Raw genomic sequence first — 144,179 nt, forward strand, 5'->3', positions numbered from 1 at the left:
TATTTTGTAATAACTACATAATAGAAAGAATCTGAAAAAAAATATATATATACGTATGTATAACCGAATCACTTTGCTGTACACTTGAAACTAACACAGCATTGTAAATCAACTATACTTCAATAAAAAAATAAATGAGGGTGTTTCCTGCCCCCGGTCTTATGACCTGTAGCACCGTCAGGATGGACCGTGAAATGCATTCTTCCTAATTTTTGACTCTATGTCTATTTCAGAGAGAGACAATATAACACACTTCTTGGCTGTTGTACAGTTTGAAAGTCTACACCCACCATAGTTTCCTGCCGGTTGGTGGGAGTTATAAGTGAGCTACAGACCCCCAGTTGTTCAGAAACAGCTTGTCATTGCCAATCAGCTTAGCCACCCAATTAATGAATCCTTTCAAACCTGTTGCAGGCACAGTAATTAAAGGCTTTATTTTTCCTCTTTGCACAGACATTCCTCCAGTTACAAGTTGACACTGTGAACACCAACCCACCCACCGCCATCAGAGGCAGACTTGGGCTAAAGGAAGAGTGGAAATGTGCTTCTGGAGAAAGCTCTCTGTATTCGGGGTGCCATTGTTCCTTCTACTCAGCCTGGTTCCCTTGACTGAGACGGAAAGACCCTCAACTCCAGACAGCAGCGGCACTTGGAGTCCAGGGCAACTGACGGAAATTCTACATGTTCTCTCGGCAGAAGAGCCCACGCCCCTGAACCACTCAAGAAGCCTCATCAGAACGCTGCTAGAGAAAACCGGGTGCCCACGGAGGACAGACGGAAGGCAAGGAGATTGCAATCTGGTTAGTGCCATAGAATGGGATCAGGGACAAGGGCATTTTCCAAAGAGAGCCATGCATTCCTTAGCCGCTTACTTTAGGATAAAGAAAAATCCATTGCAAACCTTCCAGTATCCGAGTGGGCAATGCATTATGGTGTAATAACGCCCATATTTGGGATATGACAAATCATACAGCATTCTGCATATGGCATTTAGAGACAGGGAGAACTTGTTTTTATTAAAATGGTAATGCTTCAGTAAGCCTTTGTACAATGCTTCTGCAGGTTTAGAGGTATTTATTTGCAGGTATGCACTTCTTTCTGATTGGCTAATCCTTTTAATGCGCTTGCAGTGACCTTGAACATGGTTGGTTAGATAGATGCCATTTGTTTTCTGAGGCATAATAATACCAATCTGCTATTTATCTCATGTTGAATTTTTTAAGTACCTTCTCCCGGATATCGGTAGGTGTGTTCTAATCTTTTGCATCGTGGGGAGTTAATGAATTGGATTATCATCTGCTTAAAAATGAGGAACCTAAGCTGGGGAAGGGAAGTGCTCCCAGTGGGGCTAAAATGGGCCCCAGAAACCCATTTTCCAGGCATTTCCTAGTCTATCAAGTGACTCTCAAACCCTGGCTGTCCATTAGCATCACTTGGCCAGGTTCCACAAAACACCCAGGCTGGAGCTTCCTCTCCAGAGATTGAGATTTCACTTTCCCTGGATGGAATTTTTAAAAATCTCTGCAGGCCACTTTAATGTAAAAACAGCATTACTGTAAAATCAACATTTAATGTAAAATCAGAATGTCTCCATTGGGTGGGGGGAGGGGGGGATGACCAGAGCAGCCCCAGAGGCAAGAGCCCATGTCTTAAAATGACTTCAGACAAAAAACAGACCAAAACAGTCAGAGCATCCCTTTCCTGAGATGAGATTTTTCAGAATGAACTCACTCACAAATAAGTAAGTAAATAAATGAAGACATAACTAACTAAATAAGAGAGGCACATCATTTCTCCCCAAAATAAATTTTAGCAGATCTTCTCAATCACGCTTTGTTCTGGGGGAAACATTTCTTGGCCAAATGTTTTGTTTTTTGTTTTTGTTTTTTTCACAGAAGGGTCTTGCTAACAGAATTTTTCTCTGCTCTGTGCAAACAGTAAATAATTCAGTAATCAGTAGAACTCCCAAGGGTTCCCAGAGAAAACATGTGTTGTAAAGGCAACTCATCTGTGATGACAGTAATTTATATATATAGCAACAGAAGACTTCCCACCGGAAATAACTAGGAGTCATATCTTATTAATGTCCTCCGAGAATTCGCTTCAGAGAAATGTTGTCTAATGACATGAAATGCCTTATTAAGGCTGGTTGGATATTACTTTAGCTTGGGGGGGGGGATGTAAACAGGCAAGATTATTCTCCATTTTTGGGGGGGGGAATGGGTTGTTTTGTACATTTTTTTTATTTCTATGACATTAACAAGTATTTGGCCAATTTAGTTTCTCTTCCATTCCTAGGAAGTGAAACGCTGTCTGTAATAGCTTCACCCTCCTGCTGCCGCTGTTTCTCTTTCTCTAAGAGACTAAGCTTAAAAAAAGAGGCTGATCTCAGCTTCACCTGCTCAGAAGTCTCCAATTTACCCGAATCATCATAATCTAAGCAAGGAGCCCACGGAATCTCTCAGTGTCAATTCACAGAAACCAGGGAGAAACACCCTGGTTTTACAAACACCCACATTCTGGTGCAAACCAGAAGTTTTCACCATGTTCTTGAATCTTTTTTTGTCTTCCTAGGGACTCTGTCCACTGAGAGGCAGGGTGCCTATCGGAAGTTCCGTGATAAAAAGAGGGCAAGGGAGTGAGTTCAGGTCCTTAAATGTCTGAGAAGAGATCCGTGTGTATCCTGAATTTGTGGGGAGGAAAAAAAAAAGTTCCCAATTTTATTTCAGATCTAGGTAGAAACTGAATTTTCAAGAAAAACTGAAGTTTTTAAGGGCACTGCACGTTTAAAAGTAAATCCATTCAGGCTGCCGCCTTTGAACATGGATACTCTTGCCTGATCATGGCTTTCCTTGTTCTTTTTTAAAATTTTTTAACGGGAAGGGTGAGAAGGGGGTTTTAATACATTTAATGAGGGATCAATTAACTCCGAAAGAATAAATTCCACTTCAGGTATGATGAGAACCACGAGCCTGCATGGGTTCCAGGCGTGGGGAAGGGAAAAGAATCTGGTTTGGAGTCCGTCAGCACTGGGTCCGTGTCCTTGTTCTGGCACCGTCTAGCTGTTAGGATGCCGAGATGCTGATTCCTTTCTCAGGGGGCTCCCTGTGAGGTCACATGACCATCTATGAATGCATATACGAGCTCAAGCTCTCTTCCCCTGTTATATTCGTGGAAATGTCCAGTGCCCCCTTTTCCAGGTCACTGGGGCAGCTTTTGTGAAGGACCTTCAGTGCTGCTGAGAAAACAAGACTTTCCTCTGCAGCCCCCTCCTGCTCGTCCCCCGGCCCCGCCCACCTCGACTGTCCCCAGAGGTTTGGGGATTTTTTTTTTTTTTTTTTTTTTTCTCGGTACGCGGGCCTCTCACTGTTGTGGTCTCTCCCGTTGCGGAGCACAGGCTCCGGACGCGCAGACTCAGTGGCCATGGCTCACGGGCCCAGCCGCTCCGCGGCATGTGGGATCTTCCCGGACCGGGGCACGAACCCGTGTCCCCTGCATCGGCAGGCGGACTCTCAACCACTGCGCCACCGGGGAAGCCCGAGGTTTGGGGATTTTAACCAAGATCTCCAGGCGATTCTCAGACACATTCAGAGAGAATCAATGCTTTTAGGTCCTGCATTTAATTCCCTCCCCCATCCCCGAGTTGTAATAATGGTGATGGGATAAAGTTTGAAAAGCATCAAGCTTTATCTTAACTTGTTTATCGAGAAAGTTTATCTGAACTCTTCTCAGTTAAGACTTTCCTTTCTGTCACTTAGAAATGCCACTAAATCTAGTACAGACCCACAAAAAGCTAGCGCCCGTCATCAGCTGACATCCTTCCAGATCTTTGTCTGGGAGGAAAAGGAAGAAATAGAATTTCCCTCTTGTGTTGTATAGTCAATTGTTAGCAACCCTGCCCCCTCCTAAAACAGAACTTTAAAAATCTAAGAACTTAAAAGAAGGCAGCTGACTTACCCATAACGCAAAATCAAATTCTAAACATCTCTTGGTCTAAAATTCCTCAAGCTTACCCTGCAGGTTCTGACAGCTGCCTTATTAACACAGAAGATTTCATATAGCCCTTTGTCGCTGAGGCACGCGCCTGAAATACACAAGCAGTAAACAAAGCTGAATTAAGCAGCTGGGAAAAGGCAATCTGATTTGGCTCCAGGGTTCATAGAAAATTACTAACAAACGTCTGAGTAGTCCATTTAGCTTAGTAGAGAGGACTTCTGACAATTTGACTAGTCTTTTTTTTTTTTTTAACCAAAGTTTGTTTCCTTATGAAGTAGAAAAACGAATTCCCAGAATCTGTGTTTTTTTTTTCCTCTTAAACCTTATACCTCCACCTGACGAGATTCAAAGGAAGTCAATGGATTATTTCTGAATGAGGCCATTCTTCTTCAACAAAGAATCACTTTAGGGGCTTCCCTCGTGGCGCAGTGGTTGAGAGTCCGCCTGCCGATGCAGGGGACACGGGTTCGTGCCCCGGTCCGGGAAGATCCCACGTGCCGCGGAGCGGCTGGGCCCGTGAGCCATGGCCGCTGAGCCTGAGCATCCGGAGCCTGTGCTCCGCAACGGGAGAGGCCACAACAGTGAGAGGCCCGCGTACCGAGAAAAAAAAAAAAAAAAAGAATCACTTTACTGGAGTCAGAGCCTGGGACAGATCTGATGCCTGTGGGGTGCCAGTATTTGCAAAATTTTGCTAAACATCCTCTCCCAAACCACAACTGAGCCACTTTGGGAAACTGTAACAACTGAAACGAATCTAGCGGTGATGAACTGAAAATCCCAGCCCCCCCAGCAACCCCCACAGCAATTTTTGTCACGTCCACGCCCAGCAGAGATTTTACCTTGTTAGCTCTTCCCATTCTCCCTGCACCACTCCGTCCTCAAGCCACCACCTTCTGCATTAAGGTAACTTGTCAAAGACTCAAATATCAGAGCACAGAGTTTTCACCACGTGGTCCTCTGATTCACCGTTAAGTTCCATTTCAGCAGGCCTCAAAAACTTAAGGCTACCTCTTAAGAGGTAGGCTACCTCTGTTCATTCAAGATGACCAAAATCTCTAGCAAGATAAAATGAGCTGCTTCCACAACTTACACTTTTCCAAGTCAGAAACTGATTTACCTTCCAACATGTAAGCATTTTACAAAAAAATTCCGGAGTGAACATCTGCCTGATTGTGTTCAGGGTATTCTATCTAGCCTGATAGGAGAGGGGGCTCTACCTGCCCTGATAGGAGAGGGGACTCCATCTAGCCTGATAGGAGAGGGGGCTCTACCTGCCCTGATAGGAGAGGGAACTCTGTCTAGCCTGATAGGAGAGGGGACTCTATCTACTCTGATAGGAGAGGGGACTCTATCTAGCCTGATAGGAGAGGGGACCCTATCTACTCTGATAGGAGAGGGGACTCTATCCTTCCCTCTTTTCTGCTACCTCCTGCCTCACTCCTAGAAAGGCACAGAGCAAAAGCCTGGAGAAGGAGCCACGAGTGGACAAGGGTCTCGGGCTGCTTGGATGGGATACAGGGTGGCCACGGACACTGCTGTGTGCAACCAGCGCACGACCACACCTGGGCCGCATGCACGTGGTCTGGTGGCTCACGGAGGTCCTACCTGTGCTTGGCGCTCTTATTCCCACCTCCCGGCGCCATCAGACGAGCTGAATAGCACTTGGAAGCCTCTGAAGGTGAACTTGTCCTGCCCGCTGGCTGCACCGTGTTCTCACTGATGGACATGATAACCTTGCCAATCCCCTAGCCTCCTAATGGACCAGATCTCTTCCTACCAAACAGGAGGGAGAGAAAGTTGCCTGGTGAGGGGCTGCACAGCAAGTACAAAGTCTATCACTGGCAGAGCAGGAATTAAGACTGGGCAGCCACTATTAAAGGTGTGGCTTTAGGTACGTCACTCACCCTCTCTTAAACTTGGCTGACACATATACTAAGGGTATATTTTCCTCATAGAAGGAAAGCATGCTTCATACTTGATTCTGTGCAGGGTCTTCGCATACTGCATATATATGTACCTGTTAATTAATTCTTTATGAATTAAGTAATTGGGTAGTTGGTATTCTGAATGCTTTTGATTGTGCAGAAATACTTGGTGGACTATGATGTGGGCTTTTTTCTTTTCCATTTAAAATAATGCAATGAGTTTCCCCCCTTTGAAAAATTGATCATCCGACACCTTTTCCAGAACCAATGAGATTCATACTCTGAGGGATGCCTTGATATGGAAGATACTTAGCACTGTCTTGGACACATGGCTTCCAATAAATGGTAGCTGATATGACCGATGGTTTTCCCGATACTTTAGTTACAGAAGGTTATTTGGCACAAAGCTCGATTCAGCTGATTCACCTCCCTGGGTCCTGGTGTCAGTCCCGTCTAACAGCTACCAACCTATGGACTTTTCTCTGGGGCTGAGGAGGGAACAGGAAAGGGCTGCTGCGGGTTTGGTGGCTGAGTTTAATACTGACACTCAGAGTTGATCTCGTTGGGAAGCCTGCATCTGTTGGCTGAGGTTTTGGCCTCTCACAGTTGCGTTGGGGAGAAATTGGAATCTGTGTGGCTTGTGAAGAATGTGATTAATGCTTTGCTTCACGGATGGATGACATGTTTCTTTCTGGCTCAGATGGTATTTTCCAGATGTTACCCAGTGGGACACACAGCAGACATGGAATTAGGACCCCTGAAACTTCCACCTCAGAGAACAGATGAACAGATTTCATAGTAGATTATCCCACAGTGGGACAACTCCCCTGGGGCTCAAGATAGGCATATTTTATGTATGTATATATTTATTTACTGGCCAGACCACGCAGCATGTGGGAACCTAGTTCCCCAAGCGGGGATCAAATCTGCGTCCCCTGCATTGGAAGAGCAGACTCTTAACCACAGGACCACCAGGGATGTCCTTCAGATAGGCATCGCGTGATGCCTTCACTCTGAGGCTGGTGCCGTGTCATGAGCTGCTTCTCAGATCCTGGAGGCATTCCCAGAAGCTACCCAACTGTCTTCGAAGAAACACAGCTCTTATCTTGCTGGGAGAGCTTCTCTTCCACAACCCCTGTGTCTATCTTTTTCTCACTGTCCCAACCCATTATCCCAGACACCTTCCTCTGCCATGTAAACTTCCCAGATGAGATAAGCCAGCTGTCTGTCTGTGGGTTGTGAAACAAAGCATCATGGAAGCATTTTTAGTAATTCTCGAAGCACCAGCATTTCTGTTAATAGCAGGATGTGGTAACTGATTGCGTCTCAGAAAGGACTGACATCAGTTCTCTTAGGTAGGCTAAGAGAGAAGCAGATGGTACTCGTTCATTCCACTGTGACTCTTCTTAAGTGCCAGGCATGGTGCTAGAGGCTGAGGACAGACCTGTGCACAGAACAGACAAAATCCAGCCTTAATGAGCCAGTTGTCTTCAAGAGGAAATAGAAAAGAAACAAGGAGACATAGTAATCTTAGAATCCTAGTTTTACGAGAAAAAGGAAAAACGGTAATGCTAGAGGTGCCTGTGGCTGTTAGGCACTTAACATGTGGCTCATCCCAGTTGCGATATGCTGATACGTGTAAAACACACAGCAGATTTCAAAGACTTAGTGTGACAGAAAGAACATCAAATAGCTCATTAATACTTTTTCAGAGTTTTGATTATGCATTGAAATGATCATATCTTGCACATCTATTTCCAGAAAATATATTATTCACATTAATTTCACCTGTTTCTTTTTACGGTTTAAAATGTGGCTACTAGAAAACTTAAAGCGTGCCTCACGTTTGTAGCCTGTGTGATATTTTTGTTGAACGGTGCTGTGCCGGAGAACACGGGGCAGGGATGGGGACTTTGGAAATGGTATCTGGGAAGGCATCCCTGAGGAAGTGGCACTTGAAACTGAGACCTGAGAAATCAGGTGGGAAAGAGCCTGGTGGAACTGACAGAAAATCACAGGGGCAGAAGTTGAGTGAGAGAGGTGGAGGGAGGCTAAGATAAGGTAAGAGAGGTAGGATGGGCAGAAGCCAGACTGAGGAGAAAATTATAAGGAGCTTGGATTTCATTCTAAATGCAATGAGGCATCACTTTAAAAGCCAGAGTCAGCTGGTGTTAATCAAGGCAGAGAAGTGACAGCTTGCGTTAATATAGTTGGAGGTAGGAGGGTTGCCTTTAGGGAATAAGGGCTTCTGGGAGGACATCCTTTTTATATAGAAGTCCAGCCATGATTGTCTTACTTGAATGGGCTGTGGAGGCTGCCCACTTTCCCCTCCTATTCATAAAATAATAAGCAACAGAGACTCTGTGGTTGTTAATGTTCTGGGACTATTTGTCAAGCTTTGTTTCTGTTTTTTATTTTTTATTATTATTTTGTGGGGTTTTTTTTGCACAGTGCTTCGAACCAGATGCCCTGTTACTAATAGCTGGAGGAGATTTCGAGGATCAGCTCAGAGAGGAAGTGGTCCAGAGAGTTTCTCTTCTCCTCCTCTATTACATCATTCATCAGGAAGAGATCTGCTCTTCCAAGCTCAACATGAGCAATAAGGAGTATACGTTTTACCTACACAGCCTTCTGAGCCTCAGGCAGGATGAAGACTCCTATTTCCTTTCACAGAATGAGACGGAAGATATCCTGGCTTTCACCAGGCAGTACTTTGACACTTCCAGAAGCCAGGTAAGAAAGTCAGAATTGCTAACTAGCTCTGCTCCTAAGATACAGTCTCAGAGCATGATTTTCTTTGGTCACTGATTCATTCCTAGGATACTCAAAAACTTCTGAGAGGTAAGTAATTGTGGTTTTTAGTGATGGGATGTTAAGTGATGTAATTTAAAATTCTGAGTCTGAAGGGGGAAATGTAACAACTAATCATGTGAATGTACAAAAATGTTCCTTTATTTTTTTTTTTTATTTTTTTATTTTTTTGCGGTACGTGGGCCTCTCACTGTGTGACCTCTCCTGTTGCGGAGCACAGGCTCCGGACGCGCAGGCTCAGCGGCCATGGCTCACGGGCCCAGCCGCTCTGCGGCACGTGGGATCTTCCCGGACCGGGGCACGAACCCGCGTTCCCTGCATCGGCAGGCGGACTCTCAACCACTGTGCCACCAGGGAAGCCGTCCTTTATTTTTTATTTTGTTTAAAATAATTCAGAATAAACCTCAACAAAGCTGTTTTGTTTTTAAAGAAAAAAGAAGGGGGTGTGGATGTAATGATTAATCAGTTGTCAGATGAGTTTTAGGCGGAAGCTGGGTGGGTGGGCAGGCAGACCAGGTGATGGGGCAGCTCTGTTCTGAGTCCCCCTGAGCACTAAAGTGAGTGTGACTCATGGCTTTTGATCAGTCTCTAAGGACTGAACTGTAGCGGTGAGAGCAGTGTGTCTATTTGCCTTGCCTTCTGGCAAGGGAAGGATTAGGCATTAAGAGTTGGCGAGAGATGAATTAGTCATTAGTTAGTTCCCTGAGGATGCAGCTTGCAAAAAGCATTATTCATGACAGCACAGACATTATCTCTTTTGTGGCTTGTAATTGGTGCTGCATGTGGTCAGGGGTCCCAAGTGCTTTTCTTTTCTCACAGTTCCCACTCTTAGGAAATGGGTGTCTTGTTGCCTTCATTACTATTCCAGCAAAAGCTGGCCTTTCAATTACCTTTTTGCTTTCTGCTTTGTGATGGGAAGTTTAAGCTGAAAATGTTCTCTGAACATGGGGTTTTTTAAGCCATATTTTCTTAAAGAATGAATTGAGGAGCCACCAGCACATTTTGAAGACTGTGGCAGAATGCGTTTTTTTTTTTTCTCTTGAATTATTCATTGACATGTGTCTTAGTCCGTTTGGGCTGATATAACATAAATGCCATAAACTGGGTGGTTTATAAACAATAGAAATTTATTCTCATAGTTCTGGAGGCTGGGAAGTCCAAGACCAGGGTGCTGGGCAGATTTGGTGTCTGGTGACAGGCTACTTTTTGGTTAACAGATGGTCATCTTTTTGTTGTGTCCTCACCTGGTGGAAGGAGAAAGGGAGCTCTTGGGATCTCTTATACAAGGGCACTAATTCCATTCATGAGGGCTCCACCCTCATGACCTAATCACCTCCTAAAAGCCCCACCTCCTAATACCATCACATTGATAATTAGGATTTCAACATGCAAATTTTGGGGGGTGACACAAACATTCATGCTATAACAACATATAATGATAAATTTGATTCTTGACCTCAATTCTGGTTTCTAGGAGTTCAAAGGTATCTGTGCAATCATGCTACAACTTAATGCCAGCAAAAATATCCTCCAGTTTGCTGTAAATTTCTCTTGTAATTGGCAGAACGAATGGAAAGACTGTTTACTAAGGACTTTGGGGCTATCACTTCAGTAACTCTAATCTTGTGGCTTTCAAACATGGTTATGTTTTTTCTTTCTATTTCCAAGGGATAAAATGGGGTTCCTGTATAGAATTCAGTTTTTTGCTTAAATAGGGAGGTGTGCCTACCTGGAATTTCCTCAGTTCAACGTCTACGTAATGTAAGATTGGTTCAAATGAGCCACTAGGATTTTAGTCATCCTATGTGTTACTGTCTTGATACAGGTTAAATGCAAATGCAAAGCCAGCACTTAAAGGCAGATGGAGTCTATATATTTAAAGTAGATTTATGGTTATCCAACATATCCTGCAAATACCTGGGCTTCTGAAAGTATGTGAGATTAAACATTCCTAGAACAGAATAAAGTAATTCAATATTATGTGTAGACCTACTTTATTCATCTATTCAGTCAAGAAGAAGTGAGCTACTGATGAGTCATAACCCTGTGCTAGGCCTCAGAATAACTATCTCCTGGAGGATACACTGTCACCAGTTCCTGGGAAGGGTCCTGTGGCCCATGCCCTTAGGGTTGGCTTCCGCTAGGAAGTCAGTCATTCTAGACTTGCAGGAGGCCTCTTGGCACCTCACTGCAGGCTGCTGCTCTCTTTGACTAGGGGGTGTAAGGTCACAGAAGATGCTGGCGGTCCAGGCCCACCATGACTAGCGTTTCTAGGTCTTGCTTTCATGGGACTCAGCCTCCATAGGTCAAGCCACTAACAGCAACTCCAGGCGGGCCTTAACCAGCTCAGTAAGAGAAACAACCTTACACCATCATATTCTGATTTAGCGACCCTCCCTAATGGTCCAAAATCTAAATATCCCTCTGCTCTTTCCTTCTCTTCCTACTCTGTTTTATCTTCCTGACTCAATCTCTTAATGCAACCACCTCTCTCCGTTCTTTCCACTCTTTTGGTGTTTCCATGGTAAATGTACATGGTGGTCTACTAGCCCTGCCTCTTATATGGAGAACGGGTATTCGTGACCACATCCTGAGGACTTTGGGATTGGAAACCATGGTTAGAATCCTCCTTTGTCCTCAGTGGCACATTGAGAGGTTACTCTTTCACACCCTCCATGAAAAGCTCACACTTCTATGAGGTTCACACTCTGTTATTTTAACTTGTTCTTGTCATCCATGAATCTTCTGGCTACTTCTCCAAATTTGTTAAAATTTTGGTAACTGCTTCTCCGCCTTCCCCGCTGCTCCCCACCATAGCTATGAATAGGCTCTTGCCAAGCTCACCAATTACAAACTTAAAAAAGAAATAAATCCAGGATATTGAATATAGCTCCCTAAACCATAATAGAAAAGAGTATGAAACAGAATGTGTATATATATATATATATATATATATATTTTATATATATATATATAGCTGAGTCACTTTGCTGTACAGCAGAAATTAAATACAACATTGTAAATCAATTATACCTCAATAAAATAAATAAATAGATAAATAAACCTGATCCACACTTTTCCCACCTTGTCCTATGTCACGAGAAGGCAACATTGACGTCATAACCTACCCTTGAGTCCTCATTGGATGAACATACTTCCTCCTTCCCACACTCCTGTACGTTGTATCTCTCAACCATCTCTGTCCTTCTCTTTGCTCTCTCACTTTTGTCAAGTCTTGCCTCCATGAAGCTCTCTTTTGCTCTTTGATTTCTGTCAGCCCATACTTCATGTTTTTTCCCATTCACATCACCCCCATCTCCTGGTTTCTTCTCACTTGTCCAGCTGTTCTGTATCAGGTTCCTTTGTAGGATCCACTTGACCTGCCATCCCTTAAATCATGGCATCCTTCTTGTTGAGTGAGATGCTCTCACAACGTCAAGCACTCCTAAACACTGATGACTTTCAATTCTGTTGCAAGCTAGCCCAGATTTCTCTTTTGAGCCATCGACTCATATATACACCCATCTTTAAAAATCTCCATGTGTATATTTCCTCAGCATTTGAAACTCAATATTAAAATCAAAAGTCATATTTCTATGCCTGAACCTGTTCTTTCTTTGATGTTGCTTATGTAGCTCTTGAAATAGTCTCTACTTTGGCTTGTAGATGCTGCACATTCCTGTTTTTTTCCCCTCTGACCCCCATTTTCACCTTTGCAGGCTCTTCCTCTGTGTAGATTTTAAGCATTAGTGCTCTTCCAGGTGTGGTCTTAGCGCCCATCATTCTATATGCTTTCTCTGGGGTAGCACATCTATACTTAAAGATGACTCACCAGAGTGTACCTCCATCCCAGACCTCTTCCCTACACTCCAGACCCACATAGACTATACAACATCTTTTCTTTAAGGATATGGTAAAGGCACCTCACACTTAAAATATCCCAAATCAAGGTTATAAATCAACCCAACGAGATCCAGTCTTCATGTATCACTTCATAGGTCAGCAAATAGCATCATCATCCAGTCAAATGCCCAACTAGAAATTTTATTTTCCAGATTTCTTCCCCCTTTATATCTAATCCAAGTGCTACTGCTGTTACCTCCTGAAGAGATCCCTAACCTGTTGACTTACTCCATTATCATCATCACCGTCTTGTACCTGGGCTACAGTAATAGCCTTCTTACTGTGCTACTAGGAAGCACTGACTCTCTTTCCAGTCTATTTGTGCTCCACCAGGTAGCCAGAGTGAATTTGTCAAAACACACATCCAGTCCTATAACCCCCATTCCCAAACCTTGCCCAGAATTCCCCTTTGGCTTCCAGTTGATTTGAGGATAAGGGGCAAACTCCACTAAATGCCAGTAGACCTTCAACTTTCACCGTGCTCCCCTTACTCCGCCCACTCCAGTGACTGCCCTCCTTCCAGCTGTGCATATCTGCCATCCTTCCTGCCACAAAAACTTTGCATATGCTGTGTCTCCTACCTGGGCTGTTCCTTTCTCCCACTCCTTCAGATCAGTGTGTGTGTGTGTGCGCGTGCACATGTGTGCCACAATCCCAAGGAAGCCTTCTTGGGTCTGCCTGGCTGGGTCAAATAGCTGTCTACTTTTACATCGTTGTACCATGTACCTCTCCTTCAAAGCAGTTGCCAAAGTTATCAACTTACGTTTGATTACATTATTGTTTCATTAACAATAGTGAACTTTAAGCTCCAGGGTAGGCAGACACTGCTTTTGGCTTGGGTCACCACTGCATTTCCAGTACCTAGGGAAGCACCAGATATATACTGGGTATTTGCGGGGAGAATTTGTGGGATAGTGGGCGGTATTACCATTATACAGTTGTCGAACCCAGAAACCTGAGTCTTTTTTTTTTTTTGCGGTACGTGAGCCTCTCACTGCTGTGGCCTCTCCCGTTGCGGAGCACAGGCTCCGGACGCGCAGACTCAGCAGCCATGGCCCACGGGCCCAGCCGCTCCGCGGCATGTGGGATCTTCCCGGACCGGGGCACGAACCCGTGTCCCCTGCATCGGCAGGCGGACTCTCAACCACTGCACCACCAGGGAAGCCCCTGAGTCATTTTTGACTCTGCACTCCTCCACATTTTCTTCCAAGTCCTTCCAAGGCTAACTTCTTAATATTCTTCAAATGCATCTGCTTCTTTCCATGTCTAGTGCTACCGTCTTAGGTCACGAGATATTTTGGGTTAATCAATAACTTCTTAACTAGACTTCTTGCCCTCAAGTTCTAACCCTGTCAATCCATTTACTACTTTGCCACCTGAGTGACACTTCTGTAACCTACCTTATTGTACATTCTCTTGTTTATAATATTCAGTGGTTTCTCTGGGGCCTTAAGGGGAAATTTATTTTTTAAATTTTATTGAAGTGTAGTTAATTTACAATGTGGTGTTAATTTCTGCTGTATAGAAACGTGACTCAGTTATACATAAATATATGTGTATTCTTTTTCATATTCTTTTCCATTATGTTTTATCATAGGATATTGAATATAGTTCCCTGTGCTCTACAGTAGGACAATGAGAAAGATTAGATAAATAAGAATCAGTGGGATGGGTGTTAGAAAATTCAGTGTCATGGAAGATGAAAGAAACAAGTATTTTCCAGATAGAGTTCTATCTGAGACTAGAGAATGATGGTAGGCACATTCCCACAAACAATTCACTCCTCTTTTAGAAGAATGATTCCTTGTCTTTTGGGGAAATCCTAGAGATGTTCTAATCAGAATAATTTCAGAAGTTAAAATTTTCTTTTTACTTTGTGTCTGATTTCAGTGTATGGAAACCAAAGTGCTGCAGAAAATATCTGGTATCTCAAGCAGTGATGGTGCCGATGAAAATACACTTCCTCAGTTGGCGGAGACAATCATTGCTTTGTCCCTCCAAGGTGTTTGTCTGGGACAAAGAAACTTGCCGTCCCCAGACTATTTTACAGAATATATTTTCAGTTCCTTGAATAGTACAAATACGCTCCATCTATCAGGTGAGGATGCTTTTCATGAATTTCACTTCCCAGTCACACCTACTAAATATAAACTGTGCCAAAAACAAAAGCGGAATCGTTGCGATGACTGAATTTGTCCAGATATGTTTTAAAGACCCTTTTAATCTCAGCATGTAGTGAGACAGCCCAGGGGGCCTTTTCAGGGCAGACATGCTATGATATGTATGTGGTGATAAGGCAAAAATATGCACTCAGGGCTTCCCTGGTGGCGCAGTGGTTGGGAGTCCGCCTGCCGATGCAGGGGACACGGGTTCGTGACCCGGTCTGGGAAGATCCCACGTGCTGCGGAGCGGCTGAGCCTGTGAGCCATGGCCGCTGAGCCTGCGCGTCCGGAGCCTGTGCTCTGCAACGGGAGAGGCTACAACAGTGAGAGGCCTGTGTACTGCAAAAAAAAAAAGCACTCAGCTCGTTTGAGCAGGGATGATGAAATTGTGGATGGAGAGCCAAAGGGAGAGGTTTTTATGATCTGCTGCTAGGACTAACTGAACACTTTCCTGTTTGGTACAAAGTGCTGGGCCCGGGGGGACAGAGTATCACGTAGAAGGATAAAGTAGTATTCTAAAGGGTGCAAGAGGCTTGGTAGCAGTTTGCTTGGAACCATAAAAGTAAGTCATTTAATGTTAAATAAAAGTACTGTGAAATACGCATCCTGGCTACATTCGTGACAGCCAGCATTGGAGGGATCTGAGGTAAAATAAGACGTCACGAAAGGAATCAGAATGTGTGTTTCACGCATTTCTTTGTACTTGACAAGACATTAAGAGTGAAATGGCTTATTTTTTCATCTGCATCAGAATGCCCTGCTTTGCACACACACCAAGGTCACATTCTTCCTCTCGGGAAGTCACAACATAGAAGAGAAATACAAATTTTCCAAGGTACCAGCAACACCCTCATGATCTAGATAAATCTTCTAACTCTGAAAGGGATCAAGAGCTAGGAGTCATACAATTCCACGCAGAACTCTCTGACTCGTTTGTCTAACCCACTGAACGACAGGTGTGTTTTTCTGCAATTCGTCTGTATTTGCTTTAAGAAATGAGAGAAAGAACTTTATTAAGATGAAAATTGAAGTATAGTTCAATTGTGTTACCTAGATGTCATCACTAGGAAATAGGCCGGGGAAAAGCATGCTACGCTGAGAATGATTTTGATGTAGCAAACAGGAATTGCTAAATTCAGATTTTGAGTGATTGAGTTTTAGCAGGACAGTTTGCATATCAACCGAAGGAATGGAATGATTTCCCTTTTCAAGTAAAAATGTGTGCCACCTGAAATAGGACGAGCCATCAGACCGGAATACAGAATACAGTTAGAGGCAAGCTGTACTGTAAGATCAAGGCAAGTTGTCTAGATATTGACCATCATGGACCCTGGATTGAAAAAACTAAAATAATTGTTTGTGAGAGGTGTTCAGTATCACCCACTTGGGCACAAAGCGGCCACGTTTGCATTTGAGAAGTCAGAATTGCATCCCATCCCAGTGCAATTAGATGCTTATTCCAGAGGCCCCAAGGCATTTTTTTCTAACAACTGCCTCTGAGCTAGGGCTCTACTGATACTAATTGTATTTTGGGGTAGAGGGGGAAAAAGTATGGTATTTTTAATTTTTTTTAATGTTTTTATTATAGAGATTGTTAAACAAAATTAGAAACAATAAAATAGTGTACCCCCATGTACACAGTCCCCAGCCTTAACAATTAACAGCATAATTAATGCTGGATAATCTTATATTTGCCTGCATCCTCTCCCAATCACTTGATTATTTTGAAGCGATCAACCTGTACATATTTCTGTATGAATCTCTAAAAGAGGAGGATTTTTTTTTTTTTTTTTTGCGGTACGCGGGCCTCTCACTGTCGTGGCCTCTCCCGTTGCGGAGCACAGGCTCCGGACACGCAGGCTCAGCGGCCATGGCTCACGGGCCCAGCCGCTCCGCGGCATGTGGGATCTTCCCGGACTGGGTCACGAACCCGTGTCCCCTGCATCGGCAGGCGGACTCCCAACCACTGCGCCACCAGGGAAGCCCAAGAGGAAGATTTTTTTAAAAATACCTATTACAAATCTCACTGCTGAAAAAACCGAATGATTCCTTTAATATCATAAAAATTTCCTCCATGTTCACATTTTTCTGCTTTTTAAGAAATATTTTTAGTTTTTATTGAACCAGGATGTAAATAAGGTCCATAAAATGTGAATTGTTGGTATGTCTCTGACGTTTTACTTTTGATAGGTGTCATGCCCTTCCCCTCCATTCTATTTTGTTGCAATTTTTTTGTTGAAAAAACCAAAAAGGTATCATTTATCCCATCTGGATTTTGCTGATTGCATTCCTACTCATTTTACGTGTGTTTCTTTTTTTTTTAATTAATTAATTAATTTATTTTTGGCTGCCCTGGGTCTTCATTGCTGTGCGTGGGCTTTCTCTAGCTGCAGTGAGCACGGGCTACTCTTCGTTGCCGTGCGTGGGCTTCTCATTTTGGTGGCTTCTCTTGTTGAGGAGCATGGACTTTAGGCACACGGGTTCAGTAGTTGTGGCGGGCGGGCTTCAGTAGTTGTTGCCACAGGCTCAGTAGTTGTGGCTCGTGGGCTCTAGAGCGCAGGCTCAGTAGTTGTGGCACACAGGCTTAGTTGTTCCATGGCATGTGGGATCTTCCCGGACCAGGGCTCGAACCCATGTCCCCTGCATTGGCAGGCAGATTCTTAACCACTGCACCACCAGGGAAGTCCCTTACATGTGTTTCTATGCAACGTGTTTCATGTATATTGATTTTTATACGTAGAGGTTTGATTAGTTTTAGGTTGTTTATTTATTTGGGGCTGCAGTCTGATCGTTGGTATCTTCCATCGGCAGCACATAACATCTGGTTGTCTCTTTCTGAGAAGTTATAAGCTATTGATGGTCATTGCCTAGATTGATCAGTTGTTTGGGGCTTACACAGTGGTGATCTTCTGATTCTCTCAGTTCTTCTTCATGTTTCAGTGTAATAATTCTATAGTGGAAAATATTTCCCTCACCGCAGTTTCATTTTATTGAGGTTCTTAAAGGAAAGTAAGGATAAACTCTTGATTCTTTAATTTACCACTTTACAAAATAATAACATAGTTTCCTTGCATCCTCAAGGAACAATGAGCTTTTCTTTTTATATCATTATGATTTCTTATCTCTCAATCTATTGTCATTATTATCCTTTTGGTACTCAGATCGTTCCCTCTTTGACAAGTGGAATCTTATTCAAGGTGGCTGTAAGTCCTTTTGCAAAACCCTTAACACATTTTATATCTCCCTTGCTCTCCAGTATAAAATATTCCAGGTTCCTCTTGTACATTTTCTGCCTAAGCTGGGATAATTGTTTCTCCAAATATTTTTTATCTTTATATAAACCAATTAATCAAACTTCTCTTATTGCTTTTGGATTTTGAGTTAGAGTTGAGAAAGTTTCCCACATTCCCAGGTTATAGAAGAAGTTACTCGTGTTTTCTTCTAGTACTTGTATGCTTGCATTTCTGATCCATTTAGGATTAATTCTGGTGCATGTTGTGAGGATTAGATCCAGTTTATTTTCTCTATATGACTATGCAGTTTTCTTTATACCTTTTATTTAAAATGCAGTGGAAATTATTTCCTCCACTGGTTTGAGATGCTTCTTTTATATAATAAAATGATAAATGCAATCAGGTCTATTTCTGTTTTCCATTCTGTTCTATTGGCCCACTTGTCTATCCATGTGCCAGTACTGTACTGTTTTACTTATAGTGGCTTTATAGTATATTTTAATTTCTGATAGAGCTAGCCTTCTTCATTGCTCTTCTTTTCAGGGTCTTCCTGGCTTGTTCACCCTTCCTAACAAATATCACCTAACTGTCAAGCTCTGGGAAAAAATAACCCTGTGATAATTTTATTATAATTGCAAAATAATTATAAAATAACTTAGAAATGATATTTATAAGATGTTGCATTTTTATATCTCATAGTGTTTCTATTTGTGCATACCTACATGTGTGCTTTTGTGGAGTGTTTTATTATTTCCCTCACATAGGTTTTAGACATTTCCTGGTACATTTATACCTAGGCATTTATCTTTTCTTTTGGCTCTCTTACCTGGGGTCCTGTCTTTCATTACAGCTTCTAACTGGTGTTTGTCTATGTGAAGGTTAGTGATTTTTTTAGATTAATTTTATAACCTGTTCCATGATTAAATCTTTCATTTTATTTTGCCCTAATTTTTTAGAGTTTTCAGACAGTTTTGCCTCTTCTTTTTCAATTCGTGTGTGTCTTTTCTTTGTCATCTAATTACATTGCTTAATAACCTCGATATAATGGTAAATATTTTGGGAATGGTCTGTACCCTTATCATATTTTAGACTTTGAAAGAAAAGTTTGTTTCCTCATTGAGTTGAGAGAACAATGATAAAGAAATATATTTATAGTCTTATATTAACCCACATATTTACATTTCTAGTACTCTTCATTTCTTCCTGTGGACTTGACTTACCATTCAGATCATTTCTTTTCAGCTTAAATAACTTCATCTAGTGTTTCTTGTAAGACAGTTCTGGTACCAGTTAATTCTCCATTCACTGTTTATCTGAGAATAATTTTATTTCACCTTCATTTTTTAAATTCATTTATTATTTATATTATTTTTTAACATCTTTATTGGAGTATAATTGCTTTACAATGGTGTGTTAGTTTCTGCTGTATAACAAAGTGAATCAGCTATATGTATACATAAATCCCCATATCCCCTCCCTCTTGTGTCTCCCTCCCACCCTCCCTATCCCACCCCTCTAGGTGGTCACATAGCACCGAGCTGATCTCCCTGTGCTATGCAGCAGCTTCCCACTAGCTATCTATTTTACATTTGGTAGTGTATATGTGTCCATGCCACTCTCTCACTTTGTCCTAGCTTACCCTTCCCCCTCCCCGTGTCCTCAAGTCTATTCTCTACATCTGCATCTTTATTCCTGTCCTGCCCCTAGGTTCTTCAGAACCTTTTTTTTTTTTTTAAGATTCCATATATATGTGTTAGCATACAGTATTTGTTTTTCTCTTTCTGACTTACTTCACTCCGTATGACAGACTCTAGGTCCATCCACCTCACTACAAATAATTTAATTTCTTTTTATGGCTGAGTAATATTCCATTGTATATATGTGCCACATCTTCTTTATCCATTCATCTGTCGATGGACACCTAGGTTGCTTCCTCACCTTCATTTTTGAAGGGTTGTTTTGCTGGATATTAAATCCTTAATTGATAGTTCTTTCTTTCAGCATTTTGAACATCTTATTCCACTACTTTCTGGCCTCTAGTTTTCAGATGGGAAGTCAGCTATTGACTGTATCAATGCTCCCTGGTATGTGATGAGTCATTTTTCCATCACTGCTTTCAAGATATATCTTTGTCTTTGACTGTCGACTGTTTGACTATGTCTGGGTTTGGATCTTTTATATTTATCCTACTTGATGTCTGATGAGCTTCTCTTTGTTTTGTTTTGTTTTGTTTGTTTGTTTTTTGACCACGCCCCATATTATTTCCCCAACCTGGGGCCTTGACAGTGAGAGCATGGAGTCCTAGCCGCTGGACCACCAGGGAATTCCCTCTGATGAATTTTTTGAACATTGTAGATTAAGGCTTTACATCAAATTCAGAAAGTTTTTAGCCATTATTTTCCCCAGTAGCTTTTTCTACTTCTTTCTCTTTCTTCTCTCCAAGTGACTGCCACTACATATGGGTCAGTATATTTGCCGTTTCCCACAGGTCTCTGAGACTTGTTCTTTCTTTCTCTCTTTGTTCTTCAGATTAGATTATTTCTATTAATTTATCCCCATATTCAGCAGTTCTTTCTTCTGCCATCTCAATATGCTGTTGCACTCCTCTAGTGAATTTTTTACTTCATTTATTCTGTTCTTCTACTCCAGAATTTCCATTTAGACTTTTATATAGTTTTGATCTCCTGATTGAAAATTGCTATTTGTTCATTTATTATTGTCATACTTTCCTTTAATTTCTCAAATATTATTCTCTTTAGTTCCTTGAACATACTTATAATGACTGCTTTGAACTCTTCGTCTGGTAAATCCAACATCTGGGAATACTCAGATACATATTTATTGACTGCTTTTTTCCCTGACTCTGAGTCACACTTTTCCATTTCTTTGCAGGTCTCTCTCTCTCTCTTTCTCTCTCTTCTTTTTTTTTTTTTTTTGTTGTTGTTGTTGAAACTGGCCATTTAAAATAAAATATTGTAGTAATTCTAATTTGGAGTTCTCCTACTACTGATGGTAACATTTAGGAAAACACCAGAGGTATTTTTTTCACAAGTAGAAAGATGAATAAATCCCAAGAAATTCACCATAATATTCAATTGTTCTCTGTATCAGTCATTTTTTAAGGCTACAGCTGTACCAAGGGAAACTAAACTGCAGTCTGTAAACTGACACCCATACCACAGTAGCATTAGAAAACAAAGTCTCTTTTGTCCCAGTAATCTCAGCTGCTTTTCAATTCCTGTTTCTTTCCTGCATTAAACACTGAAGAGGAAAAAGGTTAGATTGACTTTACATTAAAGTTATAGTTAATCTACTAAGGATGTATAGTGCCTAAAGGGAATAAATTTTCTAAGGATTAAATCAGTTTCATCTTTTGTTTACATTTTTATAGGGAACACCTAGAAAAAGAATTAGTTGACTTACTAGAAGGCACTCCATTTTTGGAATTGCTCATTTCATCACGGTTCAGCCCTAAGATCTCAAGATCTTGTGAGAGAATCATTACCATGTGAAGTATAAATACTCTTTATTCTTTTTTTTTTGGCCATGCCGTGCAGCATGTGGAATCTTAGTTCCCTGACCAGGGATTGAACCTGTACCCTCTGTATTGGAAGCACAGAGTCTTAACCACTGGACCACCAGGGAAGTCCCTAAATGCTCTCTGTTCTTGTTCAGAGTAAAACCTTGGCTTTTCATTAGAACTTAGAAATTTACTTAGTAAATATCTATGCTGCGGCCGTGTGAAATTGTGATTATTCTGAAACTGGCCTGTCTTTATGTGACACCAGATTTTGTATGAAATTTCTAGAACTAGACCAACTCCTCAACACTCTCTGGACTAAAAATACCTGTATCAGAAAAGATAGAATCCATCAACTTCAAAGGAAACAAAACAACCTAACAATCCACGATTGGGCCTACCCTAATCTATCTGTACCCGAGGACCCAGAATCAGATGACAGTCCAATTTCCTGGGATCAGGTATTGTCATTATTCTTCTTGTACCATCATTTGCTATTGTCAAAGGAAGTAGCTGTGAACATTCTCTAAGAGTTGTTGAAAAGTTAAAGGATAATGTAGATTTCCTTAAATGTAAAAATATTCTATTTCCACAGTGTGGGCAGGGTTTTTTCTTTTTACAAGTGGGTCTCTATAGACATAAACTTGAGGTCAAGATATTTAGGAGAATGATATATATTACTCTTTCCTCCACTGGGTCCATACTGAATGCATGAATAATTAATTCAGCAAACCTGTGAGCATTTACTATGTGCTAGTCACCATCATGGGCAACAGGGATAGATAATTGAACACAAATAGGCACGGCTCCTATGGCGCTGACAGGGTAGTGGGAGGATATAGACATTATACAGAAACTTACAATGACGAATGAACACTTTAAAGTTAGATTAGATTATGAAGAGATTACTTTGGATTGTGAGCAACAGAGAAATGTTTGTATAGTAGGCGGCACTGAGAAGGTTTTGGAGAAAAGGTGATATATGATCCTATAAACATGTTCATATTCTTATTTCCTAAAGTTGTGGTCCAAAGGACATTCACTAGTCTACCTAGATAATTCTTGAAAAGCGGTGCTATGGTCAAATCTGACTGGGAAATACTGAAGATGCATATTGCACTGTAGCATATTAATGTGTCTGGGGAGGTCCTTTAGTAAATAAAATTCTTTAATCTTATTGGATCGAGCATTTTTCAGACTCTGTTACACATAGAAACCTTCCCTGCCCTTATTATTTAAAATCTTGAAAAATTGATATTCCATGATCATGGCTTACATTTAATGAGGAAATTAATACTATGTATTAGACACTGCACAATTTCACCTGCATTCTTCATGTAATTATTACAACAGCTGTATGAAGTTAGGTTATATGATTGCATCCTACAGATTAGGAAATTGAGACCTGGGGCTAATAAGTAGTTGCTTAAGTTCCCAGAAACTGAGGTATATACATAGGTTGTCTGATGGCATATTCTGTGCTCTGAACAACTATGCTGTTTGAGAAATGTTGATTTAAAGAAATAAAACTATTTTTGTTATTTATATCTTGAATGAGTTAATATTCCTATTAAGCACAATCTGTATTTTAAAAGAGCAAAATTCCTTAAATATTTCTAACAATAGTGAAGGTCGTTCCTGTAAGTTATGAATGATCGGGCATTATCACATATTTTTGCTACGATATATTTTAAAAAGTGAATTTCTATTAATTAGGCCACATATCAAACGCATCAATTAAAGCTGATTCTTTCAGACTCACACTTAGTGTATTCAACTGAAGGTAACAAGAGTTGATGCCTATATCAATCCTTATTTGTGAAGTCTCTTTAAATGTTTCTTCAGGGCCAGCTCTTAGAAGGGAACCCATTTGTCTGATGGAGACCCTCTTTGCGTAAAGAATGAAGGTTATTTCTCAAAATGTAGGGGTGACCTACTTAAGGCATGCATCTTCTAAGAACAGTAATAATCATTTTCTGTGCTGACTCTGCAAGATAAACAAAACAACCTCTTTCTCAATTCTTCTCTGTTCCAACATGTCACTTGCTTTGTGACTTTTGAGGGGACCCTAAGGTAAGAGGCTAGATCTGGAGATCCTGCCTATATTGTTTAGGCCGGTGGTCCTCAAAGTGTTGTCCCTGCACCAGCTGTAACAGCAGCACCTGGGACCTTGTTGGAAATGGAAATTTTCAGGTCCCACCCCAGAAGCTACTGAATTATACCCTGCAATTGCGGAGTTCATCACCCTGTCTTTTAACAAGCCCTCCAAGGGATTCTCAAAACTAAAGTTCCAGAAGCAACACTTGAGAATGTGTTTGTAAAGTTTCCACAGAAATCTGATGATGTCAACACAAGTGTACAAGTGTGTTGAAATTTTATGTGAAGGAATAAAGCTATTTCAAAGGTTATTGACGGGATAATCTAAATTTCCATTCTGTTTTCTTCTTCATTAAAAACATTTTGTCTACCAAAATTTTATAGGATATAATGAATCCCCTTTAAGGACATTTGTGTTAGTGATTTCAGAAGAAATGTAATGCAACAATAACCTAAATAGTACAGGAACAGCAAGTAAATATCAAGGGCATAGAAGCTTATAATAGAATAACCTTACTCTATGAGAAGGTATTCTAAAACTAGAAACTATTCAGTTCCTTGACAGTGAACTGCGGGAAGATGCATGGCATTCTTTTCATGTTTATCTTTCCACTCTCTTACTTCCCAGGCAGGCATTTTTCAATGAGAATGTTTATTACGAAGGATTCATTATCAGAAGCTTGTTGTTAGTTTCCCTTTATTGTTGCCAGTATTTTTAATGATGAAGTAATTCTATTCCATGATCAATAAATGATACAAAAGAGACTGTTGTCTTTGGTGTAAATTATTTTGATAAAGGGAAAAAAATCACAAGTTTAGCTTTTCCGCTGCTGCTTCTTGCAGTAGAAAACTTTTGGAGTTCTTGCCCAATCCCTTTCTGAGAAATGGCTTTCTCACCCACAGTGCTGGGTCCAGAAGCCGTGTTTGAAGAGCATGGTCCCACCTCCTGTCTCGGGGGCAAAACTGATGGAATCAAACGGGTATTTGACCAAGAAAACCCATCTATAGCTTTGCTGAGCCAATCAGATCTGTCAGGATTTGCAGACTCAATCCAATCTTGGGTTCTTGGATGGAAAGGTCACCTTAGGGTCAGGGCTTATATGGCCATGTGTTTATTAAAGAGAGAAGACCAGATTTTGAAAGGAAGTAGATGTCTGCAGAGGGAAACAGAAAGAAGAAAATACTAAGCCCCAAAGAGACAGAGGAAAGTCATTGGTTCTAATTTTCCAGCTTCCGGCTCAGTTCCTCTTGAAATGTGGCTGTCCTTCCCATCTCACACATCCTCTGTAAGCTTCATGCATCCTCCCCTTGGTGTCTGCTGGTTTGAGTAGGTCCTGTTCCATGCAACCAAACATCTCCCAATCAAGATAAAGCTTTTTAACCCTTGGAATCATCCCAAAGGATTTTTGTGTGGGAGAACCCAGCAAATGTGTCATCATGATTTTCTGATTAGCCACGTGCCTTTGTTTAAAATACCTGCTTTCTACAGCATGGCAGATCAGACAATCCTTGTATACATCACTGACTTTTTTAAAGATACCTTACTGTAACTAAAGATCACACTGATCTTGCATTGGGGTCTTATTTCAGTAGAAGACACGCATTTGTGCTGGCGAAACTATACACCCTTCTCATCCGCATATGAAAACTTTTCAGTGTAATTTTTGATGCACAAAATGTCAGCCCTTAACACTTCTGAAATGGACAGATGCTTTGAGGCAATTTTTAGAGACCCGTTTCATTTGTTGTCTGTTTCTACTTCTTATCTCATAGATATCCCTATACAATATGAAAAAAATCACAAAGATCTAGATAAAAATGAGTGAAATCAGTAGGCAATAACAGTGATTTCAACTGTTTTTGTGGTGGGAGGCTGTCAAGGGACAGAGGTAGCCATATCGTTCAGTGTTTACACACCAGCGAGTTGATACAGCATATTCACTTTTTAAAATATTGCCTTAACTTTTATTGCTTTTGAAAATGCATGTTGCCTACAAAGGCTTGCTAAATCAGAGAATGTTAAAGACGATGACCTCATTACCTCAGAGCTCCTGTTTATCCTGTGAATTTTAGCTTTGTTAATAATACAAAGCCATCCCCCCTCAAGGTTTCCTTAGGCTGCTGGTTAGAACGCTGTCCAACACATTGTAAAACACGGTGCATCTCTTCAGGAAAGAAAAAAGTGTGCAAAACTCCTACTGTATAATACTCAGAATGAAAGTGAGATACAGCTGCTTTAATCAGAGATGAAAGATAATCCTGGGGAATTATTTATGGACAGAAGGCTTCAGGGAGACACATAGTAATGGCTTCGTGTGGAAGGGTAGACTTGAACCCTTCCACTTAGTTCTGACTCCTCAAGAATGGTAGTCGATGGGGAATTTGGTTCAGTGCTGAGGATGGTAACAGTGTATTTTCTTCCTCCTACAGACTTGCTTCTCTGCTGGACAATTCGTGGAGATATTTCTACAGAACAAGCTTTCAGCCATTTCTAAGGAGGACTTTAAGCAAATGAGTCCAGGGATCATCCAGCAGTTGCTGAGCTGCTCTTGCCAGCTGCCCCAGGACCAACAAGCGAAGCTGGGACCCCCCACTCCGGAGAGTAAGTTCTGGTTCTTCCCTCGGAGAGCTAACGCACACAGTGTATGTGATAATGATGGTGAGTGAAGGATACGTACTATAGACCGGGCACCGCTCTGAGCATTTTACATTGGTCAGCTCATTGAGTCCTCACACAGTGCTGCCAGCTAGAAATTATTATTATTATCCTCACTTTAGAGATGAGGAAACTGAAGCACATAGAAGTTAAGTGAATTGCCCACGGACACACAGCTGGTAAGTGATAGAGCTGGGATTCAAACGCAGACAAGCTGTTTTTAACCACCTATGCTATACTGCCTCTCAACAAATATTTTATATTTTGTGTGTAACTTATATAAATCAAGTTTGTCCCCTGTATTTGACTCAAGCACGGACCAAGTTCAAAGTACGTAGTTGAGAGGTGGCCCGGTATATGAGAAAGGGCGTCGGTGTTGGGATCAGAAATGCAGAGCTGAGTCATGCCTTCCTTCCCCAGCCAACTCTGTGATCTTCAGCAATCTCTTTATATCCCAAGCCCGTCTCTTTCTCTGCACAGTGGGAAGCAGTGATAGTACAGGGCTTCCTATCCATTTCCACACTGTGGCACACAGTAAAAATGAAGGCACATTGGGGTCAACCAGAGAGGCTGTTCTGGGATGGAGGTGACCAGTGCAAGGAGGTGCTGGCCTCCCAGTTGTGGCTGGCAGCCCCAGGACGTGAAGGGATCAATGCTCACACTCACCTGTGACCCATAACATCGCTGCAGTCGGTGAACACTACTCTAAGACTTCGCAGTATACCAGTGAAGTTCCAGTGGGCTAATGCGTACAAAAATGCATTCTGTAAATTTAAAGCACCTGACATTTAAAAGTCAAAAGAAAAAAAAAATGGTGGCCTAAAAACATCTATGATGGATAGTAAAAATATGACATTTAACTATATTAAAAATATTACCGGGCTTCCCTGGTGGCGCAGTGGTTGAGAGTCCGCCTGCCGATGCAGGGGACATGGGTTCGTGCCCCGGTCCGGGAAGATCCCACATGCCACAGAGCGGCTGGGCCCATGAGCCATGGCCACTGAGCCTGCGCGTCCGGAGCCTGTGCTCCGCAACGGGAGAGGCCACGACAGTGAGAGGCCCGCGTACCATAAAAAAAAAAAAAAAAATTACCATTGATCTGAGGGCCTTACATATTTTTCAGAACTGCTCTTCTTTCTCTTTGAGGTAGTCTGCAATGCCCATCATAGCAGAATTGTTCAGTTACTTATTTCTAACTCATAATGGATCCTACATCGAGTGATTCATTTGAAGATTGTGAACAAAAACATGCCAAGTCTATATATCTAAAACTCCACGTTCACTGAGGGGAAAAAAAGCTTCATTAAAAGTGAGCAGCTAAATAATTCAGCACCTTGTGGTCAGTGATGGCTCAAAAATGGATCTGTATAACCAGACACCTCCCTGGCACGGGGTCTGGTTATACAGGCCAGTTGGAAACAGGGTTTTGGACTGAAGATCCATGAAAAAAGCTTAATTCCCTTTTTAATTAACTTCTAGACCCTTCTAGGAAATAGTCTTCCTGAGAAAAATCCAAACAAGTCATACTCACTAAAGAACCTAGAAAAACAGCACCGTCCTCAATTTAAAATGTTGCATCATATAACTAAAGAGAAAGGTTTGTGTTGTTGGCCTTTTGAAATTACAGGAATGTAAGACGTTAAAGAGAGGACGACACAGGGAGACGTTATTAAGAACACAGTGTTCAGTATGCTGAAACGCAACCCCTAAGCACCACCTTCAATTGAATTTCCAGGAAAGAATGCTATGGCCGTGTAGAAATCGTTTCAGACCTGTTCAAAGAAGCTGCTCAGGATTGGTTAAGAATTTAGTTGGTAGGTCCAGTTCTGTTGTAAGGATGGGAAAGATTTATATCAAATCTGACTCCAGTCAAGAAAGATTTACAAGCTCCCGAGGAATGAAACATCCTTTCTCTCCAAAAACCGCACTGTAGCTGCCCTCAGGACAGTGGGGAGAGTAGAAGAATTAAAGAACTTGAAACTTTGCCTTCTGCCTGGGAAATGTCAGCCCCTAATTTGTCCTTGTTGAGTTCCTGACATTTTCTTATCTTTTGTAGCCACCATAAAAATGTGGCAACTTTGAACTTTATTAGGCACCCAGGTGCTCACGTTAAACTTCAAATGTCTTTAATTTATCTGTTAGTCAAGAAGAATCACTTTCCCACCGAGAGTCTGTTTGTGGAAGAATGGGATGTGAAACTTGGTTAAATATCTCTAGGGATTTTTTAACGACATAGGTATTAAATTAGAGCAAAATAAAACCTCTCGGCAGGTGTATGATCATTCCAGACTATTCCTGTTATTTTTGTTTAATGTCGTAAAAAATACATGCACTTTAGCATCTCAACCCTTTTAAGTGTACGGTTCGGTAGTAGTAAGTACTTTCACATTGCTCTGCAACAGATCTCTAGAAATGCCTCGTCTTGCAAAACTGAAACTCTGTATCTGTTGAACAACAGCCGTTTTATAGATTTCCCTAGCAGCGAAGGAGTAGCGGTGAGAGTGGGAAAACTCAAAGTGTGGAAGTTTTTTGCCTCCCCTGAGTACACTACCAACTTTATTTTAATGTTCGATCTCTGTATAATTTAGAGCTTGCAATTCGATAAGGGTCCTCTTCACATCACAAGCCTATTGTCATCTTACCAGCTAGTGTCATTAACATGACGTACTGTGGAGAATGACTGTCCCAGAAAAGTACAAGAATGATGAGGGTGCAACATCTTCAATTATAACACCTTTTAAGATGGTAATTTATTAAAATCCACAATGGGCTTTAAGTGCAATAGTATGATAGCTGAAATTGTTTGATTTTTTTATCTATCTGTGGTCACGAAAGGAAATGATAGTTTAATTTTGTAATTACCTACCTTCCTTGTTTACAAACCATTTGGCCTGACATTAGTAACTTCTAACTTGAAACAGAGTATTCGCTCTGGATATCTGCAACCAAAGGAAAATGGTGTGTGAATACTCTTTATTCCCCAATCATATATACTTGACTCTGAAAGCCATTTCTTTCTCTTAATCTTTCTCTTTCTCTTTCTCCCTTTACCCTTTTATTTCTTCTCCCCTCCTACATATTTGTTTCTGTTTGAATAATTGTAAAAAAAATGGCACTTTCTGAACATTTAAAAAATCTAGAAGCTTAGAAATACAGAATAAATTTTAGGGGTTATAAAAACTTATTGCAATAATCCAAAAGGTAGGCTGTCCAAATTTATATTATCATCCATTACACATTGACTGATCCGTTTTTACCAATACAATCGCTCGTGTTAGTCAGAGAATAATAAACACTTCTGACATTACAAATAATTTTGAGAATTTTTGTGAGAAAGTACTCATGTTGTCCACAAATATTGATCTACAGTGGCCCAAACTGTATGCTCCTCTGTAACCTTGCTTCCTTGCCTTCGAAATGTTTAAATGAAATGAAATGACAAATATTACCAGTGTCTGTCAATAGAGGTTGTAGTTTAAAGTGAGAGAAATTATTTTCTTTGGGGGTAGGAGGTAAGCTAGCTCCTTGCTTGCTGGGGTGATTTTTTCATAAGGGGTAGTCAGGATAACTTCAAAGCAACGGAATAATTTGGAGAAATTCTTTTCATTCTTTTCCTTACAGATTAAAGCCTTGAAACCTTTTACCCAATAGAGCACTCACAAAACAATTTTGTATCCCTCTCGGTAATAGTAGAGGCTGGATTCTTCTAGCATGTTCACTGGCAGAGGCCCTCATAGGGGCTCTGACTGTTTTGCAATCTCCTTTTTGGCTCAGAATATGGCTACAGCACCATGGCAGTGACGTTGCTCACGCTGGGCTCCATGCTCGGGACGACCCTCACCCTTTTCCACTGCTGCGAGGAGAGCTATCGGCTCATTTTACAGCTGTTTGTGGGTCTGGCTGTTGGGACGCTTTCTGGGGATGCTCTGCTCCATCTGATTCCTCAGGTAAGTGGCTATTTTCTGTTTCAGATGGAGTGTTTCTAATTTCTCTTTACTTTGTGCCACTGGAGGTGTTTATGCAGAATTTCACAGTGACGTGGATGCGTAGATACAGTGGCCAGTGTTTTCCGTGATAATCAGTGTTATTTCCCCAGAACCCTCGTAGGAGAAAAGAGATGATTAATCATTAGATCCACCGGGTTATTCTTACTTTTGAAATTTAAAAATACGTGATCAGATATGGATTCCTATTAACAGAAATTCAGGAAGTGTACGTATCTATAAATAAAAACGAATGGGCTATAAGATGTACTGGTTTTTCTCCGGTGGCCCCCAGCCCTCATCAGATCCATGCTCTGCTCTTCTCTGCCCCTGAAGATTGCACCCCCTCAGCTCCCTGCAGGCTGGATTGTTGTTTGAGTTCCCCCAGTGGGTGAACAACAGAAAAGCCAGGGCAGGAGGAGAGAGTGGCAGGGGTATCTCCTCCCCACTCCCTCCCTCCAGCACTAGCTCTAGAAGCGGCTGATTACCGGCAGTAATACACCTCCTGCAGGAGGCCTCCTCCCTAACTTCATCTCCCATGGAGCTTCAGTAATTGAGCTTCAGTTCTTTCCAACCTTTGCCCTTTGCCCTTTCAGCCCTAAGAGTGATAATGGTTCCCTGAGGTTGCCGGTTTCCGGGTGTCTCATTATCCCTCGTTCATACCCTTGACACCTGCCCACACCTCTGTCATAGCACCACCATTAACCTCTCTTCGTTTGAACCATCAAAATGAATTTCTCTTTCTTGCCCAACTATCAGCATCTAGATTTCCGTTAAGAAACATGCAATCTCCAGGAAGCTGGCTCTTTGCTGAAGTTTTCAGAGGCTCTTTTATTTGTCAGAGATGAAAGGATTAGAACCAGAGATGCAGACGAGTTCAGGGAGAAGGGTCTTCAGGTGAGGTTACGTATTCCTCCTGAAATCTCTCATGATGCGTAATGCTGAGCCAATGATTTCCCCCACGGCTCACAAAGTCTGAGATGTTAAAGTTTTCCACAAGCCTCTAGCAATTTCCTGCAGGGTCCCTCTTGTAGCTTAGAGGCTCAAAAATTATTACGTGTTCTGAAAATTGCAAAGTGAGCATTGGAGAAATGAAACAAACCATTATTAGTTTTAATTTCCCTTATAATCTAATTTTCAGGAAATATTTCAGGGCTTACTGGCTTGAGGCGGTGGCCAAAGCCTGTTGCTAGGTCACTGCAGTGGGTGCAGAGCTGTTCATTGCCCAGGATCCTGGGAAATAGCAACAGGATCTTAAGGCTGCCTGGGTCTCCCCGAGTGGGAGAGTACACAGCCCAAGGCAGCAGGGGTGGACGTTGGGGGGAGTGGGACTGTCCACCGGCCCTACAGAGACATATTTACAGAGGGGAACTTAGCTGGGTTTCACTTAGAAGGCAGCTGCTTTACTTGAGGAAAGAGAGGAGGACATAAGTTATTGGGAAGAGGAAGATAGACGCCGTACAGGTGTGGTGGAAGGCTAGAAAAATCAGGGGTTCCTGAATGTGATGCACGGCAAGTGTTTAAAGGTCTGCACAGAAATGAGAAAAATCCCACTGTCACGATTTCCTCTTTTAACTAGCTGCATTGATTCAACTTGAAGATGTACATTTTATTCTGAGATTGTGAGGTTTTCCTCTGTTTTCTTTTCTGACATGACAACGTCCTCTGTTTTGTGACATCATGGTAATTCCAAATATGAGGTGCCTGTCCTTTTAAGTCTTTACCAAAAGAAAAAGTGGACTAACCTGTATGCGTCTTTAGTTATGTCCATACACTCAATGTGTTTATGGAGATCCGTACATATACTCACACATGTATACATATGTATCAATATGTATATGCATATGTACATAAATACCTATACACTACTTATATGAACATATACACATATAATTTTTTTCTTTTATAAATTTAATGGTTAGTAATATCCAAAATATGGAAACCACAATATTTCCCAAACTGTCTTCTCCTGGGGAGGGAATATGATACATTCTGATTTACTAGCTCACAAGAAATCATGAGGTCAACAAATGGATGAGACAAGCAGTGGGATGAGTCAACTAGAGGAAAATTCCTAATGCTTTTCTAGTATCCTTTTGTGTCCCAGAGAGCTGACAGTATTGCTGGGCATACAGGTGCGCTCAATGGAAAAAGTCCTTCAGGTGGATTTCTTACTTACTTGAACATTTATTAAAAGTTTTCTTTAATTGCTATGGGGCATGGGGAGAAGAAACCCTGGATGAAATGTATCTTTATATTTGTTTTGGATATAAAAAATATTGATTTGTTACAAAGCATTGCTGTGCAAATTGGGATGGATTGAACTGGAAAAAAATTCAGCTAAAGGACTGAGAATGTATGAAAACTTAGGCCACTTGCTGAAATAAGCTTAGGCTTTAGTCTACTCATTAGCAGCAGCTTTTCAAAGCTCTCCTTTCTTTTTTCACATCTTATTTGGCCCTGATGAAATCATATAGTGGAAGTATTCATACATCTAAAAGCAAACTGGGCTTTGAATGAATTCAGGCGTTGTCACGGGGTTGCCCAGAATGGAAATTGAATATATTTTCAACGGTGGACCTACTAAATAATATTTAAGTCATCAAAAGTTCTTTCTTTCCATCTCTTTTCTTTTTAGGTTCTTGGTTTACATGAGCAGGAAGCCTCGGAGTCTGGACATTTCCATGAACACAAGGGCCACATTTGGAAACTGTTGGGATTAATAGGAGGCATCCATGGATTTTTCTTAATAGAAAAATGTTTTCTTCTTCTTGTATCACCAAGTGCCGAGGTATAGTTTAAATTTTATTTATCTTTTATGTTAGGACTTCATGATATTTGTCTTTTATTTCAGAAATACTTGTTCAAGAGTAATTAACATCTTCATGAGGTTGTCTGTTTAAGGGATGGGACCCCGGTTTCTAGGACACACGGATCGTTCTGACTGAGAGCTCCCCTATAAGCATGACTATTAATGTTTCACACATCTGTTGCTGGCCCATTACTATACTTATGACAGCCTCCTTTTTGACCTCCCTGGCTAGTTTAGAAACAGGAGAATAGTTCACGTCTGAGAATGAAGGGGTTTAAAGGCCTAGCTACCAGTCTGTGTTTTGGGTATCCTTCTTAACCCAAAGCAAATTAACAGGCAAACAAAAGCTTTGAAAATTCCGAAAATTATGCATCATTTCTATCTTAAGGACATTTAAAATTATGCAAACAAGAAGCTCAGGAGTGGGAATTCCAGCAAATCTTTTTTTCAGCTTGAATAATTGCTTTCATTGTGCCTGCATTTGATCGATTTCCACATATATGATGAAATGTAAAGTGCAGTGTGGCTTATTTCTAGGTTGTGTTTCTTTTTGCTCTTATATATTACCCTATAAGAAAATAGATGCACAGTTTTGTGGGATAGTTAAAAACATAAATGCTGGTAAACAAACAAAAAACTGCAGGAGACTAAAATAAACCTTCCCTACAAAGTCCTGCGATTCTGCAGTCTTCATGGTTTTCTACTTATTCCCTGACTTTCTTCCCATTCACATACTATAAAATGCTTGTACTCAGGGCAAACACTACTATATTTTAAAGACTTTTAAACAAGCAAACACTACTATCTTTTTTTTTTACTCAGAAAACAAGTCTTTATTAATTTCTATTAATTAGGTATTGTAGGTATAAGCAGAAGCAATATATGTTATAGTCATTTTCCTTGAGTAACTGATGCTATTGGTATTTTTTTTTAAACTTCTTTATTGGAGTATAACTGCTTTACAATGGTGTGTTAGTTTCCGCTTTATAACAAAGTGAATCAGTTATACACATACATATGTCCCCATATCTCTTCCCTCTTGCGTCTCTCTCCCTTCCACCCTCCCTATCCCACCCCTCTAGGTCGTCACAAAGCACCGAGCTGATCTCCTTGTGCTATGTGGCTGCTTCCCACTAGCTATCTACCTTACGTTTGTTAGTGTATATATGTCCATGCCACTCTCTCACTTTGTCCCAGCTTACCCTTCCCCCTCCCCATATCCTCAAGTCCATTGTCTAGTAGGTCTGTGTCTTTATTCCCGTCTTGCCCTGGTTCTTCGTGACCATTTTTTTCTTTTTTTTAGATTCCATTTATATGTGTTAGCATACGGTATTTGTTTTTCTATTTCTGACTTACTTCACTCTGTATGACAGACTCTAGGTCCATCCACCTCACTACAAATAACTCAATTTCATTTCTTTTTATGGCTGAGTAATATTCCATTGTATATATGTGCCACATCTTCTTTATTCATTCATCTGTTGATGGACACTTAGGCTGCTTCCATGTCCTGGCTATTGTAAATAGGGCTGCAATGAACATTTTGGTATACTATCGTTTAAAAGTCTTTTAAAAGGCTACTGTCTTTCAAAATATCAGCACTTGTTGTTTATTATCCTCCCTAAATTTATTCTAAAATTCTATTTCATGCATCAAAAGTAAGGTGGTTTATGGATGGATAGAAGGATGGTAGATAGATGGGTGATAAAATAGTTGTAATAAAATGTCAATGGTAGGATCTAGGGAGTGAATATCTGAGTGTTGACATCACAGTTCTTTTAGCTTTTTTGTATATTTGAAACTTTTCACAATAAATAGACTTTAAACAAAATTCTGTAGAAATTTTTTCTGTTTTAATAAATCAGGGTTGCTCTTTGGCCTGGGGCCCAAGCTAGGGTACTATAGTAATTCAGGAATTAGGAATGACAGTTTCAATCCCAACACTTCCTTAAAAATTTAGGAATCCCGCTTTCTCTAAAAATTTAGGAACTGAACCTCCACAAAAGGAGTTCTAATCTACATAAGCATTGAAGACAATAATAAGATCCCCATTTATACACAACAGACTAGCATTCATGGACTGGAAAAACTAATTCAGAAAGCCAACATATCAACTTATGCATAATAATTAGAAATGTAACCAGGTGGAAATGAGTGAAATAAACTCTGAACATTCAAAAATTATATTTTTTTCAGATGGTCCTTGGACTTGTCAGGGAACTTAAAATGAGCTTTAAGAACATAATTTTAAGATTCATGATATTGTGTAAAAGAAAAGGAGTGTGAATATTTTAGAAGCTACAAGTACTTTAATTGGTGAATATCTTTCTGGAGATATTCATTTAGTAGTTACAGGGTACAATACAGTTTCGATGATCATCCTTTTGGTATCTCCATCAGAAAGGACTCACAATTTAATTTTGCAGTAAATAAAAAGACAATATAAAATTACCACCGTTCATGCCTTTGTAAATCATGACTAGAATTTTTGAGGTTGCATTCTTTTTTTAATTGAAGAATAATTGATTTACAATGTTGTGTTAATTTCTGCTGTACAGCAAAGTGACTCAGTTATACATATATGTTTTTTCATGTTCTTTTCCATTATGGTTTGTCACAGGATACTGAATATAGTTCCCTGTGCTATACAGTAGGACCTTGTTGTTTATCCATACTGTATATATTAGTTTGCATCTGCTAACCCCAAATTTGCAGTTGCATTCTTAAACCATTTAGACTATGCATGATGTTTTAGGGCAGTCCTATGCCCTGAAACATTCATTTTAGCAAGTATTTATCCTGATGACATTCTCCTAGTACCCTTTTGTTGTCATCCACCCCTTTGGCCAATAAGCAAAATGTTAAATAGAACTGTGGAATTGACAGAGGCTACACCTGTGTTCTTCTGGCTTCAGCACTAATTTTAAACCATCCTCATCCAGCAGGGCATGTCACTGGTTAATGGGCATATGGGACATTCCAGCCATCTTGCGTTCAACACTGAATTAAGTGACCAGTCAGGCAGAGGCAAATCTGCTTCAACTATCCAGTTGGTAGGTTACTGACCTGAAGTATTCTACTGATTTGATTACCTTCCTTCCTTTATTCCTTGATAAATAGATGAGGATCTGTAGGCTGGATTAGTGTTAATAGAATCCACTCTTGATTTGCCTATTCTTGATCATGATAAATCCTATTTGGAAAACTTTGCCAAACGCCTGAAAGCTGTTTTCAAGGGTAAAATGCATTTTCCACAGATTCAAGTCACTGCTCTCTGCACCTCTTTGAAACACACGTGGATCAGATTGACATAATAAACATATCCTTAATCACTCCGTTTACAAGTTTTCATAAACCAGCCGACCTTGAGGTTTCTCCAGTCTGAGAAATCCTTAGTCATGACTAGGTGAGGCCAAATAAATGTTGAGCAAGGAGTTAGTTAGAGGACCTAGAGTGGAGGGTTCATTCCGTAATGTAGGAGAGAAGTGATTCTGTCCAAGGAGATGTCTCATTGTAAGTGCCTTCTGTTACACTGAGTTTTCCACAACAAAGATCTTCCGTGTGAGTTCTCAAAACACAACCTCCAATCAGGTTCAAAACAATATTCCCATTTTAATTCTTAAAGTCATAAATAAAGGGACTGGAAAAATATGAAAATATATAACGTAGTTAGAAAACGTGCCTCCTATAACCATGGCCTTGGGGGAGGGGGTTACAGTTCAAGAGTAGATTCCTGAGTAGAGAGAAGTAAGCTATTCCTGACACATTAACCTGGCAAAATACAAGTCTGGCAGTAGATTGCAGAGCTAGAGCTAACTCAAGGATGTGAACAAAACATATGTCTTTACAAAAGCCTTATTGTGTTTATTGTTTAGATACGCCACATGTGGTTTGAAAGAAGATAACTTCAGGCTGAGATTAGTTTTTAAATCACTTTAATGCTGACCTCATTTCTTCTGTGTGAATGAAGGGTCCAGAGCCTCAAGATACAAGCACATCTCGGATGTTAACTCAATGAGTTTAGAACGATTTGACTACTCTAGCTCACTAATAATACACTCACCATTTCTTTTGTTATTTAAGCTGCAAGATCAACCTAAAGAGAAATAGAAATAATTTGAACTTTTAGGATTGTTTGATGGGTCCAATTTCCTGTTTTTTTTTTGTTTTTTTTTTTTAGTTATTTCTGAGATATACATTTTGAATTTCCTGGTTTTTTTGTGGTACGCGGGCCTCTCACTGTTGTGGCCTCTCCCGTTGCGGAGCACAGGCTCCGGACGCGCAGGCTCAGCGGCCATGGCTCACGGGCCCAGCCGCTCCACGGCATGTGGGATCTTCCTGGACCGGGGCAGGAACCCGTGTCCCTTGCATCAGCAGGCGGACTCTCAACCACTGTGCCACCAGGGAAGCCCCGAATTTCCTGCTTTTTAAGGAAGAGGAACTCACAGATCTTTCCAGTCATCAAAGGAGTTTTAGGTATTTGCCTCTAAATTCCTTTATATACTGTGACAATATATAGCTTTTTGGAAAAAAAAAAATCCTGGAATAAATATCTGAACTCCTGTCTTTTAATAGTCTTTTGATCTTAATCAGGCTTTGACATAACATAATTTTTAAAAACCCCACATTTTTCTTTTGTTTCTAGATCCACCAATTTCAGGCAAGAGGCCTGTCTACCTCTTCTAATCCATATCCTTCAGATCCTACCTTCTCAGCCATCCTTCTCCAAAAATAGCCTATCGTGACATCTTTTGAATAACTGCTGTTATTCTAACACGTGACTGTTAAGTTTACTTTCTCTGTTTACATTAAATAAAAAGAGGCCTATGTCTCACATTAAATTTGTCTCAAAGTTTCCACAATTTGGGGTGCTAGGAATATGCTTCTAAAAGGACATGTTCCATAGACAGATACGAAGTATTCTTTTCACACAATAGAACAAGAATCTTAGGCCTAGGGAGGGAAAGTGTCTTTCCTGAAATCGAACCATGAGTCAGTCTCTGAAATAAAATCATATCATCTCAACTTGTAGAAGTCAGTTCCAAAATCTCACCTTCCTGTCATGTGAAACGATGAAAAATCTTTTAAAATTGTATTCTTTTGTAAGTTTGTTGATCTCCTTTCTCAGTCAGCAAGTTTTTTTTTTTTTTTTCCCTGACTGGAAACACCACAGAAACAGCATCTTACGCTACGATGAATGAAATGAAGTGTTGGGTTTGCAATGGTTTCTTCTCCACAATCTACTTAAAGATCAGAAGAAATTCTAGATCCACAGTCTACTTACTGTACAGGAGCAGGGCCAACTGAGGTCAAGAATCAAGAATCATTTTTTTTTCCTGCGGCTTGGGTTTCGTAAAGGCTTCCATAATCTAATAATGAATTACAGACTATCTAAGTAGCCTCTAGCTCTCTATGGAAGACTCTGAGCTATGTAAGAGTGCTATTTCCATCTACATGTAGATAGTGGGAAAAACATGCTTGCAGACTCTTGGCTCTGCCTTCTGTGTTTGTCTATGAAATTGAAAAGTTCTAATATACTCCGGAGGATCAAAATGTCTTTTGATAATCAGCGTAACTCTTCATGTTTCATTTTTCGATAAAATGATGACTGTTGCTTATCATTCATATTTTATTTTTTAATTTAAAATAGAAAGGCCCGGAAGATGCACAGGCAGCTGAAATTCCTATAGGCAGTCTGAACGCCCCCAGCAGAAAATGTGAGTACCAATTTTAAAAATCCAAACATTAAATATAGGAAGTACCATAGAAAGAGGTTGTATCTGTTTTGAAATAAATATGTGAAAACCATGTAAATTTCATATTGGGTACGTATTTCATTATTAAAATTTTGCAATGAAATTTTTAATAAGGGCTCATTCCTATCAGTCTTTGAAACCTACTACACATTAATATCAGTGTTACTTCATTCTTTAAAAATGTTTTCCCCAATGGCTTGAAACTGATCCTCTGGAAACTTCGATTGGTGTAAATACTTACGTGGTTATCAAGGCTCGTTTAAAATCCTGCTTACCTGATGATTTGAGCCTTTTACTTCCCGTGAAGCCTGGAGACAGTACTGTTTTTTTTGTCTTCTATCACAGTGTACTGATAATTCATCACAAATGTCTATCTCATTTATGATACTGTCGTTAACATGGTGGAGTTCAAATCAGTGCTATCTCGTTATTCACATCTTATGCTATAACTCATTTGTTTGTATAATTTGCATCCAGTCGTCTTCTTTCTATGATTTTCCCTATTTCTGAATTTGATTAGCCAATTTTGGTCAGGACTTTATTCCCTTTTGCTCATGCTTCTGAATGATTCTTAGAACTTTTCTTTTTTAAAAGGTCTGTGTTGGTTTTCATCAGTTGCTCCTGAATCTTTGCCCCATTTATCTCACTGATATTACTCTTTTGTAAACACACTTCTCAATAGTTAAATGTTAACCAGCCATGATTAGTTATGCCCATTCTATCAGAATAAGTTAGTTACCTGAGAAGAAAAAGAGATATTTATTGAATACTTATTATATGCCAGGCAGAATGCTAAACACATTCTGGATTATCTCATTTAATGAGATATGGATTATCTCATTTAATCCTCTTAACACTTTACTGAAGTAAGAATAATTAATATTCAAATTACACAAATGAAGAGACCAGTCATTAGAGAGGGTAAGCCACTGCCCAGGACTACATAGCTACTAAACTCTAGCATTGAGGAACTAAGAAATGCTAATGCAGCAACAATTTCCTTGTGATCATTCATTCAGGCATGCATCCCTGTATTTTTTCACATTCTTTCATTCATTTAAGAAATGTTAGGGCTTCTTGGGTGGTGCAGTGGTTAAGAACCCGCCTGCCAATGCAGGGGACACGGGTTCGAACCCTGGTCCAGGAAGATCCCATATGCCACGGAGCAACTAGGCCCGTGCGCCACAACTACTGAGCCCGTGCTCTAGAGCCCGCGAACCACAACTACTGAAGCCCACGCACCTAGAGCCAGTGCTCTGCAGCAAGAGAATCCACCGCAGTGAGAAGTCCGTGCACCACAATGAAGAGTAGCCGGCTCGCCGCAACTAGAGAAACCCCACGCACAGCGGCGAAGACCCAGCGCAGCCAAAAATAATAAATAAATTAAATAAATGATTTTAAAAAAATGTTTGAGGATGTTTTAGGCACTGTGATTGCACGGGGGAATAAAATTAGGAATGGTCTTTATCCTTAGGTTGCAATGTGGTTGAGGATATAAATGCTAATAAGAACAAACAAGGTGGTAACAATCACTGTTCTGAATGTGTTTGATGTTTTCACGCCTGTAATTTATTTATATGATTCAAAATATGTAATTACGTAGTCTGTCCAATTCTTTTTTCAGGACATTGCTAATGATATTTTTCCTTCTAAATACTTAGTTCCAGGAGAAATTTTAGAATGCCAGGCACCTAGAAGGTGTATCAGAGACATTTCTTTGTATTTGTTTTTAGAAGAAAGGAAGTGGAAAGAAGGCTACACCTAGTCAAATTAGGAGCAGAGAGTGGCTGTAATAATGGAAGTAATAATGATGGTCTTATTCAAATATTTTGTAGACCTGATATCTTTCTACTTCAGATATCCATCTTGGCGTATGGAATGATTAGTGAACAAATCCAGATTCAATTATGCAGCTGCCCTTTTTGCCAGGGACATATTGAATTAGCTTCAAATATTTGATTACTTGTTTCATATTACCTCACTGGTGGAACTCAGGATGTGAAGGTCCTATCCACAGCCTGATTTAAATAAACAAAAAGCAGCACGATACAAGATCCAGCCTGGGTATTACCATGGAAAACCTCTGCTAAGTCAGAAATGTGGAACTCGAAATGACTTCCATGTACCGAAGGAAAGGTGGAATATTATCGATAGTTCTGTAACGAGTACATTGATTTGCCAGTGAACGCTTGTCTTACCTTCCACTGAGTAATGTTTCAGCTGTCTTAACATGCACAACGTGCTCCTTGTCGTTTATATGCAAATATGTGTATTTGCCTTGCGGCTTGTTACATGGCCATGATCTGACATTTAGAAACCCATCATCAGAGATAACAAAATAATAGGCAACAAAAATAGGCTGCAGTGTTTCTTGGCAAAGTATAAATTGGGTAAAGGTTTTCCATCCAAATATACGCCGTTAATATCAAAACTGTATGTAGGCATACGCACAGGCACGGATTGGAAATCGCAATTTATTTGTATGCTGCAGTGTTGTCACATGGATTACTTTAAATTATTTGATTTGATTTCCACAAAGAAGAGCTTTACTTCCGAAAATTGGCAGGAACAGCTGAGTGACCTGTTTGCATTTTTAGGCTCAGAGAGCTTCCAGGCGATGCCAGTAAGAACTCTCTGAATTCAATACTTTGATATTTATTCTGTATTTTTATGACTGTTGCTTAAAATCTTCTCATTTTTGTTGAAGGATGAAATGAATTAGGAAACCACCAGAATGATAGAACCGAGTCTCACCGCGATGGTTCTAAATAAAGCATGATTTTGAGATGTAAAATGCATGGCATGTCTTTCCAACACAGGCAATACACTTATCTCCTGGCTGATCGTGTGGGCTAGATCTGCTGTTTACTGAAGTTCCTTATTTCACAGTGTGGGCTATGAACTAAGTCAAATCATATCCCCCCAGTAAACTATATTACAGTGCAGTCCCTCCACAGTCTTAGACCAGGTAACAGAAACCAGAAGGTAACCTCTTCCTATTTTTATTGAGCGTCCAGTTATTAGAATATTGTGGGCAGTTCTAATAGTAACAATAGCAACTCCTAACACCTGTCACACAGTATACATCAACTGAGTAATTAGACTACAGCAATTGATTTTAATGGCTGTTCTTATCAAATGGTATACCTAGGTAGTTCACTGTCAGAATATGTGTTATCCCTGGAATACTTTTTGTATTTGTTAATGGTTCCAACCCATAATACTAATACACAGTTTTAGGTTTTTGAAAACAGAAATTCTGTCCGTCAAAAACTTGAACCCAACTGTGATCTAATTATTTCATTAATTAAACCCATTATGGTCCAGTTCATTTCATTGTCTGTCTACTAATCAGATAATGTATATAATGTAATAGAATCGCATGAAGACAGCTTCTCTTCATTTCATCCAACGTCTAGTTGGTCTAGTCGGAAAGACAGAACATTCAGTAAATGTTCCAAAGCTAACTTTGGGACCGGAAGGGATGGAAGCGGTTCTGCGTGGTCACATTTGGGGAGTGAAGGAGGCAGTAGGGGAGGGTGGTTAGCACCAACCAGAAAGGGGAACGATCACAAAGTGGCAAGAGGTTGACAGTTGACTCCAGGAGACTGACACGAGGGGCAGTCTGACTCAGGGGACAGTTTCAGAAAATAGACTCCATTTTCATGGCATTCTGCCCCGAGGGTCTTAAATTATTTAAAAATGCTTCACAAAAGACATTATGTGGAAAGGTCATCGAATGCATTTTGGAAAGTTATAACAGTGTTATTTTTATCTTCTGTTGGCACAGCTGAACAGGAGGATAGAAGAGCGAATGCCCTAACATCTCATAATTAGTCAGACCCATTAGAAAAATGGTGACCATAAATCCGTGTGTCATATCGGTTGCCGTGTTCACATCTCCGGTCCTGACCTATTTTGAAAGCTGAGACAAAGTGGAGTTACTTAATCTGGTGCAATTTAAGAATGTCGAGGCTGGAGGGGAAAGTTGATCGTAACTGAAGGATTCCATGAACTATGTAGTGCTTTGTTAATGCTTCTTACACCTTTTTTTGGTTCTTTAGGCAAAACCATTAGCTTGTTGGCAATAATGATCCTGGTTGGGGACAGCCTGCATAATTTTGCAGATGGCCTAGTCATAGGAGCAGCCTTCTCATCTTCTTCCGAGTCAGGAGTGACCACAACAATTGCTATCTTGTGTCATGAAATTCCCCACGAAATGGGTAAGTCTGACAGTAGAATCACTCTTCCTGCTTGCTGAGAAAATCGTAATATATTTCTAGCCATGGTTTACTAGGCTTCTTTTTCCAACACATGATTGAAAGATGAATACTTTCTGTTCATAATTTATTTAAACCATCAGAAGCAAAGAACTAGAAAAAAAAATTCCTGTACCTCAAGATAGAATTCAATTAGACCCATTTATGATGTTTCCTGGATCCAGAAGTGACTCTTTTTGGATTCTGGAGAATTCTATATGGGAAACAGTCATTAAAGGTGGGGGGAAGGGATAAATTAGGAGGTTGGAATTAAGGTATACACACTACTATATATAAAATAGATAATCTACAAGGACCTACTGTATAGCACAGGGAACTCTGCTCAATACTCTGTAATAACCTATATGGGAAAAGAATCTAAAAATCAATGGATGGGGCTTCCCTGGTGGCGTGGTGGTTGAGAGTCCGCCTGCCGATGCAGGGGACGCGGGTTCGTGCCCCAGTCCGGGAAGATCCCACATGCCGCGGAGCGGCTGGGCCCGTGAGCCATGGCCGCTGGGCCTGCGCGTCTGGAGCCTGTGCTCCGCAGCGGGAGAGGCCACAGCAGTGAGAGGCCCGCATACCGCAAAAAACAAACAAACAAACAATGGATGTATGTACATGTATGACTGAACCACTTTGCTGTACAACTGAAACCAACACAGCATTGTAAATCAACTATACCCCAATACAAAATAAAAATTAAATTAAAATACTGGCAAAATAAAAAGCTTCTTTAATTTTTTTAAAAAACTTCAGCAAAAACTTTAAAATCTGCACATTAAATGTGGGAAAAACATTAATAGGAGAACTTTTGATCCATTATGTCAGCAAACAGGCCAGTGAGAGAAAATAACATTTAAATTAAAGCCAAACCATGGTTTCATCAACCTGATTTACACAAAATGTCTAAAGCCAAGTGTAACATTGAAATGACAGGCGTATGGTATCAGATTCATGTAAGACCCTTTTTCTGGATAATCTTAATAACCCATGTAATTCAAATCCTGCCTCCCAGGAACCAAGAGGAGACGGAATAGACGTTTCTGAAACAGGTCCAGAAAGAGGAGAGGCTGGTCCCAGGCACACGTGTGCCCTAGAGAGAGGGCTCTTGGCAGTCACTCTTTATCTCACTTTCACATTTACATTGCCCACTTGGGCCACCCCTGACCTCTTGGGTTCTGTGTCTATTGCCCAAAGTCCTGTCACTGATCATCACTGACCCATTCCTCTCTGAGGAGTTTATCCAAGGTCCTTCCTGAATCCGTTAAGACATACCTGGTCTGGGGGCCATATTGTATGGTCCTATCTTAGCTACTATGATAAAACCCAACAGAGGAGGGTGACAGTCTGCGACAGGCCAGCAAAAATGTCTGAAGACCTGTTCATAGGATTGATTACGCAGTAGAACTAGGAAACTGAGTCCCCAGGCTGTCTCTTTTTAAAAATTTTTTATTGAAGTCTAGTTGATGTACAATGTTGTGTCAATTTCTGCTGCATAGCAAACTGGCTCAGTTATACACATATAGACATTCTTCTCTATATTCTTTTCCATTATGTCTCTTTATTGAACTTCAACCTCTTCTCAATCCCAAAACTAAGAAATAGAGCCTCTCAGATTACAAGATCATTCTTCTTTTGGAGGAAAAGTGTAGAGGGAATAAGGTCGTTTTTCTATAATTAAGGCAGTAAAACATTTTCTAAAGGAAAAATTTGTTTTCCTAACCAACTTTTGCCATGATTTAAAAATCTCCTTAAGTCATTTTCTCTTTCTCCATAGCAGTTCCTGCCTAAGTAAAAAAAAGAAAAGCCTATATAATGTTTACTGCCTTGGGATTTTGCCTGGCAAGTTTCCAGGCAAAAAGCTTTCGAAATCCCAGGGCAGCAAGTACTTTTATTTTGCATTTGTCTCAGCTGAATATGTCACAGGACATTAGGAAGTAGAGAGTATGTCACAGTTCTCTCTGTATATACTATCTTCCAGAGCAGTAAAAGGAACAGAACTCTTGAAATGTAACTTCCTGAAGTATAATGAGTTAGGCTATAAATCCTAGAGAAATATAGGAAAGTGTTTTATTAACTGATCATTCAATGTTACCTATAAAATTGGCCCCAGTTGCTGAAATTTGAAACAGATAGCACACGAGTTGAACAAAGGCATCATCCGTTAAATGATAATTCTAGTTTCTTTTCCCTTAAATTTCAGGAGACTTTGCTGTGCTCTTAAGCTCTGGACTTCCTATTAAGATTGCCATCCTGATGAATTTTATAAGTGCTTTAACTGCCTTCATAGGACTGTATATTGGGCTCTCGGTATCCGCGGATCCATGTATTCAAAACTGGATCTTAACAGTTACTGCTGGGATGTTCTTATATTTATCCTTGGTGGAAATGGTAAGCTTTGTGGTTTTTCTATTTTGTTTTTCCAAACACTAAAAGTGCAAAACAGAGGAAAAGCAGCAAAACGGAAGGGTCGATGGGGAGAAGAGAAGAAGGATATAGACAAAGGTATAAAAGAGTAGGGAAATATTCTGTGCAATCCAAGAAGGTAAGTGGTAGGCAGAAGAAACATAATTTGAGATTCAGAGAATATTGACATTCTTTTAACTGAAATTAAGTGGAATGATTGAAACCTTTATAATTGTCAAAAAGTGATTGTCATTTCATTCTGCTCCAGCTTTGCATCTATAAAAGATGCCTATACTTCCAGCTGAAAAGTTCTGTTAAACAGCCAGCCATTTTGTTTATACATTAGAAAATATTTCAACTGAATTTGTCATTAAATTAAAGAGCTCTTTGGCTTAATGAACCAACCCTATCTTTAAGTTGCCAAAGCGCTATCATGCTGGTGAAATGAGAAAGATGATTATAGTATTGAGTCTCTAAAATTGCAATATACTTTTCCTGAAGAGGTCCTTGCTGACATTAATGGTTAACTCAATCATCACGTTTCATCCCCTAGAATCTGAATTGAACCTGGGAAATTTCACTTTTTTTTTTGCCTCTTAAGTTCTGTTCTCTGCAAGATAAACCAGTTTTTTAAGGTCACCTTCTATTAGATTGTTTACAACTTACATGTCTTAAGATAAAAGTCATAATGATTTTCCTGTCTCATAGGCGGGAATAAGGCAAATTAAAATGGCATAAATTAACAAAAGAAATATATATTTTTAAAATCACCCATTTTTTAAAAGAAGTCTTTATTGAATTTGTTACAGTATTGCTTCTGTTTTATGGTTTGGTTTTTTTGGCCACAAGGCATGTGGGATCTTAGCTCCCCAACCAGGGAACGAACCCTCACCCCCTGCATTGGAAGGCGAAGTCTTAACCACTGGACCGCCAGGGAAGTCCCAACAAAAGAAATATTTAAGACTTAAAATCAATAGAAAGCCAATCTGATCAGAAATAAAACATGTGATTACATGCATCCTGGAGCAGAAACGTAAAATAAACAATCTTGAAGGTCACATGTGGAACAGGGTCATTGGGGTTGACTAGTGATTTGGCAGAAACCTGCGATTGTCCTGGAAGTAAGTAAAGAGACTGTTTCATAAGGGAAAAAATCTGGAAGGCAGGAACCTGGGCTTATACAACCAGAAGAGTGCATTCTATAAGCAGAATTCAAGAAGGGGACTCTTCAAGTAAAACCACCATCTTAAACTGCGCTGTGGGGACTTCCCTGGCGGTCCAGTGGTGAGGACTCCACCCTTCTGCTGGGGCTTGGGTGGGGAGGCACGGGTTCAATCCCTGGTCAGGGAACTAAGATCCCCTATGCCTGTTGGGGCACAGCCAAAAAAAGAAAAACCCACTGTAAATGCTTCTGACTTTTTGGTGGTCTTTCTTTTTTTTTTTTTTTTTTGCGGTACGCGGGCCTCTCACTGTTGTGGCCTCTCCCATTGCGGAGCACAGGCTCTGGACGCACAGGCTCAGCGGCCATGGCTCACGGGCCCAGCCGCTCTGCGGCATGTGGGATCTTCCCGGACCGGGGCACGAACCCACGTCCTCTGCATCGGCAGGCAGACTCTCAACCACTGCACCAGGGAAGCCCTGGTGGTCTTTCTTAATTCTCATGAGATTCAAGTATATGAGGTAAACACCAAAATGTACTTTCATATTTGGAAATGTTCTTACATATTGTCTATGATACTCGGGGAATTCCCTAATCTTGATAGTGTATATAGTCAAAGGTGCAGCTGATTCTACCCATCTTTTCTGAACCCCGGTCCCCAACCCTCAATCAGTGTTAGAGAATCCCACCATCCTTCCACTTTGAGAAATCCGGATTTCTCACCTTGTGTGACTTAGAAAGCACACGGCCACTCATCACTGACTGTCGTGAGCTACCTTTTATTTAAAATGTCTGTAGATCCGTCCTTAAGTTCACTCTGGAGCCTCCGAATTTTCAGCTTTGCATTTCTTTTCTTTTTTTTTTACATCTTTATTGGAGTATAATTGCTTTACAATGGTGGGTTAGTTTCTGCTTTATAACAAAGTGAATCCGTTATACATATACATATGTCCCCATATCTCTTCCCTCTTGCGTCTCTCTCCCACCCTCCCTATCCCACCCCTCCAGGTGGTCACAACAGCTTTGCATTTCCAATTCCTTTTTTCTTTAGGAGTTCGTCGGGGGCAGTTGCTATATTCTTTTGAAGTTGATTTTGTGTTTTAACACAGTGTAGTCTCTCTTCAAGTATGATGGATGTGTATGTACGTAGTTAGTCCTTTCTCTTTGTCTCCTAAAATTGACCTGAAAAGATTATCAAGAACCGTTTGAGCCCTAAGCTAGACATCATTTTCCCGTCGATGTTTCTTCTCCCGGTCTTGTAAGGATAAAGAATTGCTTGTAAGAAAACAATGTGGCTGACATCCTATGAAATTCTAACTAGAAGAAATCCTGACCTTATTGCAAATTACTATTGGCCAAAGAAAAATCAGTGTCCTGGCAAAAAGACAGGAAAGAAAATCCTCTGAGTTTCCTGGGGCTACTTCCTATAATCCAGGTCACCTGCTCTCACGGCCTTTTGAGTAACTTCTAAACAAATACAGCTCTTTCACATAGTGGCAAGTTTAACTGTTGTACTCTGGGGCCATGCCAAAGAAAATACGTTTTTGTCATTTCAAGGGAAGAAAACAAGGTTTCAAGGCTCTGTACAACAGCAAAGAAAATAAATGACGACCACTAAAGGGTAAGGGGGAATACTTTCATTCACTGGCCGTTTACCAAATTCTGGAAATTTACCAGGCATCTTCTGAGCAGGGTTAATGTGAAAAGATTAGCTAGATTTTTGCTTTGCTTATTTTTTTCAAAGAAATTGGGTGTGTGATTTCAAACTCCTAAAAGGAAAAGAACTGGGGGCAAAAATGGGGCCATTAGCAATGATGCCAACAAAGCAGAAAGTCTTCACCAGGCAAGTCTGCCAGCCTAAAATTCTCCCGAGTGGTATCGCCTGATCCAAGCACATCACCTCTCAGTTCCATCGAATGGTTTCTAAAGTACGTTAAGAATGAACGCAGCTCTGGGTGGCCAGAGGAAATTCATTCGCTATTATAAAGATCCATGTGCTAGACTGGGTTTCCCCAAAGCAGAGCCTAAGACAGAGGCGTGTGTGAAGTCAGTCAACTTGGGAGGTGATCCCGGGGAGCAGAAGTGAAGGGCAGGCGGAGTGAAACAGAGAAGGATAAAAGGTCAATAGAACAATGGGTTTTTATTAAGTTCAATACCACCGTGGGGCATCCGCCACACAGGACCTACTGAGGGGGCGTCTGTCCCCATTGTTCGTTGGTTCCATAAGCATCACCTCCCACATTTCAGGTGATACATGCCTGAGTGCCAAGGGAGTTCCCTGGCAGTGCCATGCCATCACGCTGAGGAGCCCAGGGCAAGAGAAAGAGGAATGTAGTGTAGACCTGAAACAAGGCTTCGTGCAGGACTAGTTAACGCCCTCTTGGAAATGGTGTCTGCCGCAGTAGCTGGGGTGAGAGATGGGCTGAAAGAATGTGAAATAGCACACACGTGCTGGCCATTAACAGTTGACCCCATCCACCACTCAGATATGCTTCTGGTCCTTCACTTTGGAATTCCATCTGTACCAAAGCCCCTGCAGAGCGGTAGACAGCAAAAGTCTCCACAAAGACTTAATACAAGGTAGTTAGTGGAAAAAGTCTCTAAACCCTACTGGTCTTGAGGCAGTATTTGATATTCATGATCTCCGTCCTTCCAGCAGACAATCTTGATTCTCCCCACCTTCAGGCAGCACTGTGGCTGACCTCGATTTCATTCCTGGTAGGACACCCAGATCTTCCCTGAGGGATCCTCTTTGTCTTTGTCAGGCCATAGCTCCTGTGGTTGCCTGTTCACCATTGTCACCAGGCATGGAAACACCAAGAAAGGCTCCAAGGAATTCTCAGGTTTCCAGATACAGTCCTTGCTTACTCCATTGTGTAGCAATCACCCTACTCCTCATGGGAACCACTGACGATTGTTGCCATCAGCATAAAAACTTTTTTCTCTATTAGTTGATACATTAGCATGAGATGCTCAAGTGACCAGGTGGTAGACATAACTTCAAGTTCAGTGGAGACATTCCCTGGTGTATTCTCCTCAAGAACAAGGATCTGTGTGATCTAATGGTGCTAAAGTTTGCAGGAACGGGAAGCACAAATTCTAAAAGCAGAAAACTGGCAGTGATTATACTATTGTTTCATGATTTTGCCTATTGTCTCTGCTGTTATTTCTATTATTTCCTCCCTTCTACTCACTTTGCATTTAATTTTCTGATCATTTTCTGGCTTCATGAGGTGGAACGATGTATCATTGATTTTAAACGTTTTCTCCTTTTCTAGTATAAGCATTTAAAGCTGTAAATTTCCCTCTAAGCACTGCTTTGCTGAGTCTCATGTATTTTGATATGTTCCGTTTCCAGTACTGATCATTTTGAAATGTTTCTAAACGTTCACAACGTCTCATGATTTTTTCTTATTTGACCCATGTACTGTGTGAAAGTATGTTGCCTAATATCTCAATATTTATAGCTTTAAAAATATCTTTTAGTTATTTCAATTCTTGCATAGTCAGAGAATATACCTTGTATTATTTTAGCCCTTTGAAATATTCTGAGACTTTTTGTATGGCCCAGAATATGGTCTATCCTGGTGAATGGCCCCATGTTCACTTGAAAAGTACATGAGTGCGACTGCTGTGGGGTGAGGGGTTCTGTGAATGTCAGTTAGATCAGGCTGGGTGATAGCGTTATTCATATTTTCAAATTCCATGATGATTTTTTTTCTCCACTAGTTCTGGTAATTATTGAGGGAATGCTTGAGGGCGTTAGAATACAGACCTAACTTTGTGGGTTTCCCTGTTTCTTTCTTAGTTCTATCAGTTTTGCTTCATGCATTTGCTACTCTGATATTAGATGCGTGCATATATGGGGCTGCTACGTCTTCTTAATTGAATTGATACTTTTATCACCGTGAACGATCCCTCTTGATCTCTGGTAAAAGTCCTTGTCCTAAGTCTCCTTTGCCTGTTGTTAATATAGTCACACCTGCTTTCCTGCTTACTATTTGCACAGAATATGGAAAGTAAGTGGTAGGGCTTTGAGAGAGTATTTGAAGTGACGTAACAGGAGAAATGGCTGATACAATCAGCAGTGTCTGTGATTCATATGTTGATATCCATGGATCTTGTTTATCTTATTTCCCTAAATCTTATTTAAAACAAATCTATTGGTTTGTGATCTTTTTCATACTCCCATGTTTGCTACAAAGATTTCATGAGATTTGTTCTTTATAGATATAATAGCCCCTGAAAGATATACATGTGCCAGTCTTGGAAGCTTGTGAATATGTTTTCTCACATAGGAAAAGAAACTACGCAGGTGTGATTAAGGTTTAGAATCCAGAGATGGGAAGATTACCCTGGATTATCTGGGTGGTCTCAACCTAATCACCAGTTGTTAAAAGTGGAAAACCTTCCCCAGCTGTGGTCAGACAAAGATATGTGACGACAGAAAGGTCAGAGAGATTTGATGTTGCTGAATTTGAAATTGGAGTTAGGGGGCCAGGAGCCCAGGAATGCAGGCAGCCTCTAGGAGCTGGAAAAGACAGAGAAACAGATTCTCCCCTAAAGAATCCGAAATGGAAAAATACGTTACCAAATTCAGGTCCGGCTGCTCCCCGCTCGAAAATCAATACCCGAGAGGCAGTTGTTGGTAGAAAGGAAAATTGCTTTTAATCAGAATGCTGTGATCTGGGGAGATGATTGACTCAGTGTGCCGCAAAAACCATCTGCTTGGCCATGAAAGTTTTTAAAGGGAAAAACGGAGGTAATCTCAGTTAATCATTGAGATGGGGGTCAGAGTCGTCACCCGCCCCCGCTGCATGCAGGCTTGTTGACTTCTTGTGATGTTTCTTTAGATGCTGTCTTGTTCACACAGTTTGTCCACACTGTTTGTTCATGAGATTACTGAAGGGGGAGCAAGGGAAGAGATCTGGTCACCCGTTAATTACTTATTCTTCATTTCTACTTCTTTGATCTGCAGAAATAACCAACAAGTTAGGCAAGGTATTGTGTGAGCACAAGATCTGATAGGTGTGCTAGGGCTGGAGATGAGTAGAGCATGGGGGTGCCTGATTGAAAAGTTGGTTACAGCGTAGCTTTGCTGAGTGGACAAGAAAGGGGGTTTCCTGCTGTGGGCCGTTTCCTGCAAAGAGCTGTTTACAAATCCCACCCCCCTCAGATATCATTCCATTTCTATGGGATTAGGGATGAGGGTCCGTCTTCTGTAGCTGCTTCATGCTGTGAAAGGGCCTCGAGGTCTTAGTGTGAAAGGTATTGACATGGGTTTGAAGCATCTCTTGGCTGACAGCTTCAGTTGCGCGTTTACATATACAATTATTTTGATGCCTACAAAGATACAGATTATTATGAGCAATAGTGTTAATCCCATTCTCTTAAGGCCAGTGCTTGGAATTGTGCCCCTAGGTTCAGTTCTGCTCAAGATGGAGCGGCTCATGTCATGACTGCAGTCTGGTCGTCATGCAGTTACTTCCCTCTTGTGGCAATTGCCGTATCTGTAAAACAACTCCGGAATGTGCATCAGACACTGTCTGTGACCCTATTCTCCTAATCACTAACTGCTTGAACCTGCTCTTTTGTGACCCAGGAAGGCCTGGGAGGTGTCAGCTTTTCTACAAACAGGAGGCAGAGGACATGAAGGGGCCTTTTTACTTGGGGGGAGGGAGCCCACAGGGTTCTGCTCGGTTCCAAACACATTGATTTTAGCCTGGTGAGACCCAAGTCAAATTTCTGACCTACAGAACTGTAAGATAAATTTGTGGGGTTTTTTGGGGGTTTTTTTGTTTGTTTTTCTGCGGTACACGGGCCTCTCACTGTCGCGGCCTCTCCCGTTGTGGAGCACAGGCTCCAGACGCGCAGGCTCAGCGGCCATGGCTCTCGGGCCCAGCCGCTCGGCGGCATGTGGGATCTTCCCGGACCGGGGCACGAACCCGCGTCCCCTGCATCGGCAGGCGGACCCCCAACCATTGCGCCACCAGGGAAACCCAAATTTGTGTTGTTTTAAATGCCCAGGTTAGTAGTGATTTGTTAACAGCAGCCATAGAAAACTAATGTCTCTGTGCTACTAACCTTGGTTTAGATGTGCTCGGGAACAGAGGCAGCTATGTAAGAGCTTCTCATTCGAAGTCTGAGAACTGAAAATTCCTTCTAAGAAAATTCCCAGAACTAAAAAAATCAGGAAGATTTCTCATAGCCACCATCTCTAAAGTTTATAAAATCTCTCAAATAGAAGGAAAAGACCAGCCCTGGAAGTACTGTTTTTTTCAGCAGTTTGGATAAGAGAGGCTTTATTTTTAACGATATGGTTTATTATTTAAAGAATAAGTTAATTCATTTTGAAGAGCATTAAGCAGGTTATGCCAAAGAAAGGTTTGTTTTGGATCCGAAACAAGATTCAAACCTTTAGGCACTTTTCCTAAGGTTTTAAATCCTGCAAAACTGTTTCCATAGCAACAAGCCCATAGAAATCTCAAGGGGCTATCATGATGGATGTGACTGGAGATGACTCTAGAATGGGGATAACTGCACAGCTGCCTAGGATCTAGTATGTTAATAGCCTCCAAGCTGATAGTGGAGGAGCTGTAACTCAGAGAAGTAGGTACAGAAGAAGGAAGTGCCTACCAATTCGTGCCAAAGCAAAAGAAACTCTCATGCCCCCTCCGTGTACATCACAGGGAATTAATTGAGGATATACCTTATTTCCAGCCCTCTCCCTCCACCAGTCTTTCTCACTACATAAATCTCTGGGTTGCTTCCTCTTCTGCTCTGCACTTGGGTTTTTTATTTTGGTTTTTTGTTTGTTCGTGTTTGGTTTTGTTTTTTGTTTTGATGCTCTTTTAAAACCTCTTTTCACTGACATAGTAATGGCAGAGGAAACAGTAAGATTGAAGAGGAATCACTTAGAGCAATTTGCTTATCTACCTTCTTCTGGAAATAATATCCTCCAAGTAATATCACAGCCACCCTTTTGCCTGGAGCATTTTCCAATTACCAGATAATTTTCTTTGTATGAAAGGCAGGGTGAAGAATAGTTTGAATTTTTGAACTTAGATCCTCTGCTTTGAAAATATACCCCAACACAGAAAAAACAGATCCCTCTATGAAACCCACTCAGTAAATAGGATTATCAACAGTCCAGATGAAGGGCATTCATTGGCTTCTCTATAGTTATTTTAGTCTAGTAAATATAACAGCTTTAAGATTGTGAATTGGGTAAAAAGAACATAAATTGACTGACAAAAGGGCCACCCTCCTAGCTAGGTTTCTCATCTTTTTAAAAGCAGGTGACTGTAATATTAAGCTATTCCTACACGTTGAGGATATTTTGGTCCTATTCCCTGGTCCCATCATGCTGTCTTTATCTTCCAATTTATTGCATTTGATTGAGTCTCTCTTTCTCAGAGAACTTTAAATAAATCCAGTGCAATTCAATCAATAATCTATAATCCCAAGTTGGCTCTGGTAAATGAATCCTTTATCCAAAAAAACTAGTAAGCTATCCTTTCTTTGAAGTTTGGCAATATCTAGGTGTAATGACCTTTAAACAATATTCATCTATAGAAAAGGGATATTTTGTTATAAAAGACATAAAATAATCTTGATATGAATGTTTGCTTTCAACAAATACTGTACTTGAAATCAATGTGTGTAACTGACATCGTTTAAACACTTTCGCTGTGAAAAAATGAGAAGCATTTAAAAACCATTTCAGGCAGCACAATGAATATAATTTAATGTTCACAGTTATTTCTTCACAAAAGCAAGAAGTATGAAAATCATTCTTACCAACAATTTTGAAAGATTTCCATTCTCTTTCTGTAAAAAAAGAGATTTCTCTAAAAATCAGTCAAACCCTACACTTAGATATTTTCTACTGAGAAAATGATTAATAGGCCCAACTCTGATGAACACTGAGCTCTGTAATTTTTAAAAACTGGCCACCAGAAATGTTTGTATGTTTTGCTCTTCATGTTTTTTTTCTTCTAACTAGTTTCTCAAACCATATGTGCATGCGTGCACACACACACACATCTTCCAAAGCAATCCATTTCTTAGGAAAATATTACAGCTGGCTGATGACTCTCTTTTCTGAGCTATACAATTAAGAGTTTGTCTAACTTAATTGCTTCCCCTAAGGAAAAAAATGGAGAAGTGAATAGTTAAATACAAGTTAAAAACAGGTAATATCTTTGTCTCTCTGAATTATATGTGACAATGATATGGTCTTTGTCTTACAACTCAGTTTTCAAAAGAGAAATTTATCTTCTGTTGCAAATGGCTTCCTGAATTGCCTTGGGATACCATTGAGAAGGTAGAAACCTATACTATCTTGTGTTTGAATATTTAACAAATAAAATGTCTAATGCTGAATTGTTAAAAAGAACCTCATAAGCCTCCAGTTTGGTGATCTCAGACACACCAAGAGCTGTGGCCCTTGCTTCCTTGCTTGGTAAGGAAAGTTAAAACTACTGTATTAAGATGTTTTACAAACATAGCTACTAATTTTAAAAGACCTAAATTCGAAACAGGACTTGTGTCAGTGGGAACAAATCTCCCAATTTCAGGATTGTTGGCTCAACATAGTAATTTGTGTCGAGGGCACTAATTCTATTCATGTGGGCTCTGTTCTCATGACCTCATCAAATCCTAATTACGTCCCAAAGGCCCCACCTCCTAATACCATCACATTTAGGGGAAGGGTTTCAACATATGAATTTTGAGAGGGGACAAAAACTTCATAACATGACATTTTATGCTCTGGGACTTGGAGATCTAAACATAACCCAGAACTTCATGTTTCTCAGTACAAAGTGAATGCAATAAATCCTTAGTAAATGACACCTCTTCCTACCATATATTTTCTGAGATGTACTCTAGATGCTACTTATCGTAATATTACGGTAAGCTAAAGAGCTAAAGAATTAATCAAAGCAAAGTTTTTGAAACCTTGGAGTGAGTGAACGTGTGAGTGTTCATTGTGGTAACATATTCGTCACATAAACTTTGCCGTTCTAACCATTTTAGGTGTACAGTTCAGTGGCATTAAGTACATTCACGTTGCTGTGCAACCTTCATCGCCATCCATCTCCAGAACTTAAAAAATCTTTTCATACTGAAACTCCATACTCATTAAACAACAACACACCCCTACGCCCGGCCCCTGGTAACCACCGTTCTGCTTTCTTGTCTATGAATTTGACCTTTTACTGTAGGTACCTCACATGAGTGGAATCATGCAGTATTTGTCCTTTTGTGATTGGCTGAGTTCACCTCACATAATATCTTCAAGGCTCATCTGTGTCCTAGCATGTGTCAGAGCTTCCTTCCTTTTTAATGTTGAATAATATTCCATTGTGTGTACATCATATTTTGTTTATCCATTTATCTGTCAATGGATACGTGACTTGCTTTCACCTTTTGACTATTGTGAATAATGCTGCTGTGAACACGGGTGTATAAATATCTGTTTGAGTCCTTGCTTCAATTCTTTTGTGTATATATCCAAAAATGGAGTTGCTAAATCATATGATAATTCTATTTTTAATTATTTTAGAAACTGCCATACTGTCTTCCATAGTATCTGCACCATTTTACATTTCTACCAGTGGTAGTCAGCGTTCCAGTTTCTCCACATCCTCACCAACACTTGTTATTTTCTGTTATTTTGATAATAGTGATCCTGATGGGTGTGAAGTGGTATCTCATTGTGGTTTTCATTTGCATTTCCCTAATGATTCGTGATGTTAAGCATCTTTTCAGGTACGTATTGGCCATTTGTATATCTTCTCTTTGGAAGAATGTCTATTCAAGTCATTTGCTCATTTTGTAATTGGGTTGTTTGGTTTTTGGTTGTGAGTTATAGGAGTTCTTTATATGTTCTGGATATTAACCCTTTATCAGATACATGATTTGCAAATATTTTCTCCATTCCATGGATTGCCTGTTCACTCTGTAATGTCCTTTGTTGCATAAAAGTTTTAAATTTTGATGAAGTCAAACTTTTATGTTTCTCTTGTGTTGCCTGAGCTTTTAGTGACATATCCAAGAAATCACTGCCAAATCCAGTGTTACAAAGATTTCCCCCTATGTTTTCTTCTAAGAGTTTTATAGTTTTAGTTCTTACATTTAGGTCTTTGATTCATTCTGGGTTAATTTTTGTATATGGTGTAAGGTAGGAGTCCAGCTTCATCCTTTTGTGTGGGGATATCCAGTTTTCCCCATTCGTTGAAAGGACTGCTCTTGTCCCATCAAGTTGTCTTGGCACTCTTGTTGAAAATCAGTTGGCTGTGTATGCAAGAATATATTTCTGGGCTCTCTGTTGTAGTTTATTCACCTGTATGTCTGTCTTCACGCCAAGACAACACTCTTTGGTTTATTGTAGGTTTGTAGTAAATTTCGAAATCAGTCAGTGCAAGACCTCTAAATTTGTTCTTTTTCAAGACTGTTTTTACTATTTGGTGTCCCTAGAGATCTATATGAATTTTAGGATGGATTTTTCTGTTTCTGCAAAAAAAAAAAAAAAAAAAAGTCATTAGTATTTTCATAGGAATTGCATTAAATCTGTAGATTACTTTACCTAGTAGTGATACCTTAACAATATTAAGTCTTCCAGTCCATGAACATGAGATGTCATTCCCTTTATTTGTGCCTTCTTGGTTAAGTTTGTTTCTAAGTATTTTATTGTTTTCAATACTGTTGCAAATGGAATTGTTTCCTTAATATCCCTCCTCTTCAGATTGTTCATTGTTTGGATATAGAAGCACAATGGATTTTTGTGTGTTGGTTTTGTATGTTACAACTTTGCTGTATTTTTCAATTGTATTTTATTTATTTTTTTAATTTTTCGGTACGCGGGCCTCTCACCGTTGTGGCCTCTCCCGTTGCGGAGCACAGGCTCCAGACGCGCAGGCTCGGCGGCCATGGCTCACGGGCCTAGCCGCTCCGTGGCATGTGGGATCTTCCCGGACCGGGGCACGAACCCGCGTCCCCTGCATCGGCAGGCGGACTCTCAACCACTGCGCCACCAGGGAAGCCCTCAATTGTATTTTAAAAGCTCAAGAGTAAAAGAGTATATATTAGTACTGGGTAACAAATTTTTGCTTATGGAAAGACATGTTTCATAAACAGTAATTTTTTAATGTAATTCTATGGTAAATAAAATTGTGTAAGTTAAAGACATTTACAAGTCAAAAGGGTTCCATCATTAATCACATAAGCCCATTTCTCTTCTTTTGTTTTTTAAGCTCACTGAAACAGAAATCTGCTGCAATTCTATCCACTGTTTTCTCTTCTTCCTCAATTTTAAGTTGCATGAATAGATAAACCTATGTTGATGACAATAAGTAAATAAAAGAAATCTCTACTGCTTTTCAGAGTTAGAAAGGATGATATTTTCCTGAATTCTTGCTGAGGACTGAATGACAGATTTGATCCTCATCTGATTTTTTTTCATTCACTAGAGCAACTTCCCTGTTTTTGTGAAGTTCGTGACAGTGAATGCCAGATACAATCTTGTTTGCTCATCAGGAGTAACATAGGTTGTTTACAGTTCATCTAAAGTTTATTGAATGTATGAGATGATCACTGCTATGAAGAGCCACCATCTGAAAGAAAAGCAAAAAGGTAACGTGATTGTGTCTATGGTGGAATACTTACTAACACAAGTAAGTTGTTCAGCCAACACAAGGGAGAAGACAGACAAGAGCAGTGCATCTATCTCTTAGATTCATAAAGGCAAAATAATCTTTCTGCTTTACTAGTTTTTTTAGCAAGTTGTGATCTCATGGATGACATCTTCAGAAAATTTTCTTGGAGACAGTGCATAGACAAAAGATTATACAGACTGAGTTATTAGGTTTTGCAAACACTGGATAAACTTTTGGGGTGTCATTAAAAACGGTAATCTATCTACCTCTCTGTTTAACAGAACTCCTACATGTCGCTTTGTAATCATTTTTTAGACAACATGTTACCAATGAACAGTCATCAAATGACCCTTCAAAAGTCAAGAGAAAAACTGAAAAATTAACATTGTTATAAATATGTGAATGGGTGACTATTCAAAAGTTAATTTTTCTCATGTGCTAGACAACATAGAGCTATCCCAGTGGCTGTTCATAGCAGTGATGATTAAAACAAATGTAAGTGTATTAGTGTTATGAGACTATGGAAAATACTTGGAAAACGATCTTCCTGTTCTGAGTATAAATAAAAGACTTTGAAATGGCACTCTGTAGTTTGGCCGCAGCCACCAAACAATCCAGTAACTCAAAATATTCTTTAGCTTTTCCTTCTCATTTTTTTCTGTTTTTCCTCTTAGAAAATAGGAAGGTATAGGTGGAACAGAAGAAATATCATTAGATCCATAATCGATACCAGACGATCCATGACCGTTATGATGTTTCTCCCAGTAAGCCTATAGGCCATGCTGAGTGTTTCTTTAATTTACACTGGGCTTAGATAATAAAAAAAAAATTTTTTTGTCTGCATGGTCTAAGATGGTGGCCACACCCACATGTGACTATGCTGAGTGCTTGAAATGTGGTTAGTGTAACTAGGAAATGGATTTTTTTTAATTAATAAACTTTATTGTTTAGAGCAGTTTTAGGTTCATGGCAGTATTGACTAGAAACTACAGAAAATTCCCACGTGACATCTGACTCCCACATACACACCTTCCGCCACTATGAACATCCCACACCACTGTAATAACGTTTGTGACAATCGATGAAACTACACTGATACATCATTAGCATCCAAAGTCAATATTTACATGAGGATTCGTGCTTGGTGGTGTACATTCTACGGGTTCTGACAAATGACATGTATTCCACCACTGTAGTATCAGACAGAATAGCTTCCCTGCCCTAAAAATCCTCTGTGATCCTCCTATTCATCCCTCCCTTTCCGTTAAGTCCTGGCAACCACTAATCTTTTGACTGTTTCCATAGTTTTGCCTGTTATTTCACTTAGTAATATACATTTACATTTTCCCCATGTCTTGATAACTTTTTTTTTTTAAGCTTTGAATAATATTCAGTTGTCTGGATGTACCATCATTTACCTATCCATCTACCTACTGAAGGATGCCTTTGTTACTTCCAAGTTTTGGAAATTATGAATAAAACTGCTGTAAACATCCATGTGCAAGTTTTTCTATTAACATAAGTTTCCAGAATATTTGGGTAAATACTGAGGAATGCGATTTCTGGATCTTACCGATAAGAGAATGTTTAGTTCTGCAAAAAATATGCCAGATGTCCTCCAAAGCGGCTGTACCATTTTGCATTCCCACCAGCAATGAATGAGAGTTCCTGTTGCCTCAGATCTTTGCCAGTATTTGGTGGTGTCCGTTTTTTGGATCTAGGCCATTCGAATAGGTGTGCAGTAGCCTCTCATTGCCATTTTAATCTGGAATTCCCTGAAGTCATATGATGTTTAACATCTTTTCATATGATTATTTGCCATCGATATACCGTCTGCCTCCTTGGGGGAGGTGTCTTTTCAGCTCTTTTGCCCATTTTAAATATTGGGTTGTTTGTTTTCTTATTGTTGAATTTTAAGCGTTCTTTGTATATTTTAAACAGTCTTTTATTAGATGTGTCTTTTACAAATATTTTCTCCCGGTCTCTGGCTTATCTTTTCATTCTCTTGATGTTATCAAGAGAAGAAGTTTTTGATTTAAATGAACTTCAGCTTGTCAGTGAGTTCGTTTGTGGATCATGTTTTTGATGTTGTATCTAAAAAGGCATTACCAAACCCAAGGTCATCTAGGTTTCACCTATATTATCTTCCAGTAGTTTTATAATTTTGTTTTTCATTTAAATCTGTGATTCATCTTGATTTAATTTTTATGAAGTTTCTGTGTATAGATTCATTTTTTTTGCATGTGCATATCCAATAGTTCCAACACCATTTGTTTAAAAGATTTTGTACCATTTTATTACTTTTGCTCTTCTGTCAAAGATCAGTTGACTATATTTATGTGGGTCTATTTCTAAGCTCTCTACTCTGTTCCATTGATCTGTTTGTCTATTCTTTTGCCAATACCACACTGTCTTAATTACTGTAGCTTTATAGTAAGTCTTGACGTTCTTCTCCAACTTTATTCTTCTCCTTCAATATTGTGTAGGCTATTCTGTGTCTTCTGCCTCTCCATATAAACTTTAGAATCAGTTTGTCAATATCCACAAAATAACTTGCTGGGATTTTTATTTTGATTTGGATTGCATTGAATCTGTAGATCAAGTTGTGAAGATCTGACATCTTGACAATATTGAGTCTTCCTATTCATAAACATGCAATATCTCTCCATTCAGTTTTTCCTTGACATCTTTTGTTTGAGCTTTGTAGTTTTCCTCATATAGATCTTGCACATATTTGGTTAGATTTATAGCTGAGTATTTCATTTTGGGTACTAATATAAATACATAAATGGTAATATATTTTTAATTCAAACTCCACTTGTTCATTCCTGGTAAATAGAAAAGCAATTGACTTTTGTATATTAACCTTGTATTCTGTAACCTTGATATAAGCATTTAATAGTTCCAGGAGCTTTGCTGTCGGTTCTTTTGCATTTTCTACATAGATGATCATGTCAAGTACAAATAAACACAGTCTTATTTTCACTTTCCCAATCTCTTTACCTTTTATTTCCTTTTCTTCTCTTACTGCATTTGCTAGGACTTCCAATACGATGTTGAAAAGCAGTGGTGGGAGGGGACATCCTTGCTTTGTGTCTGTTCTTATGGGAAGGCTTTGAGTTTCTCACCATTGGGTGAGAAGTTAGCTGTAAGCTTTTTATAGATATTCATAGTGGATTTGAGGAAATTTCCCTCTATTCCTAGTTTACTGGGAGTTTTTATCATAAGTGGGTGTTGAATTTTGTCAATGCTTTATACGCATCTGTAGATAGGATCATGTGATTTTTCTTCAGCCTGTTGATATTGGAATGTAGATTACATTAATTGATTTTTGAATGTTAAACCAGGCTTGTATATGCCTGGGGTGAATCCCACTTTTTTGTGGTATATAATTTTTCTTACACATTGTTGGATTTGAGTTGCTAATATTTTGTTGAGGATTTTTACAACTCTGTTCATGAGAAATATTGCTCTCTATTTTTCTTTTCTTGTAATATCTCTGTCTGGTTTTGGTGTTAAGCCAACTCTGGCCTCTTAGAATGAATTAGAAAGTATTTCCTTTGCTTCTTTCTTTGGGAAGAGATTGTAGAGAACTGACACAATTTCTTCATTAAATATTTGATAGAATTCACCAGTGAATACATGTGGGTCTAGTGCTTTGGAAGGTTGTTAATTATTGATTCTATTTCTTTAATAGAAATAGGCCTATTCAGATGGTCTATTTCTTTTTGTGTTAGTTTTAGCAGATTGTGTCTTTCAAGGAATTTGTATATTTCATCTAGGTTATCAAATTTGTGGGCATAGAGTTATTCATAATATTCCTTTGTTATCCTTCTATTGTCCATGGATTTATTAGTGATGTCCCCTCTTTCATTTCTGATATTGGTAATTTGTGTCTTCTGTCTTCGTTTCTTAGTTAGCCTGGAAGAGGCTAATCTGTTTTATTGCTCTTTTCATGGAATCAACTTCTGGTTTTGTCGATTTTTCTCTATTGATTTCCTGTTTTCAATTTCATTGATTTCTGCTGTAATTTTTATTATTTCTTTTCTTCTTCTTTCTTTGGATTTAATTTGCTATTCTCCTTCTAGTTTCCTAAATTGGAAGCTTAGATTATTGATTTTAGATCTTTCTTTTTTTCTAACATATACATTCAATCATAAATTTCCCTCTATTCACTATGTTCACTGAATCCCACTAATTTTGATAAGTTGATTTTCATTTTCATCTAGGTCAAAATATTAATTTCCCCTGAGATTTCTTCCTGACTCATGTTATTTAGAACTGTGTTGTTTAATCTTCAGTATTTGGGGATGTTCCAGCTATTTTTCTGTCATTAATTTCTAGTTTAATTCCATTGTGATCTGAGATCAGACATTGTATGATTCCTATTCTTCTACGTTTATTAAGCGTTACGGCCCAGAATGTGGTCTGTCTTGGTGAATGTTCCGCGTGAGCTTGAGAAGAATGTGTGTTCTGCTGTGATTGGATGGAGTGGTCTGTAGGCGTCAATTTTATCCAGCTGATTGATGGTCCAGCTCTTTAGTCCCACTTTGATCTTACTGATATTTTGCCTTCTGGATCTGTCCGTTTCTGAAAGAGGCGCGCTAAAGTCTCCAGCTATAATAATGGATCCATCCAGTTCTTCTTTCAGTTGTATCAGTTTTTGCCTCATGTATTTTGACATGCTGTTGTTAGGCGCATACACACTAAGGATTGTTATGTCTTCTTGGAGCATTGACTCTTTTTTCCTTATCTAATGCCCATCTTTTTCCCTGATAACTTTCCTCGCTCTGGAGTCTGGAAGCTTGACGGCATTTTTCTCCAATATTCACTGTGAGAATCTGGTAGAGCTCCTCTCAGTAAAATTCACAAAAGTGTGTGGGTGGAAGGCCTCCCTAAGACTGGTTCCCCCTGAAGCTTTTAACGCTTAGGCTTGTCTACACTCAGCCTCTAACGATCCATCACTTACAGCTCCAGTTTCCCTACCCTGGCACTGGTTCCTACAAAAGTTCCTCCTTGTGGTTTCTGCTACAGTAAATTGTGATTCTCTCTCTGTGTCTTCTTGTCTTTCAATATGAGGCCAGCAGTTTGCCCTGTGACCTCACTCCTCTGACATATCTAAGAAGGCTGGTTAACCTTTGAGGTTGTTCAGTTTTTTCACTTGTTAGGATGAATTGGTGACTTGTAAACTCCTTACATGCCATACCAGAATCCAGAAGTCTTCGATATCCAACTGTCGACGGGGAAAAAAATGCACAACGTGAGAGCTGTGAGTTAAGTTTTATTGGGGCAAAATGAGGACTATAGCCCGGGAGACAGCATTTCAGGTAGCTCTGAGAAACTGCTTCAGAGAGGTAGGGGGGAAGGTCAGTATATATGTGGTTTTAGTGAAGGGGGAGTCCATGCAATCAGGCATATATTTTTTACAGAAGGTTTCTGCTAATCTCATGATTAGCTAGTCACGAGGAGCAGATGTCAGCATGAAGGATTTTAGTGTTTTTTTCTAGATATGAGGAGATGCAAGATTTGGGCTCATAAAATCATCTCCTGAAAATATCTAATTATCTGAAGACCTGTTCTGCCAGTTTTTTCCAGAGCACAGAGCGCCTCATTTCTGATCTCCACCCTGAACTCCTTTCAGGAGGTGTTGAAGGTCAGCAGCCGCATCAGCTCATAATTTAATCCTTAGAGGTAGCTGGCAAGTGCCAATTTGTAGGTGACACAACTATTAAGTGTACAGTTGCACATGCAGACAGATCATTGCAGATTTGCCAACCAAATGGTGACTTCCATTAACAAGTTTCCATTTTGTTCTTAGAAGTGACCCTTCTGCAAGGACAAAATTAAGCCATTTACAAATGTGACAGACCAACCCATTGCATGTGTGCCCCTAAAGAGTTTAAACATTATTAGGACACCCTACAAAAAGGCTTCTGAGGTTTTTTCCTCATCATATTTCTTAGGAATAAGCATGGTTCTTCTTACCAAAGGCAAATACGTACCCGACTCAGTGTGCACGATGGGTTTTAAGGTCCCTCTGAAAAGAAGGTGGCATCAACCAGTTGTTAGTTGTGCTTCATGAATGGAGAAACAGATCATTTCTCTTGAAAGTTGGTGACGCCAAAAGCTATGGATTCCTGAGAGGGGAAAAACATTTGCATTGCAATTTTACCTTCATAAGGGATATCGCCAAGTGTCTTCAACAAATGAATGTTGAACTTCTATATTTGAATTGTACATTGTTAATAATGAAAGGCCTTTGAAGTTTTTAGTGTATTATATCAATAGAAATATTGGACACGGAGATTTCTTTTTTAGCTGTACATTTGTGAACCATAATGAAGGTAAATGTTGCAAAATCCAGTAATTGATCTTTAATGACACCAACAAGGAAGCGTTTTCAGAATACCAGTGGAAATGGACAGAGACGTCTTTGTATGGCCTGGGAGTGTGAACCTTAGATGTACGAGAAGGAGAGACAGAATCTTAGTTTCAGAGGATATTTTAAAGACCACCCTTTTTTTGTGACAAGTCCTCCCTAGTATCTAATTACTACATGGTACATGATATCAGTATTTATCCACTTTCCTTCCTGATGTGTTCTCGCTTCTCTGTGAACATTCATTTTAAAGCTTCAGTTTGACTAAGGATACAATTATCGGGATGGACTCAAGTGTAAAACATTTATTTACTATCACTTTCTAAAATGTTCAGAAATCCTAGTCAGCAGCTGACCATCATAACTACCTCTGAATTAGTTAATAGAACTTGCAAGGACAATTATCTGTAGAAAAATCACCATCACTATGTGGACTTTGCGCATCTCAGGGAATTTCTTTCCTGTGCCTGATTGAAAATTTAAAAAAAGAACTTAGTGGTATGTTAAAGAGTTGCATCTTAGGTCAAGATTATTTTCCAGAAAATTACAACACCTTGACTATCATATCTTGACATTCACTGATCTGACTTGAGGAACTTGCCAAGCATGGAGGTTAAAAAGGAAGGACTTTCTACTTCAAGGTTTCCGAATATCTGGAAGAAATCGAAAGAATATTTCTCCTAGTGCTATCTCTGGGCAAGGCTGTTTTACTAACATTTCTCATCTTTTTTCTCTACATTTTACTTCAATGTTAACACACTCTATCCATCATTTCACCCCTCTGGTCTTAGGTTATAAATCAACATCTGTAAAACTGTTCAATAACAGAATTTAATTGCCCTGGAGGAAAAGGGGTCTTTTCTCACTTGAAAGCCAGGGGAAAATGGTGGCATTTAACCTCTTGCTGGGCATTTTAAAAAGAGGAAAAGAACAATAAATGCTCTTGAAAATTAATTCAAATGGACCTTTATTTTCCTTCAAAATTTGCTGACTGAAATTATTTTAAAAATGTGAGTAGGACTTCCCTGGTGGCGCAGTGGTTAAGAATCCACCTGCCAATGCAGGGGACACGGGTTCAAGCACTGGTCCAGGAAGATCCCACATGTTGTGGAGCTATGAAGCCTGTGTGCCATGACTACTGAGCCTGCGCCCTAGAGCCCACGAGCTACAACTACTGAGCCTGAGTGCCTAGAGCCTGTGCTCCTCAACAAGAGAAGCCACCGCAACGAGAAGCTCGCACACAATGAAGAGTAGCCCCCGCTCGCCGCAGCTAGAGAAAGCCCACATGCAGCAATGAAGACCCAATGCAGCCAAAAATAAATAAATAAAATATAAATAATTTTTTTTAAATGTGGGTAGATTTGGAGCAAGTGAAATACTGTGATCAGATGTGGTCTGAGCTTTGGCATTTTATGTTTGTATCTTTTGGAAAGACTTTCTGCAGAACTCTCTGGTATTTTGGTATGTACCCAAGAGATATTACGGTTCACATATCATCCACAGTCATCCAAAAGAGGACCAAGTATTGTCTCAAAAGCAAGCTTAGCTGGGTTTTCTTACCAAACCACGTGGACATGGGAAGTTCAGACAGGCCACCCAAAGTAAGATCAAAGCTTCCATATCAGGGTGAAAATCTCCTTAAAGTGTTTTGAAATGTTGATTTTCATTGTTTGTCTGTTTCTATAGGTGTACAAAGTTAGTCTTATAGCTTTTTTTCCAGTGCATATCGTCTGCCTTAAAAACAGAATCAGTAATGTGATGTCTTTTATGACGAAGGCAGTGTGATATCTGTATATTCTACTACGTATTTTTATCACATGCAATGGCTAGTTTATGCCTAATTGGACATTTTTAGTGTTTGCATTTTCTATTTTTTTCTAATTAGTTAGAAATGTATTGGCCATAATAGACAGAGGTGAACTTCAGATAGAAAGCTGGTCTTTGTAGGTGTTTGTATATCCTCTACGATAATGAGATGACCTGGCTCCTTGTCTTGGTTCTGACATCATGTCTGTGTGCCTTTGGATAAGTCATCATCCTCCTTGAGCCAGTGTTTCCTCATAACTGAAAGGAGTTAATAATTTTACCTCTTACAGGGTTATGAGGAGTAAACAGGAGAGGGGGAAAGATATAAGAAAGGGCATGATAAAATGGATGTAAATGAAAGCAAATGTCACATAAGACCTTCTGCCAGGGCATCCTGGAAGGCCTCGAGGGAAAGGTGAGCTGCTAGAAGGTACCCCTGAATGGATGGCACGTTATCACAGAGCCAATTATTTTGATTAAAAAAAAAAGCAAGGGATACCATTTGCAGCAATATAGATGGACCTAGAGATTATCATACGAAGTGAAGTAAGCCAGACAAAGAAAGACAAATACCATATGATACGACTTATATGTGGAATCTAAAAAAATGACACAAAGGAACTTATTTACGAAACAGAAAGAGACTCACAGGTACTGAAAACAAACTTACGGTTACCAACCAGGAAAGGGAGGTGGTGGGAGGGATAAGTTAGGAGTTTGGGATTAACGTGTACACACGACTATATATAAAATAGATAATCAACAGGGCCTACTGCATAGCACAGGGAACCCTACTCAATATTTTGTAATAACCTATAAGGGAAAAGAATCTGAAAAGGTATATATATACCGGGTGCTCCCATACAGGCATGATAGCCTCCGTCAGCCTGTCCTCCACTGCCATAAATCCAAAGCCCTTGCATATTTTTTGTTTGACCCTTCTCTTGCTAGGTAAAAGGACCCAGTAGTTCTCAATCAGAGGTGGTTTTTAGCCCCCACGGGACATTTGACAATGTCTGGAGACATTCTTGGTTGTCATGACTAGGGGCAGACGTACAACTGACATCTAGTGGATGGAAATCAGGGATGCTGCTAAGTAAACATCCTTCAGTACACAGGAGAACTCCCACAACAGAATCCTCTAGCCCCAAGTGTCAGCAGTGCCAAGGCGGAGTTCAGTCTCCAAACCATGTTGACCTGAGCCTGTGCTCCAATAGAAATGACTGTCATGAGAGAGATATACTCGCTCTGACCTTCTCAGGGTGAGGGATTCGAAAGAATGTGAGACAAACACAGTGAGGCATTTCACACAGATGCTTGAGTGAACGTTTCCCTCTAAATGGCGTACGGCATTTCACAAACATAAAGCGGTTGCCATTTCTCTCTCCGAGAATAAAATATAGCCTTAGGAGATGATGCCTTTATTGTTCCAAAGGTCAGGAAGACCTTGGTCATCATTTTGAAAAGAAACAAGTATGTGCTTCGTAATAGCCAGTGAAGTTAGCAACTTCATAAACCTAACAGAACGATCAAAAATGATACCTTTCATTTATTATCTATTGCACATTTAAGCATTTTCCAAAAATAAAAATAAGAGTTGGGTTTGCTTTCCGTTGATAGCTCTGTCATTTTAAGATTTCTGGTATCACTAAGATCCTTCTAACCACAATCAAATGCTTAATTTATCTAATGTTTTAGAATTTTGGTAAGAGTAGGTATTAAACATTTTGTAACTGTTTGGGGAATTTGAAAGGTTATTAAGTTCTGAATAACAGAGTCTCTCATGTTTTCCCACCAAACTTTTCCCAGCAGTGAATATATCTGGATCTTATTCTGGTTTTTTATTCTTTTTTTAGCTTCCTGAAATGACTCATGTTCAAACACAGCGACCGTGGTTGATGTTTCTCCTGCAGAACTTTGGACTGACCCTAGGTTGGCTTTCCCTCTTACTCTTGGCTATATATGAACAAAATATTAAAATATAAGTTGAGTCTCAAAATCCTTCAAAAATCAATTTCAATGGCATCATTTTGTTTCTTTTGTTGTATTCTATAGTGATTTATAAATTAAATATTTTTATCTTAGGTGAAGTGTGTCTTTTAGTTCATTAACTTATTGATTTTATAATGCAATTTTGTTTCTATAGTGTATAAATGTCAGGTTGTACTTAATTGAATTTTTGTTGTTAGTTTCCAACACTGTGATGGAACTCACACCTTTTTAGTAACTCATACGCTCTAAATTCTAGTAAAACTTCCAAAAAAATTTTTTTTCCTAGTAAAGGATGTTTGTTTGTAGTATTTGAAGTGGACAAACGTCTGTTGGGTTAAAATCTGCTGTAACTTCTTTGATGTCAATAATACATTTTTTGTGTGTATGTGAGATTATAAACCATAAGCAAACTAAATTACAAACAAATGTAATAAAGTCTTGTTTTAATGTGATGGTTTGTATTACCTTCTGTTACTGGATGTCAGATTCTGAATCAACGCTAAAACAAAACAAAACAGTATAGAATAGTTCACCTGAAAGTGTGACCCACTGGCTAAGAAATGCTCATAAATGAGCAAACTTGGGAATTTTAAAGGCTACTGTGTCAGCACTCTTCTCTATAAGCAGCAAAGGAAATCTGTTCTCGGCAAAGAGAACTGGAAACAAAAGGTGAAATTCAAAAAATTTTAACATAAAACTTGAGTCGGGCAGTAGATGTAATGCGTAAAGTGTCACAGATTTAACAGAGTGTGTTGATGAGAATAATATTACTAAGTGAAACGTATTTTTATGCTCTTTCTGAGGAAATATAGAACCCTAAACATTATTTAAGTAGGTAAGGTCATGAAATGTACAAGCAACATTCCTGATAACCTAGCAAAATCATTAAAATAGAAAATAACTCTGGCTTTAGTCATTTTTCTTGGAAAACAGATGCCTACTATTTTTCTTATTTTTTAATGAGATATCTTGACAAGGGAAAAAAGCCCATTTCACTGCCAGAATGACTCATGGCGCTGCATCAAATACATCTACTTCCTCACTTACCAGTAGAGAGTCTTTGCCACGTGCACCCAAACACAATCTTCTTCAACCTTTCTCTGATTTCAGAATGAGGGGGGTTTCTCCTTCAGTTGTCGTTAGAGCTTCATTTAAGGGAGTATCATGACGTAATGCAATAGTGCTCTGGCTTCGGCGGCCATTAGGACCGATGGAGGGTGTTTCCCAGTGTAGACTGCTGGGCTTCATCCCTAGAGTTTCTGAGGCTGTAAGTCTGCGGTGGGGCTTGATTTTGAACTGCTTCCAGGTGATGCTGAGGCTGCTGGTTGGATGCCCCGCCCCCCGCCCGAGCTCCACTGGCGTGATGGAGACCAGACACACCTGGCGTCAGGAACGAGCAGGCGCACGACTCTTGCCCCATTAAGTTGATTAACGCCCGACAAGCCTCACACTAGACCTGAGTTCCCAGGTTGAAGGCCCCTGCTCTTTCCACCTCGCCTGTGAGCGTCGGTTCAGCCGCGGGAGTTACCGGATGAAGAGTTCGCAGGTAGCACTTTTATTCATCTCTGCCTTGAAAGGTAAGCGGCCCCGACACGTAGAGCTTTGTCGTCCTTTTATTGGAGGATAATATGTCGCTGAACAAAACCGCTTTGTACAGGTCGACGTGGTGTGGAGGTTACGCAAAAGAAGCACCCGGAACCAACCGTGTTTGGGTTTCTGTGAGCACGTTCTGATTTTGGCGTGAAGCCTTAACTTAAGCCAGTTTAGTTAGAAAAACTCTGATGGATGAGTTTGTTCCCAGTTCAAGTTTAGAGTAGTTTGGGGCTTGGCTGAATTAAACATCTTTTTTTTTTTTTTTTTTTTTTTTTTTGCGGTACGCGGGCCTCTCACTGCTGTGGCCTCTCCCATTGCGGAGCACGGGCTCCGGACACGCAGGCTCAGCGGCCATGGCTCACGGGCCCAGCCGCTCTGCTGCATGTGGGATCTTCCCAGACCGGGACACGAACCCGTGTCCCCTGCATCGGCAGGCGGACTCTCAACCACTGCGCCACCAGGGAAGCCCCTAAATTAAACATCTTGATGTGAGCTACTCTGTAACCTTCAAGTTAGAGTGGGTTTAATTTCTTTTTAAATTTTATTGAAGTCTAGTTGAGTTACAATGTTGTGTTAATTTCTGCTGCACAGCAAAGTGACTCAGTTACACATATATATCTTTTTCATATTCTTTTCCATGATGGTTTATCACAGGGTATTGAGTATAGTTCCGTGTGCTGTACAGTAGGACCTTGTTTACCCATCCTATAGACACTCGTTTGCATCTGCTCATCTAGAGTGGGTTTAATTTGACGTTGGATGAGGTGGTGCCGAGGATGTAGAGGGATTAACAGGAGTCAGCTGCCGGGAGGATTTGGAGGGACATTTTCAGTGAGTATTTTGCAACCCAACACCAGTGTGCTCTGGTTGTGAGCAAAGACCTGGCCATCAGAGGTCATCTGCAAGGGTCATCCTAAGCATAGGATGTAGTGGCTCCTGAGGGTACCTTTCTGGGTTGGCCATCCCTCCCCCCGTGCTACCTTATACCTGGCTCTGTGTTAATCCTTATCAGCAACCCGATAGCTTGAGCTGGACCTCCAGCCTCAAGCAATCTTAAAAATTGATAGAAATTCTCTTCTCCTCAAAATTGAGTGGTAATGATAAAAATAGTATGATGACTTTTTGCCTTCTAAATATGGACAGAGTCTAAACTTGGGGTGGCTGACCATGGTCATCCTCTCAGTCATGTAAGTTATGTGTTACTCACTGAGCTTTGGGGTAAATGGTGTTTTCCTTGAAACCAGATTTCACAATAACGTTAGGAGTATTTCTGTTTAGTAGGCCTAAATTTAGGATTCCACTGTATTTCTACTCGCTGATTGATTTGTTTTTTAGTCACTGAACTAGAAATGCTCCCGGAGGAATAAAAACCAAGGAGCAGGTCATACAGAAATCTTGTTTGAACATCCATCACCCGCTGACAGGGCCCTCTTTAGGGAAAGGAGAATTGGTATCACGTTACTGTGAGGCAGAATTCAGGGCCTGGGAAGGTGGTTCCGATGCCACGTGCTGACCAGGACCAGGGTGTATATAAATATGGCCATAAATCACAGCCATGATCACCCCTCCGCCACCCCTTCCAGAAGCCAGACTTTGGAGATGCGACTGTGCCTCTCTCTGTAAGACGTCCCTCTCAGGATACTGCACCTTTTTTTTTTTTTTTTTTTTTGCGGTACGGTGTTGTGGTCTCTCCCGTTGCGGAGCATAGGCTCAGGACGCGCAGGCTCAGCGGCCATGGCTCCTGGGCCCAGCCGCTCCGCGGCTGTGGGATCTTCCCAGCCCGGGGCACGAACCCATGTTCCTTGCATCGGCAGACGGACTCTCAACCACTGCGCCATCAGGCGAGCCCGATACTGCACTTTGACAACTTCCTTTCCTCTTCGAAGCTGGAGGGGAAGGGGTGGATTGTGACGATGCTGGTTGCTAGGGTAGACTGGACCAATCAGGTTGGGGCTCTTGTGTGCATTAAGAGTTCAGGCGCTAAACTGGAATCCCAGCAATGCCACTTAATAAACTTACAACTTCTTTGAGCAATTTTTATTTCTGTAAAATAGGGCTAAAAATAGACCCTGCCTTGTGAGATTGTGGTGGGGTCGGTATGAGATGCTTACTGTTCCTGAAGCACAGTGCCTGGAGAACACTGAAGGCTCGATAAATATTAAATCAACATCATCATCTCCGTCATCAGCATCAGTATCCCGTTCTTTCATCACATTTTCACAGTTTACCTCTTGGGGCTGTACCTCGGCTCATGGAAATGTCTTTCCTTGGTAGGGAATGGAGATCAAACCTTTTTATGTCTTTACAATCTTCTACTCAAGCCTCCAAACCAGTCACTCAAATATTTCCTTACTGTTTTTTCACCTTGACTCACTTCCAGAGCCGGAGAGATGGTGGGGGGCCCTCTGGTTGACCCCAGTCTGCCATCTCCTGTGGGAAGCCTCCCTCCAAGTGTCATAATGCTTACACCCAGCGTGAGCCCCTCCCTCTTATTCTTTATCTTATTTATTTATTCTTGTTGCCCAGAGGCACTCACTTTATTTTAAACTTTTTATTTTATATGGAGCATAGTTGATTAACACTGTTGTGTTAGTTTCAGGTGTACAGCAAAGTGACTCAGTTATACATATACATGTATCCATTCTTTTTCAAAATTTTTTCCCATTTAGTTGTTACATAACATGGAGCAGAGTTCTCTGTGCTATGCAGCAGGTCCTTGTTGTTTTCTGTCTTATATATAGTAGTATGTATATGTCAGTCCCGAACTCCCTAACTATAAGCAAAACCTATTATGTTCCACCTGATCACACTTCTAAGGATCTGGAGGTTGAATAAGGGAAGCTGATGGAGAGGAACCTGTCTGAGGTCATGGCTATGGTCACAGCTTGATTTCAATTCAGAGCCCAAAGGAGTTCAGCCCACTGCCCCTGTTGCCAATGTACCTGTTGCACCTGCTGCTGAGGGAACGCGACCAGCTCTGAAAAGAGTCCAGGGTCCATGAGGCGTCACCCTCGGGAGTGCTGGCTTGTTCCAACAGGGCAGGTGCCCTCCAGCTGGAGGTACACATAGCTGCCCTGGACAGCGGGGGCACCATGGACAGCGGTGCCAACTCACCCAGTGGATGTTCCTACCTGCCCTAGCGCCCATGTGTGTGGGGCAATGAGCCCCCCATGGTCAAGCTTTTACCTCCATAGGCACATCTCAAAACCCACTGGAAATCACAGGAAGTTTGAGAAGCCAAAGAGAGTTTTCCAAATCCAAAGTGATCTCACCCCATGTGAAGGGCCTGTGAAATGTACTTGCATACCTGCCCTCCCCCTACCACAACATTCATGTCTCAGAGACAGACTTTATCCTACGGACCTTCCCCCCGCCTCCCAGCCCATCCCCCCACCACTGCTTAACCCGCTTTGCAAAGCCTCTTGCTTCTCAGAGGCTTGCTTTCTTTGTATGATAAATCCCTCCATCTCCCTAGTCATATTGACCAGTATAAAAAGAGGAAGATCTTCCTCTTCCCCTGCCCACAGAGACAGGTGCTGCCAGCTGGGACCCGCCCAGGCTCTCACCAATTCCCACCCCTACCCTTGACTTTACACAAAATTTTGGAAAGTATCCAGGATTTCTGGTTTATGGATTAGTTTTGTTTCACAATCTCAGCATTTCCCTTAAATAGCTATGCAGAGTGCCCCTAGACTCAGCCCACAGCATCCCAGCATGCTGGTGCAAGAACAATCCTCAGAGATTTAATTCAACTCTTTGATTTTATAATGGTGATGTAATAGCAAATCTTTTTATAGTGCTTATGAGGTGCCAGATACTATTAAACGTGCTTTATAAGACTCATTTAATTCTCTTAAGAAGCCTGGAAGTATAGGCGAAACACTCTTCATCTCCCCTTTTACAGATGAAGAAACTGAGGCCCAGAGGGGTCAGTTAACTTGCCCAAGGTTCAGAGCTAAGGCAGGCTGGCTCCAGCATCTGTGACCTCAATCCCTGCAACACACAGCCTCTATAGAGAAGAAGTTGAGGTTTGGAGAGTCTAAATGACAGCCCAAGCTCTTATCTCTGTAAAGGCGTTGACCAAGGACTCAGCTCGAGATCTCAGATTTCTGGTCCAGCAATCTTAACAATTTTTACCATCCTCTCAGGTCCCAGTCAACCCTTCTCCTCTCTAAGGTCTCAGTCATTTAAGGTAGCTTTGCTTATTCTTGTTCATGTTAATTTCTTCCCATGAGGATCTATAGTCTATGCAGCATGGGTTTTTTTTTATGGAAGTTATGATTTTCATACAACTTAACATCATTTACAAATGAATTCTTTAAGTTCTAAAATTCCAAAAGGTTTCTAGGCTTAAGGATTTTTTTGTTAAAATATAATTGATATATTACATTATTAGTTTCTGGTGTACAACATAAGGATTCAGTGTTTGTGCATATTGCTAAACAACCCACCACAGCAGGTCGAGTTAGCATCCATCACCACAGTAGTTACAACTTCTTTATTTCTTGTGATGAGAACTTTTAGGATCTACTCTCTTAGCAAGTTTCAGGCACACAATACAGTATTATTAACTATAGTCACCATGCTGTACTACGTCCCATAACTTATTTATTTTATAACTAAAGTTTGACACCCTCTGCCTATTTTGCCCACCCCTTACCCCCTGCCTCTGGCAACCACTAATCTGTTCTCTGTATCTATGAGCTCATTGTTTTTGTTTTGGTTTTTAGATTTCACATATAAATGAGATCATATGGTACTTATATTTCTCTGTCTGACCCCTTTCATTTAGTGTACTGCCCTCAAAGTCAGTCCATTTTATTGCAACTGGCAATATTTCATTCTTTTTTATGGCTGAATATATTTCATTGTACATAGGCGTATATATATATATATCACATCTTCTTTATCCATTCGTCCATCAGGGACACTTAGGTTGCCTCCATATCTTTGTTATTGTAAACAGGGCTGCGTGAACATGAGTGTAGAGATATCTTTTTTGAAAAAATAAATTATTTATTTATTTTGGCTGCGTTGGGTCTTTGTTGCTGCACGCGGGCTTTCTCTAGTTGCATCAGAGGGGGCTACTCTTTGTTGCAGTGTATGGGCTTCTCATTGCGGTGGCTTCTCTTGTTGTGGAGCACAGGCTCTAGGCACGCGGGCTTCAGTAGATGTGGCACGCGAGCTCAGTAGTTGTGGCTCATGGGGTGTAGAGCGCAGGCTCAGCAGTTGTGGTGCACAGGCTTAGTTGCTCTGCGGCATCTTTCCAGACCAGGACTCGAACATGTGTCCCCTGAGGCGGATTCTTAACCACTGTGCCACCAGGGAAGTCCCTAGACATCTTTTTAAGTTAGTGTTTTTGTTGCCTTCAGATAAATACCAGAAGTGGAATCTTGGATCATATGGTAGTGATATTTGAAGAATCTCCATACTGTTTTCCACAGTGACTGTACCAGTTGACCTTCCAGCCAGTAGTGCACAATGATTCCCTTTTCTCCACATTCTCACCAACACTTGTCATTTTTTAAAAATAATAGCCATTCTAACAGATGTAAGGTGATATCTCATTATGGTTTTGATTTGCATTTCCCTGATAAATAGTGATATTGAGCACCTTTTCATATACCTGTTGGCCATCTATATGTCTTCTTTGGGAAAATGTCTAATCATATCCTTTATTAGATATATGATTTGCAAATATTTTCTCTCATTTGGCAGGTTCACTTTCATTTTGTTGATAGTTTCCTTTGCTGTGCAGAAGCTTTTTAGTTTGATATAGTTCCACTTGTTTATTTTTGCTTTTGTTGCCTTTGCTTTTTGTGTCAAATCCAAAAAATCATCACTAAGACTGATGTCAAAGAGCTTATTGCCTACGTTTTCTTCTAGGAGTTTTATGGTTTCAGGGCTTACATTCAAGTTTTTAATCCATTTTGAGTTAATTTTTGTGTATTTTTTAAGATAGTGGTCCAGTTTCATTCTTTTACATGTGGTGGTCCAGTTTTCCCAGACTGTTTATTCAAGAGACTGTCCTTTCCCCATTGTATATTCTTGGCTTTTTTTGTCATAAATTAATTGACCCTATATGCATGGGTTTATTTCTGGGCTCTCTATTCTGTTCCTTTGATCTATGTGTCTGTTTTTATGCCAATACCATACTGTTTTGATTACTACAGCTTTGTAAAGTAGTTTGGAATCAGGAAGTGTGATGCCTCTAGCTTTATTCTTTCTCACAATTGCTTTAGCTATTCAGGGTCTTTTGTGGATCTATACAAATTTTAGGACTGTTCCTTCTATTTCTGGGGAAAAATGCCATTGGAATTTTGATAGAGATTGCATTGGATCTGTAGATTGTTTTGGGTAGTATGGACATTGTAACAATATTAATTCTTCTAATCCATGACCATGGAGTATCTTTCCATTTATTTATATCTTCAGTTTCTTTCATCAGTGTTTTATAGTTATCAGTGTACAAGTCTTTCACCTCCTTGGTTATATTTATCCCTAAATATTTTAGTCTTTTTAATGCTGTTGTAAATGGGATTGCTTTCTTAAGTTCTCTTTCTGATAGCTTGTTGTTAGTATATAGAAATGCAACTGATTTTTGTATGCTGATTTTATGTCCTGCAACTGTACTTAATCCACTTTTTAGTTCTAACAGTCTTCAGGGTGTTCTCTTTGTAGTCTCATGTCATCTGCAAATAGTGGCAGTTTAAATTCTTCCTTTCTGATTTGGATACCTTTTCTTCCTTCCTCCCTCCCTCCCTTCCTCCCTCCCTTCCCTTTTTTTTTTTTTTTTTTTTTTTGCCTAATTTCTCTGGCTAGGACTCCAATATTATGTTGAATAAAGTGATAAGCGTAGGCATCCTTGTCTTGTTCCTAATATTAGAGGAAAAGATTTTAGCTTTTTCACCATTGAGTATAATGTTAGTTTTGGGCTTGTCATATATGGCCGGAATTGTGTTTAGGTATGTTTCCTCTACAACCACTTTGTTGAGAGATTTTATTTTTAAAAATGGTTGTTAAATTTTGTCAAGTGCTTTTTCTGAATCTGTTGGGATGATCGTGTGGTTTTTATTCTTTGTTTTGTTAATGTGATGTATCACATTGATTGATCTGTGGTTGTTTAACCATCCTTGCATCCCTGGAATTAATCCCACTTGATGCTGGTGTATGATCTTTTAATGAATTGTGGAATTTGGCTTGCTAATATTTTGTTGAAGATTCTTGTACATGTTCATCAGGGATATTGGCCTGTAATTTTCTTTTCTTGTGGCATCCTTGTCTGACTTTCATATCAGAGTAATGCTCGTCTTGAGAAAAAAGTTTGTTCCCTCCTCTTCTATTTTTTGGAAGAGTTTGAGGAGTGGTATTAATTCGTCTTTAAATGTTTGGTAGAATCATCACTGAAGCCATCTGGTCCTGGACTTTTGTTTGTTGGAAGGTTTTTGATTACTAATTCAATCTCCTTACTAGGAATCAGTCTGTTCAGTTATTCTGTTCTTCATGGTTCAGTCTTGATATATGTTTCTAGCAACTTATCCAGTTCTTCAATGTTGTGCAATAACCGTTCATAGTAGTCTCTTACGATCCTTTGTTTTTCTGTGGTAACAGTTGTAATATCTTCTTTATTTCTGATTTTATTTATATGATTTGTCTCTCATTTTTTCTTGGTGGGTCAAGCTAAAGATTTGTCAGTTGTGTTTATCTTTTCAAAAAACCAGCTTTTAGTTTTATTACTGAGTCCAACCTCCTACTGCTCATCCCACGACAGGCCAGTAAATCAAGAGATGAATTGCTGGGGCAACGAATAGTGACTTTATTCAGAAAGGCAGCAGGTCAAAAAGACGGTAGACTAGTGGTCCAAAGAGCTATCTTACCCAAGTTAGAATTCAGGCTTCTTTTATACTGAAGGGGGAGGGAGTGTGGCTGTTTGTTGCAAACTTCTTGGTACCAGAATCCTTTATTCTTGCAGCTGTCCAAGTAAGTCTGGTCACAATGCTTCTACAAACCTCCAACAAGACAAATATGTTTGTCTGCAACTATTTGTTCTGCAACTGTTTATCTCTGTATGAATGGAAAAGTGTTATACTTTTAAAGGTCAGAGCTTTGAGAATGGGATAGACTGTATATTTCAGGTTATAAGTGACATTCTTTTATGAAAGGTGCAGAACCAGCATGACTAAGCACAGGCAACAGAGCACAAAAGTTAGAGCTAAAGGAATAGATTCAATATGGAGTCAGGTTTGTTTCTCTCTGTTACAGTTGCACTGATATTTTCTGTTGTCTTTTCAGTGTCTATTTTACTATGAAATTCCACTCTGATCTTGTTATTTCTTTCCTTCTACTAACTTTGGAATTTATTCGTCTTTCTTTTTCTAGTTCCTTGAGGTATGAGGTTAGGTTGTTTAACTGATATTTTTCTAGTTTCTTCATGTAGGTACTAGGAACTTCCCTCTTAGAGCTGCTTTTTCTGCATCCCTTAAGTTTTGGTATGTGGTATTTCCATTCTAATTTGTTTCAAGGTATTTTTTTGAATTTTCTTTGATTTCTTCTTTGACTTATTTGTTGTTCAGTAGCATGTTGTTTAACCTTCACATATTTGTAAATTTTTCAGTTTTCTTCTTGTAATTGATTTCTAGTTCCATACCATTGTAATTGAAAAAAATGCTTGATATGATTTCGTTATTCTTAAATTTATTAAGATGGGCCTAACACGGTGGTCTAACCTGGAGAATATTTCATCTATGCTGGAGAAGAATGTATATTTTGTTGCTTTTCAATGAAATGTTCTGTATGTGTTTGATAAATTCATGTTGTCTAACGTGTCATTTAAGGCTAATACTTTCTTCCTGATTTTCTGTGTGAATGATCTATCCATTTGATGAAAGTTGGGTGTTGAAGTCCTCTACTATTATTTTTTTTTTTTTTCTTTTTTGCGGTACGCAGGCCTCTCACTGTTGTGGCCTCTCCCGTTGCGGAGCACAGGCTCCAGACGCGCAGGCTCAGCGGCCATGGCTCATGGGCCCAGCTGCTCCGCAGCATGTGGGATCTTCCCGGACCGGGGCACGAACCCGTGTCCCCTGCATCGGCAGGCGGACTCTCAACCACTGCGCCACCAGGGAAGCCCCCCTCTACTATTATTGTATTGCTGTCTGTTTCTCCCTTTAGGTCTGTTAATATTTGCTTTATATATTTAGGTGCTCCTAAGTCAGTTGTGTAAATATTTACCAATGTTATATCTTCTTGTTGAATTGACCCCTTCATCATTATATAATGACCGTCTTTGTCTCTTCTTACCGTCCTTGTCTTGAAGTGTATTTTGTCTGATATTTGTATAGGTGCCTGAGCTTTCTTTTGTTTTCCATTTGCATGAAATATCTTTTTCCACCCCTTCACTTTGAGTCTGTGTGTGTCCTTACATCTGAAGTGAATCTCCTATAGGCTGCATATAGATGGGTCTTGTTGTTTTATCCATTCAGCCACTCTATGTCTTTTGATTAGAGAATTTTAGTCCATTTACAGGTAAAGTGATTGACAGGTAAGTACATTTGACCCTTGAAAAATGTGGGTTTCAACTGTATGGGTCCACTTATATGTGGAATTTTTTCAGTAGTAAAAACTATAATACTACACGATCTGTGGTTGGTTGAATCCTTGGATGTGGAACTGTGGACACAGAGGAACTGTGGATGTGGAGGAACTACAAATACGGATGGCTGACTCTACGTTTTATGCAGACTTTTGACTGTGGGGGAGGTCAGTGCCCCTAATCCCCATGTTGTTCAAGGGTCAACTGTACTTACTGACATTTTGTTAATTCTTTTCTGATTGTTTTTAATTCCTCTGTCTCTTTCTTCTTCCCTTGCCCTCTTCCTTTGTGATTTGATGATTTTCTGTAGTGAAAGTTTAGGTATCTTTCTTTTGATCTTTTGTGTATCTACAGTTGGTTTTTGCTTTATGGTTAGATGAGGCTTATATAAAACAACTTATATTTGTAACAATCCATATTAAGTTGATAACAGCTTAAGTTGGAATGCATTCTAAAGCTCTACATTTTTACTTCCCCCACCCATGTTTTATGTTTTTGATGTCACAGTGTACATCTGTGTATCCATTAACAAATTATTGTAATTATGTTTTATACTACTTTTGTCTTTTAACCTTCATATAGTTTTTAAGTCATCAACACACCACCTTCACATTAGATTATTTTGAATTTTACTATATATTTACCTTTACCAGTGAGATTTGTACCTTCACCTGTTTCCCTGTTCCTAATTGGTGCCCTTTTGCTCAGCTTAAAGAAGCGCCTCTAACAGTTCTTGTAAGGCTGGTCTAGTGGTGATGCATTCCTTTAGCTTCTGCTTGGCTGCAAAATTTTATCTTGCCTTCAACACTGAACAACAACTTTGTCAGGTAGAGTAGTCTTGCTTGACAGTGTTTTGTTTTGCTTTGTTTTAGCTCTTTAAATATATCATGCCACTTCCTTCTGGACTGCCAAATGTCTGCTGAAAAAAATCTGCTCGTAGTCTTATGGGGGTTCCCTTGTTTATAACAAGCTGTTTTTCTCTTGCTGCTTTTAAGATTCTCTCTTTGTCCTTAACTTTTGACACTTAATTATAATGTGTCATAGTGTGGGTCTCTTTGAGTTCATCTTTTTTGGAACTCCCTGGGCTTCCTGGATCTGGATGTCTGTTTCCTTTCCCAGGTTAGAAACATTTTGAACCGTTATTTCTTCAAATAATTTTTCTGCCGCTTTCTCTCTCTCTTCTCCTCCTGGGACTCCCATAATGTGAATGTTGGCCTGCTTGATAGTGCCCCATACATCCCGTAAGCTGTCTTCACTCATTTTTCATTCCTTTTCCTTTTTGCTGTTCTAACTGGGTGAATTCCAATGCCCTGCTTTCGAGTTCATTCATCCTTTCTTTTGCTTCCTCTGGTCTGTTGTTGAACCCTTCTATTATATTTTTCAGTTGAGTTATTATATTCTTCAATTCTGTGACTTCTATTTGGTACTTTCTTATATTTTCTATCTCTTTGTTGAAATTCTCACTTTCTTCATCCATTCTTCTCTCAAGCTCAGTGAGTATCTGTATGACAATTATTGTGAACTTTTGATCAGGTAAATCACATATCTCCATTTCACTGAGGTCTTTTTCTGGGGTTGTATCTTGTTCTTTCATTTGGAACATATTCTTCCATATCATCACTTTTTTCTTTAATGCTTTGCATTAGATGCATTAGATAAAACAGTCACTTCTCTCAGGCTTAAGGAGTGGCCTCATGTAGGAAATGGAACTTACTGTTCAGCGTTGCCCTAGATCTTGGTTGTGTCTCAAACCTTTGTGATTGTCTAAGCAGACTGCTTTACTTTCAGGGGCTCCCAACAGTTGAGGGTGTGCTGAGACCTGTCATTGTACCAGAGAGGAAGATCTCAGTCAGCACCTAGATTCAGGCCGATTGGATGCCAGACCTTCATGCAGCAGCTTTTCAGATATGCAAATATTCCTCCTTCAGAGGAGGAAAGGGAGATGAGTGTTTCTGTCTGCTCCCTGTGTGCTGAAACCTGGTGTGATAGCCAATGAAGAACTGTCTTGTTCTCTTTGCTACTGTCCCACTGAACCCATGAACACAAGCCCTACTGGTCACCAGAGCCAGGCTTTCAGTGGATGTGTCCACCTGGGCAGCAGACACAAAACCCAGGGCACCATATGTGTACAGAGCTTCTTTTTCACAGAACCGATGACCTGGGGCAGCCCAGAGGGAGGGTGCACGCATGGAACTTGCTGGCCTCCCTGGTCCCTCATGAGGATTGTAGTGGGCCCCTTGATTTGTGTTTAATTAGAGACCTGCCCCTCAGACCACAACAATGAAGATACAGTAATAGTCCTCTGCCACAGATTCTAGCGACCCAGAGGGAGAAGGAGGCAGAGGGACGGCACAGAGATGGTACCCACCAGGCTCCATCCCTGGAGTGCACCTCAGTAGACCCCTAGATGTGCACCAAACCAGAAGCCTTCCACTTAGGCCAAAGCTCTAAGACAAGCTAATAGGCCTCTTTCGCAGAAAGACTGGGGGTGTGTTTCAGTCTGCTCTCTCTGCACTGTGCCCTGGGGTGGGGGGAGGCCAAGAACTGTCTCTCCATTTGCTATAGTCCAAGGAGACCCACAAACACAAGCCCCACTGGCCACCAGATCAAGGGGCATCCCTGGGCAGCAGCCACAAAAACTGGGGCACCAGACATAAACCAGGTCAGTAGAAGTGAGTATAAGCTCCCCTGTGGGAGATACCAGTGCAGGAGAGGGAGAGTACAGAGAGAAGCACCCACCCTCCAGGGTCTCTGGAGAGGATTACAGTCGCCTTTAGGCCTCTGTTTAATTAGAAACCTGGCCCTCAGGCCAAGGCTCCAAAAGAAGCAAATAGGCCTCTTTCGCAGAAGAACTGGGGGTGTGTTTCAGTCTGCTGTCTCCATGCTGTATCCTGGGGTGGCAGCCAGCGAAGAACAGCCTCTCCATTTGTCGTAGTCTCAGGGGACCCGTGGACACAAGCCCCGTGGGCCACCAGAGCCAGGTGACCAGGGGCATCCCTGGGCAGCAGCCACAAAAACTGGGGCACCAGCCATAACCCAGGGCACCAGGATCATGTACACACTTTCCTCTGGGAGATAGAGGTGCAGCAGGGGGAGAGTGGAAGAGAGCACCCACCCTCCAGGGTCTCTGGAGAGGATTACAGTCAGCCCTTAGATGCTTGTTTAGTTAGAAGCCTGCCCGTCAGGCCACGGAACGAATATATACTGATAAGATTCTTATACAGAGAGACTGGTGGCCTCACTGTTACCTCTTGTCCTGCGCTGGGGGTGGGAGCTGGTTAAGAACTCTTTCTGTATTTGTTACTGTCCTGTGGGACCCACGAACGTAAGCCCCATTGGTCATCAGAGCCAGGAGATCGAGATGTGTCCCCTGGGCATTAGCAGCAAAGATTGGGACACCAGACCAGCGTAGAAGGTCCTTTATGGCAGACACCAGCAAGCTGGAGTGGGGCAGAGGGAGAGCACCTCGCAGGCCCCTATAAGCGTGCCAAACCCAAAGCCTGCCCCCAGACAGGTAAAAAGGCTTCCTTCACAGAAAGACTGGGCGTGTGTTTCAGTCTGCTGTCTGCACTGCGCCCTGGGGTGGGGGGAGGCCAAGACCCGTCTTTCCATCTGTTCCAGTCCCACGAATGCAAACCCCGCTGATCAGGTGACCAGCCCAGGTGATCAAGGAGCATCCCCTGGGAAGTAGCCAGAAAAACTGGGGCACCAGCTGTGTGTCCAAGCTCCCCTCTGGGAGAGACCGTCCCTCTGGAGCACAACAGAATCAAAGTGCAGAGATAGAACCCACCCCCCAAGGTCTCTGGGGGGATTGAAGTCCGCCCTCTGATGCGTGTGGAGTAGAAGCCTGACCCCCAGCCGCAGCTCTGAAGATAAGCTAACAGGCCTCTTTCAGAGACACTGGGTACCCCAATCTTCTGCCTTTCTGCTGTGTCCCTGGAGTGTCAGCTGGTTAAGAATTCTTTCTCCATTGGCTGTAATCCTATGGGACCCACTCGTGTAAGTGCCGCTGGGCACCAGAGCCACGAGATGCAGATGAGTCTGCCGGGAAGCAGGTGCACAGTTCAGGGTGCCGCACAAGTGAGAAGCTCCTTTTGGGGTGACGCCGGCCACCTGGAGTGAGGAAGAGGGAGAGCACCGAGATGGCAGCCGCTGGCCTCTGTCTGGAGAGTATTTCAGCCAACTGTAAATGTCTGTTAAATACGATGCCTGCCCCATTCGGATGATGCTTTGGGATACACAGATACGCAATAAGCTTCCGTTGTAGAAAGTCTGGGCACCTCTCAGTTTCTGCCTCTGCCTGGTCCCTGCGGTGAGAGTCCCAGCATGTGAGCCCTTTAAGAGCTGTTTCTCAGTTTGCAGCCATCTACGGGTCTCACGGAACAAGCCCAGTTGGCTTTCTAAGCTAGATGTTTGGGGGGTCTCATCTCTCAGGGGCAGGTCTGAAGAGTTGGCTGCCTGATGTGGGGGTCAGATGCTTTGCTCCTTGGGGAGAAGCTCGGGGCTCTGAGTTTCCTCCTGACTGTGGCCTGTCACCGTGTGGCTGGTGGGGTTTACGGTGAGATGGTGCCTCAGCCCCTCCTACCCGCTTCCATGTGGGTTTTCTTCTCATTCGTCCAAAATGGAGGAGCCACTCAGCTAGTTTTGGGTTTTTTTCATGAGGAAATCGTTCCTTATGTAGCTGTAGATTCAGTGTGTCTGTGGGAGGAGGTGAGTTCAGGATCCCGCTACGTCACCACCTTGAATCAGAAACTATTTATTCATCTTGAGTTACTGACCAGTCCAGGAGGCAGTTGTGAAATGTTAGGTACACAAGGTCACCTACTGTGATTATTATGGGTAAGAAATGGGTCTCATTTGGAGTTTTAAATGCATCACCCTTAAAAAAAAAATGCACAGAGAACTACCTGGTTATCAGGCTAAACTGGAAGAGATGAAGCTCTTCTAGGGCTGTCACCCAGCTCAGCTCTCTACAGTGGAGAATAGTTGGAAATAAATGTCTGAAATTGCCAAATATATATATTTTTCTGCCCAAGAGAGACAGTATTCTGTGACCATATCACCTGTGATGAACCCAGGTAATGAGTTCAATACCGGGACCAACATTTGAAGAGAGTTCATGAAAGTTTTGCTTGTTTTTCGTTTTTTTTTTTTTTTTTGAAAGAAGCGAGGGCACAGGCATATCCAGAAATGATGGGGTTTTTTTGCTTTTTTTTTTTTTTTTTTGCGGTACGCGGGCCTCTCACCGCTGCGGAGCACAGGCTCCGGACGCGCAGGCCCAGCGGCCATGGCTCACGGGCCCAGCCGCTCCGCGGCATGTGGGATCTTCCCGGACCGGGGCACGAACCCGTGTCCCCTGCATCGGCAGGCGGACTCCCAACCACTGCGCCACCAGGGAAGCCCCAGAAATGATGTTCTAATCATCATAGTAACAGCTGTTACTTACTGAACTTTATTATACAAGGGACTTGCTTATTGCTTTACCTATATTTCTCTTACCATGTAAGTCCCATATTAAACCATTTTAGAGATGAGAAACTTGAGTCAGAAAGTTTAAGTAACTAACCCAAGACCACACAGCTGGTAACTGGCAGAGCCACTGTGATTCTCTGGTCTGGGGTCTTTCTCGTTACACACGCTGCCTCAAACGAGAGTTAAAAGACATTACTGGGAGAGGAACCTCTGAAATATTATGCAGGAATCACCTTTTTAACATATCTACTTCCAACAGTGGAACAAGCTGACTTGGGTGGTTTAATAACAGTTGAGGAAGGCTGTTATTAAAGAGAGATGAAACTAGATGACTTTTAAGGCCCCCCATCAAGTCTGGGAGCTGATGCCTGTGCAGGGGCATTTTGTTGCAAGGAATAAAGAAAGACAATGTACTTGTGTTGCAAAGACTCAAACGTACTATGTACAGCTCAGGAAAGAGAAGCATTTTCCCATCTATTTTTGGAGCTGTTTTGGGTTCGCCAAGTCTATCTGTGTGTTCTCTTTGCAAATATCCAGGTCATCAGAGTACTCAGCAAGTGTTTTGACGTGACGTCTTTCCTTGTCTATCTTTTCCCCTCAACTTTCGTTCTTTCAGGGTAAAATGCTAGCTCTTACTCACTTCTGTACTCTTCTAACTTAGCCTACTGCCCCAAAGCTGCTAAATAAAAATTTGTCAAAATGAACTGTCTAAACGCCAAATCAAGTCATTCCTCTATTCAAAATATTTTGTCTGTGGGACTTCCTTGGTGGGGCAGTGGTTAAGAATCCGCCTGCCAATTCAGGGCATGAGAGTTCGATCCCCGGTCCAGGAAGATCCCACATGCCGTGGAGCAACTAGGCCCGTGCACCACAACTACTGAGCCTGCGCTCTAGAGCCTGTGAGCCACAGCTACTGAGCCCGTGTGCCACAACTACTGAAGCCCGTGCTCCTACAGCCCATGCTCCGCAACAAGAAAAGCCACCAAAGTGAGAAGCCCACGCACCACAGCAAAGAGTGGCCCCCGTTCGCCACAACTAGAGAAAACCTACGTGCAGCAATGAAGACCCAACACAGCCAAAAGTAAATAAATAAATTGAAAAGAATATTTTGTTTCTCCCTACTGCCTCCATGAAAGTGTCTAAGTTACTTAACATGGAGTAAAGACTGCCTGTGATTTGTCCTCTTTCTACTTCTCCTGTTGCATTTTTGTCTCCTCCTTCTTTGTGTTTTAGGCACCAATCAAGTCAGACTGCTTTGCATATTTTCCTCTTGCTCTTCCTCACCTCTGTGTATCTGCAGGGAGGTTCCCTCTGCCTGGCTTGCCTCAGGCACGAGTTCTTCTACAAGTTCTTCCCTCATTCTCCTAGGTCTCACCAAGCCCAGGGGGATGATGTCACCATCTTTTATGTTCCCATCAAGCCTCTGTCACGGCTCCTGGGGCTCTGTGGTTTATTACAGTAGAGATCGCCCTATTTCCCACCAGAGAGCTATCTCTGCATTTTCTCATGCATCTGGGTATTTCCAGAAGCTTGATCTTTACCTGATCTACAAAAGGCGTTGAGTTACTATTTGACGAGCAACTGAATGAATCAAAAATTGTAACTCTCCCTCCATATCTGAAACCTGTTGAGTCAAAAATAAGAGGCCAATCTAATGAAATGCCAGACTAACTTTTTGGATGGGATAACAAATAAGACCTCTGAAGTATTTACCCATAGGTGTACAAGCATGAGTCTCTTTTTTTGTGAATTATTTAAAAATTCTTTTTGTTAATATTCTAACAATGTCACGAGGTGGATGAAGATTATTAGACTTGTGCTACAGACTGAATGTTGTTTGCATCCCCCCTCCAAACTCATGTGTCGAAATCCCAATCCTCAAAGTGATAATATTTGGAGGTAGGGAGGTGATTAGGTCATGAGAGTGGAGCCCTCATGAATGGGGTTAGTGCCCTTATAAAAGAGACCCCAGAGAGCTCCCTTGCCCCTCCCACCATGTGAGGACACAGCGAGAAGGCGCCATCTACAAACCAGGAAGTGGTCCCTCACCAAACACCAAATCTGCTGGCATCTTGGGCTTGGACTTCCCAACCTCCAGAACAGTGAGAAATCAATTTCTGTTGTTCATAAGCCACCCAGTTTATGGTATTTTGCTACAACATCACAAACAGACTAAGACACCTTTTTCAAAAAAGGCTGTGATAATAAGTCAATGACTGATTCTTTTCATTTATTTATTTATTTTAATGAAATATAGTTGATTTACAATGTTGTGTTAATTTCTATTGTACAGAAAAGGGATTCAGTCATATATATATATATAAACATATACATTGTTTTTCATATTCTTTTCAATTATGGTTTATCACATATTGAATATATTTCCCTGAGCTATACAGTAGGACCTTGTTGTTTATCCATTCTATATATAGTAGTTTGCACCTGCTAATCCCAAACTCCCAATCCATCCCTCCCCACCCCGTCCTTGGCAACCACAAGTCTGTTCTCTATGTCTGTGGGTCTGTTTCTGTTTCACAGATAGGTTCATTTGTGTCACACTTTAGATTCCAGTTATAAGTGGTATCATATGGTATTTGTCTTTCTCTTTCTGACTTACTTCATTTAATATGATAATCTCTAGGTCCATCCATGTTGCTGCATATGACATTATTTCATTCTTTTTGGTAGCTGAGTAGATCTTCATTTTATATATATATATATATATATATATATATATATATATATATATGCCACATCTTCTTTATCCATTCATCTTTCGATAGACATTTAGGTTACTTCCATGTCTTAGCTATTGTAAATAGTGCTGCAATGAACATTGGGGTGCATGCATCTTTTTAAATTATACTTTTGTCTGATATATGCCCAGGAGTGGGATTGCAGGATCATATGGCAACTCTATTTTTAGTTTTTGAGGAACCTCCATACTGTTTTCCATAGTTCCTGCACCAATTTACATTCCTACCAACAGTGTAGGAGAGTTCCCTTTTCTCCACACCCTCTCCAGCATTTGCTATTTGTAGACATTTTAACGATGGCCATTCTGACCAGTGTGAGATGGTACCTCATTATAGTTTTGATTTACATTTCTCTAATAATTAACGATGTTGAGCATCTTTTCACGAGCCTATTGGTCATCTGTATGTTTTCTTTGGAGAAATGTCTATTTAGATCTTATGCTCATTTTTCAATTGGTTTTTGTTGTTGTTGTTGAGTTGTATGAGCTCTTTGTATATTTTGGAAATTAAGCCCTTGTCAGTCACATCATTTGCAAATATTTTCTCTCAATCCGTAGGTTGACTTTTCATTTTGCTTATGGTTTCCTTTGCTGTGCAAAACCTTGTAAGCTTGATTATATCCCATTTGTTTATTTTTGCTTTTATTTCTGTTGCCTTGGGAGACTGACCTAAGAAAACATTGGTACGATTTATGTCAGAGAATGTTTTGCCTATGTTCTCTTCTAAGAGTTTTATGGTGTCATGTCTTATATTTAAGTCTTTAAGCCATTTTGAGTTTACATTTGTGTATGGTGTGAAGGTGTGTTCTAACTTCATTGATTTATTTACATGTGGCTGTCCAACTTTCCCAACATCACTTGCTCAAGAGACTGTCTTTTCTCAGTTGTATATTCTTACCTCCTTTGTCAAAGATTAATTGACCATAGGTGTCTGGGTTTATTTCTGGGCTCTCTATTCTGTTCCGTTGATCCATATGTCTGTTTTTGTGTTAATACCATGCCGTTTTGATTACTGTAGCTTTGTCATATTGTCTGAAGCCTGGGGGAGTTAGGCCTCCTGCTTTGTTCTTTTTCCTCAGAATTGCTTTGGCATATAAATTTTAGGAATATTTGTTCTAGTTCTGTGAAGAAATGTCGTGGGTAATTTGATAGGGATCATGCTAAATCTGTAGATTGCTTTGGGTAGTATGGACATTTTAACAATATTAATTCTTCCAGTCCAAGAGCATGGGGTATCTTTCCATTTCTTTGAATCATCTCAATTTCCTTCATTAATGTTTTATAGTTCTTATCATATAAGTCTTTCACCTTGTTGGTCGGGTTTATTCCTAAGTATTTTTTTTATGTGATTGTAAAAGGCATTGTCTTTTTACATTCCCTTTCTGATATTTCATTGTTAGTATAAAGAAATGCAACCAATTTCTGTATGTTAGTCTTGTATCCTGCTACCTTGCTGAGTTCGTTTATCAGTTCTAGCAGTTTTTGCGCAGTCTTTAGTGTTTTCTATATATAGTATCATGTTATCTGCGTATAATGAGGATTTTACCTTTTCCCTTCGTTCGATTTCTTTTTCTTGTCTGATTACTGTGGCTAGGACTTCCAGTACTATGTTAAATAAGAATGGTGAGAATGGGCATCCTTGTCTTCTTCTAGATTTTAGTGGGAAGGCTTTCAGTTTTTCACTGTTGAGTATTATATTGGCTGTGGGTTTGTCATAAATAACTTATTATGTTGAGATATGTTCCCTCTATACCCACTTTGGTAAGAGTTTTTATCATGAATGGATGTTGGCTTTTATTAAATGCTTTTTCTACACCTACTGAGATGATTATGTGGTTTTTGTAGTTTCTTTTGTTGATGTAGTTTATCACATTGACTGATTTGCCTACGTTCAACCATCCTTGTGACCCTGGGATGAATCCAAATTGGTCGTGGTGTATGTTCTTTTTTATATGTTGTTGGATTTGGTTTGCTAGTATTTCATTGAGGATTTTTGCATCCATATTCATCAAAGACATTGGCCTGTCATTTTCTTTTTTGGTAGCGAATGACCAATTCTTTAGTCAAATTCAGAGTATACTGCTTGCTCCAGAACTCAACTGTTGACTTATCACTGTTCAGGTGTTTCCTTTATGACTAACATGAAAAAATAGGTAAAAAATATGATACAATCTCTGTTTAGTTGTCTTTTTTAGAAGATAGTAATTTTATATTAGAAGTGAGGTTTGGAGGAGCATTCCACACTACATTATATGACATAATGAGAATAACTATCCCCCTTAACACTGTTGGCACTAGGACTGCATCTTCATTTGTTAAGCACCAGCTGTGTACCAGACACTGTTCCTGGCATTATAAGTATCTCTCCTTTAACCCTCAATGCAAGTTTGAGGTGGTTATTCTCACATAAGTACACTGATGTTTGTAATATATTGATGAGGGGTTAATTCCATCTCTCTTTAAGGGTTAGTGTAAGGAGGATGAGAAGATGCATTTGAGAGTGTTTTCAAACAGTAAATCTCTATACAAATAGGTGGTTTTATTCCTGACAACTTATTTCAAGGGGAGACACTCAAATTTGAGCATATGTAGTAATGTTTGTCTGATTATCCAATTATGTCCTATATCAAGATTATTGTTGGGACTTCCTCGGTGGTCCAGTGGTTAAGACTTCACCTTCCAATTCAGGGGGTGTGGGTTTGATCCCTGGTCAGGGAGCTAAGATCCCACATGCCTCAGGGCCAAAAAACCAAAACATAAAACAGGAACAATATTGTAACAAATTCAATAAAGACTTTAATAATGGTCCACATCAAAAAAAAAATCTAAAAAGAAAAAAAAGACTATTGTTGACTTGGTAACTCAGAGCCTTAACTGTCAAACAGAATTCTTCTCTGAAATAGGCATTAGATGTGAGTATATATACCTTCCTGTACAGAGTCATAGGATGCTAGGTCTGGTAGGAAACTTTGATGGATTCAAGCTCAGTTTCTTTACTTTCCAAAGGTGGAACTCAAAACAACAGGAGGCTGGCTTAATGTATGATCAGATCAGAGGCAAGTTCTGGATGACAAAGGGTTAGTAACAGAGGAGAGAAAGCTGTGGAAAGGGGTTTGGAGAAACTGACTTTGCTTTGGGGAAAACGAGTTGAGAGAGAGAGAAGAAGCTGCCCAGACACAATATTGGAAAGAGTGTCAGAGCCTCAACCCTAATTCCTGAAGCCTTCCCTCCATATGGGATCAAGGAATCCAGACAGCAGAGTCGGGTGGGCTGGGGGTCCAGGCTCTGACCAGGAGGATGGCTGGGTCACTGCATCTCAGGCTTAGACCAGTGTATCTGAATTCCAACGCTACTCCCAAGTCTGACTGTATTATTGGCTCATCAAAGGACTTGGGAATCCAGGAATTGGAAGCTGAGGCAGCAGGATGGGCCTGGCCGAGATGCTGCCATTGGTGAGCGGCAGAGCTGAGCCCAGAATCCAGCTCTCCCGACCCCTACTCCAGCCTCCACGCTTCCTGGATGTGTCGAGTCTACCTTTGGCTACGGTCTTCCTTCCTGGGTCTCATTGGTCTCTTTCTTCAGCAAAAAGTTTTCTTGCAAAAGGATTAACAGTATGATTTGTGTAACTCTATAACTGGGAGAATGAGAGGTTGGGGAGCATTCCACGTCTGCAGTCACTCACGTAATGGAAATAGGGAACACCCAGCCCACTGCCAAGCGCTACCTCAGGCACTGTGAGTATACCCATTACTTGGTGGTAGTTCCTGTGACGTGAGTACACTGATGTTTACAGAACACACATACCCACATCAGCAGTTCAAACCAGTCGACTTCTTCATGCAGTCTGTTCACCGAAAACAAAATGTGTTTATCCTGCCTTCTATAGCCTGGACTATCGAAAGAGCCTGGGCTTTGAGGCCTGCCTCTGACACTTACTTGCTGTGGTTACTTGAACCAGTTCCTTAACTTCTCTGAGCCTCAGTCCTCATCATGGATGTAGCACTTTCTGCCTCGCCAGGTCAATGATCTGTGTAAGCAACGCACCTTAGTTCCTGGCATGTGATGAGCAGTCCATAAATGAGAGCTATTATGATGTCACTTCCGTTAATAAGATTTTTTTATCAGACCAGTTACCAGCTTAAACCGAGTCCATTCAGAAACAATAATAATAACAACAACAACGTTAGCAACATTTGCCAAGCACTTCCTATATTTTGGGTGCTGTTTTATCAGTAATTCCCTCTATGATTTCATTTAACCCTCACAACAACCTTTGCTACCTATTTCAATGTAATGAATCAATGCGTCAATACTTGTAAGTAGCTGGAATAGTTTCTGGCACATAGTAAGTGCTATACATGCTTATTTAAATTTAAAAAGATAAATACCATTCTTTCCCCCATTTCTCAGATAGGGGCACTGACTCCCAGAGATAAAATGACTTGGCCAAAGTCACACAGCTGGAGAGCGAGGAAGCTGGGACCCACACCCTGGCAGGGCTCCTGAAGGCCTCGCGTGAAGCTTGTGGTAGACGGTCCTGGTGTTTCTCACAGAGCTGAAGGCTGTACCCGTGATGGAAAGGAGGAGAGTGATTCACCCGCTGAGACATCCTGCATGTTGGTTCTTTCCCTCACTTCTTTAGACACCGACTTCTTCCAATGCCCTAACATCCGGGTCTCGCCCTGGCCATCCACTTGGGTGGTCCTTTCTCTCTCCGGAGAGCAACTGGACTACACCGGTCTCTCTCTGATCCCATAGGGACGTAGTCACCCTTCTCTCTCAAGAACCTTCCTGTCTAAAGCAGCCCAGTTTCCTTCCACACTGTACGTAGCAGGTCAGCCCAGATCAGAAGCTTACCTGCCTTTCCCCCGCCTCTTTGTGAGTTTTCCTAGAATGTTCGTAACCTGCCCTCTGCACACATCTGTCAGTCGTTCCCCCGTAGTCTCAAGAGACGCATTCTTGGAAATGGGCATTCGTGCTACATAATCATACAGAAGAAGCATGGGGACGCAGGTGACATTTTAGCTGCTTGTGTCCAGACAGCCAGGGGTGTGAGGGAATGCGCGCCCCTCGTTAGGCCGTCGTTTACCTTTTCTTCTGAGTAACCGCTGTGGCGTGTGTCTGTGCGGAAAGCCTCGTCCGTCTTGGAAGGCCGCGGTCTTGATCTCCGCGATAAGAACATCGCTCTCACTTGAATCTGCCACTCGCGGGGCCTGCTCTGCTTCTCGAGGACGCTTAGTTCTTCAACCCAGGCGAGATGAAAAACATATTGTGCCTCCCTCGGGGACTATTTAAAATGTGAAATATAAATATTTCTCCTTTGAATGGACTTAGCTTAGCAAGCCTGGGCCTGGTTTGTGTCCCTTCAGTCATCACAGCGGCAGGATGTTTCCCAGCCCTCCATTTAGCCGAGTGGAACCGCACTGGGGCAGAGCCAGTCAGCACTTGGGCCCTTTCTGCCGAGCAGGCCTCACAAGGGTTGCCAAGTCTCCCCTGATCACATAATGCCTTTCAGATAAGGTTAACTCTGCAGTGGGCCCTGCCTCGTGTTAGTGTTTTATGGTGACACATCCCCCGGCTCCGGCTCTCCCGTGACAATGAACCCCTGGTGAGGAACATCTAAGGGGAAGGTCAACCAGCTGGGGGTGGGGCGCAGGGCCTGGGACTCACACCTTTGCCTTGTCACGGCCAACTCAAAATCACTCCCCTCCTTCCCCTGCTTCCCCTAACCAGGGTGTCCTGAAGAACTTCTGAATAGAAAGGAAACCCCCAAGAGAGTGGCTACATCTTCCTTCTAGCATCCTCCCGCTTTGCCAGACTTAACGGCTGCCCTTCCAATATGACTGAGAATACTCTTCCTATCTCACACACTGTTCAGAAGCCCAGCCTGCCCCTTCCTCCTGCCTTAACTTAGGAGCCAGGGCTTGCAGGGGACCGGGGGACAGACAGCGTAGGGCTCTCTGCTTCCCTTCTGCAGCTGGAGTGATAGCTCCTGACGCTTGTGGGGCTGAGTGGTGGATATTTTCTGTATGTTCTATTTGCAGGTCTTCTTCGGTTCTGAGAAACATTAAACAGTAAAAGAAACCTCATTGGGTGCAGGAAAAAATATGTCTTTCTTGCGCCAGGGGGTACTTAGTACTCCAGGGACGGGACCGAGTGGGAAAGTGGCTTCTGAGTGTCCCAGCCTCGGACCCCTTTCTTCAAGCAAACTCTCATGAGGAAGCCTCACCTTAGAAGGGAGTTTTCTGGCTCAAGGAGGGTGTTGAGTGGAACACCTATGAATGGCACCCCTGGGAAACACCTGAGGCTTTGAGGAGCAGAGCCAGGGAAGCATCTGGATATAAAGGGAACACGCAGCCTGGGGTTCCAGCTCCAGTTCTGCCATACCTTGAATGGTACCGAGCAAATCATTTCATACCTGGGGGCTTGTTCTCTCCTCTGCTGATGAGCGCTCAGGTGAGAATAGTGCGTGGTGATCAATTTGCTTTGGCACACAGCACCTCCTGCTTGACTCAGTTTGCAGAGGAATGTTGGGGGTTGGTCCAGAAAAGTCATAGCTGGAATTCCACCTGTTATTTTTCTTCCTCTCCTCTCAGCTCCCATGTCATTTTGGATCAGCCAGAGAAGAGATTCTACCTGGGGTCTCCTCGCATCCCCAGTGTCTTGGTCCAAAGTTCCGTGGACTGGGTAGTTTACAACCAACAGAAATTTCCTCCTCACAGTTTTGGAGGCTGGATGTCCAAGATCAGGGCACCAGGACAACCGGCTTCTGATGAGGGCCCTCTTCTTGGTTGCAGACAATACACAGCCTTCTCGCTGTGTCCTCACGTGGCAGAAGGGGCGGTGGAGCTCCCTGGGGTCTCTTTAGTAAGGGAACTAATCTCATTCATGAGGGCTCCACCCTCATGGCCCAATTACCTCCCCCAAAGCCCTATCTCCTAATACCATCACCTTAGGGGTTAGGATTTCAACGTATGAATTTTGGGGGGGACACAAACATTCAATCCATAACACCCAACCACCCCATATATTGCAGATTAGCCAACTGCAGGCATGTCCTGTCTTTTTCCCACTTTGGGCTCTTCTGTGGCTTATTTTCTCCTCCTCTATACTTGGTTTATTTTTCTTTTTACCTTTTCATTAACAAAACCAAGCAGTTTTGTGTACTAGGGACTGTGATGTCTCAGGGATTTACAAGAACTGTGAGAGGGAACTGGAGTCTAAGTCTATGGACACAGAAAGGTGGGGGATGTCACAGCCCCTCCCCCCAGCCTTTCGCAAGGCTGATGTCTCTGGAATATCAGAGGCCATTATCCCTGGCCTCAGGCCGTCATTTACTCCAGGCTCCTGGATCACTGAGGGTCACTTGTTCCTGGAGTCCTCATCTATAAAATAAGGAGGCTGAGTTTGCTGATTGCCAAGATGCCTGTTAATTCTAACGTCCTTTGAGGGTACTGCCCCATATACCTCTTAAAATGGGCTTGGGCTGGAGCTGATCAGAGCACCAGCAGAGCAAAGCAGAATTTTGAGGAATGAAGTTCAAAGGTCCCTCATTTTGCTGTCCTTGGTGCTGCTTGGCTCATAAAATAGAACAAAACGTCATGAGTAAGATATTCTACTATCGATGAGGAAGACTGGCCTCGGCCTCTTCTTTTGCATTAAATTTTACCAGAAATGCAGCATGATTGCAGACTCTTTGGAACTTTTAGTTTACAAAAGTCACCTACCATCACATGACCCTGACGTTACAGCCATTATTTTTGGTTTTTCTGTTTCAGAGTTAGCTCAGCTACGTGATTATCTCAAAGATGGTAGACATTTGTTTATGCATTTTTTCACTGACATCTTATCATGAACATCTTTGGTGCTAATGAGATCAGAGTCTTTGGGATCAGATAGCCACTTTCTGCCTGGATAACTCTGGATAGCGTCTAGACCATCAGTTTCCCCATCTGTAGAATAGTATAACCACTAGGATTAAATTAAATAAGATATATAAACACATGTAGCACAGAGTTTGACATATAGGCAATACTTAAAATATCATTTCTGCCCTGCTTCCTTCTGAATACCCCAGACAGCTACTATTTATGGCATTTCCTATCTGACTAATTGAAATTTGGAAAGGGATTATAAATCTAACTCTTATTATTTTGGTGTGTAATGTTAATCCAGTCCAACATACATCTATTGAACTTGCACTTGGAAAGACGCTGTGCCTTTTACTGTGTAGCGTAGAAAAAGCATGATCCTACTTCTCAAGGAACTTTCTGTAAGGGGAGATAAAGCACATGTGCAAATAGCTATCATCTTGATGCAAGGTGTGTCGAGAGACATAGGACAGATGTGGATTGCGATGGGCTAAAAAGTAGGAAGAGGGAACTTCCGACCAGAGACTCAGTTCCAGCTCCGCCCCTTTAAATGAATCTGTCCACTGTCTGGAGCCCCATTCTTTCGGCTCTCGTGCCTTATCACATCCTCTGAGTTTTCCACCTTATTTAATGCTGTGCTTTCCTGCCTCTCCATTTAAACTTCTTAGCTACTTTTCTTTGAACCGTTTTTCTCATGCCTGTCCTTGTGACATCTTGACCTCCTGACTCCATACACTGTATATACAGTAGGGTTCATCCTGTACTACTCTGTCCAGAGCTCCAGGAAACCCGCCTGCCCAGCCATGCCCCAAGTCGTTAGCCACGCCCCAAGTCGTTAGCCACGCCCCAAGTCGTTAGCCACGCCCTGATTCACCTCTGTCTTGTTCTCAGAATGGACTTTTTGGTAGAGGAGAGATTTGATCTGTTCCTTTAAGAGCAGATGGTTTTTTTTTTTTTTTGTGGTAAGCGGGCCTCTCACTGTTGTGGCCTCTCGCGTTGCGGAGCACAGGCTCCGGACGCGCAGGCTCAGCGGCCATGGCTCACGGGCCCAGCCGCTCCGCGGCACGTGGGATCTTCCCGGACCGGGGCACGAACCCGCGTCCCCTGCATTGGCAGGCGGACTCTCAACCACTGCGCCACCAGGGAAGCCCAAGAGCAGATGGTTTTTTAAAGGATAGAAGGGATTTCTAAATGGTAGGAATGAGCCAAGCAAACACGCAATTGAAGGAAATTGTCCCGTGTTTGGGAAATGCTGAGTAGTGGGGCTGGAACACAGACATACGTAGAGGTGAGTCATCAAAGAATTGAGGATGGATAAATTGAGGTAAAATTGTGGAGGCTTCAGAAATCTCATTTAATAGTTTTAAACTTCACTTGACAGATAGGATGGAGTTACTATGGATTTCTGATCTAAATATGTTCAAGCTTTCCTGACAAGGGCTTCGCAGCATGGGAAGGATTATAGTCGCACATCTGGGCGCACCATGCTTCTTTGGGGCCCCTCTATGGCCCACTGTTACCCCAGATGCCACCTGGGGGCGCTTGCTTCTGCTTCAGCTCTTTTTCATTTTCTGGCCTGGCGCCTCTCTGACGCTGCAGCAGGATGGGAGGGAAGGCCCCTCGCAGATACCCCATCCTGCCAGCCTGGATGTGCAAGAACATTCTCCCGCGTGGCACCCTGTCCCCCATGGGGAAGGATGTGGGTGACAAATGCTACCCTCAGGGTAGCAGTCTCCACAGCTCCTAGGAGTGTCCAGCATGACGGAGCCCAGAATGTACTTATGGAACTGCTGCCCTTATTTTCTGTTTCATTCTCTGCACTATTCCCCTCCTATTTCCTGGGATCCCTTCCCAAAATAAATACCTTTGAGAAATGCCTTGTCTCAAGGTCTGCTTTTCCTCAGAAAGCTGGGCTAAGACCCATGGGACTTGTGTCTGTGCCCTAGAGCAAGGATGAGAAAAAGGTTTCAAACTACATTTCAAATTCATTAGCCTGTTGAACCATGTAGGGGCTTTCGTTTTATGGATTTTTTCCCCAAATTCTTCTTTTGTGTTGTTGTTATTATAAAATATATTTAAGGTAAGATTTGCCATTTTAACCATTTCTAAGTGGACAATTCAGTGGCGTTACTTACAGTATTGTGCTACCATCATCACTTAAACTTCAAACTTCTTTCATCACCCCAACAGAAACCCTAGAGCCATCGAGCAATAACTCCCCATGTCCTGGCAGCCTGGGTAACCTCTAATCTACTCTCTGGCTCGTCTATTCTAGAGATTTCATATAAATGTAATCATACAGGATTTGTGCTTTTGTGTCTGGCTTATTTCACTCAGCTTAACACTTTCAAGATTCATCCAAGTTGTGGCATGTATCAGAACTTCACTCCTTTTTATGACTGAATAATATTCAGTTGTTTGGATATACCATATTTTGCTGTTCTATTCACCCATCGATGGACACCTGGGTTGCTTCCACATTTTGGCTCTTGTGAATAATGCTGCAGTGAATATTGTCATATAAGTGTCTGTTCGGATCCCTGCTTTCAATTCTTTTGGGTATATACCCAGGAGGGGAATTGCTAGGTCATATGGTGACACTACGTTTAGCTTTTTGAGGAACTGACAGAATGTTTTCAACAAGAGTTGCTCCATTTTATGTTCCCACCAGCAGTGTAGAAGGGTTCTAATTTCTCCACAACCTCACCAACACATTATTCTTCATTTTTAAAATTATTATTATTATTTCCATCCTAGTGGGTGTAAAATGGTATCTCATTGTGGTTTTGATTTGCATATCCCTAATGATGAAGGACACTGAGAGCATCTTTTCATGTGCTTATTGATCATTTGTATATCTTCTTTGTAGAAATATCTATTCAAGTCCTTTGCCACCTTTGGGTGGTTTGTTGTTTTATTGTTGAAAATTAGAATCTCGTTATATATTCTGGAAATGTGGTCAGGTATACCAGAGATAAAATTTGCAAGTATTTTCTCCCAGTCTGGCAGTTGTATTTTCACTTTCTTGGCAATGTCTTTTGATGCGCAAAGTTTTTAATTTTGCTGAAGTTCAGTTTATCTAGTTTATCTTTAGTTGCTTGTGTTTTGGTGTTGTATCTAAAAATCTGTTGCCAAGTCCAAGATTATGAAAATGTACCCCTATGGTTTCTTGAACTTTTTTTTGAAGACTTGTGTCTCAGGCACTTTCCATATATAATGTTATTTAATTCTTGCAGCAAACCTATATGGTAATATTGTCCCCTTTTGATTGATGAGGGCATTTAAGCTCAAAATTGTAATTTGCCCAAGACTGTGCAACTAGTAAAATGATAGAGGAGGGATTTGAACTAGTGCTTCCAAAGTCCTGATAGATACAAATTTGGGGGGTTCAGGAATGAGATACCATAATTTACAGAATTTCTCAAGAATTCCCCCAAATCATAACTTATTCTTAAAATACTTCCAACATTCTTTATATACTTAACTCATTATTATGGATATCTAAAAATTTTTGTTTAATAAACAAATGTTAAATTTAGTAGAATTTATATAGTGAATGTTCAAACACTGGAAATGCCAGCAAACAGTATTGGCTTATATTCAAATAATGTAATGTTTGGATCTCTTAGCAAGATGAATAGAACATCAAAGAATCTTGTGTAGAAACTGTCAATTTAAGGATTTATTTGCTTCTAAAACTTGTTATTTCTTAAATCATTCTTCATAGGATTTAAATAAAGCATACACTGTGTATAAGCTTATTAATATTTATTTTATGTGCCAGAATGACTCACTGTTCGCAGCAGACAGGGCCAGAAGCAAACACTTATAATATGGCAACTGCTACAGGCAAGAATGATTAGATCATAAATTCTCCTCTACAGCGTTGACGGTTAAGCTTTAATTCTTGCTGGAGGATGATAATACTTTCCCCCTTTCCCCAATTTCTCAACTGATTTTTCTCAGCATTGAGGAGAACATAAATTTTCTGAGGAATGCCAAGAAAGAATTCTTGCGTGGAAACACTAATTAGAACCAGATCTGGGTGATTCCCCTTAAAATCCCAAGAGACGTTAGGAAGGAAGGAGAAAGGAAGGAGAAGAGGAAAAGATCCTTCAGTTTTATGATGAGGAGGTCTCCGGTATAACACTCTGAGAGTGATTATTGGTGTATTAGTTTCCCATTGCTGCTGTAACAAATTACCACAGACTTCATGGCTTAAATTAATTCTCTCACTGTTCTGAAGGTCAGAACTTCACAGTCAGTGTCACTGGGCTAAAGTCAATGTGTTGACAGACCTGTTTCCTCCCAGGGCTCTGCTGTTTCCCTGGGTGTCTCATCTTTGAGTGGCTGCCTATATCCCTTGGCTTGTGGCCCCTCGCTGATCTTCAGAGAGCATCACTGCAGTCTCTGCCTGCATCATTATATCTCCCCTCTTTGGACTCCTCCTTCATCCCTCTTTTGGGGACCATTGTGATTACACCGGGCCCATTGTATAATCCAAGACAACACCCCTCTTCTAAGGATCTCTAAGTTAGTCACATCTGCAAAGTCCCTTTTGCCATATAAGGTAACATTCCCAGGTCCCAGAAATAGGTCATGGACCTAACGTGGGGGCCATTCTTTAGCCTACTGCGCTGGGCACTGTGGTCCACGCTTCAAGTAAGAATGAAAGGTGGATAGAGGTGGCCAGGACCTGACAACAGGTGAGCCATCTAGATCAAGGTACTGAGTAAAGAACGTGCCTAGGTGCCAGTCAGGCTTCACCTCAGTAGGCAAAATTCAAGGTCTAGTGGAACTTGGCAGCCTCCTATCCTGATCACAGTTAAGAGCTGGTGAGTACATGAGCTGAATTACAAGGGGCTCAACTTGCAGGGAAAGGAAGTAAGATCCAGAAAACTGGTGCTGCGGAGTTTAGGTGGGCAGCCGTCACAGGAAGTCTGTCGATAGAACAAGAGCTCCTGTCTAGGCTCTGATTTTGAAAGGAGGTCCAGTCTCTTGGAAGGAAAACTCGGTAAGAATCAAGTGCGACTTCAGGGCTCTCAGGATAACAAAGGAACCAGCTTGTTCCTGCATTACAAATTCAGAATAGGGAAAGATGCCAAAGCATAGCTCTTGTGACCTGTGTGTTTTAGGAGAGTGTAGGTTTTAGAAACCATGCTATATGTTGTGGTACCTGGTGTGATAAGTGATATGTGGGGTAGGTGAGCTGTGACTTAAGAAAAACGTGAGATTGTCTATGATTAGAATTAGGAATAGGGTTAGACAAATCAGATTGACAGAAAGAAAGATTTATTCTTCAGACTATGGAGCACTTAACACCTTGTATGTAGGTGCGTGTACGCACATGGGTGCGTGTGAATTCTTAGAAAGAGTACATTTAGCTTATCTGCTCTCCCAGTGAGATATAGCCAGATTGCCTACACCTTCCTGATACCCTCCCCCAGAAACCTGCAATAATTATGCTCAAATACTTCTCCTTATGGACTCATGTGAGGATTTCTTTGAATATATGTCTGGAATGCGATTCCTAGGTCAGGGAATATAAGTGCCTGGTCACTCCCCAGAACGATGGTATCAGTCTACATTTTTTTCCAGGAGTGCATGAGGATTCAGGTATCCTTACATCCCTGTTAACATTTATCGTTTTCCAACTTTCTAACTTTTCCAATCAATTTATTAGGCAGTGCCTCCTTGTTGCTTTAATTTGTGCTTTTCTGTCTACTGCGTTTCAACCTTGTTTCATATGCTTAGAGTCATGTGACTTTCCTCTGCTATAAACTGCCTCTTTGTATCCTTTGTTGACTTCTTCTATTAGAGTTGTTATCTTTTTCTTGGTTCATATGAAAGTGTCTCTTGTATTCAGGAATATTAATCCTTTGTCAGTGTCAGGCATTACAGATAACTTTTCCATTCTGTCAGTCTATTAGTTTTGTCCATGATGTTCTTTGCTGAACAGAAATTCATAATTTTGATGTGATCAAACACATCAAGTTTTAGCCTTATTGTTTGCACTTCTGAGATTTTAAGAATTTCCCCCCTTCCAAGTCACAAAAAATATTCCTCTGTGTTTTCTAATAACTTTATGTCTCTAATCCATTTGGTGTCCACCTATCCGGTGCTAGGTATTAATTCAGGTTTGTTTTTCTTCCTAATACTAGCTGCTAGATAATGGATTCTTTCTCCAGTGATTAACGATGCCATTTTACTATACATTAAGTTCCCCTCTATACAGGAATCTGCCTCTGACCTCTTTTTTCTGTTCTGTTGGTCTACTTTGCTGCCGTACTTTCATTACTGTGACTATATGGTAAGTCTTAATAATTGATACATGTCCCCCTTATAGATCTTCTTTTAAGAATAACTTAGCTTTTGAGGACCTTCATTCTTTTTTTTTCTTTTTAAAAATAAGATACAATTCACACAAACCATGAAACATACCCTTTTAAAATGTATAATTCAGTGGGTTTTAGTATATTTACAGCATCACCGCTCTCTGTTCAGAACCTTTTTATTCCCCCCAAAGAGAAACTTTGTACCTATTAGTAGTTACTCTCCCTTTCCCCGCTTCCCCAAAGCCCTGGAAACTACTCATCTACTTTCTGTCTCTATAGATTACCTATTCTGAACATTTCACTTAAATAGAATCATACAGTATGTGATCTTTCATGATTGGCTTCTCTCACTTAGCGTAACATTTTCAAGGTTCATCCATGTTGGTGTATGTACCGTATTATGTAGTATTTTTGTTGCCAAATATTCCATTTGTACGGATATGCCGTATTTTGTTTATCATCCATCAGCTGATAGCTATTTGCGTTGTTTCCACTTTTTACTATCTTGAGTGATGCTGCCATGAACGGTCACGTACATGTTTCTGTATGAACAGTTTTCAGTGCTCTTGGTTATATACCTAGGAATCACATTGCTGGGGCATATGGTAATTTCATGCTTAAATTTTGAGACAATCCCAAGCTGTTTTCCAGTATAGCTGCACCATTTTACACTCTCACCAACAGCACTTTCATCTTTTACCTGGAATATTGCTTAGGCTCCTAACTCTTTTCCCTGCTTCCACAGCTACCCTCAGACTGTCTCTTCTCAATTTGTACAACACCAGAAAGATTCAGTGGGTTTGATGTCCATTTCCTTAATGGCTGATTTATGTTGAGCATCTTTCTGTGTGTTTGTTGGCCATTTGTGTATCTTCTTCAGAGCAATGTCTATTCAAATCCTTTGTCCATTTTTAAGTTATGTTGCTGTTACTGAGTTACAATTGGATTATACCACTCCTCTGATCAAATTCTCCCCAAACCACTCAGAGTAAAAGCCAAACTCCTCGCAATGGCTTAGGAAACCTACAAGATCTGCTCACTCCGTGAACACTTTTCCTTCCACTCACCCCTCCTCAACTCTGCTCTAGCTACTGGCCGCTTCTGGACTCCTGCCTCTGGGCCTTTGCTTCCCCTCACCTTGAGGCATCCCCACAGATGACCACAGGACTCTAATTTTTCAGGGGTTTGCTTAAATTTCATCTTTCAGTGAAGACTTACCTGTTCACCTCATTTAAAAACTCACACCACACTTCTAGTACCACTACCACTGCCCTCCCTTTCCTAGTTCCCTGGTTTATTTTTCTCCATAGCACTTGTTCCCTTTTTTTTTGCGGTACGCGGGCCTCTCACTCTTGTGGCCTCTCCCGTTGCGGAGCACAGGCTCCGGACGCGCAGGCTCAGCGGCCATGGCTCATGGGCCCAGCCGCTCCGCGGCATGTGGGATCTTCCCGGACCAGGTCACGAACCCGCGTCCCCTGCATCAGCAGGCGGACTCTCAACCACTGCGCCACCAGGGAAGCCCCCACTCGTTCCCTTTTAAGTGCTATATATTGTGCTTGTTTTTGTTGGTCTTTCTTCACCCCGACTTTAGAAAGTAAATTCCATGAGGGTGGGGATTTCAAAAGACATTACAATCCACAAGAACCTCCCAGGACCTTTGGCACTTTTCTGTTTGGAAATCAATGCAGCAGTGGTTCAAATTATTTGTCTTTCCTGCTTCACATGGATTTCAATGCAGTCTTTCCTCCTTCTCCATGCAGGGCTGCTCCTGTCACAGCACTGTGATTTCTACAAGGGCAAGTGGTGAGTTCATTTGTTTTTGTTGGTTTGCTTTTTTTTATAATATATAGATAAATTTATTTATTTATTTATTTATTTTTGGCCACATTGGGTCTTCGTTGCTGTGCGCGGGCTTTCTCTAGTTGCGGCGAGCAGGGGCTGCTCTTCATTGCGGTGCATGGGCTTCTCATTGCGGTGGCTTCTCTTGTTGCAGAGCACGGGCTCTAGGCGCATGAGCTTCAGTAGTTGTGGCATGCAGGCTCAGTAGTTGTGGCTCATGGGCTCTAGAGCTCAGGCTCAGTAGTTGTGGCGCACGGGCTTAGTTGCTCCGTGGCATGTGGGATCTTCCTGGACCAGGGCTCAAACATGTGTCCCCTGCATCGGCAGGCAGATTCTTAACCACTGTGCCACCCGGGAAGTCCTGTTGGTTTGCTTTTTAAAATCAAAACTTGAATATGTGTTTAAATAAAGAAATAAATCGCTGGATTCTTAATAATTAATTCCTTATCTCTTTCTTTAAGCAATTTCCAATTGCAATCTGGCTTCCCCTCCCACCTAGAAAACTCAACTGCTCCCAGCTACCCCTGACATTGATTGGAACCCAGAGGGGTGGTGAGGGGCCCAGGAACTAAGCCTCATAACTTCAGGATAAATCAGACTCTGCTCCCCAGCAGTCCTGCGTCCTTTATTGAGATTGTTCCCTCGTTCTCACTCTGTCATTAGTGTCTTTTTTATTGATTAGCGTACAACACGGAGAAAGCACACAGATCATACGTGTGCAGCTCAATTAAATCTCCCAGGTTCCACACACCTGCCGAACCAGCTTTCACATCGAAAGACCAAATGCTACCCAGCAGAACCCATCTGGATTGGTTGTACTTTTAGCTGATGAAGGAGGTCAAGGCAAAAGAAAAAAAAAATGGACCATAGCGCGATACCTTTTTACCTTAGTAGCAGGACTGTACCTTTTCAGAAATGAGCTTCCAAATGGGCCTCATACTCTTGAATTTCCATAATGAGCTCATCTAATCTCTGAGCAGATGTCTGATAATGTGATTCATCCTCTCATCTTAGCTTTTCTCTCTTTTTTAAAAATAAACTTATTTTTTTAAAAAAAGGGAACTGATGTTGAATATATGTGGCCAGTTTGTCTTTTGATGCTGTCAGTGGATGGCTCCCGGGAGGAGAAGGGCAGAAAGACGCCATCGGAATTTATTCTCAGTCACTCTCAAAATCTTATCACCCTTTCTTCTCAAGCAGCCTTTGCATGGGATGCAGGCTCTCCTCTCAGGAAGCCAAGCAGACAATCGTCTGTAGCCCGGAAGTGCTGAGAAAGCCCTAAGCTCAAAATATCCCTTCTGAGTGTGCTAGTTTCTCCACCAGTTTCTGACCTGTGTTCCTAGACCTTCATGTCGGCAAAAGCAAGTACCCCTAGAAAGGTATCATTTGAAGCATGATGCTTTAAAAATGCAACACGTTTGACATACCTTCCAGGTGTAATGCTTTTCTGGGGTAGGTTAGAGAGAATAAAACTCTGAGGGAGAAAAGGAGGAATCAGGAGAAAGTGACATTTGTGAGCATTCGTGTGGTTTAGTGGTGAAGAGGTTAAGCGTGAGAGACAGACATGGGTTCCAGTCCTAGCACTGCCACTGTGCAAGCTGTGTGTGTTACAGGTTGCTGCCTTCAAGTTCCCTAAGCATTGGGTCCATTATCCACAACACAGAAGAATCACTGTAATAGTGCAATGAGATTCTGTAGAATGGGGATAATCATACTAACAGTGTGGTGAGAATCAAAGGAAATAATACATTTGTAGCAAGCAGAATAATGTTCCCCAAAGATGCCCACATCCTAATCCCAGGAATCTGTGAATGTGTCACCTTATGTGTTGAAAGGGACTTTGCAGTTGATTACCTTTAAGGACCTTGAGGTGGGGAGATGGCAAAGGAGAATTAGGTTGCAGATGGAATTAAGGTTGCAAATCAGGGAGATGATCCGGGATTATCTGTGTGGGTCCACTGTACTCAGAAGGATCCTTAGAAGTGAAAGAAGGAGGCAGAAGAGAAGGTCACAGTGATGTGAAGTATTGGGAGAAGAACTTGACCTACCATTGCTCTCTTTACAACGAAGGAAGGGGCAAAGGGCCAAGGAATGCTGGCAGCCTCGAGAAGCTGGAAAAGGCAAAGCAATGGATCCCCCCAGAGCTTCCAGAAAGAGACACAGCCCTGCTGGTACCTTGACTGTAGCCCCACGAGAACTGTGTCAGATTTCTAACCTTGGTAACTGTAACATAATACATTTGTGTTCTTTTAAAGCCTTTGAACTGGTGGTAATCTGTTACACCGGCTCTGGAAAGCGAACACAAACTAACAGAAAACTAATAAAATATTCAAAGACCCTAAAGAAGTGCCAGGTACATAACGAGTTAATAAGTTAAACCCACGTTAGTTACGCAGGACAGTCAGGGAGAAGGAATGCGCAGACTCTAAGGTGTTTAATATGTAACAATGTTGTCCAGGGTTGACCCTGTATATGTCATCAAAAGCCTGCTCTGAGAATCTCATAGAGGTTCACAAAGCTGGCTTTAGAACCTAAAGTAATTCTTCCTCTTACTTGTTTATGGTCAGAGCCAGGGTTGTCATGTCTAAGTACACCCCCAATAGTCATTCTGTTCAAACAGCACTTGAAGAAATGTGTTATTCCAAATATATATATATAATACATTCTTTATATGTCTATAAATATACATAAATATATATTATTTATACATAAATATATTATGATATAATATAAATATATGTATTATATACATAAATATAAATATACATGAATATGTAAATATACATAAGTATATTTATATGTAACTATATGTTATATTATACAAATATATATAAATATATGTGTGTGTGTATATATACATATATACACAGAGACATACATACACTTACGTAAATATAATTTATATTTATAAAAAATAAACTCCGGGGCTTCCCTGGTGGCGCAGTGGTTAAAAGTCCGCCTGCCGATGCAGGGGACGCAGGTTCGTGCCCCAGTCCGGGAAGATCCCACATGCCGCGGAGCGGCTGGGCCCGTGAGCCATGGTCGCTGAGCCTGCGCGTCCGGAGCCTGTGCTCTGCAACGGGAGAGGCCACAACAGTGAGAGGCCCGCGTACCGCAAAAAAAAAAAAATAAATAAATAAATAAAAAATAAACTCCTTCCTGGGCTATAGCAACGTCAGATGGATGTATCCCACCTCATTGGTTACCACCCTTCTGATGCCAACCCTATTACCTCTCACGTCGATGATTTTTTTTTTAACATCTTTATTGGAGTATAACTCCTTTACAATGGTGTGTTATTTTCTGCTGTATAACGAAGTGAATCAGCTATACGTATACATATATCCCCATATCTCCTCCCTCTTGTGTCTCCCTCCCACCCTCCCTATCGCACCCCTCTAGGTGGTCACAGAGCACCGAGCTGATCCCCCTGTGCTATGCGGCTGCTTCCCACTAGCTATCTATTTTACGTTTGGTAGTGTATATACGTCCGTGCCACTCTCTCACTTTGTCCCAGCTTCCCCTTCCCCTTCCCCATATCCTCAAGTCCATTCTCTACGTCTGCATCTTTATTCCTGTCCTGCCCCTAGGTTCTTCAGAATCATTTTTTTTTTTTTTGGTTCCATATATATGTGCTAGCATACGGTATTTGTTTTTCTCTTTCTGACTTACTTCACTCTGTATGACACGTTGATGATTTTTAACAGCCTTCCAACCCATCTCCTGCACGTCGGTGGCTCCTGCCTTCCAATCCATCTTCCGTGCTGTCTTTATGGAGCTTTTTAATAATAAAGATCTGGTCCTGTCCATGCCCACCCCTGCCCCCAGGCGTTTAGTGATTTCCCAGAACTTTTATAGGAGAAGGTCCTGAGATCCTCAGTGATTTCAGAGGACCTTACAGGCTGTTTCCAAGCCCCTTTCCTTTCTAGAAAGTTTGAGATTTCCCAGCTTGCCTACTTGAGCTTTGGGCGGTGGCCTGCCAGGACGACTCCTCAGTCCCTAAACATCTACCTACCTCCTGACTTTGGCTATCCTGTCCCCTCCTCCTGGAAGGTCTTTCTCTGACAACTTGGCAAGTCGAAGTTTCATCCACTGTTGTCTAAAGCCTTTACAGACCAGCCCAGCGAGACGTAGTCTCCTCTCCGAGACCACAGAGCATCAAGTGCCTTCTAGAACAGTGCATTCATACCTGCCTTAAATTCTCTGTGCGCACATAAACCTTAGAGGGCAGGAGGGATGGGAGGCGAGGGACATGGAACCTTACATATTGATGAATCGCACACAGCGTCAGAACTGTGCCTCCCCTGATGGTCCCCAGTGTCACATGTGGCTATTTAGATTTTAACTAGTCAAAATTAAGTCCGTTAAAATCTCTTTAGTCCTCCTGGCCAAATTTCAACTATTCAATTGCCATGAGTAGTTAGTGGCTACCGTACTGGAAAGCAGGGACATAGGACTTTCTGTCATCATTGAAAGTTCTGGGACTTCCCTGGCGTTCCAGTGGTTAAGACTTCGCCTTCCAATGCAGGGGGTGCGGGTTCGATCCCTGGTCAGGGAGCTAAGGATCCCACATGCCTCACAGCCAAAAAACCAAAGCATAAAACAGAAGCAATATTATAACAAATTCAATAAAGACTTTAAAAATGGTCCACGTCAAAAAAAAAAAGTTCTATTGGTCAGTGCTGATCTAGAATACAATAACTGATCAATAAATATATGAAGAGGAAGGAAGGAAAGAAATAGTGAAGGGAGAGAGAAAGGAAGGGAAGATAAATCAAATTCCAAAGGAAGTCAGGAGAAATTGTCCCAGATTTGGAAATGGGGGAAAACGGTTAGAGTGTCCTTTCAGCAAAGGGCTGGAAACCCCTTTGGAGATTATCTAATTCTGTAGGGCTGTGCACCTCTGGTTGACTTCTATATCTAAGAGATAGAAGAAGGTCTCGTGCAAAAACTGATAGCAGTGCAGTCGATTCTTGCCCACAACAAGGCAAATAAATTTTGCTTCACTAGAGAAATAATTCATTTCTACAATAAAGATATAAAAGATAATCTCAAAGATGACATTTAATTGCCCCATAAGATATTAACCTGTTTTGCATCTATTAACAAATTTTACCATTCTTAACCAACTGTTTACATCTGTCTATCCATCCATCCATCCATCCATCCATCCATCCAAAGTGTCTTTTGAACTAGTCTTAGTGTCTTACTGGTTCCTTCATTAATTACCAAGTTGGTTAAAATCTTGGACACACGCTCATTTTTGACTTATGCATGAGATGCATATTTTTAACATGAAAAAGCTATACTTGAGAAATTTTGGAGGCTGCCGTGCAACACTCCTGCGGACTCACCTGGAAGCCCGGTGCAGTGCATTGCTTGAGACGTAAAACTCATAGGCTACATAAACCCAGGCTTGTCTTTTCTTGGCTCCCGGTGTGAATGACAAAAAGCAGTAGAGCTTGAACTTTGCTGACTCTCGGCTTCTTGAGGTTCTTTTATCCTCTCTACTGTTTGGGGTTCTCTTTAGTATGTACATGTTTGGTTTTGGTTCTAGTTCATGCAAGGCCACTAAGTCATTTCCACTTGGTTGTAGCAAGGAGGGATTTGGTTTTATGGTCTTTCTAGTGATTCTAACCAGATGGATAATGGAGAGGATTGAGAGTCATGTTTTTAGTTTTTCTTAAATGACACTCTGGCAGGGCGAAGCGAGTGACAAATAAAAGAAGGCTCCTTTGCAAGAGGTCCTTTTTGAGATACTGGTCCCTATACAACTTGTGAAAGAAAAATCAGAGTCTGACAGTAAAGTGGTTAAGAACAGATTTTATTCAGGGGCTGTTGCACGAGAGGACGAGAGACCGCAGCCTAGACCTGGGCTCGGTTCTGAAGACAGCAAGAACAAGTGGATATTTATACACAAGGAGCAGGATGGGGGGCTGCGGACGGAACATTACAAAGAGAAAACATCCAGGATGAAGGGGATGCTGGTTAAACCAACCTGACATTCTTGCTGCAGTCAGGCCGGGGTGATCAGACATCACCTGGGGATGGGTGAGGAATTGAATCAGATATCAAAGTGATCAGATATGGAGGGTGGGAGAATTCTCTTACCTGGCTTAGCAGGGCTTTTGGTAAAATTGGGCAATGCCAAGATAGACACAGGAGTCCAAGAGTTGAGTCCTTCTTGAAAAGAGTGTTCAAAGCAACCCGACCAAAGTTTGGTCAGGGGTAGAGTTTTGTTACCCTGAACAAAGATGAGAGTTTGGGGTAATCTTTGGAAAGAAGAAAATTACTTTGCCAAATCTATAATCAAAAATACTCCAATTGAAAATTGACAGAATAACAGACAAAATTAATAGAAGGATGAAAATGTTCTTACAGTCCCTGAGTATAGAAAATGGAGTAGTTAATAAAGGCAGGGGCTGAAAAGTGGAAACCTCTGGAGTTTATTTTTGGGGCTGAGACATTAACAGGAATGAAAAGTCTTTAAAAAGAGTCCCATGTGGTCAAGGTAGAAGCTTCTTGCTTTTATACTATACTTTGAAATGTTAACAGAGGAGAGAAAAGATAAGAAATAAAGTGAATATAGCCAGGAGAAATATTTCTCTGACAGATATAAAGAAAAATATGAAAAAATATAATAAGGTCAGGTAGGAAAATCTTTATCCTCTTACAGTGAGTACCTGGGGGCCTGCAAATTAAGCTAACAAAAGACAGATTAGCAGGAGAAAAGGCACACAATTTTCATTAATATTTATGTGCACAAAAGTTCATAGAAAAGAAGTGAAATTCAAAGAAGTGGTTAGACTCAGGGGCTTATATACCCCTTTAACAGAAAGGGCAGGGAGCTGGGCTTCGAGGGATGACAAATTACGGGGAAGTAACTAGGAAAAATATATGGGAGAACTAATGGAAGGTAAGGGTTATTTTAGGGGGGTGTTGACTCCCCTGTCTCCAGTGATATGAGTTGATATTCTCTTTATGCTACAGAGAAAGGTAAGGAAGAGAGAGGGGGACACTTCACACATGGAAATTAATACCCTCCTTTTTGGCAGAGAAGGGAAGGTCAGGGAATTCTTCTTGCATCTGATGATTACGAATTGTCTTCAGCTCAAAATAATCTTTATGCCAAAGTGGCATATTTGGGGAAGGCATATTCTGATTCCCTTCAATGGCTTTCTAAAACTGTATTAGATTTTGATGTGTAAAAATCAGCAAAAATTGAAGAAAGCTCTTATTCATTCCTTTATTCATTCATTCAATACATTTTTATTGAGGGCTACTGGTATGCCAGGCCCTTGTCCAGGAGCTAAAAATAGAGGGACGAGGCATACTCTTTGCTCTTGAAGGCTTTCAAGCAAGTGGGAGACAAATATAGAAGAAAATTCAGTGAAATACAATGCCATAGGTACTATAATATAAGTACATGATACAAAAGGAATTCAAGAGGATAAATGATCTATTTTTTCGTAGCAACAGATGTAACACAATACATGGCTTCTGACCCTCATTTTTGGCAGAGAAGGGAAGGTCAGGGAATTCTTCTTGCATCCGTTGATTGAATTGTCTTCAGCTCAAAATAATCTTTATGCCAAAGTGGCATATTTGGGGAGGGCATATTCTGATTCCCTTCAATGGCTTTCTGAATCCAATTCTGATTCCCTTCAATGGCTTCAAGGTCAGAGGACAATCTGAAATCAGAGTCAGTAATGACCCTTGTCAAACAGCAGATGTAGCCAACGAGAACTCACCAGAAGGATGCTCTGTTCAAGAAACAATTCATTCTGAGATGTTACTTGGGTTGAAAATGCATGTCTTTGAAAGTTTTACCAGTTGCTTATTTTCTTCAAAAGGAAAGTAAACCAACAAAACGATAGTGACTATACTCATACCCAGTAATAGATCACTGTAAAAAAGTATATATAAAATTAGGGATTTGAGGGATTCAGTGGAATTTCCAAAGTCTGCTTCCTGTCTGTGGCACCCACGGATATGTGGTCTAAACACCTGCGTCTGAGTTACTTCTAACCTTGTCCGAGAAGGAGCCTTTTGATCAAATGTTTTGGATTGGATTTTATGGAGTGACATTTGCTCCGTGTGTGAAAAATTCATTCACCAGATTTGTTTAGTTATTTCTGTGCTTCCGGTTAATATTTTTCTTAGAAGTTATCCAATAGCTTGCAAGCAAATTCTCCCAAGAACTCAGGCTTTATGTAATAGACTTTTCGTGACTTGCTAAACATATCTAAAATCTGCTCTTGTTTTCCTAACTGCTTGATCTCTTTCTACACCCCTCTTATAATCCGATCTCAAATCTCTTGCAAATAAACTTGACGTTTCTTAAGCAGTCAACCACAGGCAGGCTCTCTTCGAATTAAACCGGTTGCCCTGAGCAATAGGCTGTTAAATGACCATTTCTTCTCAAAGCCAAGCTGCCTACTCCCCTCAGCGGAGAACAGAGCAATGATTGGAAATCACTTTCCAAAACCTGATCTCTGACTGCATCTTTCGCTCTGCTCAAGGCTAGGTTCGTTTGAGCTCAGACCATTTACAGAGGGATTTCCTGACTTAATTTTTGTCTGGTACCTTTTTTTTTTTTTCTGGGTCTTTCTGTCAGGCTGCTCTGGGATTTTCTTTGAGCATTTTGTCCACTCACCCACCCACCCACCGCTTTTCAGACCAGGAAACAGCTGCCTGTGGGATCATGCCCTCCAGTTTCCACACTTAGCAGAGTTGAGAAGAGAGCCCAATGCTTCTAATCGCAAATCCTGCTTGACATGGGACTAAGCGTTCCTTCTGTAGCATTTTGTTGAATCACTTGTGCGCAGAAGCTTGTCTCCACAGAAGAGAGTCCTGACTGGGATACTTGAAACCTAAGTATGGATGCCTTGCGTGTTTTCTAGTTAGAGACACTGTTGACTTCTCTCTGTTTTCTCCCTCTAGTGGCCATGAGGATCCATTGAGCCTTCCTCCCTTCCTTCCCTCAAAGTTGTCCCCTCCTTTTCTTTCCTCCCCTTCCCGTCTTTCACTCCTTTCACCTTCTGCCTCAACTATTTCCATGGCTACTGGAGACATGGTCTCTGGTCTCCCCCTCACCCACCAAGTTCACCCTGCGTAGAGCCAGGAAGAGATGGTCAGATCACCTTGCCTGACCTGGCTCCGTCTACCGAGCACTGGGGTCCACAGATCTGCAGGGTCTTGGTGACACCTTCTCAGGGATCTATTCATTTCTCGATAAACCTTTCAAAAAGTTTGTATCTTCATTTTGATGATAAGGTATAAAGTTAGAACAAGAATTGACTCATCTGAGTGCTTATAACCTAGTGTTAACAGGTGGTTTGAGCACTCACATCAGTTTCTGTGTTTACTCATCCCCTACAGAGACATTTAAAAAAATAAATGTCCTTTTTCTTAAGCTTGTGGTTAGAGCTCTAAGGGACCTTAGACTGAGTGAAATAGTGGAGCCGATTTTTTTTTAAGCATCTTCATTGGAGTATAACTGCTTTGCAATGGTGTGTTAGTTTCTGCTGTATAACAAAGTGAATCAGCTATACGTATACATCTATCCCCATATCCCCTCCCTCTTGCGTCTGCCTCCCACCCTCCCTGTCCCACCCCTCTAGGTGGTCACAAAGCACGGAGCTGATCTCCCTATGCTATGCGGCTGCTTCCCACTGGCTATCTGTTTTACATTTCGTGTAGTGTATATACGTCCATGCCGCCCTCTCACTTCGTCCCAGCTCACCCTTCCCCCTCCCCATGTTGGAGCTGATTTTTTAACCGGGCCATTTAGGCACGAAATGGCGATTATCCAAATGGAGCCACATTTTACAGATTATTCGAGGATCGGCTGTGATCATGGCCAGTGGTAGAAGATGCTCTCTGACCCTTCTCCGCTGTTCAGAGCCTCTGTCCGATGGGTGTTAGCCAGCTTTGCCCTGTGAAATCCCCCATGGAGCTGTTTGCTTTATCCCCTGAGTTGGTTTTCCGAAGCTTCCAGAAGACTGCGAGTTTGTCGAGAGCTTTCTGAGATGTTTCCCCACACTCCCCAGCCCTTCCTCCTGCTCTCGTTATCTGTGCTCAGTCTGGTGACTAAGCGTTTTGAATTAGAAGGTCCACTTTTCAGCAGAACAGTCACCCTCCTCCGCTTTCTGGCTCCTTGTGGCTGGGCTCCACCTCCAGATCGCTGTTTCTTCACTCATTTCCTTCTCGTTTTAAGATAATCTGACGTTATTGTTGCCTCTTCCCAGGAGTGTTTCCAACTTGGGCTTGAAGTACCGGGTGGAGACAGGAAGCAGGTTCTGGTTGTTTGCGGGGTGTTATTGACTAAAGATAAGTTGGTTCTTTAGCTGGGACTCTTCTCAGAGGTTATGTCTCAGATCCTCCCCTCTCTCCTCTGCCAGCTTCCCAATTCCTCCCCTTCTGTCTCTGTCTCTCTCTCATGCACCCATGCACATACTCCAGAGCAGTGTCTCATAAATCATGTAGATTACTTTTGACTCCTAACCGCTATCCTACAAAACACCTTGAAAAAAAATAAAAGCAGTTATGGACCCTGCAAACTCTGTCAGGTACCCCGCAGTGGATGTTCACACACCGCATCCGCTGGCACTTTCAAAAAAAATCCGCCTCTTCCATTGAGGCAAAAGAGGAGATTCCCAGGCACCTCTCTGCAGATCAGCTCCGTTTCGCTCCCAAAACTCACACCTTTTGTATTTTTCACCCCAGGATTTCAGCCATGGGAGGAAGACAGACCACACTCATTCTGGTTTGAGTGCAAAGTGTTGGCGGGTACATGTTGGTTTCACCTGAAACTAATCAACTGGGACCAGGGAAAGGGGCATGTTGTCTCAATGCAGTAGCTCCCATGTGGACCCAGGGCAGGACAGGCAGGGGTGGGAAGGAACAAGGCTCTACCAGGCACGTCATCTTGGGCATCCATTTCATCTGTGTCCCAGTATGTGAAAACCTCAACAATCTTAGTGGCCAATATTACTACTCTGACTTCCCAAATAAGGAAAGATTCTTGGAGAAGTTAAGCCACACAGCTGATAAATGGCTGGTCGGATCAATTTCTGAATCAGAGTTTACCCTATTCCCACTATGACGTGACACACAACAATATCTGATTGGAGATGAACATTGAGTTGCTTTAATAAAATAAAGACATCCTTAGCCAATTGTTATCCAGTATTATTCACTGAACTTCACTAAAAGACACCACTGACTTAATTGTTGGTTCCTTTTATACTAAATCCAAATAATATGATGTTAGGGCTACAAGGACCTCTTCCCCCAACGCTGCCGAAATCCCAGTGACCTTCAATCCCCACATCAGCTTCCGTACATCCTACACCCTAAGCTCTCGGCTCTTGTACCACCTGAATTCCAATGACCTCCTCCTTCTCTCACATTCCACCCCATCACACGCCAGGTAACATGCCACTCCATCTGCGTCCTTTATAAAACCTGAACTCCAAACTTTGTCTTCTCTATACCTGGCCCCCATCCCCGATCCCTCACCCTGATCCCGCTACACCTGCCCCTGTCTCGTCAAGGTACCTGGTCCCTTCCCCTCCCTGACCCCAACTGTCGCTGCTCCCTTCACCTCCTCAGGTCCTCTCTTACCTCCCTATTCAGACAAGAACAAACGCTTCTTCATGTCAAATACTCTTTCCCCATTTCCTCCAGCCCCTGCTTCCACGGTCTTCGTATCATGCTGGCAGCAGTCTCCTCAACTTTGAACCAACTAGATTGTTTGTGTTCTCCACTCATTCCTACCCTCTGGAAAAAACATCACAAAGTACAGATTGGCACAACTAGGCATTAACCCCCAGGCTCTCACTGTCCTTTCTCCACAGTGGCTATTTCAAGCTTCCTTGTTTTCCTCAATCTTTCTACCCCACAGGATCCTCCCCCCTCTTAACCAGTGACTTTACCTTCTTCTGAGGGAAAATTGAAGCTTTTTCTTATGACCATTACCTTACCTTCCAACCTGAAAACCTATGATCTTCATGTATTTTTATTAAACCTCTTATCACAAAGGAATGCCCCTTCCTCTCTGGCCTCAGGGGGACCAAGCCCCCTCCTTTTCATCGAGTACAATCTACAGATTTTCTTCTTTCTCCCCTGAATCTCCCATGTCTTCCTATTTTATAGATCCTTTCCAAAAGAATTTTTAAAACCCTCAGTTTTATGCACCAAAAGCAAACAAAACACATACCTTCCTTCTTTAGACTCGTTCTGGTCTCTCACGAGTAGAATATGATCTCCTTGAAGGGAAGTGTGATCTTTTCCCACCATAGTTCTTTTCCCACCATATTTATCTATAAACATGTGATAAAAGTAAAGAATGAGTGCAGTAGTTCAAATACCTCTGTTGATGAATAAGGAAAATGGGACCAGATTATTATCCAGGTTTATATAATGGCACACCAGGTTTAATATTCCCAATACCTTACTTAGTCAATTGATAGAAACGTAGATATTCAAATATTCACAGTATATAACATGATTGGTACTTAGTTTGGGTGCTTTTGAGATGCACATTCTTGGAGTAGCTAAAGAACAACATCTTGCATGGATACTGTGAGCTGATTTGGGCTTTAATAGAGTAAAACCAATTCCTCCCAAGTTCTTACTGAAAGACTATCATCAACACAACAGGAGGAACTTCTTGAAGTCCACGTCAGAGCAGGACACTCCTCTGCTCAAAACCCTCCAATGCTTCCCATCTCACTCAGAATAGACACCCACGCCCTGACCGTCACATCCTGGGCTCTTCAAGGTCTGACCTTCCTTCTCGAACCCAATCTCTGCATTCTTCATATCTTTCTGAACACTTGTTCCCTCCAGGGATGATAAATGTTTGGGCACATCAACTTCTGAATCCAAGTTTACCCTATTTCCGCTATGACCAGACACAAAGCAGTGTTTGGTTGGAGATGAACATCCAGTTGCTTTAGTAAAACCCACCTTGCCTGGAAAGCTCATTCCCCCGGCAACCACGTGGCACATCCTTCACTCTACTTTGCTTGAGAGGTACCTTCTCGGTGAACTTTGGGAAGCTCTGTGTCAGTCATTGAAACTTAAAGAATAACTTCTCTGCTTATAGAAAGCAATCGGGAGGCTGTCTTCCTGGGGCTGTTAAGGGGGAAACATGGCAGCCACCAGGGACCTAGGGAGAAGTCCAGGAAGACAGGCTTTGCCCTGAAAGGGCTCCACCTCCCCCTTCTGCCTCCTTATGCCTTTCTCTCTCCATCCCAGAAGCTCCTTGTGAGGAAGTGTGCTGATTCCTTTGCACTAGTCAGAACCCCAGGGGGCGGCCCCCTCCCAGACGTTCTGTGTCAAGAGTCCCTCCCATTATCACCTCCTTTTCCTCAGGGCAACCGAATTCACTGAGCATGTTAGCTCTGTGGACGCTGCGTGCAAAACGTCTGCTATGTCTATTCTCCCCACAGGTTGTTTGCAGATTGAAAGGTGAGCTTGTTGATCCAAACACATATAGAGGTGGTAGAGGGTCTAGGGAACCTGTTTTTCACTCGGGAGAACCTCGTGGGCAGCTTGACCTCCTTTGGGACTAAATAGCAGCAGGAAGTAGATGCCTTACTTTTGCAAGTTGGTCAAACCGTAACGAGTGAGTAACTGTTTTTAAAAATGCCATAAAAGGCAAGTCATTGATAGACTAAGATTTTAATAGCAATATGTCTCAAATAATATTATTCAGTTTCACATTTATATATATTTTTAATTTTATTGAGGTATAGTTGATTTACAATGTAGTGTTTAATTTCTGCTGTACAACAAAGTGACTCAGTTATACATATAAATTCTTTTTCATATTCTTTTCCATTATGGTTTATCACAGGATATTGAATATAGTTCCCTGTGCTATACAGTAGGACCTTGTTGTTTATCCTTTTCTAGAACATTTTAATATTTTTTCACATGTCAGTTCCTGTCAAGCCAGTACTGTTAGTGGGGGGCCCTAGTCCCACCTTGTTTTGGGCTGAGACTGTATATTAGTTTCAAAGTGTAGCCTTTGCTGATCATGGCCTGAAGGATACGTTCTGTTTTTAAAGGAAATGTTTCACCACGGAGTGGGACAACTTATCACAGGCACTTAATTTAATGTGGAAACCCAGCTGTTACTCGCTCTGGAACTTTCAGTAACTATTGAATATGAAGGACGGTAAAGACAGCCTTGGAACCTGAGCTCTGATTCGTTGGCCAAAACTGTTCTCAGGAAAAAGACCTCCAATTGGCTGGAAAGAGAGCTCAGCTCATGGTGGACAACCCAGAATGCGGAGCCAGAGTTCACAGAACACTTCAAACAAACACAGCCCAACCTCATCCTTGAGCTGTCGTTTGTTGGCCCATGGCCGGGGGAGATATTTGGAACTCCTGGGAAGCGTGCCCAAGGCAAGAGTTCAAAGCTCCCTTTCTGAGCAGATTGGGAGAACCAGTAGATAAAGGGCCATCATTGCAGAAAAGACTGGGGGTGCTTGGCCTAGTGACCTGATCTCCAAATATTTCAGAAGATGCTGGTCTCCATGTCTCTCTTGCTTTAATCATCAGCTGTACCCAGGCTGTATTCTGGGGGTGGGCTTAGCAAAATGTAATAGCTTTAGAAATTACAGAGTAATAAAAACCAAGGCTTTATGTAGAAAGGAGCAGTTGTATATCAACCGCCATAATGGAATTTTACCCCACAAGATAGGATTCTGACTCGATGCCTATGCAGATTTCAGGCTGGATGACTGGTTTGCAAATGTATGAAGTTGGGAAGGGGCAAACGAAAATATCTTCATTCAAATTTAACGTGATATCCTAAGAGAGTTCCCTAACTTGTCCTTTAACCTTCATTTAAAGGTGAGTAAAATACAGTCATGATCTATTACCACTCAGCATATAGTTGTACATTTTTATGAACAACACTGGGGTAATATATGAAGAGGGGAGGCCGGCGATCTGAGGCAGGCGATGTGTGTTGGTGGCTTGGGTTGGGTCACATCCCATGGAGAAGTGGCTTTAGCAATTCAGGCATCTAGCAAGTGGGGCTTGGGCTGGGATGACAATGGGAGTAGAGATTAGGTCATCTCGTTAAAATAAGTGAAAGGAAACTAAATAGAAAACCACTTACAGTGACTGACTCTAAGAACTGTTAATGATGACTTCCTGTTTTTCCTTCTCCCTACGCTATGGTCCACAGACCCTGTGACATAATGTTTTCTGAATTTCTGAGCACTTTTAAGATTGCATCTTTTTGGACCCATCTACTAGCTGCAGCATATAATAGAAAATAGAATGAGAATATGTGATTTAGAGTCGTTCGAACCTGTATCCCAACCTGGGATCTTTGTAGACTGACCTTGGACAAACCCAGTTAACTCTTCTGAGTTAACTTCTTATTATCCACAAATTTAAGATAAGAATGCTGCCTAAGATAATTGAGAGGATCAAATATAAGTGAGAATTCCTAGGCTATAGGACCCCTTTCCTTTTCTCCCTTCAGAAAGGTTGTGAAAACCTAGAGAATCCATGAAATGTTTAGTCCTAAATCATAGACCATGTCAACTATTGCCAAGTACAAGCCATAGACTTTTCAGGAGGCATTTGCCCTTCAAATTATAATGCCATCATCCCGGGACTTATACCATCTGGTCCAAATACCTTCCCCCAGCCCCACTTAATTTTCCTGTCTGCAGTCCTCACCCCCAGATGTTAGAGTTTGCAACACACACACACACACACACACACACACACACACACACAAAGAAGGTGCACACTTCTGTATCCTGGAAGCAAATACAGTCCTTGGTTCCCAGTGCCTCTTCTTCTTACCAGGCCTTCATTTGGCCTTCTTATCAAGGATGTCTCTGTATTTGCTGCAGTTATCTTGTAAGCAAATTCATCTTTTCCTAAGTGAGTTTTTTGTTTCTTTTTTTTTTTTTTTTTTTTTTACAAAAATAGAAAGCTTGAGTGTTTAGCACATTACATTCTGGAAAGTCATCCAATAGCCATGATTTAAAGAACAAGACACACTGAATTTGAGTTATTCATTAGCCTACTGATTGTCATTTTTTCAAATCATCAGCCAGGTTTCCTGTGTAACCTTTACCCACCCGCAGGCTAGGCAAGGAAGGCCAACTCTTGAAAGGGTACTTGAGCTGGAGGAGAAGAGGTCCTTTTCACATCCATTGAGAGTAATTCTCCTCAGTAAGAACAGTGCACCCTGAGACTCAGAAAGAGTCATGAGCCGGATCAGATCTTGATGTGGGAAGACGAGGGCTTCTGAATTCAAAAGGAAGGAAGGCTTCTCAGTTCAAATTGAACGTCTTCGGTTTTGTTTACCTAAGTTATAAAAGAACAGCATTTTATCAAAGGCTCACTGCGGGCTAAGTGTTGAAAATTTCAAGAATATTCTCAAAGAGCCTAAACGTTTGTGTGAGCAGAAGAAAAATGCTCTTATTGTCAAAGCTGACAGCATTTTGGACAGAATGCCCTAGAGGGACAGAATACTACTTACGTCAAAAACCTGTCTCTATGTGGGAAAACATCTAACAGACCTTTAGATGCTGTGAATAAATTTCAGAGTCAGTCTGGATGAAGGAGGGAGAGAAGGGAGGGCTTCCTTGCAGATAAAAGAAGGAAAATGTCTGGATGGAGAGAAGAGCTGAGGTTGGTGAGGACAGCCTTTCTCTGAGGAGAAAGATAGCCAATGAGAAAGTCTCTTCGCTACGGATGACTGAGGGTTCAATGTCAAGTGACTGGATATTCAACTCTGGGTTATCTCCTGCTTTTCTGAGATGTGCTATTGTCTGTTACTGTCTCAGGTTTTAATAATCCTAAACTTCAATAAAATATATTAAAAATAACAACTTTCTTTGGAGAACGGAGGAAAACATATCCTAAAAAATTCTGAAAGATGTTGTGATGGGAAGAGTGATTACTGACTGTCCAGAGCCTCCTCTGTGCCATCACCAGCCTCCGTTGTCTTTGAGCTGTTTGACAACCCTGCTAGCTAGAATGGCAGCAGCAATGCAAATGATTCTTGTTCACAAAAGTGCCAATTGTGGGGACATACAGTTGATTATCGCCATGTGGTATTGACCACTTTTGCTTGGATCTGCAAAATTTTTTTCAGCCTATATGCACGTATTTTCAAATATTCTTATTTGAAGCAGTGGTAACATCTTACTGGTTCCCTCAACCATAAGTTAAGTAAAACCTTTGGCGTCCGTTCATTTTCTATTTGTGTGAGCGTCACAATTTAACTTTTAAAAATTATCCTTTAACAAAGGAGCAGCAACATAGGAGGTAAGATGGAGGCCACACTTTGAGAAAATCTGTGTAGACTGTGAACAAAGAAAGATAAATAGTGAGAATATATCAGGAGTTAGAAATTGTAAGAAGAGATGACCCTGAAAACAATCATCCTTCACTTGGGTTCTCCACAGAATTCTTGGGAATATGGACTAGACAATTTCACAAAGAAATTGTCTTAAGGTATTTTATTTGAATATTAAAAGAAAGAGTAATCCCAGAAAGGGGAAGATCTGGGTACCAACAAGTAACACAGGTAAATAGATAATTATAACACAGTGTGATAATTGTCAGATTGGAGATCTTTATAAGTTTCATGAAATCATAGCAAGGACCCCCTAAATCTGCTGATTATATCAGACAAGTTTTGATTTCGATTTACCTTAGCGTTTGAAAGTTAAATCAAGTTCTCCAAAATAAAATTATAAATATTCACATCTATCTACATTATCTAATTATTTATCTGATATATTCATCCATCTATCCATCTATTGTTCTATCGGATATATTCATCTACCTATCTATTGACCTACCTACATATCTGCCTGCCTGCCTATCTGTATAGTCTATCCATCTATCCAGCCAGCCACCTACCCATCAATTGATCTATCTATCTATCTATCTATCTATCTATCTATTAGAACTTTTCTCCTCAGAAGAAGTCCTTCCATAGATTGATGAATAGACCACTAACCTCTTTGTGGGCGTAGTCCAACTTGTCAGAGTAACTGAGAATCCTTTACTTGCCTAATATAAAAATACTCTTTGTGAAATAAAGTAGCAATGTCATTTCTATGTCGGGGGGGAAAGATCCCCCCTCTCTCCATGTTCACTGAGTGACACTTGTGCAAATGGAGACAAAGATGGTTTGGTTCTTCAAGGACTCTCCGTGAGGACAGCAGTCAAGGAGCAGGGGTCAGTGTATTGCTCCGGCAGGAAAACCTCAGGTCTTTTCTCAGACTCTAAGGTCCTCTGTCCTCTTCTTTGTGCAAGCTTCATTCAATCCTTCATTCACTGGGAATTACCACCCCGTTGGCTTTACCCTACAGGCAAATTTATGGAACCCTTACTAGAGGGATCTCAGCCACGAATACCAAACTCAGAGGTGCCCTTGTGGCCGGGTGAAAATAACAAGCAGTGTGATGTCAAACAGATGTCTTTCCATCCCAGCTCCATGCCTTACTGACTGTGTAAAAGACAGTCAATTCTTAACTTCCCTAGCAATGCCTTCTACATGAGATGTTGAGATAGTATGTAACCTTGGAGAGAGATGATAGATAGATAGATAAATAGGTAGATAGATAGATAGATAGATAGATAGATAGATAGATAGATAGATAGATAGATAGATAGATGAGAGAGAGAGAGAGAAAAATAAAGCTAATTTACAGAACTTGGCAGATGGTAGATGTTCCGTGTGATTTCCACTGCCCCCTCTAATGGCCAGCTCAGGAGAATCAACTAGATCTGAGATCCCACAAATAGATTTCAGAAAAAGGAAATATGGGATTTCCAAACAGTAACTTTTTTTTAGGGGCATAACAAAAAAAAAGGATTTGGGGCTTGGGTTCTCCTGTCTTTCTGTAATTAGGTTTGTATCTTGCCAGGGAAAGATGCATGGTTCTCAGTGGCAATGGTCTTGCTTTCTTCTTTTCTAACCTCCTTTGGCACCACTGCAGTAATAAAAGCATCATGACTGATGAACAGTCTGTGCCCACTGGTTCCTGACTAACTCTCTGGCACAGGGGTTCTAACCTTTGAGCGTCTATGTAGAAGAATCGTGAAGGAAGGGGGAGTCAGTGCTGTCTCTTGGACTCACTCTTCAGTTCCAGTACATTCTGCATTTGTTTGTGGCTGGTGGACTCAGCCTCGGGACTCTGTCACCCCTACAACTAGTCATGCATTTGACTAACCCACAACATTGCCTTTAGCTGAGAATACACACCTCCTTCTCATCAGCACAGAGGACTCAGTGTGAGTTTTCTGTCCCTAATTATTTTCCTGTGATGTTGACTTACATAGCGTAATGCCACGGCCCTGCTCACAGACCTTTTCTCTTCCTGGGACTATCTGTAAACATTGCTATTTCAGGGAGTGGCATCAAAGCCAAGGCCAGGAAAAGAATTTCCAGAATGTCCATGAGAAGGTCACGTTTTAAAAGGATTTTCAGGCACGACAAGAGCGCTCTATGTCAGGACCATTCATCCTTCCCATTGACACTTGCTGCAAGGCCACTAAGCCTCCCTAGTTGAGAAGGGTAAGAAGGGGCTTAGCTGATGGTGCTGTGAGGACCCCTGTTTGTGTGATATTTTAAACACCCTGAAATAGGGATGTGATTTGACTGTGTGTACTCTTTCTTCTTCGCCTGTTAGAGAAATGAGTGATTTGTGGTCATGGGAAGATGCTGAATGGGGCTGTTTTCAAAAAGAAGAAAGAAGAAAAAGGAAAGGAAAGAAGATTTCTGGGAGAACAGGTCTTTCACAAACAAGGTGATGCCGAGCCCTAGGCTGGATGCTCTCTTGCATTGGAAGAAAGACCACAGAAGTTGCCCTAACCTCATTTAAACAGGTGACAGTCCCTTGCTCATGCTGGTGAATGTTTTCAATCACTGAGATTTAAACAGTTGCTATAGGCAACATATTTCTCAAACTGGTCAACCCTGGAGGGAGGTAAATAAAGATTGTGGAAAATCACATAATTGCTCTCCTTTGCAAAGTAGGAGTATTGTCTTCATATCTACCTTGCAGAAATCTTAAAAGCTTTTTTTCCTCCACAAAATATTTTGAGTCCTTCAGAGAAGGAAGCTCTGGAAATACTAAGAGATTGTGTGCGTGTGTGTGTGTGTGTGTGTGTGTTTAACATATTAGTAAAATACTCTTTTCCCATTCAACCATATTTGTACATGTAGATTTTCTCAGATTTTAAGGTCTTATTCTCTTGCTTCTGACAATTCCCTTTCAGTGAATTTTCAGGCTTATGGTAGTTCATGAAAATTAAGCACAGCAAAAAAAGGCTGCTTTTTCACATCAGCTATCAAATTGAAATAGGAATGGTAATTGTGTCCCTTGAGCTCATGTGAGTCACCCATATTTCTTGCCGGTTTATCAACTTCTTAGAGGTTCTGGAGAACCGTGATCTTGCTCCATCCATGAATGGAGTGTCTGTTATAAAATCTGAGTGAATCCCTCGGTGCAAAGCAAAGATGAACTCATACAGTTGCATAATATATAATCTGCTAAGCAGGATGTCCATTTAAAAGTACCCGAGGTCCTCCAGAGAAGAGGGTGAACGCGATCTCATATTTTATTGATGCCTCAGAAGCGTGACGATTAACCATCGTATTCTTTCAGAGGCAACTAAGTTTTCTTCCCTTCATCCTCGAGTACTTACATACAGTCAATAGGAATATTTCCTTTGCCAGGCATGGATCCTCTGTTGTATTGTTCTTTGTAATTAATTGTTAAAACTTACAGGTACAACTGTGATAAATTGTTATAATAATTATAATAATAGTCACCAATACTTCTGAAGCAAGTATTGTCTCCATTTTATGGCCGAGGAAACAAAGGCTTAGAGAGAGAAAATAACCTGCCTAGGACACATTTTGAGAAAGTGGCAGCATTGCAGAGTATTTATACAGATTATTAGGTGTTTGTTTTTCTTTTTAATTTTCAGTGATCCCACATAAAAAGAAAGAGTAAAATGTCTGTAAGTTTTCTGCAAATGGGAGTCTGTTTCTGATCAGCTGTGGGACCACAAATCAAGTCAAGGACGTTAACGAGGATGTGTGCGTGTTCTACTCCCTTGCCCTGTTGATGTATGAAGGTCTAGTTGACATGGTGATACATTGATTAGTTCATTCATTTACAATCATTTCTTATCTGAGTCATTTGATTTTCTTTATCCTCAAGCCCCTCCTCAATTCCACCTCCTCCACAAAGCCTTCCTCGGTATATGTTTATCTACTTTTCTTTATAGTCCCTTATTTGTTATTTCTTTATTCCTAAAATGCTGTATATGGAATGTTGGGGAGACATGAGATGGTCCTAAGTGATACACAGACAAACATTTTAATAGCTTTAGTTTTATGTTGTTTATTAGAGAAAACCTAACTAACACATTAAACGTGTGATTCACAAATATTATTGTTTATGCCAAAACTAAATTTTTCTGTCAATTAAAAATACTAAATAAGAGACAGTAGAGTTGAGAATATGGTATGTGACTTCTTAAGTTAAGGAGAGCCTGGGGAGTACCATATCCAGTGACACGTTCTTATGTTTTATAGAGTTGTCTATTTTTTACTATGTATAAGTTTTATTTTGCAGACAACATTGTTATCATCATTAACACTTACTGAACGCCTACCACACGTCCACTCTATACTAAGCACGTAGATACATGGTCTCAATTCTTTCTCATAATAACTGTGAGGTTGTTACTATTGCAAACCCATTTTCTAGAAGAGGAAACTGAGGGTTAGACAGGGTAAGCAACCTACTCAAGTGCACACAGTTAGACAGTAGACCCAGGATTAGAATCCAAGTCCGTCTAATGTCAGAACTCATCTTATTACTTCTTACACCTCCTCCTTCGCCTACAGATTATTCCTCAAGATTAGAAATCGTTGGCAGGTAATATAGTGTCTGAAATTACTGCTGGAGTGTCTTGACCTTTCAGTAAAAATTTAGAAAGCTAGAACTTTCAGAAACAAGGACGGATTTTTTTTAAAAAAAGAAAAAGATTTTTCTCTTTTAGAAGAACCTGAAATAAGCATCAAGAACTGGGAGAACATTACAGCCCAAACTTCCAGTAACAGGCTGAGTATGTGTAAACCCTAAGGTAATTCTTTGTGTCTTCAGTTATTCTCTGGACACTGCTGACTGGGCAAAGAACAAGTTTCCAGCACTTTCTTTGATCCACCACACACACACACACACACACACACGCACACGCACACACACACCACACAGGTACACACACAGTATTTTCTTTAGCTGTCAAGACAAAGTTCTGTTTCGGGCAAGCTGATCTAGGGGCCTAACTGACTTTGTCGGGGCATAGACAATTTGGGGGACATTAGCTGATTTTGTGGACTGCCAACTTTTCCATTTAATTGCTTGAACTATCAATTCTCTGTACATTAAACATAACGATAAGAACATCCATCGATTAAAATCTGTGTGGGTTCAAAACCCAAAATGAAACAAAACCCCCAAAGCCAGATTGGCTACATTTTAAATCCTTTTAGTTTTTAACAGAGAAAAATCTCCTTGATCTTTTATTGATGAACCCTGGAGATTGACTGGGATTTTTGGTACATGGCATTCTCAGTTATTAAAGTAGATTCATTATGGTGAATACGGGAAGAAAAAGCCATCCGATTTGCCCCAAGTCATTGCCTTTCTCAATTTCAATCTGAGACAAGAATGCTGAGTTCCTCTTAGATAGGCAGTGAATGACCTAATTCCTCCAGTCTTGGCCTGGGTATATGTATTAGTCAGTGTTCTCCAGAGAAACGGAACCAAGAAGATGTACGTTTACAGTTGACCCTTGAACAACATGGGGGTTGGGGTGCTACCCTCTGCACAGTGGAAAATCCATATGTAACTTATTGTTGGCCCTCTGGATCTGCAGTTCCACATCTGTGGATGGAACCAACTGTGGAGGGTGTAATACGGTAGTACATATTTACTGGAAAAAATCTGCATATTAAATGGACCCACATAGTTCCAATCTGTGTTGTTCAAAGGTCAATTATATATATAAATTTGAGATAGATAGATAGATAGATCTGGAGACACCAGAGAGGCAATGGTATAATTCCAGTCCAACGGCTAACAGGCTTGAGACTCAAAAAGAACTGATATTTCAGTTCAAGTCTGAAAGCAAGAAAACAAAAACAAAAACCCCCAATGTCCCTGTTCAAAGGCAGTCAGGCAGGAAGAGTTCCCTCTTATTCATGGGAGGGTCCACCTTTTTGTTCTATTCAGGCCTTCAACTGATTAGATGAGGCCCACCCACATTAGGGAGGGCAATCTGCTTTGCTCAGTCCACTGCTTCAATCTCATCCAAAAACAATCTTACAGACACACCCAGAATGATGTTTGACAAAATATCTGGGCACCCTGTGGCCCAGGCAAGTTGACATATAAAATTAACCATCACAGTATACTCTCCGTATTGTAGTGAAGCAACTTTAGACTCTGTCATCTGCTAATTCTCTGACCCCAAGTTTGCAGAATTTCTCTAAGGCTGAACAAGTTCTAAGCTCCTTTAATGCACTTCCCTATAGTAAAAAATCAATAAACATTGCTGAAATTACTTTTTTATTAATCTTATTTTATTAATTTTATCATCCCTGTCCAGAGCCAGGGACAATAAAAGCTTGAGGCAGCAAGAGGGTGACAGTGAACTCCGTCAGCTCAACTTCTGTTTTCTCTACACTTACTCTAGGTGTTAAGAAACAAGACAGAGTTCCTTGAAGACACGAACAAATGAGACTAGCAGAATGTATAACGCATTGTAAATAAGAAATAAATGTTGATTGTATTGAGGGTACTAAGGAGTGCTCTAAAAGGTGCATTGCCTCCAATGGCAGGTTTTTTAACATTTGCATAATTATTAAAATGAGGTGGTAAAAAATTTTTTTAAGTCTAATCAGTAGAAGTTGTTATAAATTAATAATACCTTCAAGTCTATATTTGCTTTCAGAATGACCTTCGGTACTTTGTCCCAAAGAGGATGATCAAAATACTTGCACATGTTCTAGAAAATGAATGGGCATATGGGGTTTTGAGGATGCACTGCAGCAATGACTTGCATTTTCTTCCACGTTGCCAAAAATAATGTTAATACGTTCTGGTGTTCGTGGCAGGGAAAATAAATGTCCTCTGTCTTTCCCCTTGTCAGAAACACAGTAAATCATTCAGGATTGTTTGAAGTAACTTCTTCTATTTTTGGTCCTGTTTTTATGAGCATGGAATCTCTCTTTGGAACCTGGGGAATGCTTTCAGTGAAAGACCCATATTGCAATATGTTAATATGTGGTGGCCATTGGTATGTGCATCTCATGGCCTTGAAGAGCCCAGGTCACTTTGGGGAGGTGATGCCTTCCACTTGACATTCAGCCAGAAACTGGGGGTCCCCTTTCTTGAACATCCTACTGTTTATATGAAAGCACACTGGTATCATATGTCAAAACTATTTTTAAGAAAAAAGACTGAACACGACCTATTCTGCAGTAGACAAATGACCATAGGCTGGGGTCTCACATACCAACAAACTCTTAGTATCTCGGTGCCTTATTAAAAAGTCCTCCCTGAAATGAGTTCTGTGATCTGTCACACTGCCCTCTGCTGGCCTGGCCTGTACTTGCTGATAGGGAAAATGAAAAATTCTTGAAGATGTCAGGAAGGGAAACTTTAGATTCGTCCTCTGGATTTGACCATTGATTACAGCTCTCCCAATGGAATCCACAAGTATATCCCCAAAATGCCATTTATTCAACACTGGTGGAGCATTGACTAGTCAATGCAGGCACTGAGAATATAATAACGAACAAATCACTGCTCTAAAGAAGTTTCCAGTCGGATGGTCTAGTAAGCTAGTAATTATAGAAGAGGTGAATATGCCCACGTTTGAGTAACGATGATGTCGGTGGTCCTCCTGATCGTGACTTTGGATCCTACTCTTTCTCTTGCTATAAGAAAAAGACCCTATCCTGGTCTTCATGCATTTATCACAAACGTTTAGCCCTGTAGATTTGGGACACTCCACATTTCTTTTGAGTGTGGGCTTGTCCTATTGTTTGTCTGGAACATGTAGATAAAATGTGGTGAATGGTTAAGCCCAATGTTTTAATGTACAGTTATAGAGACATTCTCAGTCGTTAGAACAGCAATCCGATTTCTAATAATCTTGATATTCTGTGCCTTCTGACCAAGATTCCTTGCTTGAACAAACCATGTCAGCAAAATAATTTAGTGGGTTAAAACGTAAAGAGTAACAAATTAAGCATTTGCAATTACATCAAAAGTACGGTCAAAATTTAACCCAAAGGTCTTTCAGGTAATTCTAGGAATGCATGCGATGTGAGGTCAGAGAAAAGATTGATATCGAGAAGGTAAGCAAAGGCCTGAGACAGGACCCTTTATCTTTAACTATACTTTTCAGGTTTGCAGCTGCAAGATCAGAATCCCAGTGGGACTCTTGTTTCTTCCTGGTTATTTCACTCTTCTGATGTTAGAGCAATTGTCATTCAGGGGAATCTTGGTCCAAAGGCGTTGGTTCACTGAATCAAGGAACTTCATAGTTTTCCAACCAGTTATGCTTGGTTCTATCATAACAGGATTCAGGTTTTTTTTTTACTCTTCAATTAGGAAACCATAATATATTTATAAAACCATTTAAAGCAGGACTAAATGCATACAATTGCTTAGGCATCTTTTCTCGTTAATAACTTGCATTAATAATTGCTTAGTCCAACCTGTTTTCCTCTAATGCTTGGGTAGAATATACCTTTCTGACTCACTTATCTTTGGGGGGGGGGATTTCTTTTTGTTTGTGTTTTGTTTTAACATGTCCATGACTCCAAGTTATCTATAGCTATTTTTCAATAAAAATTTCACATTGGAATTTTCCCCTTGGTTCTGAATTTTTCCTTGTATTCCCCTGTTTTTAAAATTTATTAATATATTTATTTATTATTAAAGTATCATTGATTTACGATAGTATATTAGTTTCGGGTATACATCATAGTGATTTGATATTTTTATAGATTATACTCCATTTAAAGCTATCACAAATTAATGGCTATATTTCCCTGTGGTGTACAATATATTCTTGTTGCTTATTTGTTTTATACATAGTAGTTTGTACCTCTTAATCCTCTACCCCATCTTGCCCCTCTCAACTTCCCTATCCTCATTGGTAACCACTAGTTTGTTCTCTATATCTGTGAGTCTTATTTCTCTTTTGTTATATTCACTAGCTTGTTGTAATTTTCAGATTCTGTATATTAGTGACAACATAGAGTATTTTTCTCTGTGTCTGACATATTTCACTAAGCATAATACCCTCTAGGTCCATCCACATTGTTGCAAATGGCAGAATTTCATTCTTGTTTGTGGCTGAGTAATATTCCGTTGTGTGTATATACCACATATTTTTTATTCATTCGTCTGTTGACAGATACTTCGGTTGCTTCCATATCTTGGCAATTGTAAATAATGTTGCTATGAACATTGCAGTTCATGTATCTTTTCGAATTAGTGTTTTTGTTTTCTTCAGATATATACCCAGGAGTGGAATTGCTGGATCATATGGTAGTTCTGTTTTTAGTTATTTGAGGAAACTCCATATTGTTTTCCACAGTGGCTGCACCAATTACATTCCCACTAACAGTGTAGGAGTGTTCCCTTTTCTCCACATCCTTGCCAACAATTGTTATTCTTAGACATTTTGATGATAGCCATTCTGACAGGTGTGAGGTGATACTTCATTGTGGCTTTGATTTGCATTTCTCTGATGATTAGTGATGTTGAGCATCTTTTCATGTACCTGTTGGCCATCTGTATTTCTTCTTTAGAAAATGTCTATTCAGGTCTTGTGCCCATTTTTAATCACCTTGTTTACTTTTTTGATATTGAGTTGTATGAGCTGTTTATATATTTTAGATATTAATCCCTTATTGGTCATATCATTTGCAAATATCTTCTCCCATTCAGTAGATTATCTTTTCATTTTATTGATGGTTTCCTTTGCTGTGCAAAAGCTTTTAAGTTTAATTAGTTCCCATTTGTTTATTTTTGCCTTTTGTTTCTTTTGCCTTAGGAGACAGATCCCAAAAAAATATTGCTATGATTTATGTCAAAGGGTGTCCTGATTCTGGATTTATCATAAGTGAAAGACTCAATGACTTCCAACTTAATGAGAGGCGATATAGCCAGTGCCTGCGTAACAGTCTTAATTAGTTCTCTGAGTCCTAAAATGTTCTGTTGTGTTCCTTATGCCATCCATTTTTGTCTTCCTTACTGTAGCAAATAAATAAATCAAAGTATGAGGGGAAGATCGAACTTTAGAAAAAAATACACTTACGGTAAAGAATTCATTTTATCATTTATTTTTATTATTAGAGAAAGGTTTATACTGGAATATATTAATACTCCACTTGCTATTTCCCAGCAGTAGAGCTTGGATATTTGGGGATCTGCCATTGTAGGAGAGACTGAGAAACAAGACTCGCTCTACAGAGAAGTCATGCTTGGCTACAGATCTACCAGCAACCAACCAAAACTTATCACCCACGGCTAGCAAAGTAGTTAGTGTACAGCAGGTGATGAAATGTTTGTTGAATGAATAGTTGAAGAGATGAGTAAATCTGTTTCTGCACCTTGTAAAACCTATGGTTACTACTTGACCAAGGTCACACAATTACTTACAGAACAAACCCAGAAATGAAGCTCGGTTTCTTGACTTTCAGCAAATGTGCCCCCTCTTCTACACCCTACCCAGGTTGACCAGGACCACATGTCACTCAGCCTCTTCTCATCTGCTCTCACAGTCGGATTTGAGTGATAGAGTGCAATGACTGGTATCTTTCTTTTCCATTTTGGGTGTGGGGGGTGGATTTTTAAAAGTGAGTTTTTGTTATCTATTATGGTTTAGTAAGAAAGCAGAAAGTGGAAAAGGTGGCCTTGAAGAGAGTAAAGGATTTAAAAATTAGCAAAACTACATAAATCTACTTCTTAGATTGGTTTACATTTGACAAGAAACTGCAGTATAGCTTACTCTATTTTCTATACCATAAAAAGTAGAGTTATTTTTAGACATCTTGTGATCTGGAAAATAGAGGATTTTATAATGACTGGCTTTCCCACCAGTGTGTTTCACCCCATTAAGGTGGTGATATTCAGTAACAAATTTAGTACAAATTTAGTACATTAAGATTGTCCATAAACCCAAAGCACAATTTAGTCTTGAGAGGTGAAATCTTACAGAGTGCAGTTTGGGTCCTGAAAAAAAGAAACTCGGAATCTTTAAGAACAGATGAAATTAAATTGCTCTTGATTTATTTAAACTGAAAAATGTCCTGCTAAAAACAGACTTAGATCGTGAGACCAGTAGAGAACATATCTGAAGATTCCACTGTCACAAGTAGCCAGCATAACACAGGAAACGTGATCCTTTTTTGGAAATGTAGTGAGGGTTTAAGTGCAGGTACTTGGACATTCTCTGATAAATTGAAAATGACTAAACATTTATCTGGATTAGGAGTTTAACAAGGAGAAGAGAAAAAGCCGCGTGGTTAGAAATGATCTACAGGATAGGAATGAAGACCGTCTTTCTTTTCTGAGTGCTTTTCAGATGTGTATTTCTATGTCTCTAATACAATAAATAAATACTTTCCAACACTTGGGATTATTTATATCACTCTGGCCCCTTCGTAATCTACTCATGTTTTAAAATCTCTTTTTTACACTCGGGTTTGTTGATTACCAATAGCCTTCTTCTTTCACTGTGAATTGGTTTTTTTTTTATTTTTTTGGCTGTGTTGGGTCTTCGTTGCTGCGCGTGAGTTTTCTCTAGTTGCGGTGAGCGGGGGCTGCTCTTCGTTGTGGTGCATGGGCTTCTCATTGCAGTGGCTTCTCTTGTTGCGGAGCACGGGCTGCAGGCGCGTGGGCTTCAGTAGTTGCGGCGCACGGTGTCAGTAGTTGTGGCTCGTGGGCTCTAGAGCGCAAGCTCAGTAGTTGTGGCTCACGGGCTTAGCTGCTCCGCGGCATGTGGGATCTTCCACGAGCAGGGCTCGAACCCGTGTCGCCTGCATTGGCAGGTGTGTTCTTAACCACTGCGCCACCAGGGAAGCCCCACTGTGAATTTTAAAATTTTGTTTCCAATCTTCCAACTGCTAAGAAAGTTTATTAAATAAGATTCTTAATCTTTCTCATCAGGAAATGAGAAACATAGCAACTTATTGTGATGGAATGCAAAGCAAGGACCAATCAACTGTTCAGATTTAAATCCCAGTTTGAACACTGCCTCGGGCCTTTGATCACTGGCCATTATTCAAGTGTTTGAGTCTAATTTTTTGCATATTCAATAGGAATTTTAAAACCCACATAGAGCTGTTATGAGGATGAGATGGGATAATCTATGTAAAACCTTAGCTCAGTAACTGGCCCTTAACGAAGATCAGTTTTTATTGTTATCATTGCTTCCTCGTCCCTACTAAGAATCTGGCACTCTGGAGTTAGCTGAGATGTTAAGAAGGTATTGGCTGAATAGGCAAAAGGGGGGAGTGTTCTTTTACAGCCTTTGGTGCTTGGACTCTGGACCTCATTTGATCATAAAAGGAAGGGAGTGTGTGTGTGTGTGTGTGTGTGTGTGTGTGTGTGTGTGTGTGTGTGTGTAAGAGACACAGAGGCAAAGTCAGAGACATGAATCATCCTGAGATGATTCAACTTCTAGCTATCTTTCGGTCTTCACACTCCATTCTCCCTGCCCTCCCCTCATCAACCCGTCCCTGGAGTCCTCGCTTCCTTCTCCACACGGTCCCTAGACGATCACCTCCATCCGTGTCCATGGTTTCAGCGTCTGCTGACGGCACCAAAATCTCTATTTCCAGCTCTCCCGAGCTTCACATTTGTATTCCAGTGCCTCTTTGGGCATCTCCCTCCCTTAGTCTTTTCAAACTCGACATTTTGAAATCTGGATACATTATTTTTAAGCCCTTCTCTCTAAGTTGCTAACCTGCTCCTCCCGAGTTCCTCTCATTGGCCAGTAGTGTCACCCTCTACCCGAAATCTCTAGCTTAATAACCTCAGAGTCATTCTGAACCCGATCTTCTAAGTCGACGCACCCGTCAATCCTACTTCTAAATCAACTCTCATTTTTTTTGTAGAGGTGCTTTGGGGCCGGGGGTTATGGAAAACCAACACAAATGGACTCCCCAAAGCACTGACTGCAATGTTGTTCTTTACTCGTGTCTTCTGGTAGAGAGAGAAATCACTTTGCATAACTCAGAGAAACATCTTCTTTCTAAAGTTCCGGTCTTCATGGAAGCTGTTCAGAATCTCCCCAGCCTCCCCTCTTCCTCTTTTCGCCTCTGTCCCTACCCTCACCCCCAGCCTCATTCACCTTCCTGGATCTGTCCCCCTGGGTGTCTTTCTGTTCTCATCTCGTGCAGTAAAGTTTGGCCCATTCTTCAATTCAGGAATTAGAGTTCTAACAAGTCAACCCAAAAGAGTCCAGTATCTAAGCAGAAGAATAAACAAAGAAACAAACAAAAAAAGACGACAGAAGACAGGGTGGTTGGGGAGTGAGAGTGGTGAATAAGGATAACAGAGGCTGTAAGTTCTCAAGCTTCATATTTTGGCCCCTCTCACACCAATATACCTTATAACCTTGTACTGTTGTGCACTTCACATGTGAACTCTCTACTTTGAATGTTCTGCCCTTTCCCTGGGCTTCCGGTCCAGCTTTTCAGCTTTCACTGTTCACCCCTGAGGTGTAACTCCAAGATTCCTCTTTTATTTGATGCTCTCACCAATCCCCACACCCAACACAGCAAATGACTCCCTTTTCTATCTTCTCAAAACACTTTGAACACACGAATTGTGCCTGTACGTTCTCTTCCACTAGAATGTGAGCTCCTCAAAGATAGGAACCCACTAATTCAGTAATTAAAAATTGAATTGTATTATGTGCCAGGCTGTGTTCAAAGTACTTAGAAGTGATCAGTGAAGAAAGCAGATGAAAATGCCTGTGCTTCAAGGAGCTTACATTCTGGTCAAGGGACACAGACAGTAAACAATAGCATTCTTTAAAAAACATTTTTTTGTTGTTGAAGTGTTGTTAACCTACAATGTTGTGTTGGTTTCAGGTGTACAGCAAAGTGATTCAGTTATATATATTTATATGTTCTTTTTCATATTTTTTCCATTATAAGTTATTACAAGAAATTGAGTATAGTTCCGTGTGTGGTATAGTAAGTCCTTGTTGGTTATCTATTTTTTATATTTTATATACAGTAGTGTGCATATGTTAATCCCAAACTCCTAATTTATCACCCCCTCCTTTCCTCTTCGGTAACCGTAAGTTTGTAAGTCTGAGTCTGTTTCTGTTTTGTAAATAAGTTCATTTGTATCATTTTTAAGTTTCCACATATAAGTGATATCATATGATATTTTTCTTTCTCTGTATGACTTACTTCACTTAGTATGGTAATCTCTAGGTACATCCACGTTGCTACAGATGGCATTATTTCATTCTTTTTGATGGCTGAGTAATATTCCATCGTACATATGTACCACACCTTCTTTATCCATTCCTCTGTCCGTGGACATTTAGGTTGCTTCCATGTCTTGGCTATTGTGAATAGTGCTGCTATGAACATTGGGGTGTGTGTACCTTTTTGAATTAGAGAACAATAGCATTCTAATTAAGTAAATTACAGACTATGTGAGAAGGTCATAAATGTTACAGAAAAAAATGAAAGAATGTAAAGAGATCTGGAATACTGGAGGGGCAGCGTACAATTTTAGATCCAGTGGACAAGGTCAGCTCATTGAGAAGGAGAGTTTCAAGCAAAGCCAGAAAGAGGGGAGGACTTAGCCTTGGCTGTACCTAGGAGAAAAGCACCCTGAAAGACAGGACAGTCACGTCATAGTCAAGAACCCCAGGTGGGAGCCACTGGGCATTTCGGAAGAAGGGCGCCATTCTGGTGTGGCTGGAGTAGAGCGGGTGAGGGTGGCCAGGGAGAAGTTTGGAGAGGTTGTGGGAATTAGATCATCCAGGGCCTTGACATCACAAAGGCTTTGGCTTTTACTCCACGTGACGTGAGAACCCCCTTCAAGGTGTTCAGTGCAGACAGACACACTCTGACTTACATTTCAGAAGGATCAGTCGGGCTGCCGCGTTGAGAACTGACCGTAAGGGGAGCGTGGTACAATAAATTGAGGTAAGACGGTGGTGAGGACCCAGCGTAACAGGATTTCAGAGCCTGAAACGTGGTCAGATTCTGAATGCGGATTGAGGGTAGAGTCGAGAGGAATCTGAAAAAGAGAAGCCAAGGAAGACTTTTAGGATTTGGGTCTGAGCAAATCCTAGGAAGGTCAGGCTTTCTTTAAACTGAAAGAAGAAAGACTGTGGATGACATAAGTTTGAGACTCTCAGTATCTCAGTTTTGAACATGAGGAATTAGAGATGTCTCTTCAACATTTGGAGATAAAAATGGGGGCATGATGAGTATGGAGATGGTATTTAAAGCCAAGTGAGTGGATTACAGGGCCATGGGCATGAGAGTCAACAGAGAAGAAAAGAGGACCTGACATCTTCCACCGTTGCTGGTCGAGACACAAGGGCAAACCAGCAAAGGAGACCGATGAGCCACCAGCAAGTTATGGGGAAACCCAGGAGATCATCCTGGAAGTCAAGTGAGATGACTGACTGGGTCAGATACTGAGGACTGGGGCACAGAAGCAGCTCTGTAGGCTGGTGGGGGGAAGACCTGATGGAGATGTGCTTCAGAGACCGCGGGAGGAGAGGAACTGACAACTGTGAGGACGGACAGACCTTTTAAGGATGTCTGCTAAAGGGAGCAGAGAAATTGGTCAGAAACTGGGGCTATAGGAAGTGGGTTGAAGGGGAATTTGTTGGTTGGTTTGTTTCCTTGTTTGTTTAAGATGAAAGTATGTTTGTGTGCTGACAGCGATGATCCAGAAGGAGGGGTAGAGACAGATAAAAGAGGAGAGAGATGGCAACATTTGGGGATCCTCATTTTGGGTGAGGGGATACAGACTCATAACCACTGGCTTTATTGGTTCATCTTTATTATCATTGTTTTCCCGAATGAGCACGATGCTTTTTCATGGTCAGTGTTCACTGAATGTATATGGACTTGTTTGCTCTTTCATTGATGTAGAAAAGAAAAAAATGCATACTCTTTAAACCTTCTTCTTCCCTCTCTCGTCTGTCTATACCATAGTGTACTCTAGTTCATTCCATTAATTCACTCAACATTATTTTCATAAGAAGAGAAGAAAGCAGTAGTGGGAGAGAGAGAGAGAGAGAGAGAGAGAGAGAGAGAGAGAACGTATGAAACTTTGTGGAACTTTATTGTTCAATTTTGGGACAAATAAAAGCCCAGCAGGGAGGGAAATGCTGTGTTCTCTGTCCCTGCCTCACATGGAGTAGCCCCGCAGTTTTCAGGGTAACCTAGCTGTCCATCAACCAAAGTCCTCTGTCCCCGGTGGCTTTATTGCTGATGGATGGGCTGTTTTCCTCTCCACTTTCCCTCCCTCTCTTCTGATGCTGCAGTGTTTTCCTCTCTTTGGCTGTGTCCCTATGTTCCCAACTGTCTCTCCACCCACACACACAGGGATTGATTTCCTCTGTAGGACAAACTTTCTATTTTCCTTATAAAACTTGAGTGTATTTTGTGGCGCTAAATGAGTTCTCTTTCTGTTCCATGTCTAGAGAGCCTGTTCTAAACACTGGTGAGAACTGGCCTAGTACAGAGGCATTCTAAGCTTCTCTTCCTCACATTTCCTAGTAATTAAGTATCTTCATTACCAAAAAATATATTTGGCCTAAATCTTTAGTAATGAAGCAAATCAGACCACCGCTAAACTACCTTAAAGATAATTTAGTAATCGTTGATAACGTCTCACCTGTTACCAGTGGGTTTGATTTCCGATGACTCTGGGCCCAGGAGTGAATGGCACACTCTGTAAACTTGGCTGCTCTGGGAAAAACCATCATCCTCCCCGTGCCTTTCAGGTCAGGAGCACAGCGCAAGCCGTGGATTCCATAGAAGAGCTGGTGTGAGGCTCCTTTGAGATTTCCCTAATTCAGGGATTCTGAGACCGGCAACTGGCTCAGAGAATCTAAGCTGATACCAAACTTCTACGGATCTGCAGCTTCCTCTTATGTATGTAAATGTTGCAGGGTTCTTGCCACATCCTTATCTAACGTAGGCAGTGAGCCTCGCACATCCCACGTTTCATTCTCTCAACTTTCACCCCAGAGCTGAGGTTCTCTGTTGCCTTAGCTTTTGACGCCCTTTGTGTGTGTTAGAGATGGCAATCAGAACCCGTGTTGAAGAAGCAGGCAGTGGGATCCTCCTGTATCTGGACTAGATGCCTGACACGGGGCAGTCAGTCGTTTCTTAGGTTGATTGGTGATTTGTGATGGGGTCCAATACAAAAGGAGACGCTGGACCAATCCCTAGCCTCCTTTTGTGTTTTAACTGGGCAATATTGAAATAATTAGGCACCTAGGAATGCGACAGCAGGATCTGAGGTCATGATGAAAACAAGCGTGGCCAGGGTGCTGAGTTCATGAGGAAGCAGAAATGATAGGTAATCCTGGGACACCAGCTGATGGAAAGAAGACCGTTAACCCACATTAGAGAAGCTTCGCTGCCTGAGAAATGAGAAGGTTAACTGGCCAGTGGGGTGGACGCAGGTATTCAAGTCTGAAAGTTACACAATTCTAAGGGTCTTATATAAGAAAAAGAATATAAAATGACAAACATAAAATGACTAGAGTCTCTCCCAGATTCTTGGTAAAGAGCCAAACCAGTCACAGATCTTGAAGTGTAAGCTTTATTGAGTTTACAGAAAACCCTTTCCTGCTCATCACTACACAGGCTTGGTTTCTAACGTTCAGATCTTTTCTCAAGTTAGTAAGCATCCTGAAAATAAACCCCATTTAACTTGTGTGAGATGTTTCATTGCAACAAAAGCCTGATTAAAACGTGGTGTGTACATCAAGTACTAATTTGCAGGTCAGCGCATCTGTAGATACGTTTATTTATCTGACCACTTTGGCAACAGGAAAAACAGTGAGTCCGCTGATAAAAAAAAACAACCATCTAGGTTTCTAGGGTTTCTTTCTCGTTAGCAAGGTATAGAAAGCCTCCACTATTGTAATGCCCTATCTTCTAGGCTATTGGAGTTACGTTCTGAGGTTATAAGCTGCTTCTTATACCTTCTCCTTTCTCTTCAAACCTATGTTTGCTGTAGTATTGAAAAGGTCCTGGAAAGAAATATGTAGAAAAAAATGTCTCAGTAAGTATGTATTTTCTTTAAACTTGATGCCTATGTAAGGCTCAGTTCGATAATTCCAAGTTTTAACTTTAACGTAGTCAGATTTATCCATTTTTCCTTTACAGTTAATGGATGGTGATCCTTTTCAATGAATCTTGGCCTGTCTCAAAGTCACAAAGATAGTCTCCTGTGTTCCTTCTAAAGCTTTATTGTTTTGCCTTTCATATGTATATCTATACTCCATTGAAGATTGATTTTGTGTTATGGTGTGAGGTAGGGATCAAGACTCTTTTTTCTTTCCCCCATATTATCAGTGAAGTAGAAATTAAAATCCTAATGTACTTATGCTAATATTGAGAGATCATTCTCCATGGGTCTCTTGCATTTCTGCATGTCTTGCAAGCAGAGATAATACCCTGCTTTGAGAGCCTGCTTTTGTTCCTGATTACCTTTTCACTGATGTTTATATAGTGTACAGCCTTGAAAGATAGGGGTAGTATCTCCTTCTGGAGCAAAGCCGGCCCGCTTACTGCCCACTATAAAAAATTTGACTTCCCTAAGGCCAGGATCGCTCTCCCGTAATGCACCTGACTGCTCACGCAGGTACCATCTGGCTTCATTTGCATTGTTCAGTGGGAACTGAGGCTCAGGGTACACATGCAGACAAGTTGGTAGTCTGGTTACTGTAATCGATGTGAAGTAATAAAATGTCCTTCAGCTCTGACCCGGGAATATTGTATCTTCTTCTAAGGTCTATGAAGTTGGAGTAAGTAACTAATTTGAGTAGAGATTATAAATCCTCGTCCTTTATAGTTCTTGATCCTTTGCATCCCCTAGAATTGCTGAAAATAAAAAGATGATTGATCCCAACTATTGGTAATTATGTGAGGCGGTTAGAACCCTTCCTTTGGGGATTGTAAATAAACACATCCACTTTGGGAAACTGTTTGAGAAACAGTTGAAGAGCTCAGGCTGTTCTAAGCTAAAGCTGAACGTCACATGCCGTGACTCAGTAAATTCCTCTCCTGGGTTTGTATAGAATCCAGTACATTTCTATTCCCAATAGAAATGTATTCATATGTTTCCTAAAAGACACAGACAAGGGTGATCCTAGGCACACTCTTCATAATTGCCCCCAATACAAAACAACCCAAATGTCCATCAACAGTAACATGGACAGGTAAATTGTTGTGTATTCATACAATGAAATACTGCACAGAAATGAGCATAAACAAACTACAATTACACACAGCAACTTGGGGGAACTTTGCAAACATAACACTGAGTGGAAGAAGCAACATACAGACCAGTGCATGTATCAGTGGTATATTCCAAAACAGGAAAGCTAATAGATAGTGTTAAACATCATGACAGTGATTTTCTTTGTCGTTGGTCAGTAGAAGGCATGGGGTACTGAGGTACTTCGAAGGTGCGAATAATGTTCTCTTCCTTAACCTGAATACTGGTTATGCAAATGTGGGTTCATTATTTGAAAATGCACTAAGCTATAGACTCATGACTTGTGCACTTTCCTACATGTATACTATACTTCAGAAAAAAGACAGAAATCACAACTCTGAGGCCTTTTACTTAATATATGAAGTTACCTCAAGATAATAATTCTATCTAATAGTATCTTATTCAAGATTAAACGGGCATAATTTCAAGCTCCATTGGGTTTGGAGGGCAGAATGCAGAAACTCCTCCATCAAGAAAACAACAATCATAGTGCTAAAATTGCTTTAAAATGAAATGAGTTAATGTTTATATGTCTTCATGCATACTCTATAATTTTCCTTATTTTTTGAAAAGTTGAAATACGTTATATAGGGTGAGTCATACGGATTGAGTATATTCATTAAGACAAAAAAATAAGAAATTTACTTAATTCAAGACTGTCTATGTAAGTTGGTGCAGCCACTACGGAGAACAGTATGGAGGTTCCTTAAAAAACTAAAAATAGAGTTGCCATATGACCCAGCAATCCCACTCCTGGACATATATCTGGAGAAAACCATAATTCGAAAAGATACATGCACCGCAGTGTTCACTGCAGCACTATTTACAATAGCCAGGACATGGAAGCAACCTAAATGGCCATCAACAGATGAATGGATAAAGAAGATGTGGTACAAATATACAATGGAATATTAGTCAGTCATAGAAAAGAATGAAATAATGCCGTTTGCAGCAACATGGATGGACCTAGAGATTACCATACTGAGAGAAGTAAGTCAAAGAAAGACAAAAATCATATGATATCGCTTACATGTGGAATCTAAAAAAATGGCACAAACGAACTTATTTACAAAACAGAAATAGAGTCACAGATGTAGAAAACAAAATTATGGTTACCAGGGAGTAAAGCGGGGGAGGGATAAATTGGGAAACTGGGACTGACATAAGCACACTGCTGTATATAGAACAGATAACTAATAAGGACCTACTTGGATAGCACAGGGAACTCTACTCAATACTCTGTAATGGCCTGTATGGGAAAAGAATCTAAAAACGCTTGGATAGATGTATACGTATAACTGATTCACTTTGCTGTACACCTGAAGCTAACACGACATTGTAAATCAGCTATACTGCAAAAAAAATTAAATAAGAAAAAAAGATTTTCTAGGAAAAAAAAGAAAAAACCCAGACATACCTTTAGTAATAATAACTAAAGTAATAATAACTAACCTTTACTGAGGGCTTAGTATTTTCAAAGCAATCTTAGTCATTGATGGGTGTGATTCCATTTAATCTTCTCAACGAACCCATGATGTTTTACAGCCCTTGAACTCTACACATAGCCCCAACCCCAGCGTGAACTTTAAAGTTCATGACTTCAAAGAGCATTACAGATTGCATTATCAACCATCCTTGTAGCAAAAAACCTAGCAAAAGCGATTTGTGAAATGACAGCACATTATAGGAAGAATTTGAAGAGTAATTTTAAAGTAAAAACTGAATGGAAATAACCACCATTCCCTCAAAACCTGCTGCAAAACTTAAGAAATCATGCATTACTCATCATACTTACTCATTTGTGTTCTGACTCGTTTGCCATTTAACATTATGTTAAAGGAAGGCGACAACACAGAAAGTTAACCCAAGCTTATCGAAGTGTGAAGGACAGAATTAACTGCAACAAATTTGAAAGAGGCTTATGTTAATTGGCTCTATTTAAAAATCCTTATTTGTTGAGGCTAGAGTTTATTCTTACACCAGAATACCGAAGAAGCAGAAATAATTCGATCTCCTATAACACTGTTTCTGACGTGCCACTTTAAAGCTCTCTGCTTTGGTGGGTGTTTAGTGGGGGCAGGGGAGGGGAGATTCTTCATATATAGTTCTAATTTTTACTTTGGAAAAAAGCTTAGCAACCATTTTTGAGAAGATATTAAAATACAAATGAAAGAATTTTGACCATTTGAATGTGCAAACTATTTGGGGAGAATATTTTACTAGGTTACAGGTTAAGTCAAGAGATGTATAATATACCTGAGGTAATAAAATCAATTTTTTAAAAAATTGCTTTGGAATTGTTATGAGACACCCAAAATGGGCCTATCCAGGATTAAGTAATCTTTTTATTTTTTTAATTAATTAATTTATTTATTTTTGCTGTGTTGCGTCTTTGTTTCTGTGCGAGGGCTTTCTCCAGTTGTAGCAAGCGGGGACCACTCTTCATCGCGGTGCGCGGGCCTCTCACTATCGCGGCCTCTCTTGTTGCGGAGCACAGGCTCCAGACGCGCAGGCTCAGTAGTTCTGGCTCACGGGCCCAGTTGCTCCACGGCATGTGGGATCCTCCCAGACCAGGGCTCGAACCCGTGTCCCCTGCATTAGCAGGCAGATTCCCAACCACTGCGCCACCAGGGAAGCCCGGATTAAGTAATCTTTAAAGATTGACTTTGGAAAACCAATGTTCCATATGCTATACTAACGCAAGCATTCCATGTTAAGGGCTTCAACCATTAACCCAACATGCCATGGTAGGAACAAGACAGATTTCTGAAATCTCTGAGAGCCCATCAGATATCCTTCATAAGGTTCAATCTGTTCTTTTTTGACAGAGTTTTGGTTCCCTTGTTTATTTTGGTTTTACTGTCACAAAGATTCATGAATAATAATGAATACTTCTAAAGTGCTATGTAAATTATACGCATCTGCGTTTACAAGCTCCCCTCTTAGAAAATTTTCTGTTAAAATAGCACATGGTTTGTTAAGACAATAAAATAATGTACTAGCCAAAACATTTATAAGTTGTTCTGTTATTGTCCCCCCAGTTCATAGTTATTAAGTGAAAGAGTAGACACATGGCCACATGAGGTAATCGCGTGTGAGGTCTGCTTTTGTATATTCAGAAAAGGTTCAAAGGCTTTTTCTCTTTCTATTTGGATGGTGTGAAGGATGGGCTAATTCACTCGTTCACAAACTAAGCTGTATGTATGATGGTTGTATGGTAGACACAATGCTAGAAACAAAGAAGCAGGGAGACAGGGTGGTGGGAGTAGAGATTTCAAGGCTTGAGGGCATAAGAGTTTGGAGAGGAAGAATGAGAATGGGAAAGGCCCTCCATGGGCCCAGCAGAGAGGACTCAAACTCCATAGAAAGTTTTGTCCACACCACAGGGACTTGGCACGAGTGGTGTTTTTGTTTTGTTTTTTAAATGAATCTATTGGCAGTGCTCAGATGTGAATGGAGAGCGGAAGGGGCCTCTGGACCAGCACACCGCAGAGGTTTCCAGATGGAAAGTGAGAAAGCCAGACTTGGTATTGTTGACTAGGATGATGCCAGTGAGGAGAGAAAACCAGAATTGCTTTGAAAGATATTTGTTA

At 41.0% G+C, this 144,179-nt stretch overlaps 1 protein-coding gene across 3 annotated transcripts; it reads left to right on the forward strand.

The window, feature by feature from the left end:
* Positions 1–539: 539 nt before the first annotated feature.
* Positions 540–68,511, forward strand: SLC39A12 (solute carrier family 39 member 12; the record flags this gene model as incomplete). Of its 3 annotated transcripts, none has more annotated exons than XM_082838071.1 (12): positions 540–800; positions 8,373–8,654; positions 14,526–14,733; positions 21,839–22,011; positions 26,078–26,249; positions 30,078–30,250; positions 32,925–33,077; positions 36,041–36,151; positions 38,749–38,815; positions 42,919–43,077; positions 45,320–45,507; positions 68,383–68,511. In XM_082838071.1, 12 exons carry the CDS (start codon positions 540–542, stop codon positions 68,509–68,511), a joined length of 2,076 nt encoding a protein of 691 aa, XP_082694197.1. The 3 variants fall into 3 exon arrangements, with proteins under 3 accessions (XP_082694197.1, XP_082694198.1, XP_082694199.1); XM_082838072.1 differs by having other exon boundaries at positions 36,044–36,151; XM_082838073.1 differs by lacking the exon at positions 36,041–36,151.
* Between the last annotated feature and the right edge of the window lie 75,668 nt (positions 68,512–144,179).

Source organism: Leucopleurus acutus (genome assembly GCF_964270905.1).
Source record: "Leucopleurus acutus genome assembly, chromosome: 1".
Classification (NCBI taxonomy): Eukaryota; Metazoa; Chordata; class Mammalia; order Artiodactyla; family Delphinidae; genus Leucopleurus; species Leucopleurus acutus.